At 40.3% G+C, this 122374-nt stretch overlaps 4 protein-coding genes across 8 annotated transcripts; 1 reads left to right on the top strand and 3 right to left on the bottom strand.

Moving 5' to 3' along the window:
• Positions 1–1171: 1171 nt before the first annotated feature.
• trim101 (tripartite motif containing 101) lies at positions 1172–14537 on the bottom strand. 4 transcript variants are annotated; one of them, XM_034235101.1, is made up of 13 exons: positions 14408–14537; positions 13726–13990; positions 11543–11752; positions 8317–8498; positions 7660–7840; positions 7015–7110; positions 6611–6688; positions 6149–6304; positions 5873–5895; positions 5549–5673; positions 3856–4208; positions 3265–3393; positions 1172–2044 (listed from the first exon to the last, which is right to left on the bottom strand). In XM_034235101.1, exons 2-12 carry the CDS (start codon positions 13735–13737, stop codon positions 3307–3309), a joined length of 1503 nt encoding a protein of 500 aa, XP_034090992.1. In that variant the 5' UTR covers positions 13738–13990; positions 14408–14537; the 3' UTR covers positions 1172–2044; positions 3265–3306. The 4 variants fall into 4 exon arrangements, with proteins under 4 accessions (XP_034090992.1, XP_034090993.1, XP_034090991.1 ...); XM_034235102.1 differs by having other exon boundaries at positions 14188–14515; XM_034235100.1 differs by having other exon boundaries at positions 13726–14515.
• A 4979-nt stretch (positions 14538–19516) lies between these two features.
• dnajc5ab (DnaJ (Hsp40) homolog, subfamily C, member 5ab) lies at positions 19517–47230 on the bottom strand. Its single transcript, XM_034235119.1, has 5 exons — positions 46999–47230; positions 25113–25291; positions 24186–24399; positions 19951–20122; positions 19517–19859 (listed from the first exon to the last, which is right to left on the bottom strand). The coding sequence occupies exons 2-5, from the start codon at positions 25217–25219 to the stop codon at positions 19759–19761; spliced, it is 594 nt and encodes a 197-aa protein (XP_034091010.1). The 5' UTR covers positions 25220–25291; positions 46999–47230; the 3' UTR covers positions 19517–19758.
• On the top strand, positions 47213–52782 carry adrm1 (adhesion regulating molecule 1). 2 transcript variants are annotated; one of them, XM_034235117.1, is made up of 10 exons: positions 47213–47348; positions 48173–48413; positions 48866–48982; positions 49521–49731; positions 49997–50081; positions 50187–50323; positions 50569–50703; positions 50840–50997; positions 51252–51354; positions 52487–52782. In XM_034235117.1, exons 2-10 carry the CDS (start codon positions 48204–48206, stop codon positions 52567–52569), a joined length of 1239 nt encoding a protein of 412 aa, XP_034091008.1. In that variant the 5' UTR covers positions 47213–47348; positions 48173–48203; the 3' UTR covers positions 52570–52782. The 2 variants fall into 2 exon arrangements, with proteins under 2 accessions (XP_034091008.1, XP_034091009.1); XM_034235118.1 differs by having other exon boundaries at positions 50000–50081; positions 52487–52676.
• Positions 52783–54176: 1394 nt separating this feature from the next.
• On the bottom strand, positions 54177–117335 carry LOC117558744 (laminin subunit alpha-5-like). The gene is given in 80 exon segments (XM_034235120.1): positions 54177–54632; positions 55704–55823; positions 56250–56343; positions 56484–56614; positions 57221–57380; positions 58200–58328; positions 59010–59202; positions 60025–60179; positions 60372–60504; positions 60872–61036; positions 61181–61311; positions 61494–61637; positions 62668–62803; positions 63291–63436; positions 63638–63772; positions 64905–65070; positions 65280–65413; positions 65818–65974; positions 66817–66956; positions 67364–67543; positions 67998–68140; positions 70037–70219; positions 70582–70695; positions 70825–70927; positions 71048–71177; positions 71310–71464; positions 72091–72207; positions 72492–72688; positions 73210–73383; positions 73565–73676; positions 73873–73983; positions 74100–74251; positions 74549–74689; positions 75176–75359; positions 75653–75753; positions 75930–76144; positions 76497–76577; positions 76678–76808; positions 76909–77022; positions 77121–77351; positions 79208–79291; positions 80356–80463; positions 81370–81531; positions 81890–82030; positions 82133–82277; positions 84061–84262; positions 84610–84766; positions 84768–84822; positions 84992–85107; positions 85231–85370; positions 85490–85616; positions 86385–86598; positions 86688–86785; positions 87380–87488; positions 88385–88548; positions 88681–88834; positions 89045–89148; positions 89416–89558; positions 91066–91204; positions 92266–92422; positions 93324–93423; positions 93541–93646; positions 94075–94127; positions 94239–94391; positions 94852–94989; positions 95540–95674; positions 96538–96672; positions 97074–97211; positions 97938–97959; positions 97961–98079; positions 99115–99174; positions 100036–100170; positions 100554–100644; positions 100784–100810; positions 100812–100903; positions 103626–103741; positions 112558–112655; positions 113146–113316; positions 114011–114129; positions 117167–117335. Coding segments are annotated over 80 exon segments (10683 nt in total). The 3' UTR covers positions 54177–54483.
• Positions 117336–122374: the final 5039 nt, after the last annotated feature.

Below are 122374 nucleotides of genomic sequence, written 5' to 3'. Positions count from 1 at the left end.
GCTTTACACCCACGGCCCTATCAGAAACTTTGCTATCAGAAACAATGCCCGACTGTTTTGGACGTAATATGGTCGGTGCATGTTTACATTAGCATCGCTAACACTCAGAGCTAACCTGTACTGGAGAGCATGTGTGTGAAGAAGCAGGAAATAAAAAGGAACTCACCTTGTGGTATAACCGGCAAGAGAGAAAGCCTTTGAGCTCCATAATGTTTCAGAAATAATCCTTGACATCCTTGATATCCATGATATGGAGTTTCATCACCTCAGTATCTGCCGGTAGAATCTCCCGCATGAGCTCGTCCCCCTCCTTTTTTATTTTGTATCAATTATTTTAGCTTTATACCCCAAATCAGCACTTTTGAAACAGGAAGTGAAATAGAGGGATATGAGGCACGGCTGGAATGGGTGATCTGTTTGGTATTTTGAGCAAAACACTTCATAGACATATTTTTTAATATTTTTGTATATATTTGAGACCTATGCTATTGCCTAGAAATAGCATGATAGGTGACCTTTAATGTAATGTTTAAGAAAACTGATCTGATTCCAACCTCTCAATGATAATTAAATAATTATACATATTAATCAAAACAATCTAATCTATCTTTCTATTTATAGATGTTTCTGGTTTCTTTCTTCCTCTATGGCAGTACACTTTCTATCTTTAATATTTGGACAACAAATAGATTTAATGAAACAATCTTGGTCTTCGGGAAACACTGATTTCATTCACATTTGTATCTTCTAAGAAAGTGAATTACCTGCTTTATTGTTATTATAACTAGTAGTAATTATTTTTAAGATTTCATTAAGACAAAGACAGCAAATACACATTTTAAACTCAGCGAGCGATGCTGCTGTTCAAATAAAGTATTCAACTCAAATGTGCAACGAAGTTTAGATGCTTCGGAAAAGCTCATTTTGTTTTTGTGCTTTTATTTTAAAGGCGTGTCCTCCAAACCGGAAGTTGTGTTCTTCACCGTTTACAGATTTGGGGTTCTGAGTATTTATTTTCCGGTATGGTCAAATGACGTCACAGAAACAGCTGGTGTCAAAAATATTTTTGGTTAGGGACATTTCTCCTGTTGGACTTTGAAAGACAAGGCTTCTTTGCTGTTGTTTTGTAGTTTAATTATTTATACATTAAAAAAGTGTGCATTAGAGCAAGTGTCCGTGAATAAAATAATATTTATTCCATCTTTACATTTATCAATCAAACATCCGATGTCTTGCATTATGCAAAAACACCAGCTTACAAAACATCAAACGCTCTGAAGGAAAAAGTGCTCAGACACACAGATACACATAAAACCTGCTGCAAATAAATCGGATACCAACCACACTGAATGACAGGTGACCTACAAAAGCACGCACTTTAAGTGGTGCACTGCAAACTGGACTTCTTTAAACTTAATTTAAAAACATTCACCATCATACTGTTGAAACATTTGTTTTTCTAACATTAACAACTATTCTTCTCCCCATTTCTGACCTTAGGCACACATCACCTGTACAACTTACACAGTACTTGAGTGACCCTACTTTACTACAATACCATCATGAATACTAAACTACCATTTTGTCTTCAGTGTTAGTACTCCTCTGCTAACGATAAATATAACCACAATCTTGAAAGTTGTGAAGACCTTTGTTGTGAAAGGGAAACATCTTTATCTCTTCCATCGGTTTACCCAAGTCAGTGTTTTCCCCTATAGGCCCACAGACCTAAAGTAATATTTAAAAATAACAGATTGCTCAAAAAACTAACACTCATTCTGAAGTGTTATCCAAGTACAATATGCGTTCAGTCTTAGGGCACCACTGAGCTGATGAATCTGACTCCGGAGTGCATCCTTCCTTCTTTCTTTCTTTCCTCAGCACAACCTCTCCTCTAAAAAGCTTCTCTCTCTCCTCTCATTCTTCTTGTGGAGGGTCTTCAGCCACGAGAAGCTGAAGCTGGGTCGACGAGGAGCCTCGCTGAGGGTGAAAGAGGAGGAAGAGGAGGACCGGTGTGAGCAGGACTTCCTGTCTCCGTCTCCATCTGGAGCAAAGAGGGACAACAGATGGTTTTATATGAATATCTAAGACTCAGAGATACTTGTGGTGAACAACAGTGGTGGAGTAAGTATTCAAGTTCTTGATTCAAAAGTATTCAAACCACACTGTACAAATACTCCTGTATTATGTTATAATGTTGTTTTAGTTAACAATCTTAACTATAAGTACACAGTTCTACCACAAGGTGCCAGCAGAGGCGAAAGAACACTGTCTTTAGTATAAACTGGGTATCAATGAAACAACTATGTAAGTACAGCAGAATAGTACAAGATGTTAGTGATTAAATCAAATCAAATCAAATCAAGTTTTATTTATATAGCACATTTATAAACAATTTTTGGTCGAGACAAAGTGCTGTACATATAATAAAAATAGCCTACAGTAGAGACACTTTACAGCAAATACAACAGCACAGATTGTTCAGGATATCAGTATGAGAAAAACGACACCCTCTGTCCTCAGACCCTCACATCGTACAAGGAAAAACTTCCAGAGAAAACCCCACAGTTTAAGGGGAACATGGGAGAAACCTCAGGGAGAGCAACAGAGGAGGGATCCCTCTCCCAGGACGGACAGACGTGCAATAGATGCCGTGTGTAAATCCAAGAGATAATACATTTTACAACATAGGTAGTCCAAATGTTTGGAAATGCATGTGTCTGTAATAAGAAGATGAATCCACGAGGATGTCAGCTACAATCCTGTGGGAGCCATCAGGGAGGATTAAGATGTTAGTGATTAAGATGTTAGTTAGGGTGTGTAACAGCTTTTTGCTTGAGAAATACTTAGAAATCAATTTGCAAAAACAAAAAAAACGAATTGAAATGATTACAGGGTACAGTACATGTGATAAGTTCAAATGACGATGCGTTAATTATGTTTTACTGCTATGTATCATTTTTCTATACATTATTATGGCTGGGACATCAATACCAATACTTCAATACTTCTTCTATGTCCTTGTTCTTCTTGTAATATAATTAGAAAGTATGAAATAGATTTATAGTAAGAGCAGTTTAGTGGTAGTGTTTTAGAGGAAGTTGTGGATGAAATTTATGTTTTTGAAGTGTAACATTATATATTTTCATTGGAGAAATATTTTACTAGAAATGATTAAGAATAGTCTTAATCTGCATCATTTACATGCCAGCATATTTTTTTTTTTAAATACTTTTTTCATAATAAAAGCCAGGAGGATTGTACCTGAGCTGAGCAGCAGTGAGGGTGGATGTTCTCCTGCTGGTGTTATGTGCAGATGAAGAAGCCGATGTAAGCCCAAACCCTCTGCAGGATGACCAGGAAGGCCAGCAGGTAGAAGAGCAGAGTGACCGCCTGCAGGGAGACGGAGAGATGGGTGAGATGGATGAAGATGGAAAGTAAAGAGATGAGAGATAGAATGCAGGTAGAAACAGTAGTGACTCGAGAACAGAGAGAGATGATGCTGCACCAGAAATACTTTAAAGTGGAGAAAAAGAAGGAAGGAAATAACTGTATCCAGCGGTGCAATGAAACGAGGTACACTGAAGTATTTAAGTACAAATTCAAGGTACTTTTCATTTATTCGAGCTAACTCTTTTACTTTATTTAGAGGGTATAAACACATTTTCAATCAACACTTGACATCTCAAACAAAACATTTTTATCACTTACAAATGAACATTGACTATAACATTAACTCGAGCTGCATGGTCTGTATAAAACAATAACACCTTTTAGATTTACAAAAGAACTAAGATGGTTTACACTTTAATACAAGTATGTTGTAGTTTCTTGACAGCAGGTGTGATATGTTACCTGTAGCATGCTCATCCCCTCCGGCTCTTCACAGATGTGTGCCTCCTTAACGGGATGAGGAGCCTCCTCTTTCTCCTCCTCAGTTTGGTCCTTCATCAGACCCCATCCTGCGTCATTTACTCCCGGGTCGCGGGTCTCCGTCTGCAGGACCCCCCCCTCAGGCTCCTCAAAGCCCCTGAGCAGACCTGCTTCCTCTGGAGGGGGGGTAGGTGCTGCGATCGGCTCTTCAACTGGTTTTAAAACCGACTGCGGGCTGTTGGTGGAGGTTTCCTGATGGTGCTTTGGTTCCACTTTCTGCACAATGAGCTCTGGTTCTGGTTCTACTTTGGGTTCTTCAGGAACGTCTTCCACAACTGCAAGAACAACACAAGCTGCTGAGACTGAATGGGTGTTTGGACATGTAAAAGTCTTGTTTAATTAAGATTGAATTGGATAATAAATATTATTGTTCTTTATCTATAAACTCCATATATTACAATACATTATCTCTACCAGGTTACAGCGATAACTAATATTAGAAAATGTTATATATTTAAGGTTAAAATCGTATAATATTACTGCATGTGTTAGTGCAGCTAAAAGCACATCATTAACATAATTATGTAAGCGTGATAATGCTTCCTCACAAAACAACACAGGGCTGTTTTTTGCATCAAAAGTTGGCTTTTTTAAGAGATATGTAGTTCTGACAGGACAGCTACAGTATACAATTGTTGATGAATTAATACAAACAACAACAACAATTATAGTAAAACAGGAGATCACAGGGGTGACTATACTTTCACTTTTCATACTTTTAAATACGTTTTGCTGATAACACTTACATACTTTTACTTAAGTAAGGTTTTAAATGCAGGCATTTTACTTTTTAAAAACAGTCTGGTATTAGTAGTGTGGTATTTTACATTACATTACATTACATGTCACTTGTTAGACGCTTTTATCCAAAGTGACTTACATACTCAATACTGTGGGCAATCCCCACAGGAAGTGAAGTTTTTTTTGTTGTTGCCTGTCCTTGTTTGTCTCCCCTCCCTCAAAATGTAAAGCGTCTTTGGGTTCAAGAAAAGCGCTATAGAAATACGATTTATTATTATTATTATTGTTATTATTATTATGAAGTGTCTTGCCCAGGGACACAACGACATGCTGACTGCAGTGGGGTTTGAGAGATGTAACTCATTCTCTCTTTCCCTCCTGCAGCAACCAACTATTTTTGGAGCAGACCCATAGACCTCACATGAAAAAACTCCGCAGATCAAGTTACTGAGTTTATAGTGCACCCAGTCTGACTGCCGCTCAGTGCAGCCGTCACAAGCACACAGAACATTTGGTTATCATCTTAAGAAATGTAATTGTGTTTAATGAGGTTTATTTAAATGAAATGACGGATCTTGCGAACATATATTAAGCGCATTTAGGGAGCAAAAGAGCAAACAGCACACAAAGGGATATAACAGATATCATCACATTGTCAATTAATGGGTTCATAATTTTTTTTATAATATAAAAGGTTGCTATGTTAACACATTTGTTTCCATATTTCAGATCTTGTGTTTTTACAGAAATGTAAGCTGCAGATGTAGAATTAAAGTGGACAGAAAGGTGTTGGTGCAGCTGCAATGTGTCCTGTGCAACATACAGGCGTTTTTAAAGATAACGTTTCAAAGTGTCTTCCAGTCTCTCTTCTCACCTTTGAAGAAGTCGATGCTCTTCAAAGCTCGCTCCTGTCGACTGAAGTTGAATGTGTAGTGACTCAAACTCTCAAAACCTGCTTTCGGTTTCTCTGACGGACAGGAGCTGCTCGCTGTTATCACTCTGCGGAGGTAGAGGGGGAACGGAGGAGAACATTTAAAGGATGTCTACGTAGCAAAGTGAGACTGTAACTGCATTTTGTTGGAAATGGAAGGAATGTCGGCCACACAAATGAGGGTAGACTACATTTAAGAAATGATTATGTTTGGTACAGAAAATGTCAAAATACATCATGGGAACACAACACAATTGTAATACTCACTGTGTGATCAGCTCTCTTGAATTCTGGAGGGAAGATTCAAGAAAAACAGAATAAAAAACAAACTTTTGAATGGCAATTAGGTTTTTATTTACATTTCTTTCGACTAGACACGTAGACCGTACAAAACACAATACAGGGAGAAGCAAAGGGAGGGAGAAAAATTACATTTCAACTCATTATCTTATTGATAATACACACACACACACACACACACACACACACACACACACACACACACACACACACACACACACACACACACACACACACACACACCTTAACGAAGGCGGCCATGTCGGGCTCCTCCATGCTGCTCGTTGCTCTCTCCATCAGTTTGCTGTTGGCCTCCACGCTGTCTCCATAGCAACGCATCAGTGCCTGGGCGTGGCCTGTTTTCTCTTCCTGCTCCGAGCTGATTCGCTGCATCATCACCTGCAATGATGACAAAGATGAAGACAACAATATACAACTGCAAGCACTATTACTGCTGCTACTTGCTGACATTACATAACATTTGTGCCTACAAAACGTATTGACATTTTGAATGTTTATAATGTACTGCATTTTTTATAATGTACTGCAAGTTCTAGAGCTAAGTATGTCTATAAATGGGGTTTATCAGCAGTTGTGGAAGAAAAATGTCAACATTGTACTTAAATACAGTTAAATTCAATCACTGTTTATCAGGGCCACTACAGACATTAATTAATAAACAATAAGAGAAGAAGAAAAACTGACCTTTCGTCTCTCCTCCAGGATTGAATTCACTCGGTTGAACTTCTCACACACACTCTGTTTCTGAGCCTTACTATTCTCCTGCAGAGAGAGTAAACAAAGTCAAATGAGAGTTTCAGCATATTCATTTACTTTTACAGTGTTATTGTTACCACAGACAGGCAGACAGCATGGGTTAGCTCCACACGTAGAAACAACACTTTTGAAGAGAAAATAGTCCCCAACAAATGCTCTGTTTGTTGGGGACTATTTTCAGCAGCGGATTAATCTTGTGTGACTAAGTAAAACATAAATACAAACTTTTTACACATTGTGAACACACAAATTGGTAACACACACACACACACACACACACACACACACACACACACACACACACACACACACACACACACACACACACACACCTCTATGATCCTGCAGGTCTCTTCCAGCGTATTGATTAAAGCCTGGACTTTGTCGCTGAAGGCCACCAGAGAACTGACCGCTTCACTCAGATCATCCTGGGAAACAGAAGCAAGTAAAAGAGATGTTATTAAGACTTATGATGAGGAGGTATTTACAGCCTTAAGTTATATAATCAACCAATACATCTGTAATTAACCTGGTCCTAGGACTTTAACTATGTTTTGCCTTTTCCCTTTTATTCTCAAAAGACACAAGATGATGGGGCGGTGGTGGCGAAGTCGATAGGGACTTGGCTTGGCAACTGGAAGGTCACCAGTTCAAGTCCCGGCAAGACCAAGTGCTACCGCGGTGTCCCTGAGCAAGGTACCGTTCCCTACACTTCTCCCCGGGTGCCGTTCAAAATGGCAGCACACTGCTCCTAACACAGGATGGGTCAAATGCAGAGAAACAATTTCCCCACGGGGATTAATAAAGTATATCAAATATCAAAAAATAAAATTAAAAAAATGATACAATGCCTGATTACACTTAAAACAACCATAGCAAAAACCACAGAACAAAAGAGACAATGACCCAAAAAAAACAACCCAAATTATATTAGTTTAAAGGTTTTTTAGAAGTACATTATTTAGAGTATCTGATACCTTCTGCTGCTGGCAGACGTCAGAGAGAGGAGCCACCTGACAGGCCTGATGAGCCCCGAACACTTTACACAGCGAGCAGGTGGGAACCTGACAGGTGAGACAGAAGATGTTCACCTTCTCCCCCTCATGGTCCGAACAGGTCACATGATCAGAAGGAGCCAGGGGAGGAGGGGGGAGGGGGCTGCAGAGACAGAGAGAGACAGAGAGATGTTTACTATTGAACAATTATTATTATACTGCATAGTAATCAATAACTAGCATGAGTGCTGGGATAATCCTATTATATAGGATTCTTGTATTTTTACACATTTCTTGCCACATTAAGGGGATAAGGGATGAGTGTCTTTGTGTTCAAGGGAACTATATTGGTTTCCTTGTCAAGAAAACATGTCAATTCTGCTCATTTATAAATAGAAGTTTGTTGCTTTTGTCGACATTAGATCCTTTGGCAATATAAGCTTTATTGGTGAATTTTAAGATGTGACAGTATCAGCGTTTCGAGCTGGTACCTACAAGTGGAATTTCAAATCTTTAAATAATGAAATGATGTATTACGTTACAACAAGGTAACTAGTAATCTGTAACCTATCACACTTCAGAATGACCTTCACTGTGCATGGAAGTGTATTTTACATCATGATTCTTGTCTCTCTTCACCTTGTGGCCTTGCTGTTGTTGCTGAGTTCCTGTTTGTAGACGTCGATGATGTTCTCCACCAGCAGGTTCCTCTGCAGGCCGTAGACCCCGTGCCGATCCAGAATCACTTCCTGTGAGCAGGAGGGACAGCGGAAACGCCCGCTGCTCACCTGCATGGTGGTACGAGCGCTGAAGAGGGAGGGCTGTACAGAAAGAAGTTATATTTAATGATGTCATTATTTATTTGAAGAAAGGACTGTTCAGCTCTCTTTAATCCTCCATTGCTGACTGTCAACACCCAACAGTTGGAAGTTTGCTGTCTTACAACACAGCTGCTTGCTGGTATTCGATAGTTAGCAACAATGTTAATATCAGTCGGGGTCAACAAGGGAGTAAAGTCTTCCAAATGTCTGGATGAAGTCAAAGTTAGTTTAGGACAGGTAACTGGGTAAAACAAGACCAGACACACACAGACATACACAGAATAATGTTCACTCTATAGTTTATAATCAGTTTCCTTAAACCTTTTCCAGCCCTTAACTACATATTTAATACAACTGAGTTAGATATTAAACCAGGCCTAGAGTAACACTTAGGGCAAAATAGGTCCCATTTATAAAAATACTTTTATAATGTGTAATCAAACCAAGATAAACAATATGAAGCTGTGGCTAGCTAGTTCCCCAATGGTCAGGTACTTTACAGTAACTTCAGTGAGCTAGCTGACGTGATGTCGTCCTCCTCTGATGGGATCTTATTCTCAAAGCAGTTCAAATCATATTTCTGTAGTTTGACAAATAAGTCAAATCAAATAAAACTAATTGCAAGACTTTTTCTCAATCGCTACAAACATGAGGCACTTCAAATTCAATAATGTATTTACTACTACTTACTCCAGCAGTAGTTAGCATGATTTCAAGTGACAAAAGTTTAAGATATTGTCTTTCAGCTAAATGTTTTAGTTTACTTTAGTAAGTTAACTTTAGACAGATACAGTAGTATGAATGGGAAGTGCAGTGGTTAAAGATAGTAACATAATGAGAGATCACAAGAGAAAACCGAGCAGAAGCGGAAAAAAGATTTAGAGAATTGAGAGTTAGGGGAGGACAGATGTATGTGTAGAAAGTGACAGAGAGACGGCGGGAAGGTTAGAGGACGAGGATCCTGAAATAGTTCCCGGTAATAAGCTTCAGCTGCTGCTGCCTGACCAGGGATCAGCGGGGGGGGGGGGACAATCAGGGGGGGAGACAATCAGAGAGAGAGAGAGAGAGAAGCTTTATCATGTTAGGATTTATATCAGCTGTGTCAACAGTCACACGATTTGACAGTCAAAGAAAACGAGAATACATCCTGCTCAAAATATTCTGCTATATGATGCACTTTTCACCTCGTTAATCTGTGTTACAAAGTTCTCGTCTCTACACATTAAATATATCTACCATGTCTCTGAAAATGCCAACATTTCATCAAGGTTTCTGCATTCAGGGTGTCTGTATTGTTTCATGTTGGTTGCACTCATAGGTTGCACTATGTCTAGCAGATTTGAAAAAAAAATGTCCCCTCAGAGACAATAAAGTACAACTTTTCTTTTTTTATGTCCTGCACGTTTTTGTCATTATTATAAATGACATCTGTGGTTATTGTAGTACTCATGTAAAGAAAACATAGATTATTTAAGTCCTATTGAGAACATGGGGTAGTCTTGCGCATCAGCCTACTGTTGCTAAAATGAGTATTACAACAGAGTATTGTATATGGAAAAGATTTGAACAACAACACATTTTTGAAGCATCCTGGCAAAACGATATCTTTCACAGATTACATTAAATGTTTCTGAATTTACAAAGATTATCCAGCAAAAACATTTAAAACCGTCAAATGCTATTAGACCAACAACATTTATTTGTTCTCACTGGTACAGTTATAGTATACATATTTGTTTATGTCTAAGTATTTTGGTTGTGTTTTTAGTTATTTTTGTATTCTATATTTATGTTTCTTAACTATGGTAGTACTTTTCCTATATTTTATTTTCTCTTAATATCTTATTTGTATGGCTTATTTCTTGTGTGTGTGTGTGTGTGTGTGTGTGTGTGTGTGTGTGTGTGTGTGTGTGTGTGTGTGTGTGTGTGTGTGTGTGTGTGTGTGTGTGTGTGTGTGTGTGTTCTTCAGGACAGCCTTCTTGGCATCAAATGTCATGAACATGAGCACGGCAGTTAAAGTAAAGTCTATTAGATTTCCATCTCACATGCCACTTATACATAAACCCACACAAACCCCCAAGTGAACATGAACTCCACATTTGTAAAGTGTGTGTAGCCGTGCATGTGAGCTCTGCTGGATGGAAACATATTACTGGAACAAAATGTGTGTGCTCATCAGGTTTGGAAATAATAAAACTACAGAAGAAAAACTAAATCTGTATCTTTATTCTTAGAAACTGAGTTCATTTAAAGTCCACTCAAATGTGTCTCTTGTAGTACAGGAAGAAAAGTCATATTTCTTTAGACTATAGTTAAAGACAGGCTCTTGTTTTGTTCATGCTAGCTGTGTAGCTCTATGTATAGCATCTCTCAGTCCAATACGTTGGTTCACACTGAAACATCTCAACACATATTGGATGGATTGCTCTGACATTTTCTACAGACATTCATGATGATCTGAGGATTTATAAGCTTAGTGTTTTTTGTGAGGCAATTCTTACTGCAAAGTAACTACAGCTGTCAGTTAAATTATGTTGGGTAAAAATAAACAATATCTTTGTTCTGAGATGTAGCTGACTAATGAACTTCAAACATTTTTACGGCAATAAATGATTAGTTGCATACCACTAAAGCAGTGTTAAGTGGGACAAGAGAACTTATGAACTAATATTTGGAATCAAACATGTGAAACAGACACACACACTGAACAGTAGCAGTAAATATAGCTCTCAGCAGGTGATTTTCAAGTACAAGAACAAAGGAGTCAAAACCATCCACACATCTTAATTTAGAAAGTGATAATCCACTGCACCCACTTACACACATGGTATAAAAAGTGTGTGACGAAAGACAAGTGTGATCCAGCTTTATATGTACAGTCTCCATCTCTCGCATGGGGACATGTCACAGTAGAGGCACACAATACAATTATGAACCTGAAAATGAGCATTATAGGGCCCCTTTCTATAAGTACTCCTTACACCACAGTACACATCAGCAGTGCCCCCCCCCCCCCCCCCCCCCCCCCCCCCCGTGTCACTGACCTGGTACAGCTCGTTGGCACACTTCCTGCAGAGGTTGTGCTGGCAGGGCAGGATCACCACGGGTTTGCTGAAAAGCTGCAGACAGATGGGGCAGATCAGCTGTTTCTCCAGGGAGGACAGCCCCATCTCGCCCTCGGCTCCCCCCCCACCCTGCAGGCAGCCCAGCTCCCCCGGCAGCGACATGGCCGCTCCGCCACACTTCACCTCCTCCTGTTCAGAAATGATTCAATAAACACACTGATCAGCCAAATGTGTTTGTGAGGGATACATTATTTATATTTTATATTGATGCATCGACTCAGTTGTCTTGTGTCTTATCTGTCAGAGAGAAACCATCATTTATTTTATTTGTATTATCATACATTTTACTTCCTTGTGTCTATTAACCTGATAACATGTTATAGTTTGCTGCATGCACGGAAATGTCATTGAACTTGTGATGTGTCATTTTGTAAAGCACTTTGAGCTGCATGAGTCGTATGAAAACTGCTATATAAATAAAGCTTTATTATTATACATTCAAATAGCCGTGGATATTAAGGATTATTACTGTAACATACTGTACATTTTGAGAAATAATCCGGTTTTCATCAATAATATCCTCATTAATTGAATACAAATAAGAGGGTTTTTTTTTTTTTTATATTTGTTTGTTATATTTTAGTGGCCATGCTACAGTGGAAACCAGCCCTCCGATCAATTAGAAGCACTTTCAATGATTTTATCCGAGCCAGGATAGCAAACAGCAGGCATTGTGATTTTGCACATTTTAGACCAATAGTTATAAACTGCATACACTTGAGTCACGGCTCGCTAGTTTGAAAAACATACTTCAAGTTAGTGTATTCAGATTGTTCATGTTCACTTACCCTTAAAGTCCTGTTTCCCTTTTTGTTATCCCTTAACCCTTGTGTTGTGTTCAAAAGCTGTTACCAGTCATGGTGTTCGCGGGTCAATTTTGACCCATGATTTATTTCAGTCCAAAACACTCCAAAATAATGACTATCATCCAATATTGTTTAACTACATCATAACTAACTTATTATGCATTCATAACCGTACAATGCTGTTGTAATTTTATGTTATGGCCCAAAATGTGCTATATAAATAAAACTTGATTTGATTTGATTTGAAAACACATTAGATTACACCACATATTGCACACGTGCATGTGTGTGTTCAGGTTCAAGTGTTAGTGTACATATTCTTTGAGAAAGGCCGAGTTCCCGTGGGGGGAGGGGAGACCAGGTGCATGTTGCGAAAAATTATTGTTACAGTGGATGAAGGGAGTGGGGTGTCTAAAGCGGTCTAAAGTCAAAGATGAATCTTGATTGGGCCAAATTTGACCCCGAGTCACCCACAACAATTCAGCCGGGTCTCCCCAGACCCGAACACCAAATTATACACAATTTTGTTTAGAGACCCTCAGACTTGGCTGAAATGGTCAAAATCTGTTTTGTAGTGTTTATATCTGCTGTGGAGGATATCATGAAGCCTTGTTCCGATAAAAAAAACTAGAGCGTAGTTGTATAATTTTAACTTGAAACGGGTCACGGGAGACCCGAACACAACATAAGGGTTAAGGTATATTCAAATCTTCTGTTGTAACTATTCATGAAAGCTATATGATTTTTACAGTTAACATGATATAGCTCCATGTTTTATGGTTTTCCTATTCTATAAAACGGCAATATTTTAGATGACTGCTGCATAATTTTATATTCGAAAAAGTACAATAAAGTCTGTCTGCATGTGTCTGTAATGATCTGTAGTGGACGGTCAGTTTTGCATTTAATATAAGTGTTTGTTAATTATTATTTTAATAACTAAAGTTATGTTGATAAAACAAACTGCACTAAATGTTCACTTTGATAGATGACCTTAGTTTGATAAGTGTTAACATTAATTAAGAAATACAGTGCCCTGACTTTAAATAGATTTCAAGTAAAAGTAAACAGCAATCTAAATATGGACTTGTTAAAAACGTTCTGAAAAATGCTTTGACGTTAATGAGCAAAACCATGAGAAATGCAATATCACAGATAGGCAACACACAACTCTACAGGGGAAGAAACCATAGACTATAAGGAACATACATGACAACAAACCCACACAGGACACCTTCATAAAAAACGAAACCAAAACATTATATGAGTTAAAAGCTGGAAAAAATGGTTACTCACCTTCCTCTCCATCTGCTGATAAGCGTTGTGTGTTTGGTCTGTTGGCGCTTAGTTTGCAATTAAAGAGTCATTAAAGAGTTGGAGGCAGTTGATGTTCATTCTTCAGATCTGGTCTTTCTGCTTGTCCAAGTTGTTTGAAAATCCATTTGTTTCTCAATAAATCCAGTTCTCTGTTGTTTTCCAGAAATCCAATTATGGAACTTTGAGTAAAGCACCAACAACCAAGGAGTCCTCCAGGGGAGAGCCGGCTGATCTTCAGATGTTTCTAATGAAGAAAATCAACAATTATCAATGCTAGTAGGCCTAATAATGATATTTTTCAAATAGCTTTACAAAAGATACTGCATTTAATTCCTCAGGATTTAAATGACTTAAGATGTTGTGTAAGTTTTGCATGAAGCTGTTGACCGTAGAGACCAAAGACAGCAACACCGTCTCAGATTCTGGAAATACCCTCCTCACTTAGTCAGGGTGTCAGGGAAACAGTTTGAGCAATCTTTGTTGTCCAGCTGAATAGCGAGAAAAATACACAGATGTCGACACTGAAAACACATTTGAAAGTTGAGATCAAGAAGTCACATCGAGGTAAATCAGTTCAAGAAAAAAGTTCCTATCCAAGGAGAGAAAGTCGATAGTTGAGTGTTGATACCAAATCTGCCGGGAGAGGACAGAGTGTCTCTACCTTTTCACCCTCCAGTTCCTCTTCTTCCTCTTGCTCACTCCATTCCTCTTTTTTCACACAAGAAGCGCCTGCTGTGTTTGTGTGTTGGCAGATTCCTCACCATCTGCAGCAAAGTCATCCTGAGTGAGAGAAACACACCCCCCCAAACTGAATTGAGTTGGGGGGTGGGCATCAGGTTTCTCACACACACACACACACACACACACACACACACACACACACACACACACACACACACACACACACACACACACACACACACACACACACACACACACACACACACACACACACACACACACACACACACACACACACCATATCACGCAGTGGCTGGTATGTGGAGACAGATTAAGACCATGCCAGGCTATGCTCTTTCTACTGTTACACTCACTCACATGTGCTCTTCGAGGTGCTAACTGTAGCCTTTTAATATCTTCTAATAATTAACACTTGAGACACTTTTATTGCTGTAATCTAATGTGACCACTGAAGAAAAGCCATTCAACTTGGATATCAAGCTGTCATCATGTTTCCATGCACATTATAAACATATATATCCTACAGCCTTTTCAAAGAAAGCAATTAAAGTGTTTGGTTTGGCTTTTTAGGTAGAAGTTTATCTTGACACCATTATTCAGCATTTTTTTCAACATTAAATACCCATTTATTTAAATGTTCTATAAAAAAGGTTTATGTAGTTTTATGCACATTTAACACACTTTTCATTATAATTTGTGTAAAGCGTATCTTTGCACTATTATTCTCACATTGTTCTTTAGCATCAGGACAGCTTGTTTTTGCACACTTTGTTATTTTTTAAAATGTCTCGTTGGTTACTCGGTAGTTAGGAATTTTGTTTCAGATAAACTTTACCTTTTAATGATTAGTAGCATTATAACTTCATCAACTTAAAAAGTCAGACGTCATGGTGTTCCACAGGGCAGTGGTCTTGTCCCATTTGTTTTCTTGTTTTTCATGCTTTGGGGTACATTCATTATAACATCAAACCTGTTTACATTCAACTTCACATGTAAATAAATATCACTTATGTTTATTTTTTATGCTGATTATAATAAAATACTTCAAGTTTTATTTATATTTATAATATATATTTTAAAGGATTTTTAAATCCTCACTAAAGACACACTTCTTCTCCCTGGCCTTTTAGTCAGAACGTTTTTGTGTTTTTTATATATCTGTTGTAATTTATTGTCTTTTATTGTGATTGTATTAATGTGTTTATATTACATGTACAGCACTTTGGCTCGACCTAAAATCGCTTTTAAATGTGCTTTATAAATAAAACTTGATTTGATTGACTTAATATGACCAAATGATTGGCAGTTTGAATGAGTATGCAACTTCTGCCTACACTAGATCACATTTTATAAAGAGAAGTTACACTACATGTCCAAATCAAAATATGTAAACAGGTCTAAGGCAGTGTTAGTGTAGGGAAGGCTGTGGCTCAGTGGGTTAGTGTGCTGATCTTCGAATCAGAGGATAGCAAGTTCGAGTCCCACTGCAGTCAGCATGTCGATGTGTCCCTGGGCAAGACACTTCACCCCAAATTGTTCCTGTGGGGATTGTCCACAGTACTGAGTGTGTGTAAGTCGCTTTGGATAAAAGCGTCTAACAGGTGACATGTAATGTTTTATTTGCTCCGGGATTTGGAAACAAGTGGGCTTACCGGACCACTGCATTCCTCCTCTCATTTCAACTTTCCACGTTTTTAATCAAAGAAACTCACAATAAGGGAAGAGGCTCCGAAGCAACAGAAACATTTATTTTACATCAGTACATCAGACATTTCATTTACCCACACGGCTGCCTGACAGACGCAACAACATCATCAGTCCATGCTAAAACAGAACACCTCTAATGTCTCTATGTACTGTGCCACTGCGTGTATATACAGCAGGTCTGCCATTTTGCCACTTCATTGTCAAAATGTATCACATCTAAAATTCTATACATCCCCTCGACACACCAGCTAATCAATGATTAAAAACATAAGAAAATAAAATAAATAAAACAGTGCTTCGATATAATTATCATCTCGTCGCTACATTTACACTTACATCAGTTATTGTTATTTATGTTATTGATTTAGATCTAACAATGGAAGTTACTTTGACTCCAGGTTTAACTCACTCACACTGTTTGGTCGTTAGAGAGATCATGAGAAACAGAGAGGAGGGATTTTCTGGGTTTATCAGTGTGTCACATGATATGAAGAACAAAACCATTAAAGTTCAGAGACATTTGATTAAAAAGGAGCATCTGCAGGGTTCAATAAAACCCTGAAAGCTCATCAACTATATTTATATTCCCCAATTTGACCAGTAGTCTTAATGTAAAACTGGAAGACAAACTTAAAAGAAATACTAATCATAACAGGCATGATTTGAACAAAATGCATATTCTATTAACTGTGATTTGTACACTTTTACCTTGATTTAGCTTCATTCTAGTGCCCTCTCACTGGGCTGTTTCATGAAATGATCAATACTTGTTTCATATTAATGAACCTGAAACAACCTTGAGATTTGAAATTGGAAGAGTAGGACAATTAAAGAAGCGGCATATTTAGCTAATATTGCACTTTCTCATGATATGTATAAATACATAACGAACAAAGTGTTTGATTGAGTAATAAAAGAGTGAATAAATAGCCTGGCTGGTTCAATCACAAGCTGTTGACACAAACGATCACAACGTTCCTGTGTGTTCTATTATAGAAGAGCTGGAGTGCTACTCGTGTGCGACAAATAAAAACGTACTACAAAAAAAAGTGTTATTCTGAAAAATGAAACCCTAAATAAATCTGTCTGTATTTTGTAAACTGCTCTTTAGTTGCTATGAGGGTTTTTATAATCTACTAAAAGGGATGCCAGACGAACAAATAAGACTTTGAATATCGTTATCCTCCCTTCATTGATGACATAAATAAGAAAAACAAAAACGATGAAAAGCAATTCTACAGAGACAAATTGACGGAGAGACAAAAGGTGTTCAAATCTCTGAACCAATTCAAAGAAATACAGTGACGTTAAATCTAAACATACACTTTACACGACATGTACAGCATTTTTACTTTCTCACAAAACAAATTGGAAACTAAAAACAAAAGGGGCTCAATCAGTGTGTGTGTGTGTGTTTCCCGGGTGACACCGAGAGGTCACTAATGTATGGTAATGTTTTGTAATGTCTAATAATAACACTGGACTCTGCCATGGCTCTCACAGCACACACACCGCTCTCAATGTGAAACAGGGATCAAGATTAAGACATCAAATACGTTGGAAGAGAACAAGAGGAGGAAGGAGGAGGATCAAATGACAGTGAATCTACAATAGAGTATTAACAATAGTAGAAATAGTAAAAACATTGTGACTTATTTCCGCTACTACAGGGAAACTGATATTCTTTCAAAACATAGAAGGATTACATTATTACTGGAATACTTGTTTAGACTTTTAAAAAGACCCAGGTTGTACTGTAAAGAAACACACCATTAACGTGCACCAGTATTCATTTCCAGTGTATCCTCTAGGACACGTGTCAAACTCAAGGCCCGGGGGCCAAATCAGGCCCTTGGTGGATTTAATTTCGGCCCGCAGGATAATTTTAAATTACTATTAGATCTGGCCCGCCGGTATATTGCACACACACCTTCACTCCATCCTGAGGGTCTCCTCAGCTCAGAGCCCAAACATCGATGAACCTGCAACTAGCATCACAGAGCAGCAAACTGAGTTTACATGGATGTTTCCTTCTGCACTTTCTTTCTTGCGACAACAGGGCATGTTTGTTTTTTCTGGTTTTTTTAAGCTGTTGTTGGCCTGTGGAAAAATGTAATCATAAGAAATGACTCCGCAGATAGAGCCATAAGAAATGACTCTGCAGATAGAGCCATAAGAAATGACTCTGCAGATAGAGCCATAAGAAATGACTCTGCAGATAGAGCCATAAGAAATGACTCCGCAGATAGAGCCATAAGAAATGACTCCGCAGATAGAGCCATAAGAAATGACTCTGCAGATAGAGCCATAAGAAATGACTCTGCAGATAGAGCCATAAGAAATGAGTCTGCAGATAGAGCCATAAGAAATGAGTCTGCAGATAGAGCCATAAGAAATGAGTCTGCAGATAGAGCCATAAGAAATGAGTCTGCAGATAGAGCCATAAGAAATGACTCTGCAGATAGAGCCATAAGAAATGACTCTGCAGATAGAGCCATAAGAAATGACTCTGCAGATAGAGCCATAAGAAATGACTGCAGATAGAGCCATAAGAAATGACTCTGCAGATAGAGCCATAACAAATGACTCTGCAGATAGAGCCATAACAAATGACTCTGCAGATAGAGCCATAACAAATGACTCTGCAGATAGAGCCATAACAAATGACTCTGCAGATAGAGCCATAAGAAATGACTGCAACTGATTATTTAACGTTTAGTGTTGTTTTTATAGGCAATAATGTAAGCTTTGTTAGTTCCAGGTTTAATATGTGCAATAAGTTCATTTCAATAAGTTTTGCTATAAACATTGAACCAGTCCGGCCCTCGACTTGTACAGATTTTTTTATTTTGGCCCAATGATGCAGCATGAACTGTGCTGAAATAGAGAGACATGCTAAGGGTGGCTACATGACACATTTATCAAAAATAAGGATCTCTTATGACGGTGTTCAGACCTTCTGACTAAAACCTGTTGAAACAAGCTTTAAGTGAGCAAACGGTTTCCATCGTGAGGGGCTATTCTTGCCAGAGTTGCTCGTGTGGTGTCCCCGAGGGTTCAGAGGACAGATAAACACACACTCGTCTCCTCGCTCAACACAGACCTACTTCCTGCCAGCGTCCAGCTAAGAGAGAAGCCTTGGCAAGTGTTTACCTATATTTGTGACAGAAAATTGTTATAATTTGTATTATATATTTTCTTATAATCTAAAAGAACACATGATCACGCTAAAAAAACCAACCTTATTATCACGCTGTTTTTTTAAGAGACATTTTTTAGAGTTGTTTATTTTTTTTCCTTCCGGTTTCTTCCTCCTTCTCCCCATCACTTCACATTCATAAGAACTCAACGGGAACTTAAGTTTAGGCTCAACTGACTAATGGAAGGTTTTATTTGCTGGTGTGTGTGTGTGTTATTATGTTAGAGGAACAGAGAAAAACACAGAGGGACAGACATGAAAGTGTTGAGAATGTGTGTGTGCATTTGTCCTGGGATGTGGTAGAGCAGGATCTGTGTGTATTAATGATTGAAACGTTTGCTGTTGTTAATTGTAAGGTGTGTGTTTTCTGTGTCTCTAATATGTGTGTGTGTGTGTGTGCGTGTTTAGTAAGCGTCGGTCCTGTAGCTTTGGTGGGCATCAGCGGTGAGCTGGGTGGTTTCTGTGGCTGAGGACGGCTGCATCACGATGGGCTCTCCAACACCATCTGGAGAGAACACACACATAAACACACATTAGAGCACGTGCAAACCAAAACAAAATATATGAGACCCGAACAAAAAGATCCCTGGCCTCACCTCTCTCGTCAGCGGTCATCTGGGCCTCCAGGTCCTCGGGGGACACGTAGAACTCGGGCTCCTGGTCCATGGGCGGCCGAGGTTTGCACTTTCCGCAGCAACAGTTACAGCAGCAGCACAGGCAACAGCAGCAATAACAGCCTGTGGACAGGCAGCAGAACACGAACAAGGCCTGGGGGGGGGGGGGGGGGGGGGGGGGGGGAGGAGAGAGGGTTAAAGGTCCCCTATCGTACTGTTTTTCATCAATATATTACAGGTCTCAGATATATACAAAACATGTCTCTGCAGTGTTTGGCTCCAAACACCAAACAGATCATTGCAGCATTACCCATAACCCCCTCTGTTTCAGCCCTGTTTCAAAAGTGCTGATTCTGTGTCTGTTACTTTAGATGAAAATAAGGAGCCCCTCCCCACGCCCCTCTGAGAGAGATTTGGTTACAAAGAACACAATGGTGCTCTAGAGGAGATTCAGGTGATAAGGTGGGGGGGGTTACCTTGGCTGGTGATTGGCTGATGGTTACACAAGACAAGACATCGTTATGACATCATAAAGTGGCCAAAATCTGATCAGCTCATTTTCAGACAGGTTTTATAGAAATGGATCAGGACAAAAAGAGAGAGAATCTTTTCTCCTGAAACGTTCAGAGTCTCTTTCCACAGAGGGGACACATGTTGATGTAGAAGAGACATGAAGAAGAGGGGACACATGTTGATGTAGAAGAGACATGAAGAGAGGGGACACATGTTGATGTCGAAGAGACATGAAGAAGAGGGGACACATGTTGATGTAGAAGAGACATGAAGAAGAGGGGACACATGTTGATGTAGAAGAGACATGAAGAAGAGGGGACACATGTTGATGTCGAAGAGACATGAAGAAGAGGGGACACATGTTGATGTAGAAGAGACATGAAGAAGAGGGGACCCATGTTGATGTAGAAGAGACATGAAGAAGAGGGGGACACATGTTGATGTCGAAGAGACATGAAGAAGAGGGGACACATGTTGATGTAGAAGAGACATGAAGAAGAGGGGGACACATGTTGATGTCGAAGAGACATGAAGAAGAGGGGACACATGTTGATGTAGAAGAGACATGAAGAAGAGGGGACACATGTTGATGTAGAAGAGACATGAAGAAGAGGGGACACATGTTGATGTAGAAGAGGACATGAAGAAGAGGGGACACATGTTGATGTCGAAGAGACATGAAGAAGAGGGGACACATGTGATGTAGAAGAGACATGAAGAAGAGGGGACACATGTTGATGTCGAAGAGACATGAAGAAGAGGGGACACATGTTGATGTAGAAGAGACATGAAGAAGAGGGACACATGTTGATGTAGAAGAGACATGAAGAAGAGGGGACACATGTTGATGTAGGAAGAGACATGAAGAAGAGGGGACACATGTTGATGTAGAAGAGACATGAAGAAGAGGGGACACATGTTGATGTAGAAGAGACATGAAGAAGAGGGGGACACATGTTGATGTAGAAGAGACATGAAGAAGAGGGGACCACATGTTGATGTAGAAGAGTCATGAAGAAGAGGGGACACATGTTGATGTAGAAGAGACATGAAGAAGAGGGGACACATGTTGATGTCGAAGAGACATGAAGAAGAGGGGACACATGTTGATGTAGAAGAGACATGAAGAAGAGGGGACACATGTTGATGTAGAAGAGACATGAAGAAGAGGGGACACATGTTGATGTAGAAGAGTCATGAAGAAGAGGGGACACATGTTGATGTAGAAGAGACATGAAGAAGAGGGGACACATGTTGATGTCGAAGAGACATGAAGAAGAGGGGACACATGTTGATGTAGAAGAGGACATGAAGAAGAGGGACACATGTTGATGTAGAAGAGACATGAAGAAGAGGGGACACATGTTGATGTAGAAGATACATGAAGAAGAGGGGACACATGTTGATGTAGAAGAGACATGAAGAAGAGGGGACACATGTTGATGTCGAAGAGACATGAAGAAGAGGGGGACACATGTTGATGTAGAAGAGACATGAAGAAGAGGGGACACATGTTGATGTAGAAGAGACATGAAGAAGAGGGGACACATGTTGATGTCGAAGAGACATGGAGAAGAGGGGGACACATGTTGATGTCGAAGAGACATGAAGAAGAGGGGACACATGTTGATGTCGAAGAGACATGAAGAAGAGGGGACACATGTTGATGTAGAAGAGACATGAAGAAGAGGGGACACATGTTGATGTCGAAGAGACATGAAGAAGATGGGGACACATGTTGATGTCGAAGAGACATGAAGAAGAGGGGACACATGTTGATGTAGAAGAGACATGAAGAAGAGGGGACACATGTTGATGTAGAAGAAGAGACATGAAGAAGAGGGGACACATGTTGATGTCGAAGAGACATGAAGAAGAGGGGACACATGTTGATGTAGAAGAGACATGAAGAAGAGGGGACACATGTTGATGTCGAAGAGACATGGAGAAGAGGGGACACATGTTGATGTCGAAGAGACATGAAGAAGAGGGGACACATGTTGATGTCGAAGAGACATGAAGAAGAGGGACATGAGAAGAGGGGACACATGTTGATGTAGAAGAGACATGAAGAAGAGGGGACACATGTTGATGTCGAAGAGACATGAAGAAGAGGGGACAACATGTTGATGTCGAAGAGACATGAAGAAGAGGGGACACATGTTGATGTAGAAGAGACATGAAGAAGAGGGGGACACATGTTGATGTAGAAGAGACATGAAGAAGAGGGGACACATGTTGATGTCGAGAGACATGAGAAGAGGGGACACATGTTGATGTAGAAGAGACATGAAGAAGAGGGGACACATGTTGATGTAGAAGAGACATGAAGAAGAGGGGGACACATGTTGATTGTAGAAGAGACATGGAGAAGAGGGGACACATGTTGATGTAGAAGAGACATTGAAGAAGAGGGGACACATGTTGATGTAGAAGAGACATGGAGAAGAGGGGACACGTGTTGATGAAGAAGAGACATGAAGAAGAGGGGACACATGTTGATGTAGAAGAGACATGAAGAAGAGGGGACACATGTTGATGTAGAAGAGACACGGAGAAGAGGGGACACATGTTGATGTAGAGGAGACACGAAGAAGAGGGGACACATGTTGATGTAGAAGAGACATGAAGAAGAGGGGACACATGTTGATGTAGAAGAGACATGAAGAAGAGGGGACACATGTTGATGTAGAAGAGACATGAAGAAGAGGGGACACATGGTTTGATGTAGAAGAGACATGAAGAAGAGGGGACACATGTTTGATTGTAGAAGAGACATGCAGAAGAGGGGACACATGTTGATGTAGAGAGGACATGAAGAAGAGGGGACACACTTGTTGATGTAGAAGAGACATGGAAGGAAGAGGGGACACAGTGTAGAGAATGTAAGAGGAAGAAGACATGGAGAAGAGGGAAGGGGACACAGTGTTGATGTAGAAGAGGACATGGAGAGAGGTGACACAGTGTTTGATGTAAGAAGAGACATGAAGAAGAGGGGCACACCTGTTGATTGTAGAAGAGACATGAAGAAGAGGGGACAACATGTTGATGTAGAAGAAGAAGGACTGGAGAAAGAGGGACACATTGATTGTAGAAGAGACATGGAGAAGAGGGGACACATGTTGATGTAGAAGAGACATCGAGGAGAAGAGGGGGACACATGTTGATGTAGAAGAGGACATGAAGAAGAGGGGACACATGTTGATGTAAGAAGAGACATGAAGAAGAGGGGACACATGTTGATGTAGAAGAGACATTGAAGAAGAGGGGACACATGTTGATGTAGAAGAGACATGAAGAAGAGGGGACACATGTTGATGTAGAAGAGACATGAAGAAGAGGGGACACATGTTGATGTAGAAGAGCCATGAAGAAGAGGGGACACATGTTGATTGTAGAAGAGACATGAAAGAAGAGGGGACACATGTTGATGTAGAAGAGGACATGAAGAAGAGGGGACACATGTTGATGTAGAAGAGACATGAAGAAGAGGGGACACATGTTGATGAAGAAGAGACATGAAGAAGAGGGGACACATGTTGATGTAGAAGAGACATGAAGAAGAGGATTTTGCATAATAGGTGACCTTTAAATAAAAGTAACAAAACTAAGTAAGTAAGCATGTGTGTGTGTGTGTGTGTGTGTGTGTGTGTGTGTGTGTGTGTGTGTGTGTGTGTGTGTGTGTGTGTGTGTTGGCCTCTTACCTTTGCCCACCAGCTGGACAGAACAAAGTAGGTGTTGACGTTCTCCTCTCCGAACTGCTCGGCGACGTAGAGCCCCAGCGAGCCGTATTTGTCGTAGATGTTCTTCTTAGTGCCGTCGCTCAGGATGGAGTGCGCGTTGTTGATCTCCTTAAACTTTTCGGATGCGTCCGGATTGTCTGGGTTCTTGTCAGGGTGAAACTTCAATGCTAGTTTCCTGTAGAAGTCACATTAAGAAAAGGTAAGGTTGGTGGATATACACCCACTTGCCGTTGTAGATGTTTTGTTTGTGGGATGCAAAATGTTGGAGACAATGTGGGTTTCAGGAATCAAACCACTGGCTGGGAATGTCCATTGATGGGACCTTCAAGACATAATCATATCTATTTGTAAAAAGGAAGTAGATAAATATAGTAAAATCATTTTTTATTACTTTCTACTTTTCTGTCATGTTGCTTATTTCTTGCAAAAAAGTTTTACTTTGGAAACATTGCTGATTTATTCTTCTATTATCTTACAATTCCCCCGTAAAATATTATGTGCACACTTTCCCGGTCAAAATGTACACGACACAAAAAACAAACAAAAACTGCTTTTGAGTTATTTTTAGTCATTTCGAATTGCTGACCCAAGAGAAACCATGCTAACAAAATAATAAAAGTAATAGATAATACATAAACAAATCTAAATGTAAGGTAAAAGCCCTTTAAAGCTTAGAGAAAAAACATTTCCATCTTCAAAACAGACTTTTCAAATATGGTAAATACTGAGTGCTTAATGAATGAACACAACTTCTAAAATGAACTTCTATTTATTCCAGGATCTCTTGCATTACATAACATTACAAGAGTGGCTTCTGACGCCCTCTAGTGGTGAACAAAATAAAACATCTGTTGGGTTGTGGTAATTATTGTCTTTTTGAACACATACCGGTAACATTTCTTGATGTCGTCTGTTGTGGCGCTCTTGTCGAGTCCAAGCACGAGGTAAAGCGATTCTCCGGAGGTGGAGAGAGCTCTCTGTCTCTGCTGGTCCATGGCTGCTCTCTCGCTCTCTCTCAGTTTCTCTCACCCTCTCTCACTCTCTCCCGCACACGCTGAGCCTCTCACCTGTCAGGTAGAAGAGAGAACACATGAGCTCATCAGAAACTAGTTGCCGTGTCTTTTTCTCACTTTCTTTCACGTGCAACAAATACGGCGAGCAAGAAAACAAATATTCTGGCGATCTCTCCTAAATGAATTAGTTAAGAAGTGAACAGGTGAGAACAAATGGGTTTCCAGGATAACCGTTGAGTTCAGAGTGAGATTTATAATCTGCGTCCTGAATTAACCTGTGCCTCTGTTACTAGATGATGAGCAGAAATACAAGAACCAATAGGAATAGGGCTGACCAGTTATAAATAGTATTTCACTGGACCACATTGTTTATTTATATGTTATTTATGTGAATAAAGTATGCAGATTTGTGTTTGAGATGCTGCCAGCTGCTGATAAGAGCTGATGTTGAAGTCAAACTTTGTGGTAGTCGTCAACAAAAAGATAATCAGGAGTTTGTACTGAAATATTCAACGTTTGTATAATTGTATATGGAAATGGCTGCTTCTTAAAACAGCATACACAACATTACAAAAGAGTATGTACCTCTACATTTCCAAAAGAAAACTAAAACACAAGTGCTCAGTTAAGGCCCCCACGATATATTATAATCTTTAACGTATGGCTTTTCCCCCCACAAATATCACGTCACACAAAGACCATACAAGTGTAGGTAGGTAACAGTTCATCTTTTTCACTACGCCAGCTCTGGAACGCCTGCTGCTAGTTTTTTCAGCAGACACACATTTTAGGTCATATCACTGGCCTGCTAGAAAACCTATGATTAGGAATATGTATTAGGTCATTTATAGGCCATTTTTTGCAGTAATTATACTAGATGTGGTGCAGTCTGTGCACGCCTCACACAACAATATACTGACTTTTAAGTAAAGTAGGTCATCAATAGGCGAGGCAACTGAGGTGTACTTACGGAAATGACCTCAGGGCTTCTGAGAGTGTCCGCATTCATTTGAATGTAGTGTTTAACGACAGTGACAGTGACAGTGACAGTGACAGTGCAGTGACAGTGCAGTGACAGTGACAGTGACAGTGACAGTGACAGTGCAGTGACAGTGACAGTGACAGTGCAGTGACAGTGACAGTGCAGTGACAGTGACAGTGAGACAGTGCCAGTGAGACAGTGACAGTGCAGTGACAGTGACAGTGCAGTGACAGTGCAGTGACAGTGACAGTGACAGTGCAGTGACAGTGACAGTGCAGTGACAGTGACAGTGACAGTGCAGTGACAGTGACAGTGACAGTGCAGTGACAGTGACAGTGCAGTGACAGTGACAGTGACAGTGACAGTGCAGTGACAGTGACAGTGACAGTGACAGTGCAGTGACAGTGACAGTGCAGTGACAGTGACAGTGCAGTGACAGTGACAGTGCAGATCACAGACATGCGGCTTGAAGAAAGACCTGCACCATCTTCATCCACGCTGGGCGTTGCTCTTATGGCTCAGTGTCATTGCATTTGACCAAATGTCTTTACATTTAATTAAGATTTTATTATTATCCACCTTTTTGTTTTATGTCCTTTTATTTAAAACATTCTTTGAGACTTCATCTTCTGGTTCAAATTTCAATAAATGTAATTTGTATAATCACTCTTTTGTCTTTATTCTACATGGAAATGTTAGATTCCATTCAAATCTGTTGATTATTCAGATCTTCCTCAGGCTAGGAATAGTATGTCGAGTTTGTAATGCTAAATGTATATCATTTTCTCACAGGATATAGAATGAGACAACACCGGTTTGATCCATTGTGTCTGAATGCTTCAGCTCTTCAGACCAACATAGTAAGATGTGAGCATGCTCCTAATTGTGTTGGTATGCAGCCTAGGTCTGTTTAATAAAGCAAATCTGCCACTTTTATATTGTAGAATTTGTTAAATTAAAGCAATCTTTAATTGTTTGTCCGAAACATAGCAATATATGCTTTTGAAATGTAACATGTCTTTGAAAAAATAATAGTATACAGTTTATATTGTTGTTCACCTTTAGCTTGAAAATACATAGATGTGTTTTTTTAATCTAATAGATAGACAGACACTTTATCGATCCCAAATTGGGAAATGATTTAACAGCAGCAGTGTGTTCAGGTATTACAATATTTAAAGTTGGAATAAAGTATGAACTACACATCACAAGTATAATGCACTGCAATCCATAAGAGAAGTCCGATATGTTCATGAAACTCCCCAGGAGACACCGACACTAACGTGGCCGAGTGGCCTCCGGAGTTTGCTGCATGAGTTGCACTGTATGATCTGTGGTGTAGTGGGCTGTCACTCAAAAACTGAGTAGCCAATGGGGACGCACCCCTGAAAGTCCCGCCCACCTGGGACGTTTGTGTCAGAATTTCAAACAAAAAGTGAAGAAAGCTGCAGCGAGAGCAAAAGTCTGATCATTGAGAAAGAAGAAACAAGAACTGCAAACAAAAACCTGTTAAAACAAAGAAAAAAGACTTATAGTTTACATGATTACACAAATGATTTGTTTGCAACTTATAGTTTTATTTTTGAATTGTATTTTCTTTTGCTTGACTCAGTTTTTTTTTCTTTTAAACTCATAGTTTTGCTTTATTCTGAGAAAGTGTTGCTTTATCTTTATGATACAAAACGAATCCCATACTAGTGGAGCACTCGCGTGAACTGCGCCGGAGCCTCGCAGCGGCGAAACTGAGGCTCCGTGGTGAACTGTGGTAAAACGAAGAGCCGAAAGAGCCGGCTCTTCTTCGTGAGCCGAGCCAAATGATCCGGCTCACTAAAAAGAGCCGGAATTCCCATCGCTAATACGTAAAGAGATAGTGGCCGTTTCTCAATCGCGAGTATACCTGCTGCAGAGCAACTATTTCAAGTGGCGCCGAAGGACTGTTTAAAAAACTTTAAATGCATGTTAACACTGAACATGCATCTAAACTCAAAACTTTATTTTCAAGTAGTGATAAGTCGGCTTAGTCAGTGGGTCTGTGACAAAATTAAAGTATAAAAGGAAAAGTGTTAAAAACAGTTGTGCAAAAAAGGTAACAAAATCCAGATGTGAGTGATGGCATTATCTGACTTCATTTGACATCTAAGAAGTGGTGTACACCGCACGGCAGATGCTTACTGAAAGTATACCAATAACATGCCATCCAACACTTCTGAATTGAAAAGGGATTTTCTGTCAAAAGAGAACTCAAACTAATACAACTTAAATCATGGCTGTGACATCAGTACTTACATTCATTTCAATGTTCACAAAATAGAAGAGTGGAGTTTTAAAAATAATACTCTGGAGAACAAACCATTTTCAAATGATGCATCGACCGATTGGATCAAAATTGTATTTATAGAAAGAAGAAAAGTGTTTCCGCCAGACCAGGGCTGAGAGCGCGTCCACCCTGAGAGACGCCCCCCTGGCGGAAACACTGCTACAGAGGCGGGTTTATGACAAAACCACAAATAAGTCAGCTATAAAGTTATGCAAGGCTAGTTAACCTGTGTTCTCTTGTGGAATTGGGTCAACGGTCAGAGTGGTTCGTATTCTATAACCTCAAACAAAAACAAACATGTCATTTAGAGCCTTGGGGTTTCATTTAAAACTGTCAAAAGGAATACATTATATATCTACTGACAGGAAATGTTCATCCAAGCTGCTGCAGCTTTAACACTCTTTTAATACTAATGGTGATTTAGCCGTTTAAACTAATGTTGTGCAATATTATAATTTGTGCACAATCATCTGGTAAAGCCTGATGAAATGCATCTTAGAGTTGAAGGAGATTAGCAGGTCAGGGGGGGTGCTGAAGGCCGGAGACACAGAATGAAACACTGACTGTAAATCCACCCACCGAGGGGCCGTTACCCAGCAGGCTGCATGACAAGCTAATTCAAGAGAACCACAATACGCTAACACACGCTATACACCCATCAACAACAACAAGAACAACAGTGACATATTACTATCATAATCAGGAAGAGAGATATTTATAAAGAATCTGAAAATCTACAAAACTGATGTTCCTCCTTGGACACTAAAACTGATAGCGTTAAGGCAAAAAACGTGTTTAAATTGTAAGGGGAGTCCCCCTTTAAATGGAGCAGTACAGAGCCCTGACCTGTGGTTGATGTCAGGTTGCAGACGGCAGGTGTACGGGGGGGGGTTAGCAGGCTTAGAGACCACAGTAAGCCAATTCTGCGACACAGACACTCAGAGCAGACTGCTACACTTAAATTAACAACGAGAAAATAATCTGCTACGCCTGTAGTCACTAATAAACACACACCTTTCTAATGACACATTACACGGTGACTAAGGAGCTCAAAACTATGACAGTTCCCATCAGAAGGATTCACACCCTTTGTGTTGTGATATTTATTATGTGGAAGCTGAAATATGCTACAGAAATAAACACTAAACAATGTCACATCAAAATGGCAATGTTGAATACTGCACATGCATAAAGCTACGATCTTTTCAAGCAGTAATGTCACAGTTCAATAGATTATTAAGTGCAAAGTTATTAGTGATTAGACTTAAACATGGACTGGTATGATCATTCAAAAGTGAAATATTTGATATTTTGGATTGCAGGACCCTTGACTGATCCATCAGACGAGAATTTGATGGTCGCCTTTTGCTCAAATAACTAATAAACTACCAAGACACTCTGAAAGCACAGAACAGGTCTTTGGTGTGTTAATCATGACAGATTATTTCTGCTATCTCATTGATGAACAAACAGAAGGACTTATTGGAAAGGGTAACTAACTCTTTATAAGGAGCTGATGAATTGTATTATCGATGTGACCAACATTGATCGGGACATTTTTGTGAATTTTCCGTACTTTACGATAAGTCCTATGCCAACTGACGTAACGTAATAAACTCAAATGTGCCAATATGATCAGATATACTGAGGTACTTTAAATCTCCATCACTCACTACAAAGACCTTTTTCTAGATGCATGCGTATAACTGAGGCTTACTTTATTAACGATTGTAAAATGCTACCTAGAAGGCGATATCACGTTTTGTTTTTTAATCACTGTTGCTGAAAAGCTAACATGGTAGCTTACGTGAACTACTCACAAAATATTAAGATGCTAGAAAAATTGCTTTGAAATAAAACAAGACAGTAGATTGACAAATATATTGTTGAGAGTCCTGATTGTGGGTCAGTTATTATTCTGTCTAAAGCCCTACATGGCACCAGATGGTCAGTAACCTACAATACCTCCACAACTACACGCCTGACAACACATTGATTTAACACCTCCCTAATCCTGCCTGGAATGAACCAATCACAGCGGAAATCACCACCCACGTGACCGGGATTAACCAATGCTTTTCATCTGTACTCTAGGGATTAACAACATGCTGCACCGAGAGACTGTGCTAGAGTGTGTAAGTGTGTGTACGGTATGCTTGTGTGTGTGGTATATAATCACATCCAACCACCACAGTGATCTTAAACTAAATCTCCGCCCACCTGAGGAGGCAGCCAATGAGATTGGGTCTTGTTGAATGTACTGTAAATCAAATTGGCCATTCACAGGAAGAAACAGACCGGAAAGAATTAACACTGGGTGTAATGAGGCTGACGGCATATGGCCACAGTCTTAGAGTGACTGTGTGTGTGTGTGTGTGTGTGTGTGTGTGTGTGTGTGTGTGGGAGTGCTTCCACACCTGAGCCTCATATAAATACGCTCAATGTTCATCTGAAAACAGGGATAGATTACCTGGGTCTGAGCTTCAGTGGGAAATCTGATTTTGTTGCATTATTCCTTGGGTAGGAGATATGGGTAACATCCTTTATACTCTGCACTATATTTAGGGTTGGGAACCGAAACCTAAACGTTTGACCTCTTTATTTTACAATTTTGGAATCGAAACGGGGAATCGATAAGAACCGGAATCGATAAGCAGAACCGGAATCGAAATCGGAATCGATAAATTTCAAACGATACCCATCCCTAACTATATTGGGATATCAATATATTATTTCTTATTATAGAGAATTTACCTGAAAATAAAATACAGTTGCATGTTTCCCTTTGTGTGCAGCAAGCAGGAGAACAAATAGCTTTGAAAGGTTAAAGTTAACAAATACCGATTGAAACAGAATATCCCATTAACATTTTAGAATTTAAGTTAAAACATTCATTTCTAATAAAATGACATTTGTTGGATTTCAAAACGCACTTGAGTTATTGGATTTTGGATCTAGTTTGAAAACATTACAACGCACCCCCCACTTGAAGGTCATCCAACAAATGGTTAAGACCAATATTTAAGTATTTGTGCAGCCTTATCTCTATCGGCAACTGTGATTACAAGTACAAATGTAAAACAAATACACATTACTGAGAAAGCCTGTTGTCACACAAAGCGTGCAACCTCTTACAAAAACTAAAAACATTGTTGGCTATTAGAACAAATGAGCAGAAAACCACCACCGCCTCCACATATGGATGAATCAACAAAGCAGACACTTCTCTAGAGGGCGCTTCCATGGAATAAACACGGCATTGCAACATTTCTCATATTGCCAAACATCTCAGAAAAACAAGCTTCATGTGCTCGGGAGAAGGAACCAGCGGCGTGCGAGCATCGGCCAGACGTCACGCTGCTCCGCTCCACTCTCTAAGGTTGTGTAACTGTGTTGACTTTGTCTCCATAACAAACAAAACATATAATCAGGAGACCGGTGGAAACATTAATAGTTTGTCTAAGATGGATTGATGCGGTCTGTATATTCGACGTATGTGTTCTTTATTAATAACACTAAATGCAACAACACAGTCTGTGTGTTTATAGTTCCTGGCTTCACGGCTTCACGCTACATAAACCCTCTCACAACAGCAGGTGAGCAGGAACTTGAAAGCAGAGGAAAGAACATAATAAAAAAAGTTAAACAGGAACATATGGCAACAAGCACTGGCAAGAAATCCTTTGCTATTATTAACCAACTGTAGGCTTTGTGTCTAGGGCGAGGCTGTTTGAAGATGTTCAGAAGCCGTGCCAATGTGACTCACAATAAAAAGGTAATGCAATGCCAGGATCGACTCGTGCTGGCCCCGCCTCGGTCCATATTGGAGAGAGTCTTAATTAAAAACCCCTTTGGGAAGGGCATCATATCTGAACTCTATGATCTCCTGCTGGCGTTCTCCTCAGAATCCTCGAGCTCGAGACTTAATGCCTGGAAAATGACTTACAGGAAGATCTAACATTGGAACAGTGGAGCACAGCTTGTAAGGCGGCCCAAACACAGACGGGTAATACGCGTCTAAAGCTTCTGCAATACAAGTGGCTAATGAGAGTGTATATTACACCAGAAAAACTGAATAGATTTAACGCTAATATCCCAGACACGTGCACCAGATGTGGGGAAGGAAAAGGCACACTGTTCCATTGTCTATGGTTGTCCAAGAATAAAGGAATTCTGGGAAGAGGTTAGGGTAACAGTACAGAATATTTTAGTGATAAAGCTGGAACCAAAAATATTCCTACTTGGCCTATATCCGGATGGACATAACATACAACGTCATGAACACGTTTTTATAGATGTGTTTATTACAAGCAAAGGGAGTGATTGCCTTAACATGGAAAAAGTTGGGCAAAGCTAGTATTGCACAGTAGTTTAGGGAACTTTCTCTATGTCTGCCTTTAGAAAAAATCACTTACATTCTCAAAGACAAACAAGAACTGTTCCAGAAGGTCTGGGGACGTTTTATAGAGTACACCAAGAACAACGACCTATCTCAATTTCTGAACGAACCTGGGGCAGATAATGCGATAATGATATAATATGCTATAATATGTTAAAATGTAAATGACTGATATCCTGTAGAAATACGGTCCTATTGCTGGAAAACTGGATGGTTGCCGATGTATTAGAGTGCCCTTGTGGTATGTACCAATTTAATTTAGTGTTGTTATTTTTCTTTAATGTAAAGTAGTTGTCCTGTGTATATATGTATTGCTTTTGGCTCTATGTCTTCGTCCTATGTATGTGATTTTTTGTAAGCTGAAAATCAATAAACATATTGATAAAAAAAAGAAAAGGTAACGCAACACATCCTTGAGGAAACAAGTTTCAACAGGACAGGAAAAGTCTGCGCCAGCGAACACAGGTAGACCTGATCTTTTTCTAAATACAAAAAACCTCTGCCCTGTTTTGGGAAGAAATCCATACGGATACGTTTTAATTAGGGCTGTCAAACGATTACATTTTTTAATCAGATTAATCACAGCTTAAAAATGAATTAATCATGTTTAATCACCATTCGAACTATGTCCAAAATATGCCATTTCTTTATGTATATTGTTGTGGGAATGGAAAGATAAATGAAAGAAGGCAGATCATTATTTAACAGCGTTCACAGTTTGTGTCTTTATAGAGCGCCACAGTGACGCTTCCTAAAACCCGGAAGTAAGTCAGCATTTTACCACTTCCGGTTCCTTCCTTCGCCAAAAACCAACGCAATCTCTCCATAGGATTTAGGAAAATAGCTGGAAATAAGGTCTGTGGTTGAGACACATTTAAGAGACGGACCACGTTTTGTTCTACGACATTAAATACATCAGCAGTGACCCCGCTGGTGATTTCTGAAGAGTTTACGTGTCTGAAAAACAATGGTTGTTAACATGTGGCTGAATAGGAGGTTGTCGAGGACGTTGTACGTCATTACACCGAACACGTAAACACTCCCGCTAAGTTTGTTTGTTGTTGTCCCGCTTGCTTGAAAGCAAGTAGCTGCCTCCTGCAAACTGTTCAAACAAACGCTTTAACTTGTACCATTATGAATCTGTAGTTTTTCATATGGATCTTAAGTCAGCGTGACGTTGAAGCCCTGCTGTAGTTCCTTTATAGCATAACGTTAGCATTTTGCTTCTGGCGATTAGATTTACGATTATAAAATTATAAAAGTAGTGTCGACATGTGGAGATTATCCGGCTGAACAAAACGTGATCTGTCTCTTAAATGTGTTTCAACCACAGACCTTCTTTTGAGCTATTTTCCAAAATCCTATGGAGAAATTGCGTTGGTGTTTTGTTGAAGGAACCGGAAGGAGTTTACTTCACTGTGGCACTCTATTTGTGTTCTTATGTAAGGCTGTGTTTCCTTTACTCTGGGTGTGCATGTGTGTAAAATGGATTGAGGAAAAATAGGCCATGGCTCTTGTTGTCAGCTTGAATCAAAAGAAGCCGTCACTGCTATCACTCACCAACAGCCAGGGGACAGTAAGGGCAAGCCATATTTTATACAAAAAACACCAATCATTGTGTTAGTGAAATAGCTTCCTGTTGCATTTCCTGAGTCGATAAGTGACTTCCTCAAAATGATCTAGAGATTGTTGCCTTACCGTTACATTGCGAACAATTCTCAAATGTACGGTGTTCATGTCACGAGTCCCATGAGTGGAGAACTCAGACTGACTTAGTGATCATTTTCTGTAAAGTACAGCAAGAGAACGAGTGACTGACATTAATTCAAATAGTTGATTTTACGTGACTGTTGTTCTGACAAACTTAAACACTGGAAACCTATCTTTTTTTAACGAAATGTTTCCAAAATACTGATTGAACAAACCAGATACCGTATGAACATAATACCACTACGCTGTACACTGACTACAACCCCAGGTAAACATGTAAAGCCGGCCAAATCCAAGTCCTGATGGGATAAGAGTGTGTGTCCTCACTAGTCTGATAATAATCCTCTGTTTATAAAGGGAAGGTTCCCTGAACACACCACAGCTCTTTCCCAGCAACACCCAGATGCCCAACACCCCCGCTCTATAACTCCTAACAGTGTGTTTGTGTTGCTGTTTTATAGAACTGACAACATCATCCTCCTCTGCTGTTCAAAACTGCGGTCACTGTTGAATATGAAAGGTTTCTTTTATGTGCGTCTCATATTGCTTTAGTTCAACTCAAGGGTTTGGTTTGCATTATCCACTATTAAAACATGTTCACTGTGGAACCAGCATTTATATATGTGTTCTAATGGCATAGAGAAAACATTCATATGATTTATAGGTTACAGAAATAGAAAAAAAAACACCAAAAGCTTAGGAAGAAATAAACAAATTATACAAATAGAAAAAAGCATAAGCTAAAGAGGTGAGAGAACCAGACCCCAAAGAAATACAAATAGAACAGATGTTTTGGTTATCCTTAAAATCGTCTCACGTCCTTTATATTTCGTCTGGTCTTCAACCTTCCTAAATTCTCCCACACCACTCCGCTCCTCCGCTCCCTTCACTGGCTTCCGGTAACTGCTAGAATCCACTTCAAGACAATGGTACTTGCTTACCATGCTGCGAATGGATCTGGCCCTTCCTACATCCAGGACATGGTTAAACCGTACACCCCAGCGCGTGCACTACGCTCTGCATCAGCCAAACGACTCGCTGCGCCCTCGCTGCGAGGGGGACCCAAGTTCCCATCGGCGAAAACACGTGGGTTTGCTATCCTGGCTCCAAGATGGTGGAATGAGCTCCCCATTGACATCAGGACGGCAGATAGCTTGCACATCTTCCGGCGCAAACTGAAAACTCATCTCTTTCGACTCCACTTCGAGCGTTAGAACTATTAACGAAGCACTTTTATACTAATAAAGGACTGGCTTATCTAAAGCCAGTTGAGTAGCACTTGAAATGTTTGGCTCTATGAAACCTGATGTACTTATATGATTCTGTTTTCTTCAAGGTTGTGTCTTCCTGGTCGAATGTACTTATTGTAAGTCGCTTTGGATAAAAGCGTCAGTTAAATGCAATGTAATGTAATATTTAGCATAGGATGCAATTGCCGTAGCTCTTTTGGCTAACCCCTAAACTTATATCATTTTGAATGTGTCTTTTTGAAAACACACTAACAACCTAACCTATTATTAGTAAACGGAGCACATAAAACACAGGTGCTCATTGTCAATATGTTATCAGAAAGATACAACTTTCCTGCTTTTGTTCCTTAAGCTTTGATGAATGTGTGTTTGTCCACAGAGCTGACAGCAGAGTCTCCAGGTGGATTATTAGGGACAGAAAGGAGAATACAATCTTGTAAAGAAAAAAAAGAATGTAACTTATATCACATGTAGTTTGTTTAAACGGTGACTCAGACTGCTAAGAGAGTAAACGAGCAGTGCTTTCATCTGTTGCCCATCAGGATAGACAAGGACCATTAGTCAGTATGATTGACTACACCAGCCACTAGCTGCTGTCACACGTTGTTGAATGAACTATTAAAGTAGACCAGATACATTTTGACTTCCCCGTATCATTCTGTCAAATTTGTGTCGTTAGATTTCACAATGTTAGAATGTTTATCATCATTGTGTCCTCAGCTGATGAACCAGCATCCGACCACATTATTGTGTCTTTCAAACATTTGCAGCTACTTCTTCTCTGTCTATCCTCTGTTCCTCTTCTTCACACCCATCTTCATCATCTCACTTCCATCCACCTCTCCCTTTTTCAGCTCTGCAAACACCTTTGTCATCACCTTCTAATTGACGTGTCTCTCCTCCCTCTTTCTCTTCCCTCATTGTCATATATTTGATCCTCCTCTCCTTTCATTGCTCTAGATTTCCCTTAAATATGAACCTTTCAGTTTCTCAACTCTATCAGCATTTCCATTCCAATATATTGTCCTATAATTGTATTGTTATGCTTAAGTCCTTGTTTCTCCCCTCATTTCATGTAGGGCTGCTCGATTATGGCAAAAATCATAATTTCGATTATTTGGGTCAATAATTGATATCACGATTATTAAAGACGATTATCCATTGACTTTGAAAACATCCATTTTTTGGAAAAGAAAATGTGAACAGTATGTTTTTAACAGTTGATTACCCTGAACTTTAAGTAGAATTCAACTCAAAAACCAATAAAAAAAGAAAAAGAAATAATCGTTTTATTTCGATTATGTTGTTTTCATAATCGATGCAAGCCAAAATCGTGATTGCGATTAAAATACGATTAATTGAGCAGCCCTAATTTAATGGCATGAGTATATGGCTATAGTGATTATTGAATTACTCCCTTTCACCAATTCAAACACTAATTTTACAGAAAAGATCTACTAAAAGCATTTAGCTAATAGTCATTTAATGTGAAAAGACATGTGGTTTATTACGTGGTATTATCAAGGGAACGTTAACAGTAGGTGCAGCATTTACACAGAAGGTTACACTGACTCACATCGTCTTTAGCTCCTCTCACTGCTCAGATATGAATCTCTAAGTGGTCTGCCGGGACTTCAGTCGGCTGTTATCAATAAAGCTCTAACAGAGGAGGAAAGAATGCTTCTAAAAAACACCAGACCAAGTCATGCATCTACCCCGAGGCCTCATATCAGCTAATTAAGGATAACAAGTATTATCTTTAAAGAGCTGGAAGAGAGAAAGATAGAATTGTGGAAAGCTAAATGGTAAAAGGGGGAGTGAGAATGGGATAGATAAGTACAATCAATTATTGAATAGAGAGAGAAGGACTTAGTGGTTGAAAATGTGATGTTCTTGCTTTTCAAATCCTAACTGGATGGCCTACCTGCCTGTCAGCCTTCCATCTCGTGCACAACCTTATCTCGTGCCCTCATTGGTCATGTATGTGTTGGAGGAGGGGCTCTGTGAGGAAGTCTGAAGGAAGGGGCAGATTTTTTTCGGCTGTGTACTTTTAAATTCTAGTGCACTCGAGCTGGTTTCTCCATTCTTACCTACCCTACCTTTAAAGACAAACCATGTAAAGAAATAAAAAGACGACAATAAACATAACATTAAAAATTGCAGCCCTGTACAGAGATTAGATCAATCTATTCAACGGAACAAAAAAAGGGAAAGTTCTCATTCATATTTATGTACCCACTGTCATATGATAATAAATGACCAAAACAAAAGCTTCGGTTAGAGAAAAATATATAACAGTATTCACAATTTTCTGACATTTCAGGCAAATGATTGATTACACGAGAAAATCATCTTTAAATGAATGAAAGTTAAGGGTTGCAGCCCAATACTAGAATAAAAAGAAGGCTTTACAGAGAAGAAACAAAGCCCTGAGGGACAAACAGACATCTGTGATTCTTAATTGGAGCAGCGAGCAGCTCATTCATTGAGATCAGGTTACAAACACACACATGCTATTCCTGCCTGAGAATCAATAGATGGTAATGAAACCTTGATGCTACGACGACAACACAGTAAACACAGCTGCCACACACGTGCATGCAGGCCAGGGAACTAACCGCGGATGCAGCCAAGACTTACTTCAAAACATTACAATTATAATTGAATGGTTTTCTAAATAAATATGTCCTTGTTTTGATTGATTCCTTTGCCCAAGTGAGAACATTTCAACCAATGAATCTCCTCACCTTGTTCCAGGCATCCGAACCACTGCTCACTTCCACTTGGAGGACTAATTGAGTCGATGAGAGCTTAATACAAGATTAAAAAAACAGAAATGTATTTCTCCTGTGTCTTTTTGAAAGACAATAGAAACATGGTGGGACTTCTAAATGTGCATCTGATAAAAAAACAGCTGTACAGGTTGTCAGGTCCAAGATAACAATTCAAAATGTTCATTTAAGAGTCAAGAGTCACCATTACGGGCTATATAACCAACTCACATACAAACTATCTAGATTGACCACTACATGTAAGAGATTGACTTTAGGTTGAATAGTCCCTTTAACATCAACCCTAGCTGCTGTGTTGTTGACTGAAGATGTTGCCAGCACAAATATATGCTACTATGTGAGGAATCTCCACCAAATTCCCAGAGAACTGTAGTGCGATTTGTCAGTAAACATCCCACATGTTGGCAGAGAAAACCCAAAATACAAAGTGCATCCACTTTCCATGGAGCTTCACCAAGGACCTGTGTCGTTTGTTTAACGCACGGTTTGGGAATCAGCCTTTTACTATAAACTGCAAATCATTTTACCTTGGTATTTATTAAGAGAATAAAGAAAGCCAGAACTTGTGAACACATAAAAAGATAAAACTGAAGACCAACATTCCTAGCATAACCTTTAACCAGATCCGACAAACACAGACACACCTTTCCACATTCTGCGTTGCTATCACTCTCTACACCTTGGCACACAATGCTGAGATGCAAAAAGGTACCAATCCAATCCATTAGCTAATGTCCAATCAGCTGTCTGTCAGCGTTCGTGTGTTCTCAGTGGACACACACATGCCAACAGCGCAGGAGAAAACATTACAGTAATGACTTGGTGCACATGCTGTAGTAGGGATGTCAAGATAACTAATACTCAATGCCAACAATCTGAAAATGTGAATTCCCCAAGGGCCGTCAGTCAACACTTTTTGTTCCTTTACTATGCTACACTGTTTGGAAGAAGCAACGGTTAGAGCGAGGGAAATATACATTTGTTATGATGTGTTCGAATGTAATATTGTTAAATGTAGCGTATGGGGAAACATGTCAATAAATAGAGAAGCTCGGAGATGTTTCTACTTTTTCTTAACATTGTATTGGCTAAAAAGGTAATTGAATAATCGGAAAAATATTCAACAGATTAAACAATAAGTAACAGCCCTAGAATGTTTATTAGAACAACTACTAAAACTAACTGGACAATATTTTGGAAACAGGTTTTCCTTTAGTCATTGATTCATCCACTTAACATGCGATACATCACTACCTCTTATCCATGCAGTCCAACAACTTAAACATACATTTTAAAGTTGTCTTTTTAACACAGTTGTCAAGGGAAACCTGAAATGTTACAATGAATTATTTTCCCATATCTCTTTAACAGCAGCTTAGATAATTCCAGGCGTGGCGCTCCGTGTCTGAATGCTAAGTGCACAACAACAAGTGTAACTGTGAAAGCAGCACTGCTAAAAAAAGGTCCAATTATAATCCTGATAAAATAGACGCAAATTGTGACTTCTAACTAATTAACAAGTTGGCTGTAAAACTCTCATTTCCCAGCGCTGCTTGCCTCACTATACAATACTGAAGAACTAGTACTTTACACACAGTCCTTCAGAGCTGATCTATGTCGAATCAATTTCAGAGAGGGAGGGAGAGGAATGACAGAAAGAAACAGGGTGGGGGAGTCAGTGTGACGAAGATGGAAGGACAGAGGTAGAGGCAGCTGTGTCAGGGAGACAGAGACGGACAGAAAGAAAGAACGGGTTGATTCATTGTGAGTCAGAACAGAAAGTGTGAAGTCAGAGAGAGTCGAATAGAAAGTGAAGGTGAACATTTGACATCTCATGTGACTTACGATCACAGGACTGTTTCGCCTTCCTCTTCAGGAGACACGCTCATGACAAGACTCATGACCTGAGGACAAAAGCAGCCGCCGTCTCTCATACAAATAGGAAACATTGATTTTGACTCTGATAAGAGGGTCCTTAACCCCTGTAGAGGGCAAACTACAGCTGTAGATTTACAGTTTGTATTATAATAGTCGGACAAATCCAGTTAAAAAAATACAGTCGATGTAAAAAACTAAAACTACTCCAATGTATATGCAAAGTATAATAATTACACGGACACTGCTTTCTGTGGATTACAACTCAATACTGCTGCACATCTGCTCAATAAATCAAAGCATGCATTTTCCATTTGGACAACAACAATAGCAGCTTTAAAACACAATAACTAAAAGGAGACGTCGAAGCAGTGAAAGAATTCACCTATATTATCTCTTTCATTCATTGAGTTGGAAAAAGAGAATCAATCAATTACTGAATCAAGTGGTTGTGCACAGCTCAGTTCCAGCAGTCATCTTATAAATCTAATTTCAGACTTAATATGATGAACCCTGTCAGTCTCCTGTGAGGGATACACATACCAGAGAGCCACAGTAGGAATCCCAGCTGGGGGATCCTTTGAGGTTTCCAAGGGTCACTGCAGAGACGCTCTGACAGGAAGCTGCCACACTGCACCACAGCCAAGTGCCTCAAGTTTAGAATGGGCACAATCAACCAGGTCAAGCAATAACATCCACATTAAAACAAAGAACTCTTTTCTTTTGTGTATGATTTGACCCATTTTTGGTCAGAAAAATCGACTTAATTGTAGGGATTATTTTACAAGCAATTATTTGAAACCATTTACTTTTTGGTGGTGTCTCAAATGTTAGAAACAGCTGGTTTCCGTTGTTTTATATAATTAAATATTGCACAAAAATAGATATTTGCAGCAGTCACCACTGGCTCTGGGAAGTGCAATGATTTTGTTTTAATACTAACTGACATTTTTTGAAAGACCCAGCCACGTTTCATCTTCAATGCCCTTGCTGATGGAAGGAGGTTGTCACTCAAAATCTCACGATACATGGCCCCATTCATTCTTTCCTTTACACGGATCAGTGGTCCTGGTCCCTTTGCAGAAACACAGCCCCAAAGCATGATGTTTCCACCCCCATGTTTCACAGTAGGTATGGTGTTCTTTGGACGCAACTCAGCATTCTTTCTCCTCCAAACACGTCTAGTTGAGTTTTTACCAAAAAAGTTCTATTTTGGTTTCATCTGACCATATGACATTCTCCCAATCCTCTTCTGGATCATCTAAATCAGGGGTGCCCACACTTTTTGGGCTGGTGAGCTACTTTTGAAATGACCAGCTGACCGAGGTCTACCAACCAAAAATAAAATCCCAAATTGCAAGGGTTGCTGAATAACACGTTTTATTTATACATGGGATAATAGGGCTGCAACCAACGACTCATTTGATAATCGATTAATCTATCGATTAATGAAACGACTAATCGACTATTCAGACTATTACTGTATGCCTTGCACAATTTCTCAAACCCTCTTGTTTAGCCATCAACTTTTAGATTTAGCTTGAGGTTGTTTTAGGCATGTGGAAACTAACAATGAAGACAATAAAGATGAATACTTGATTCAAAAATACATATATTATTAAATTAACAAATTGTGAACAAAACTAACATTGCTTTTTATTTAAATTAAATAAATAATATTTCACATCAAAAGAAACAACAATGTTTTAACAAATCGTATTAAATAATGTGATGACAGAACTGTAAACAGAATAGCTGAAACTTTAACAAAATAAATAACTCAGTTTCCTCTAATCATTAACCCATGTTTGAATCATTGAGTTAACTGCGTGTGTTGCTGCTAGCATACATTACACCTGACGTGGAAACGTTACTCGTGGATGGGGCTGCAGAGCTGCTAGAAAGACAGTCGAACCCGGTGCATTCCTCCGTCTGGATGTGGAGCACTTTTGATAAATGTTTAGACACATTGCTCGTGTTACCGCCCTCACATGCTGAACTCTCTTGGCAAGGAGCATTGTCCGCCTCAAGACGGGTAACATTTAACCACACCTTGGAGCGCTTCTCTCCGCCATCCCCGCCGTGTGTTGCTGCTTGTAGCAGCCGCGTGTGTGTAAACTGCCCCGCCCCCTCGCGCACAGACGGGAGAGAGATCTCGTCTCGATTGGAAAGATCGAAAATACACCGACATTTGTTTGTCTTTGTGCATGTTAGAAACGAGTTGGCGACACTAAGATTGCGAGATAATATTTGTGTAGCAATAATACAGACCTTTCTCAACTCGCTACTCGGAGGGAAGTCGCTGTCATATGCCTTGTGAACACTCCGATAATGCCTCTCCACGTTACCTTTCTTTGGCAGAGCGACGCTTGCTTTACAAATAAGGCAAATAACCTTTGAATGTGACATCACAAACAAATATTCTTCCTCCCATTCTGGGTGGAAGTGGTTTGTCTTTAGCTTCTTGCTCGGTCCCGCACTCATTTTGTTGTTTGTCTCTTTAACTTAATTTGAGTTTTCCCGGCACTTGACTGATTTTGTATCGCTTTGCATTCTGGGTTAACAGACTGGAAAGCGATAGGTCGCTTTTTCTGTCAATCAAGTAAACTCCTGAATTAAGTGGCAGGGAGGCCAAGGGAGGAGGGATCAAAACCTGTTTTGTCTATTTTAACGGAACAGGATTTTTTATTTTTATGAATGACTCGCGATCTACCAGCATTGCCCCCGCGGTCGACGTACTGGGCACCTCTGATCTAAATGCTCTCTAGCAAACTTCAGACGGGCCTGGACATGTACTGGCTTAAGCAGGGGGACACGTCTGGCACTGCAGGATTTGAGTCCCTGGCGGCGTAGTGTGTTACTGATGGTAGCCTTTGTTACTTTGGTCCCAGCTCTCTGCAGGTCATTGACTAGGTCCCCCCGTGTGGTTCTGGGAGTTTTGCTCACCGTTCTAGTGATCATTTTGACCCCACGGGGTGAGATCTTGCGTGGAGCCCCAGATCGAGGGCGATTATCAGTGGTTTTGTATGTCTTCCATTTTCTAATAATTGCTCCCACAGTTGATTTCTTCACACCAAGCTGCTTACCTATTGCAGATTCAGTCTTCCCAGCCTGGTGCAGGTCTACAATTTTGTTTCTGGTGTCCTTTGACAGCTCTTTGGTCTTGGCCATAGTGGAGTTTGGAGTGTGACTGTTTGAGGTTGTGGACAGGTGTCTTTTATACTGATAACGAGTTCAAATAGGTTCCATTAATACAGTTAACGAGTGGAGGACAGAGGAGGCTCTTAAAGAAGAAGTTACAGGTCTGTGAGAGCCAGAAATCTTGTTTGTTTGTAGGTGACCAAATACTTATTTTACCGAGGAATTTACCAATTCATTCATTACAAATCCTACAATGTGATTTCCTGGATTCTTTCCCCCCATTCTGTCTCTCATAGTTGAAGTGTACCTAGGATGAACATTACAGGCCTCTCATCTTTTTAAGTGGGAGAATTTGCACAATTTGTGGCTGACTAAATGCTTTTTTGCCCCACTGTATATGGAAATCATAATCATGTGATTAATTGATGATCAGAGACATTTAAGGAAGTAAGTTATATTGTTGCTCCATATCCCGATATTACTAGGTATCAGAAAAACTGATTATTAAAGTGCACTCAGGCGGCCTGACTTTCCACTGCTTTTAGTATATTGCTAAATCACAACCTATTGCTTGTTAAATAAATAAAAAAACTAAAAAGGAAATTATTTCCGCCATTATTTTATTAAACAAATTGGACATTGAACTCAAATCGAAAAGCCCCATTCAAAAAGGATTATAGCTACATTTTAAATAGCTGTTTCTAAGAATAGTTGCAATATCAGTCTTTCATGATGTGTTTATAGCACAGTTAAACGCAATGACAATAAATACAAAATATATATTGTGCATCATCCCTTATAGATATTAGATAAGATATCATTGTTAGTTTCTTATAATAAATGACCGAACTGAACCACATTTGGTTTCCAGTGAAGCTGCAGAGTGGCAGCGGCTATAATCTCCCTCACTGACCTACTGCTGCTCTGTTATCAGCGTGTCACCTGATGTGATGTGACTGGCTTTCATTTGAGTCACTGACCGCCAATTGTACAAGAGCTTATACTGATGATATCATTCAACGTCATGCCTTCCCCTAACCCCTTACACAGACCAGCTGACTCAGAAAAGTAATATTATTTGATTTGTTCAAATGTTTCTCAGACACGTCTTTTAAAACAAAAAATTACTCATCAAATGTTTAACATATGCTGGAAAATGAGCCTTCTTGAAGTTAATACATGCATTGCTTAGGCACTTTTAATTGAAGCAGATGATCGACACACCTCTGAAATCTTCACATTTGCTGTTAAAGAAGTTTCACGTCAGGTCTGTCGGTGTATAGCTGGAGATGCACTGACTTTTACAGTATCATTTCTAAATAAAGGTAAAATATAATCGAAGGTAGCCATTGAGAGATTAGTTAGCCAGTCTTATTACACAGTAACCTTTATAGTTGTTTCCAGAACAACCCCAAGTATCAGTTCTTTCATTATATTAATGCAGACAATACTTCAATTTGAAATAATGTATTAAATAGGTGAGTATAAACTATTCCACATGTGTTCATACTGTATGAATACTAGAAAATAATCTTCAATAACTATAAAGACACATCAGAATATTTTCATTACTGAAAGCTTATCTTAAATTACATTTCTGGTTCTATTATCTAAAAATAGACACATTTATTTTCAGTTGCCAAATGGTTGTTCCGTCTCAGCTCTTGTACTGATATTGACTCCATGATAATGCTTGTGTTTTTTAAATTTTTTTAATCGTACTTTGATTCTAGTGCTAGTTTGCCAGCTTTATTAAACGACACGCTTCCAGAAAGAATTATCACGAAGAAAAATAAATCCTTACTTATCCATAGAGTAAAACTAAAACTAGACCGAACCATAATGCCTTTTAAAACTCAGACAAGGTCTATGTGCAGATACTGAGCTAATCCAGTATTAACATATCAATACAACCTTTCCCAAAATCCACAACCAATACGACAAAGGAAATAAGACTAGAGCTTCTTACAGAAAGAGACTTTAAAAATGTCTTTGTCCAATTGTAAGACAAAAGGATGAATAATAGATGTGCAGTATACAAACATATCTCAATGATTTATAGTGCAGGGATGTTAATGATAGAACCATGGCGACTGATCAGAGCAACACTGTATCATAAATGTGTAATGCGGACATTTGAAAAGCTTATATCATTATCTGCCTTACACATGCTTTCCCTTTCTCTCACACCTAGCAGTCAGCCACTTTGTGAAAACACCTGCCACTACACATACACATCACATGAGGACAGGAAAAGACAGCAGCTCTACTCCAGCCATTTCAGAATCCCTGCAAGCAAACCAATAATAGGAACTGCCAGATTAAGAGCAAGACAATGGAGATCATTTTAGATGACTAAACTATAGTTTGGCATGCTATTCGTCACTGGTGAAATGTAACTACCTTAATAAAGTACTGTAATGAAGTACAAAATGGAGGTACTTGCACTTTACTTGAGTATCTTTTTCTACTTTATACTATTACTGCAATACATTTTGTGAGCTGTACTTTTTACTTCACTACATATATGTTTTACATATTGAGTTACTGGTTACATTGCAGGTTTAGGTTCTTCATACAAAAAAATATATCAGCTAACATATTATCATATAATATTAACACATTAATGCACCAATAATTGTAATAAAATAATGTAAAAAATATGCTAAAGTATATTTGAATGCTAATCCTTTAATACTTTTACTCAAGTACAGTTTGAATACAGGACTTTTACTTGTAAAGGATTATTTTTACACTGAATTATTTATACTTAAATACATAATTTGAGTACTTTTTCCACCTCTGCTATTAATAAATTGAAAGGTAAATGGCACCTGTCTCTGCGACATATTCAAAGAAGATTGGAGATTAAAAAAAACACACTAACCCTTACCCTACCGACTACAAATCCGGATTTACCCTACGGTGTCTTTCCCACTGTTTTACTCCATACGAACAGAATCTGTGACGTTAAATCCCACAAATAATCTATATGACGAATTTGGGATCTAGATCCAACGCTTTCTGCTGCTGCACTCACACACTGTAACGTAGGGCTTTCAGTTCGTGACTGGCAAGCGAACTAGAAAATACCGGTCGACTCGGGACTCAAACCGTGGTTAAAGCGGATAATCTCCAGGCGCTGCATCAAACGAACACACACACATAGCATCCATGTTTGTGAGCCTAGCCTGCACTACGTCTGGTTTAAATAAACAAGCTAGCATTTAGCTCGCCAACTAATCCAAGGGCAGCAAACTGACTAGCCCAACGGCTAACTATGTCCTTTTCTTACCTTGGTTCAGTGTGGCTTCTGTTTATCAATAAAATGAGACGTCACTCGATTTTTTTTCCTTCTTTTATGATAATCGCATCCCAGTTCGTCTTTGCTTTCCGCCGCTAAACCATTCAAATAGTCGGGTAGTAGAACCAGCGAGCTAACGGCTACTTGTCAATCCCAATCCTGGTGGAGCGGTTGCGCGCAAACCCTCCCACTCACTCTCACCCGCCCTCTACTACAAAGCGCGTTCACGTTGACAGCAGACGGACGCGCTCACGTCATTACAGGAAGTCAGCGTCGTTACCAGCAAAGCGACCAAGAAGAAGAAGAGGAGTAATTGATAAACTCTACTAATCCTTCTGCAGGTATTTTAAGTTTTAGTTTATCTTGAATTGCTCATATACACAGTTGGATTTTTTTGAATAACGTTTTCAAGTTGGATCAATTGTAATGGTTTTGCCTCCGTTGTGTGTCGGTTTAGCTAAGTCACAGGCTAACGTTAGCTTTGACTGCCAGCATGACACAGCTAGAACTTTAGCACAGCTAAGCTAACCGCTACTTTTGATAGCTTTGCTTTGAAAAGTATTTTTTACACAAACGAACGGCTCCAAACCTCTTAAAACGTTTTGATTAGACAGCAACACTATTGTTACGGTCGGACATGACGTTACAGTATTGAACTATACGAAATATCTGTAATAGTTAACAGTAGAAAATGACAGTATCCAGAACTGACCTACAGTCAGTGTTGTTAAGAAGAAACACTACTCAGCTCTTTTGAGGTTTTCTTTTAAGTAACTAATTTATCAAATATGATTTTATGTGGGTTAGTTAATTTATAAATTAATAATTAATGTATTAATCAACCAATTGTCTTATATTAATCAGAACAATAGCACATAATGCTTTTGAAGGCAGAAGTTACGTTCATTATTAATTTGTAATACTCTGACAGTACTATTGTATCATATGAAAAAAAGTAAATCTTTCAGAGATTGTTTTAATACCCAACTTGATTTGCCTTGGTTTACCAATTTATAAAGAGATTCTGGGTTCAGTTCAATACAAATCTCACACAGTACTTCTCTTTGTCGTGTTTTACACTCGTATCAATGAGGACCAAGCCACATTGAAATGTATGTAAACTTCTATGTTCCTGCAAACCTGACCCCTTTTTCTTTTCCTCCAGTATTCAGGCTCGTTTACAAAGAGGCCTAAAGATGTCGTCAGGTGCTTTGTTCCCAAGCTTGGTGAGCGGCTCCAGGGGAAGCTCCAGCAAGTACCTGGTGGAGTTTCGCGCCGGGAAAATGACCCTGAAGGGGAACGTGGTGACACCGGACAAACGCAAAGGCTCGGTGTACATCCAGCAGTCAGACGACTCCCTGATCCACTTCTGCTGGAAGGACAGGACATCTGGGAATGTTGATGATGTGAGTAACTTAAAAGCAACAACATGATTCAAAGGTTTTATTGTCATATGCACAAAGTTAAAGTGTAGAAATGGTAATGAAATTCTTCTGACCTGAGCTCCTCCAACAATGCAACATATATAATAAAATAAAAAGTAGTGCAAATAGTCTATATACTTTTACTTTTTGGTGTTATTATATTCAGACATGATGTACATTCCACAAATAATACAACAAACAAAATGAGGGCCTCAGTTTGTCATTTAGCCTATTCGAATCATTCTTTATTGTCGATAAAAGCTGACACATTGAATCTTAATTTAGTTTGGCTTCCACAGAGCAAGAAGTAAGGTGACCGTTTTTTTGTTCTGCCGGTAACTGGTCGACGATGATTTGTTGTGACAGAAAACAACCTCAGTGTTTTTCTCTCTCCTCTCGTTTACATGTCCTATGTTTTGGGTTTCTGTTTCCAGGACCTGATCATCTTCCCCGATGACTGTGAATTCAAGAAGGTGAGCCAGTGCACCACCGGACGAGTCTTTGTGCTGAAGTTCAAAGCCGGATCCAAGAGGCTGTTCTTCTGGATGCAGGTGAGAGGAATCAGATATACATGCTGTCTTTGTGAATGCATGACATCTGTGTCCATTTGTATTCAGGCAGGTGGTTGCTCAATAGAGGGACAGTGAGTGGAGAATGGGGGGGCAATGCCAGCAGAGAAGAGAGATGAATACACAGGGCTGTAATCGGTGTGTTTGTCAAGCAGCCACACATTTTACATTCATCCTAACTACTGGTTTCTTTGTCTCTGCTCCAGTCTAAAAGGATTTCTATAGTCAAAATAAGAGGCTAACTTATCTATGTGGTTTTATTTTCTTTGTATATATTTTTGTTCAAATAGATTCTCTTCTGACTTGCCTAAACAAATGTTAAATATTTAGTGTGAATTTTCAGCAATATTTCTGTAGATTTAGGTTGTTTATATTTTAAAATCAAGTGTTTTTTTAGTTGTCTTTAATGAGTTTGGGAGTTGTCAATCATGCTTTGTGAACCCACCACAAGAGGCTAGCCTGGTCATTTGGTCTGTGGGGGATTTGGCTCTTCTTACAAGGAATTCTTCTTTGCCTTCAGGAGCCAAAGTCCGATAAGGATGACGAGTTCTGTCGTAAGGTGAACGAGTACCTGAACAACCCTCCCATCCCCGGAGCCGGAGGGAGCGGGGGGGGCAGCGGACATGAACTCTCTGCACTGGGAGGAGAGGGAGGCCTGCAAAACCTGCTGGGAAATATGAGCCATAACCAGCTGATGCAGCTGATCGGACCGACAGGACTGGGAGGACTGGGTGAGCAGCTCGCCATATTTCTCTGACATGAGCTCAACACGCAGGAACTTGTATCTGTCGAGAAACGGGAAGTCACGTCAGAAAATGGCAATACAAATAGCCAGAAAAAGTACTATTTCAAGAAAAAGTACAACTGGTGTTAGTAGTGCATTTCAAAACATTCAATTCCTTGTACTTCCTTTCTGACACATGAGTTCGCTCTGTTTTAAATATGAATCCAACATAAATTTGGGCCTTTTTTTGATTTGTTTTATTGTTGTCTAAGGAGGTCTGGGAGCTCTAGCAGGACCAGGACTCGCTAACCTGCTGGGCAGCGCGGGGCCGACCACCACCAGCAGCTCCTCCTCCAGGTGAGAGAGAACACGCATGTAGACCATATTACATTTTTAAAATAAAGTACTGCTGAACTCACCCCCCCCCCCCCCCCCACCACCACCACCACCCCCCCACCACAGCTCTCGCAGCCAGTCAGCGGCTGCTACTCCTTCCTCAGGCGGGGCCTCCAGGCTGAGCTCCACTCAGGCCCCCACCACCCCCGTGACCCCTGCTGCCTCAGCCGCCTCCCCTACTACTGTTGCTCCCTCCACACCAGGTACAGCTTTAGCACAGGGACCTACTACTACTCTTTATCAACTACACCACATAAATCAACTTGAAACACTTCGATAGCCACAACAATGTCTCTCCTCATTGGGAACAAATCAAATAATAACTGAGTAGCTATCCAATTGCTGATAGAGAATCTTCAAACCTTGTGTCCTTCCAACATACACCCAACCCTAAAAAGAGTATCAAGAGCTACATTTTCAACAACCTATTTGACCCCCCCCCCCCCAGCCTCAGCTCAGACCCCGCTGGCCCCCGCCTCCGTTGGGAGCCCCGGCTCTCACCAGCCCATCCAGCTCAGTGACCTTCAGAGCATCCTCGCCACCATGAACGTCCCAGCAACCTCAGCTGCTCAGGGAGCCGCAGGTGAGTGACAGAACACTGAATGTAGGATTCAGATTTAAGAGTGCTTCGGAACAACAAAAGCCTCCGCTAAATGAGGGAGGTCGAAGAGGAGAGAGGTTACCCCTGAGTCTAAACTGACTCCTCTCCTGTGCTGCAGTGGACCTAGCAAGCGTTTGCACCCCGGAGATGATGGCTCCCATCCTGACCAACGCTGAGGTCCAGAAGAGGCTCCTCCCCTTCCTGCCCAGCGGGGAGAGTCTACCACAGAGCGCCGAGGAGATCGAGAACACCATCAGCTCACCTCAGTTTCAACAGGTAACACATACACACCCAGGAGCTCCAAGTACACAGACGTGTTGATCCTCTGCGGAACATGCCTTGTAGCCCCACATACGCTAATTATATACAATGTGATTACAAGCTCCTGATTGTGGCTGATTATGTCTTGGAAGGGAGATTTCATTTGCTAACTGTAATTGTTAAAGGGTAACACAGTTAATGTAATGACACGTGGTATGTTTTATTGCTGTAATCTACCACACTGACTGGTTCCTCCCTCCCTCCCTCAGTCCATGAGCATGTTCAGCAGCGCGCTGGCCTCAGGTCAGCTCGGCCCGCTCATGAATCAGTTCGGTCTGCCGGCTGAGGCTGTGGAGGCCGCCAACAAAGGAGGTAAGTGTGGAGAAAAGGAGAAATGGACAAAGTTTGTCTTTTTGTTATATATAATAAAGAAAGTCAATATACAAGTGTCCCAAATGTAGGAACAGAGCTACTTCACCTCAGAGGATGGAGAAGCTCACTGTCTAGTAGAGAGAATAGCCAACTGGTCCCACCCTTAAAGCCCCTTAGCATCATCTAAACATCCCCACCATTAAACCCCCTGGTCCTTAACCCTTTGCATATCCCCCTTTTACCCTTTATCCCTCCAGAGATGTAAGTCCTTAACATGTCTCTGTTAAACACATACAAGACTACAAATACCCCTTGACCCTTAGATGCCCGAGTGACTGGACCCTACTCCATAAGTGAGTCAAAAAGGACCCGTATTAGAATAATGTTTTTTTGTCATTTTGGTTAAGAAAAATCACTTGTATAATATTTAGTATTATATTTTGGTTCATACTAGAAATAATTTATATTTAATTTTAGACCTTTTTTTTACATTTTGAAAAATATAGATGCAAAGATCTCTGCTATTCTGAGACCCTCACAGTATACCACTCCCTTTTCACAACTCATCTCTTCCTGTCTATAGCCCACTCCCCATCAATCCATGCCAGTTGATCAAGTGTGATACCCCCCACCCTAACCTTCCCTTATATTGTAAAGCGATTTTGAGTCCTTGAAAAGCCCTATACAAATATAATGTATTATTATACTGACAGGTATCAGATCTTGCTGTGTAAAATAATCTTCCTGAGAGGTGTCACCTGTCTGTGTGTTCCACAGTGAATGTATTCCTGACGGAACAGGTGATCAGAATCAAAGGTTCCCACAGGAAATGCATGCGGGTCATTTTTGACCCACTTATGGAAGAAATACAAAAACGGCATGATATCCAAAACATGTTTTTTGAGGAATAGCTGGAATATGAAATGATAAAAAAAATGTAATTACAAAGATACTTCAAGAAAACCACCACTTATGGAAGCGTGGGGTTAGTGTAAGACTGTTTTAAATGATTATACGATCATTTGACACGACAGTCAGACGCGCGCAAAATAAGAAAGGCTTGGAAAAGTGCATGATTCCCTTTTTGTAAAGCGCTTTGTAAATGTAACATTGTTCTCTCTCTCCTCGTCAGATGTGGAGGCGTTTGCCAAAGCCATGCAGAGCAGTAAAGGAGACGGGAAGAAAGAGGACGACGAGGACATGAGTCTGGATTAGAGCTCACACTGCCTTTCCGTGGTCTTACACTTCTCTGTATCGATGCAGCACACTGCGCCTCACTCAGGGTTAGCAGAGCGGCTAACACACGTTTGTTTTTACGATGACTACCAAGTCTTCAAAGGGACCATTACTTCGTTCCTTTCTGTTTAACCGTAAGGCTTTTCTTTCTAATTCACTCTTTATTAAAATCATATTGGCAAACCAAAACAACACGCCTCAAGACTCATCTTTTGAAAATGGGAAACAAACACCAGAGAGAACAGTTTGTATGAAACAAAACTTTATTAAAAATACATGTACAACACATGGGGGAGCAGGAGTGAGGGAGAGGGACAGCTTATTCATTCTGTGAGATATTTCATTAAAAAGTGGTTATATTACATACAAGATTCACTCCTGTTTGGTACACGTTTACATTTGTGACGGAGATGGGAACGCTGCCTGCTAACGGGACGCGAGCCGACAGACGGGACGTTGTGCTGCGCTCACGAGGGTTTCAAATACTCTCAATATAGCACTACATTGATACATTCTAGGATTCATTACCTCAAAGGATTCAAGTCGTTACAGCTGTCTCTCGGTCTTAATTACAACTTGGATGGGAAACTGGTATTTCCAGTAACTTCAACATGAAAGCAGAATGATCAGTGGATAGAAAATATGGGCCGCGTTGGAAATGAAATAACGCAACGAGAACACATTTCTTGTCATAAGTTGGATCATTTGTGTAAAAGAATTAGCCATGTTCTGTTATTATTTAACCCTTAGATGCACGAGTGATGGACCCTCTCTTCCATAAGTGGGTCAAAAAGGACCCGTATTAGAATAATGTGTATTTGTCATTTTAGTTAAGAAAAATCACTTGTTTTATATTTAACTTTTCACTATTTATACATGTTCCCATAGAAAATGCATGCGGGTCATTTTTGACCCACTTATGGAAGCTTGGGGCAGTAAAACAAAAACTACAATGTCTTAAAATGTAAATTAAAAATTAGAATGGCATGATATCCAAAACATGTTTTTTGAGGAATAGCTGGAATATGAAATGATAAAAAAATGTAATTGCAAAGATACTTGAAGAAAAGACCCACTTATGGAAGGCACAATATATTGATAACATCTTTCAGTCTTAACAGGTTTTGTACAGAACTTTGTAAGCATACTTTACTTTAACAGATCTTGAGCACCTTGAATTACACGATTATGTGTGAAGGAGGAACAAGTGGACTTCTAACATCGAGGAGACAAGAGGATTATGGTCAGACAAGCAACAATATTAAACTAAAATCAAACAGCCAATGACCTAAATGCTCTTATCTCCTCTTCCTTTGTTTCAATGTAATTACTCAACCTTTCATTAAACGCATCTTAGAGACTTAATGAACTGATATTCCCAAAGCTCAGTCCTGTCCCAGTTACAGGCAGCGTCTCCATCGGCTGCCTGAGGACTCGTACATTACAGTGTACCGACTCAGTAGGAACTCTTAACATTCTCCGCTAGAGATGCACGATAAACGGCTGTACACATCGTTCACTTATTAAAACATAATGCATATAATTCATAATTCAGGAAATGTTTTTGAATGATTGACATAATGTACTTTTCATTTGTTTGCAAGTTAAAGCTTTGTTGCCTTTATTTACAATATACTACACGTTTTAGAATTGATATGTGGTAGCAGTGACTCAGTGCACCTCTACAGTCAGACAGCTGTTGCTATAGCACCCTGTAGCATAGAAACAAACCAGTAATAACGACAAACTGTCAAATATAAAATATACATTTTTCTGAAAATAGAAAATAAATATTATTATATATATTTTAAATTAGCTACAGTAACATGGCACCCACCACCAGCAATTTGTAGTCGGGGAATGTGAGGATAAGACTGTTTTTGCGTGTTGGGTTTACATGTGGGGGCAGCCCTGCGTGCCCACAGCTCCGTGCAGAGCGAGCGGTTTGGACAGCATGGCGGCGCGCTGGTTAATCATCGCCAGGCGGACGCAGCCGTGGAAGACAGGGAGACCGGCGGGGAGACCGGGAACTGGGGCGCCATCTGGAGAAGAGAGAGAGGGGCGAGCAATTAGGGCAACTGGGAGATGTACGATTTTAAAGGTCCCCTATTATACTGTTTTTCATCAATATATTACAGGTCTCAGATATATACAAACATGTCTCTGAAGTGTTTGGCTCCAAACACAAAACAGATCTTTGCAGCATTACCCATAATCCCCTCTGTTTCAGCCCTGTTTCAAAAGTGCCGATTCTCTGTCTGTTACTTTAGATGAAAATAAGGAGCCCCTCCCCACGCCCCTCTGAGAGATATGTGGTTAGAAAGAACTCAATGGTGCTCTAGGAGGAGATTCAGGTGATAAGGGGGGGGGGGGTTACCTTGGTGATTGGCTGATGGTTACACAAGACAAAAAATCGTTATGACATCATAAAGTGGCCAAAATCTGATCAGCTCATTTTCAGACAGGTTTTTATAGAAATGGATCAGGACAAAAAGAGAGAGAATCTTTGTTCCTGAAACTTCCAGAATCACTTTCCACAGAGGGGACACATGTTTATCTATAAAAGACATGAACAAGTGGATTTTGCACAATAGGTGACCTTTAAGAGTTTTTATTTTTTAAAAGAATCAAACATTAGATTCAATCAGAAATGCTAATAAATTATGAAATAGTTGTCAGATTTTATTTATAATAAATTATAATATTGTCTTTTTCTAGAGAGGACAATTTGCTGTCTCTCTTAGTTGCAAGTTGTACATTTTGGCTTTAGCTTTTTATTACTTTGTATGCTGCTATGGACAATCGTGCACTAATGCACATTCTCAAAGATATTGAAGTGACTGTTATTTTGTATATATTGACTGTTGTGTTTTTATTTAGGTCTTAATGTGTGCATTTATTTAAATATGTCTTTGATTGTGTATATAGGTATATACTTATTTGCACACCTTTTTATATATATTTGTTTTTGTATTCGGGATTGTACGAAACGGTATTTCGATCTCTCTGTCTGTACACACAAACTGGAAGATTGACAATAAAGTTGACTTGGACTTTTTGATTTTTTTTTAATAGTGAACAAATCAAAGAGGTGTGTGTGAATGTGAACTCACCGGGGACCCCTCCGAGGTAAACGGTCTCTAAGCCCCCTGCAGAGCGGCTCTGTCTGGGCCCGACGCTCTGCTCACTGGCTGCGTCCACTCGGAGCTGCAGGACGTTGTTCTTCTTCACCACTGGACACACACACACACACACACACACACACACACACACACACACACACACACACACACACACACACACACACACACACACACACACACACACACACACACACACACACACACACACACACACACACACACACACACACACACACACACACACACACACACACACACACACACACACACACACACACACACACACACACAATCTCAGTGCTACAACAGGGCCAGGGGTCATTGCTTTAAATAAACTGTCTAAATATTTTAATCAACCTTATTTCCATGACTAAAACAGACAATACCAACATCATTTAATACTTACTATGACAATATCTATTGTTGACGAAAAACATGTAAGTTCTAAAGTGCAACTGTTTACTCGAAACCTTTTTATTTTAGTTTGACGCTGTGATAATTCATTTGTAGACTGACCTGTGATGGTGTGCCAGCGTCCGTTACACAGAGGCTCCTCAGGAGTAAAGGAGGTAGAGAATTCACCTTTGCCGCTGTTTATTGAAACAGTCACCTGCACAAAAACACAAACTTAATTTACATATATTCTTTTAAATCATTCAATAATCATTTTTAATATGACTTTTTCCTTTTAAAATTCACAAAAAATGTCCCCAGTTTTCGTCAGACCCTCCCTGGTGTGCTCAGTCTCACCTTTCCCTGGCTGAGGACCACACTCAGGTACATCTCAGCTGTTGTCCCAGCATGCAACAGCAGCCCGGAGTCCGAGACGGGCCGAACTTCCAACTGGATCTCCAGATCCCGATCCAGAACTAAGGACTCGTCTGCAGGGAGAGAAACCGTCAGTCAGGACTCAAACAAACATGTGATGACTCAAATGTTAACCAACAAAATTTGAATTTCCGGAAACTACAAGGATCCGAATAATTCAGATTTGATAAACTCAGTACAAGTCAGATATGTGGGGTAAAATAACATTTCATCTCGAAAGACATTGAATTAAGCACATTTTCTTTCCCACAAACCCTGACTATGACGTTTGAAGTATGATTTTTATCTGAGGTCCCTGGAGAGATGTTTCAAAGTCCCCAATAAAGTAAAAGAGTTAAAGCTACTAACTTCTATGTGGTTTCAAAACTTGAATCAGAATACCTTTATTAGTCCCACAGAGGGGACATTTACATTGGTACAGCAGAAAAGAGCCTAAGAAGCATGCATACAAAAACAATTAAAGATAAAAAAAAAGAAGATTATAATAACAAAAGTTACACAATTTTCAAAAAACACAGCCTGTAACAGTTCGGAGGAATTAGCAGCCAGGTATATGTTGCACATAGTTGGAAACCATGAGTATGTTGCATTTGTCCTCATCCTAAATATAGTCTTTGGCCACAGATGGGTAATGACCACAGAAGAAGAGTGATGCCCACCAATGAGGATGTGTCCTCCCTGTCCAGAGAAGTAGGCTCCGGGCTGCAGAGGGTCCTGGAAGCAGGGCACCGTCCCCTCGCTGTAAGTGGGGTTTCCTGCAGGGGCTTCGTTGAGCGTCAGGTCCCTGACACAACCCACGAACCCACCGGAGCCAGGAGCCTGGAGGTCAAGGCAAGGCAAGTTTATTTATATAGCACTTTTCAACACAAGGCAATTCAAAGTGCTTTACAAAAATGAAAGACATTAAGAGCATTAAGAAATGGCATTTAAAAACACTCATTTAAAAGCAAAGATACATGAATCAAAGTGACAGTGCAGTGTGAGATACACACATCTGAAATGTTTAGGTCTGACTCTCAATCATTGCTAACTTTTTTAGCAGAAATGGTTTTCTTTGACTTCACTTTCTGTCTACTTTCTTTTTTAACATGTCCTTTAGTTATCAAGTGTTTCATGCTAAACGAACCCCCCTTTGGAGAATTATAATCTGCAACCCAATATTGCGAAATATTCAACGGATCCTGGCCATATTTGTGTAGCATAAACAATTCATTTGCTCCCAGACATTCATGTGGCTTGCTAGTTTTGGACCCCATCTGTGGTCAAAAAGTCACCACCAAGCATATAATAGTGCCTTTTGACTTTCTCAGAGGAAAACACACAGAGAGCCTCATTATAACACATGAAGAAGAAAAGGCAACAATCCCCATGCGTGTGGTCTATAGGATATGTTACTGACAGTTCATTCTGTGTCCCCGAAAAACAGATATTTGGACATTTACTAAGGGAAAGAAAACGTTATAATGACTAAAGGAATTATGGCCAACACTACCAAAATAAAAAATGCCAGATGTCAAAAAACTGGTTGCCATAAACGCCTCAACAGTAGAAATCAAGAAGAAATCTTAAATTTGAATTATCTCTAGTATAGCTACTGTACATCCAGTAGTGTGCGTGTTTATAGTCTGGATCTCTTACCGTCGGAGATCCCCCGATGTACACAGGCCCGGTGACATGAGTCCTGTCTCTCCCGGGGACTTTCTTGGACTGAGCGCTGATACCGTCCACTATCAGACTGATCTTCCCTCCTTCACGCTTTATAAACACCTGAAGGAACAGAAGTACAGCAGGTGAGATATGTTGGTGGATCAGACCTAGGGCACTCACTCAGTCTGAATTAGAAATGTGTTTAAAGGTCCCCTATTATACTGTTTTCCATCAATATATTATAGCTCTCAGATATATACAAAACATGTCTGAGTGTTTGGCTCCAAACACCAAACAGATCATTGCAGCATTACCCATAATCCCCTCTGTTTCAGCCCTGTTTCTAAAGTGCTGATTCTGTGTCTGTTACTTCAGATGGAAATAAGGAGCCCCTCCCCACGCCCCTCTGAGAGAGACTTGGTTACAAAGAACTCAATGGTGCTCTAGGAGGAGATTCAGGTGATAAGGTGGTGGTGGGGGGGGGGGGTTACCTTGGTTGGTGATTGGCTAATGGTTACACAAGCTAAAAAATCGTTATGACATCATAAAGTGGCCAAAATATGATCAGCTCATTTTCAGACAGGTTTTTATAGAAATGGATCAGGACAAAAAGAGAGGGGGTCTTTGTTCATGAAACTTCCAGAGTCTCTTTACACAGAGGGGACACATGTTGATGTATAAAAGACATGAAAAAGTGGATTTTGCATAATAGGTGACCTTTAATGGAAAATACAAAAACTAATTATGAAAATAAAGTAACGTCACATAGATTTACTGATTTACATGTGACCCTCAGCTCACCGTGTGCCACTGGTCGTCGTTGTACTTCTTGCGGCTGCGCAGGCTGATCTTCTTCTTCCCTCCGTACATTTCGAGCAGCAGGTGTCCGTCCGAGGCGCTGAGTGACATCACAGCGTCGCCGCGTTGCCCGCAGGCCGCTGACATTACCAGGCCATCGGAGGAGTTGATCCGCAGCGCCATGGAGATGTGAAGCCTGCACAGAGAGGAATGAGGGATCGAATGAAAACTTTCAAAACACTTAGGAAAATCTAAAGTAATTTAAAACTGAAATAATTAACTATTTTGGCCATAACAACTTAACAAGTACATATTTAGCTTTTAAGCAGCTAAATATTCCTCTTCTTTTGAGTCATCATGGCTAATTTACACATTTTTATCAATTACACAAAAGATGTCATTATAACAGATCAACCTGCATTAAAAAAATATAGCAAGATGCTCGACATAAGGTCTTATGCAACCACAATGATTTATTAGCATCATTTGTAACTGTGTAAATATGGAATTGTATTTCATTGAACTATCATTGCTGCTACCTTTGCTGTCAATTATTTATGTATATCTATTTATTTTATTACTGCAGTGAGAGATGCCAAAGAAATGTCGTTATCCTCTGTATGATGACGATAAAGATATATTCTATTCTTACGCCTGTGGGAATACTTTTTGCCTGTTTGTGTTTCACTAAATGTTCTCTTAGTCTTTATTATTTACCTACCTTTATATTGTTTTATTTATTTTATAGGTCTTAATCTTTTTTTTTCTTTTTCTGTTGTACCTATATGTTCACTTTGTTTTATGGGGTTTTATATTGTATATTGTTGCATCAACTTGTGTCTTATCTGTCAGAGAGAAACCATTATTTATTTTATTATCATACATTTGACCTCCTTGTGTCTGATAACCTGATGACATGTTATATTTCACTGCATGCACCTTTTAAAGTTCTTAACAAATAATCTGAGGGGAATTTCTTCTGTGTCATCCTGTAAAGCACTCTGAGCTTATTACTCACATGGTGCTGAAGGAGCTGGGCAGGGAGTCGTATCTCTGGAAGCTGTGTGTGGAGCCGCTGAACTGCATGGCTCCGGCCTCCGGCTGCGACAGCTCCGCCTGGCAGGACTCCCTGGTGTTCCGGCTGCGAGACCCCGACGGCTTCCTGTTCTTCCCCTGAGACAGAGAGAGAGAGGAATACATCATTTGCTGTTATCACTCGGTACACAGGGTCACTTGGTGTCTGCTCTTCATCTGTATCTTAAACACCCTTCATCTGTTTCTCTTTCATTTAGTGTGTGTGTGTGTGTGTGTGTGTGTGTGTGTGTGTGTGTGTGTGTGTGTGTGTGTGTGTGTGTGTGTGTGTACCTTGGGTTTGTTGCTCTGTTTGGGCTGAGAGGAGATGATCTGCTGAGGTTTTTTGGCAGCGGGACAGTCCATAGGAACGTTGACATTTTCTTTCACTTTAAACAGGTTCAAAACCATCTGAGTATTGGTGTCCCTGAAAGACACACACATAAAATATACTCAACAAAAGATTATATTATAGCAAAGTGTCAAAAATGTTCCTATACTTCTGTAAGAGCTTTATATGTAGGGGTACAGAATAATACTATACCATTACAAAAAATAAACATATGTGATTTTGGGGGTTACAAATGGAGTAAGAAGCCATAATAAATAATAACAACTGCAAACAAGATAACTTCAATTTCATGTTTACTTTCCAGGAGAATTTCTATAGTAATTTTCCCCCTGGTTTTTGTTTCATTATCACATTCATATACAACTTGAGGTGGGAGCCGTCAAAATGTTACGAGCTGTTACGACTGCAATAAGAGGATTTCCCCTCTTTCACGACATGGTACCTCTTGATGAAAACGTTGCTGATGCATCCGGTGAGGTTGCTGAGGCTTTGGTTGGGCGTTCCTCCGAGGAAGGTTGTTCCCTCTGTGGACGTCACCACCCCCGCTATTCTCTCCATCCGGTTCTCCTTTGCTTTCTCGATGGAATCGTCCATGTACAGACGCATCCTGGAGGACGACAGTCAGACAGTGTGAGAGGTGCATGCTGGTACTTTACAACAAGGTTAGGACAACGTTTGAAGGCATCATGTTGACATTTGGAACAAACAGCCGAGTGCTTAATTCGACATAATTCAACGTCAGTCCTCCTACCCTTTGTTGTTGTTGTAGACAGAGATGTAGTGGCTGTTGTCATCGTTGTACGTCTTCAGCGTCTTTATCTCACTGTTTCCAGCTCTCACGACGACGTGGCCCTCGTGCAAAAACACTTGACACACTCCAACCTGTACACACACACATAACAGGTTAGAACACAACGTGTAAGGAGAGGATACTTGGAAGCCCAAGACCAAAGCAGGAGAAAGAAAACACCTAAAATGTTATGAGCAAGAAAGAACAGCTGTTTAAATAAATAAAATGAGAGAAATGACAGAGGAAACAGGAGGAGATATGAGGCTCGGCTGACCTTATCGTGGTGGTAGAACATGAGTCCCTCCTTCTGATCCGTCCTGAAGCTGAAGCTGAAGTAGAAGTTGTCCCTGAGGCTGGGGATGTCTCTCAGAGCCAAGTCCAGGTAGCTCTGCCCGGAGAAATGAGCCTCACGAGCCACCTGTGAACACACACACACACACACACACACACACACACACACACACACACACACACACACACACACACACACACACACACACACACACACACACACACACACACACACACACACACACACACACACACACACACACACACACACACACACACACACACACACACACACACACACACACACACACACACACACACACACACACACACACACACACACACACACACACACACACACACACACACACACACACACACACACACACACACACACACACACACACACACACACACACACACACACACACACACACACTGTATTATAGCTAGGATATGTGTGCTTTAGAATCAGAATACACATACAAGGTTTTTGCGAACATAACCAATCTAAAAAGATTAGATGCAAAGTAGGTAGAACACAAACAAATCTATATAAGGATAATAGAAAATAAGTATTTTTAAGAAACAATTTAGCATTAAAAAAGGATGTTAAAGACAAATATTTACACCAAATTTAAATGTAACTATACAAATAACCGTAAAAGCTAAAAAACAAAAACACTTAGGACAATGAGTATATATGGCAAACTACAGTGTATTATATTTACTCCTTCATATCAGCACAACTGCAGAACTAAAGGAACTGTATTTGTAACATGTTAAGTGATTATACTCGATTAAAGGTTGCAAGGATGCCATGTGGAAATACTTTGATGAATTGCTCTTTTTTTTACAAGTCTATGGATTTTACTTTAATGGGAAAAATGGCTGTTATTAAACGCTCTTCTGCTAAAGTTAAAGAGGACCAGAGCAAGGCAGACAATGTACCTTTGCTTAAAAAATACTTTTTCAAACATTTATTTTGAGAATAATAAAATAAATAAGATCAGAATGACATGTTGACAATAGTATGGTAGGGATGGTGTAACATGTGTCTTTTGTGCTTGGTTAGAACTGGCTCGATAGAGAGTTCAGATCATGGACACTTGTACATCTCAATATACAAGATAATGAGCTGAAGGTTTTCTCCTCACCAGCAGGTCGCTGTTGCAGCCGAAGCTGACTCCGGAGCTCTTCATCCTCTTCAGGTCGACGTGGGCGCCTCCGGGGGACCTGACGTTCCTGAAGCAGCCCTTCAGAGAGCCCTGCTTAGGGAACATGGACTTCAACCTGGAAAGAGACGGAGACAGAATGAAACAGCCGGACAAAAAAACAACATTGTTTTATTCAAGGCTTTATTTCTTTGGCCAATAAAGAACAGGAATCCTCAGCAAGCTAAATCGCTCACACTGTAGACATGTCAGTGGCATAGAATCTACAGGGAACAGTCTTATGTGTGTATAATGGTGCGTACGTAAACGCAGTAAGGCCTGATACAATGTCAAATATAGGAACACATATATAGAAATGATGGTAGAAACTATAAGAAAATCTAAACAGGTGAACAAAAAAAGGAAGGTATTTAAATACATCAATTCAGAAATAAAAATAAATAGAAATTGCTACGAATTTCCATCCAATAATGTGTGTTTTTCTTGTTTCTTACTTTACGTATTGACTTATGTTGTCCATACATTTAGTGTTATACAATTAAGACAAACAAATGTATAGAACCTTTGAATTGATAAAAAATAAAAAATGTCTTAGTTTGTCTCACTTCAGTGGCATCTTGTTCTCCGGGACTCCTCCGAGGTAGAAGGTGCCGGCGAAGGGGGGGATGCTCTCTGTGAACTCTTGGTTGTAGAGGACGTTCCGGGTGTTCCTCACCACGACGCGGCTCGGGCGCATGATGATGATCTCCAGCTACACAGTTCACAACATCACGTCACACATCGACACATAACACTTCAATTATCAACCACAACAATCACAAAGACTCAACAGAAACATTTTTTATTGTAGTTGAAAATTAACGGATTCTATTTTTGACAAGAAATGATTGGCTCCCTGTAGTTTTCAAACACAATGTATAATGAGAAAGAAGATGACAGACAGAAGACTTACAGCTTTGGTGTCGCCGTCACTGATCTTCATGAAATCAGATGAAGGGTCTTTAGGCTGGAGCTCCACCAGAACACCAGTGAAGTGGTAGAAAACTCTCAGGATGCCCTTAAGCACCACCAGACACAGGAACTGATCCTGCAGGAGGACGGGGACACAGAGGAAACTTTGAGAGAGCACTTCTAGCTCGACAAATCCTGCGGAGCTTGCATGTAATGCTAGGAAAGGATGTTAAGAGTGTTCTAATGCATCAATGATCAAAAATAATAAATAGATAATAGGCTGAAATGTTTGTTTCTTTGCAGAAGTTACAACAAGGGGGATTCATCTCTGATTACTAGAGCATATATCATTCCCCACGAATACAATCATATTCTGCGCTAAATAAGATAAATGTAATCATTTACAAGACCCACATCATGTTTTTATCTAATACACACATGTGGTTTAATCTAGGGCTGCTCGATTATGGCAAAAATCATAATCGCGATTATTTGGGTCAATAATTGTAATTGCGATTATTAAATGCGATTATTCATTGACTTTGAAAACATCCATTTATTGGAGAAAAAAAATGTGAACAGTATGTTTTTAACAGTTGATTACCCTGAACTTTAAGTAGAATTCAACTGAAAAACCAAAAAATATATATATATAAAAAAAGAAAAGAAAAGTAATAATAAAAAAATAATCGTTTTATTTCGATTACGTTGTTTTTGTAATCGTTGCAAGCCATAATCGTTATCGCGATTAAAATACGATGAATTGAGCAGCCCTAGTTTAATCCATATTTGTTGCCGTTTACACGACAACAACTTTTGCACGCACGCAAAACAGCCCGAAACTATTTAGCTTATGCAGTTTACAGCCCGGCACAAACCAAAATACATAATGAATGTCTCATATGTTTGCTGAATGAAAGGATAGCTCTTACAGTAGAGGCCGTTTTAGGGCGGGACATGCAATGTTTAGGGGGAGATTGCAGGTCAACTGTTTATACCACAACAAAGTGTTATACTTGATCTTAAGGCTAAAAAAAACACAATGTTTAAATACATTTGAGATGCACCTCAGCATTGTGTGTCAATATTTGTAATACACATTGTGTTTGATTATGAATCTATTAAAGAGGCCCTATTTTTCTTTTGGGGGTTTACCTTTCCTGTAGTACTCACACTTCTATTGGTTAGCGTACCTTTACTTTAGAAATGAGCCCAGTACAACCTTTTAACGACAGTGGAATTGGCCGTATAGTGAGTAAAGTGTTTACCTCCTTCTGCAGCAATAGCAGAATGCCGTTGTGTGAGATCAGCTTCACTTCCTGGTCGAAACGCTGAATGCGAGACACTTCATCAGAAAAGGTGATCTCAGCATAGCCGGTACCGTCGAAATACGCCGCGTCATTCACCCAGGGCTGAGTCAGCACCGGCTTCAGCCTGTTTTCAGCCATTTTAAACAATTGTGATTCACACGGAGGGAAATACGAGAGTGAGGTTAGTCAGAAGTAAAAGAAAGAAAATATTGTCTTATAAATAGATTAGCGGTTACTAACTCAAACATTTTTTTGTTACTGAGACAGAATAGAATAATCCAACATCCAACAAATATTTCATTTAAATAAGTCAAATGACCACTTGACACTGACCTGCCACAGGGCTTCTCCTCGGTGGTGTTGAGTTTGAAGACGTTTTCAAAGTTATACAGACTCAGCACTTCCTCGTTGAGCGTATCTAGCTCGATGCAACCTTTAAAGTTCGGCAGAGCGAGCTCAGCGGGGGGCTGAAAAATGAATAAAATAAACAAAAAAAATAAAGAATTGGATACTTTGAATATATTATTAAAATGTACATCAACACTATCCTAATTCCTCCTCGAATGAAAAGGGAACATTGTTGTGCTTTTTAAAAGATAGATTTGACAGATTCTATTTCGTTTTTTATAATCTTTGAATTGGGTTTTTATTTCTGTATTTTTTACTTTATTTATATATATTTTTTTCTCTGGCCTTTTTTAGTAACTAAATAAAAAAACATCCACATTTTTCAGTGCAAACATGAACCAAGTAAAAACGATGTTAGTGTTGACGCTCTCATCGGCCTCGACTATGATGCAATGGAGGAGTAGCGGTGAAGCACAACACAACTACCCCACAACAGAAGCGTCTAGCCCCCCCATGAACGCACCTTGAAGGATTTGGGGTACCCTCCCACGTAGAACACAGTGTTGTCGGTGAGGAGGTTGAGCAGACCCTGATCCCCCCCCGCCTCCTTGTAGGCTTTAGTGACCAGAGGGTCTCCCTCCGCTTCTGAAGACATCGACATCTGACCGTACTGCAGGACCCTGCCATCAGCCACAAACAAATAGATATAAATTAGGAAACACACAAAGGTTGGTTTATTCTGCGAGTGCATTTCTCCACGTATCATGATTTGATGTAGTCGATTCTGAAATAACACTTAGAGCCAACACTAGAACCACCAGAGGTCGTTGTATACCTAAAACCGCCAACGGGTCAAATTGACCCGCTATAGATTTTCAAGGTACAATGTTCTTTTATTTATCATACAGAACAGTTTTGATCACACAGGGATGAAATGTATACCAATATAATCTGTGGACTCTCAGCTTTTCATATGATATAGTTTGTGCAGATAGCATGAAGTATAACATATCGCTACCATGGCTGATTTAAACGCTTGGTGTTAGACTTGTGTTTTGTTTAGGTACAAATCTCTCTCTCTCTCTAACAACTGAGGGTGCTACATAACACACTTTCAGGAAAAGTCACGGACTGGGAGATTTGAATATTTTATTGAAAAAAATACATACAATCAAAAAACAGCTGCGGGTAAAATTGACCCGTTGGCGGTTCTAGTGTTAAAAAAACGCTTATTACAATGGTTTAACTGTAAATAGCAACACATTAAGAAAATAATATATAATGGCAAGTGGCAACCTTTCTAGAAAAGTACATTTCCACTTGGCGCACACAGTAAAAAATAAGTAAATATACTACTATACTGCAAATTGCTTACAATATCCAAGCATAAAAATGCATTTTTTCTTTTACATTTATACTTTCAAACTGGAGCAAACGTCCTTATTTCATCATGTGAACATCTAGAATCACATCATCATGTACTATATTCATGTTAATATTGAATATAGTGTGTGTATCGTACCTCTCCAGCACGATGCTGTTGAAGTCCCCATTAGATTTGACTTCTTCAGGCATCAGCACCTCAGCAGTTTCTCCTCCAATGTTGAAGTACCAGAGCAGTCTCTTCCCCACCAACGCCATGCCCAGGAACTCCTTACTGGACTACAAACACCAGACAGGAAGCAATGAACTACAGAAACCATACTATATTCTCTCATCAAAACCTCTTAGAAACACTCTCACCAATCACTGAAAAAACCAAATCACTATCTCAGAATTAAACAAGAATAAAAACAACATTTAAAACAATTAGCTCCTTAATTGTAATTTTTTTCTGAATTGTTTGTTTAAAGATTTCAGCAGGAAGAGTACACTTGGGTCTTCAAGTCATCAAACTTTCCTTGTGAAGGTGATTGTCATGAAACAAATAATGTACATTTTCACCCTCAATCTCTCTGAATGCACTTGTTTTGGCAGGTTGCACCTACAGTACATTTTGAATGATTTCTAGGAATTATTATATTTTATTTAACAACACATAATATAGGCTCCGTGTTGGTGATGCTTACATCCTTGTTGCCGAGGTAGAAGATGAACTGTTTGTCGCTGTTGTCCTGGCGACGGGCGCGGGCCGCCTCCGGCAGAGTGATGTAGAACTTCAGGGAGGTGTAGGCGGCGAGGTCGGCCAGGTTGTGTGGCGTTCGGACCTGAACACCCGCCCCCCCGTTAAACTTCACCGGCACGCCAACCTGGAGAGAGGAGAGAGGCATTAAAACATGACTGGCTGCCTGAACATACGAAGGTAAGGCAAGTTTCTTTATATAGCACTTTCCCACACAACGCAATTCAAAGTGCTTTACAAAAATGAAAGACATTAAGAGCATAAAACACATAAGAAACATTACAAATAATGAATAACACAGGTGCATGAATACAAGTTACAGTGCAGTGTAAAATGTGAATAGTTCAATTAAAAGCAGCGGCAACAAGAGAAGTCTTCAGCCTGGATTTAAAAGTAGTCAGAGTAAATCCAGAGTGAGAAGGGAAATAGTCTGCTTTCATAGCATTTTCTGAGGATCTCTAAAAGCGCTTTACAACACAAGGCAGCATTCACCAATCCACACACAGGTTATAATACTCATCAGGAGTGAGAAACATATGAGGGTTTCCCCATTCATTTAAGATGTGTCTTTGTGTTGTTACCTTGCTGGCAGCGTTGCGCGCCTGCTGGATGAGCTGCCGGATGCGGCTGATGTTCTCCGAGATGTTTGGCATCTGCGCCGAGTGGTTCTGCAGTTTGTCCAACTTCTTCATGAGCAGAGGAATAGTCTCACCCAGCGTGTGCACTGAAGAGAGAAAGAGTTACATTAAGAGACATGGTTTGACTTTATGTTGACTCATAACTTGACATTTGTTATTGTGTTGGATTTACTTTATTGTTAATGAATATTTGATATATGGCAATACAGTAGTTACATGTTTTTCATTGAGGAAGCAACTAATGATATATCTTTGTTATCAGTTAATCAGATTTATGATTGAATAGTTATGTCAGAACTTAGCATGGACATTTGTCAGAGCCCAAGAAAACATTTTCAAACTGCTTATTCAATTAGATCAGTGCTTCTCAAAGTGTGGTCCGCAGACCACTGGTGATCCGTGATCGCCCCCTAGTGGTCCGTGAGTATATTGGTAAAATTTCACATTTGAAATAAATAAATTAGGGCTGTCAGTCGATTAAAATATTTAATCGCGATTAATCGCATGATTGTCCATAGTTAATCGCGATTAATCGCAAATTAATCGCACATTTTTTATCTGTTCTAAATGTACCTTAGAGGAATATTTTTCAAGTTTTTAATACTCTTATCAACATATGAGTGGACAAATATGCTTTATGCTAATGTTTATTATCATTTGAACAATGACAAATATTCTCATGAATATTAAACACAACAACCTCTGAACATTACAAATATTCGTCTCAATTCAACCTGGAACCTCTCTCGTGTGTGTGTGTGTGTGTGTGTGTGTGTGTGTGTGTGTGTGTGTGTGTGTGTGTGTGTGTGTGTGTGTGTGTGTGTGTGTGTGTGTGTGTGTGTGTGTGTGTGTGTGTGTGTGTGTGTGTGTGTGTGTGTGTTGGATCTTTGGAGCTATGTGCAACTCAAGGCATACGCTCGAACGGGAGCTGCCTGGACGCTGCAATCATGTTGCGCACTATCCGTGCTGAGTGTGCTGACTTCTCGTACAATGTCCCACTGTCTGGCTTCCTGCATAAAGTCAAGTGCTCGGCGCAGTTGTGGCGAGATGTCGCTCCTCTGTTTTCATTTAAACAGCTCCGTATATCCGTTAGCGCAGCTAGCTAGCACCAGATGCTAACAACAACAATGCACGTAAGGTCTCTCTCTCGCTCGCTCGGGCCACACATACACACACCCTCCCGGTCCTCCCAACAGCCAGTCGGTGCCTGCCGGTGAGCGTGGAAGTGTGGTCTGCCACAAGCGGGCAGCAGGAGCGGGGCTGTCAGCATCAGCTTGTAGATGGTATTTTAAACTCGATGCGCTCTGAAACTACGGGGCGGCCGAGGAAAAAAAATACACATGCGTTAATCGCGTTAAAATAATTAGTGGCGTTAATTTTTTTTTTGCGTTAACGCGTTAACTTGACAGCCCTAAAATAAATACATTTAAGTTTTCCGCACTCTCGCGGGAATATCTCCGCAATGGAGCGAGCTTAAGTTTCATCACACATGTTGTCACCTGTTTGTACCATTTTCAGGCGATTTGTAATCTGTTCTAGAAAAACGATGTGATTTTGGATATTTGTGGAGTTAGGTTAGGAGTGTTTTTTTATTGGTTAAGTGTCCTTGGTCTGAAAAAGTTTGAGAAACACTGAATTAGATGTATATGCGCAGAAACATGGTGAAAAAGCACAGACACTAACAGAACAAAATAAAAAACTGTTACTAATTGTTAGTTACTCAAATGTAAATTGTATATGTATAATAATAATAATACATTTCATTTATACAGCACACTTTAAAAACAACGTCATCTCAAGGTACTTCACGATACTATAAGGAGAAAATAATAAAAACAAATAAAATAAAAAGTTATCTAAGGAGTATATTGAAGAGAATAAAAGGTTCAAATAAAAATAAATAAAGTAAAGGACAGTCAGTAAAATGCTAATAATGCTAAAGATCTATATTTCTTATATTTTCTATGTCCCCTGGCTCCTACCAGTTTTGTTGGCCTCCATCAGGGCGTTGTTGATGTCTTCGTTGGAGGCGTTGGCGTCCCCGTACGTCTGCTGCCATTGGTCCAGCTTCTCTTTAATGGGACGCAGGGCATCGTTGATCTGTGTGGCGGTGGTGTTCGCTAAATCAGCCGCTTGCTTCGCCTCGCTGATCTCCTGACTCACATCTGAAAGTCACAGCGAAAGAAGCGCAGAAATGAAAAAACAAAACAACAATTTAAAAATAGGTAACAATGGATAAGCTAAATCTATGTAAGTTATTGGCTTGGATTATTTATATCACTGCCTCCGCATGTTCTTTACTTTTTTTATTGTGTACATTAAATACATCACTTCACAACCTTGGAAGAGTTTGAATATATGTCTTAAAAAAGAGTGATACATATTTTCACCCCAGCTATCTGAACATGCTTTTAGACATGTATTTTCTTAGGTTGCATTTAAGTTAGAATGCACCTATTTTAAGATGCTTTAAATATGCGCTTCTGCTGATTGTAATAACATTTCTGAATCTGTTGAAAATGCTTACTTGAGGTGAAGTTGAGGTTGTTCTGAACCAGCTCCAGGTCTTTCATCACGTCGAGCTGTTTGGTTTTGGCGTCCTTCAGTCGCCTCTCAGCGTCTGCAAGCTGCGGCTTCAGTTCTGTGTAGCAGAAAAATAACTAATTCAACTACTCTGAAGTATACAACACTCTACTTTAACGTGATTTCTTGACATTCCTTAAAAATCAATCAATATAATACATATCTTGATTTAAAGTTGTGTGTTTACCGTTGTTGAGTTCATCGCCCAGCTTCTCCACTTCGTCCTTCAGCTCCACGCTGTGGTTCCTCAGAGAATCTGCGATCTGACTGAGATCCTGGTCCTTTATGGTCTACACAAATACACCAATATTAAAGGTCAGAAACCAACAAATAAAAAGCTAGAAACAGTTCTTTTTATGGGAAATGTGCTCATACAGTACAAGAGGGAAACATGTGTTTTCGTCCTGTACCTCCATAGTGTCGTTTGCAGCCTTTTCAGCCATCTTGGCGGCCTCCTCTGCGTCCTTGATGCCGTTGATGATCTTGTTGTAGGCATGTGTCACATCCACAAGTCCCCCCTTCTTGGTTTCTGCAACCAAACTGCAGAGAAAAGATTATCAACATCTTTCATTTTCTCTTAAATGACTTCTGATAGGATTGTCCTCCACAGTGCAGCTTGTGTGTCTGCCTCCTCTACCTGATTAATATATGCTGTAGATAAAAAGAACTTACTCGGTCAGGTTCATGGCTAAAGTGTTCAGCAGCTCCGCGTGTTTCTCTGCTTCCTCCACCAGAGGAATTTTGGATTCGGCCAAAGCAAAGTTCTGCACTTTAGTTGCCAGAGGTGTCCGCGCGCCGTCCAGCTGCGCCGCCAAGCGCTCGTACTCCTGAGAGACATTTGATATGTATAAGAGACACTGTTCAACGTCTGGCATCAGCAATCCATATTCAAAAAATAATCTTAGAAAACTAGACAGTTAACTGATTTTCAATTACAAAGAAAATATGTATTAATTGTAAAACCATTTCATAATATTTGTATAAAACCTTTATACCGACTGAATCTTATGTTTCTCTAATAACAAATCTTATATTAATCTTTAAATAAGATGCAACTTAACCCCAAAATAAAATAGTTGGCAATGCATTTAGATTCTTATTTGACAAATATACCGTAACAATTCAACCACAAGTAGATTTCTTCCCCCAACAATTTGTAAAAGATATTACCCAGAATACCAATAACTGTATGTCTTATTAAAGTAATGGTATGCAGCGATTTAGTGGACCAAAGCGGTAACTAAAATACGACTCAAAATGAATCAGAAACAAGAGCTGATTTTAAATGTATAAAAAAACAACATGTTTACAATGACGATATGTTGTATTAATTGCAACACATGTAAAACAATATTAGTCATGCCATAATGACAATTGCATAATTATTGGTTTAAAAATGGTTGAACTTAAATAAGATTATTAAGTTAATGAATAATGAATAAATGATTCTGACCTCTTTGGAGTCGTGCAGCATGGACAGCACATCGTTGACATGCGCTACGTCATCTTCAGCCATCTGCAAATGATCCTCCACCTCCTTCTGCTTCATCACCAGGTCATCTACCCTCCTCTGCAACACACACACACACACACACACACACACACACACACACACACACACACACACACACACACACACACACACACACACACACACACACACACACACACACACACACACACACACACACACACACACACACACACACACACACACACACACACTTTTTATAAGGGATACACCTATTGCACATTTCTCAAACACATTGGATACTGATAACAGTAAGCACATTGGTGAATCCCTACTCTTTACAACTGTCCTGTTCTCCTTCCTTTCTGTTGTTGTTTGCTCACCTGGTTGTCCTCCAGCGTTTTCTCATTGTTGTTGTTGATCTCCGCGGCTCTGGCTGTGTTGTTTACGGCTTCGTTCAGGGCGTCTCGCAGATCCATCATCTCCGAGTGGAAGCGTGCCAGGCGGTCTTTGATAGTTTTGGCCATGTCGCTGTTTTTTCCCTGACGATTGGCCAACTCCTTGTTAACACGATCCAGCACTGGGAGAGGACACAAAGACCCAGTTTGAGGATGTGATTACACCCACTATACAATTAGTTGTTGTCAGGTTGTATTAAGTCAGTTAAGTTAGTTTTAAAAAGAATTACATTTTGAACAAATCTTGTAAAAACCTATGTTCAGAGTACTGTGAAAAGTTAAATCAGTATCAACATGTGATATAAGCATTTATTCGTCTCTTTTCCTTACAAAATATGTCCTAAATCCCTGAAATTAGGCATTTTAGCTTCCCTCGTCTAAAAGTCATGTTTTTTAAAAATGTGGTTTTAAGTGAAATGTCGGAAATAAGAAAGACATCGTATCGCTGTTTTCCTAAACACAAAATACTTCCCAAAACGTATCCAACCTCTAAGAGAAGAATTGTATGGACTTTATTTAAAGGGAAGCAGGGCAAAGGTAACTTACATGTAGTCCTAAAATATATATATAATCAATACAGCACTCTTTTGACATAACATAAAAAAGGCCATGTTGTAAAGATTGTCTTCATGAGTGAACTCACATTTCTGCGCCTCGGTCTTCTCCTTGTCAGCTATCTTCTTCTGCCCCACGCAGCTCCTGAACCTCATCTCCCTCATCATGGCCTGCACCTCCCTCATCTTCCTCTCCCTCTCATCGTCGTCCTGGTACGCCTCCGTGTTATTCAGCAGGGAGCGGTTCGCCATCATCAAGATTTCTATGGAAAGGCATCACATTAAATCAATCACTCAAATGGTCTGTAGTTTGTGTGGGATGAGACAGTTAACACTCCTCTTGACACACAGAGATGGTTCAGATGAAATGTTAGATATTCTAATGGCTACTAAAGTGTCTTTTTGTATAGCTACTGTATGTTTGATACATTTTTGGAGTCCTACCGTTTATATTTATGGTCATGTTGTTGATAAAGGACAGCAGGTCTTCCGCTCTCTGGTGTGTTTTAATGGTGCTGTTGCCCAGGCCACCCGCTTTGTCGGTCACCGCTGTCGCCTGAAAGCAACATAACACTTAGTTCTATTTAACAAACACACACATTCATAATATGATGATTAGTTTAGACTGTTAAAGGAGGTTCTGGGTTAGTGTTCAGTTTCTGATCAAAAGTAGAGTGAATTGTCACTGAGCAAGTTCGTCTGGTACAACAAGAAAAAAGATAGAATTATTATTTTCAAAATAAATACCACACCTTGTCCTGCAGCTCAGTGATGTCATCGTCGATATTAGCGATCTCAGCCTCGAGCACGTCGGCCCGACTCCGGCTGTCATCCAGCGTACTGTTGTAGTTCTCTATGGCGCGCTGGAATCATGGGAAAACACGTTTAATAAAACAAAACATCCATATTACAGCCACTTGAGCCACATAATGTGTGTGTGTGTGTGTGTGTGTGTGTGTGTGTGTGTGTGTAGACTCACAGCGACGTCCTCCACAGACTTGTTGAGGTTGTCTAGCTGAGCCCAGGCCATGGAGCTGGCGTTCAGGCTGCTCAGCTGAGCGGTCACCGAGCGGAAGTCCTCGCTCATTTTTTCAAGATCCTCCAACAGGACAATGACACAGCTGTCACACGCTGCAAGGGGAAACACACACACACACACACACACACACACACACACACACACACACACACACACACACACACACACACACACACACACACACTTAATTTCCATAAAGAGATATAGACTCTCTAAGAAATGTTATGTTCTTTACACTGCAGCCCATTTTCTCTCCGCACGGATCAGTGTTAAAAACATGTTTTGTTCCCATGAATCCCTTAGACATTAAATCATAGGGTCCTGGTTGATATTGAACACAAACGTATCAACTGCTGCCATTATAGGTTTGGGAATGTGTTTGTTCTTACGTTCACAGTGCATGCCATGGTGCTGCTCTACAGGTACGTTGAATTTGTTTGAGCAGGAGTCACACTGTTTTCCTGTCATCCCGTCAGGACAGCGGCACTCTCCAGAGCGGGGGTCACAGCGCCCTCCTTTACAGCTGCACTCTGCACACAGGGAGGGGGGGTATAAAAAGGACGGGTGGGGTTGATTTGAAGTGTTTTAACAATTTTGCATCTGCAATGTGATTAAATAAAAATCAACTCATGAGACTAAAACGATGTTAAATGGGATGACTGACATTTCTACCTTATTCTAAATGATTGCACTAAACTCCAGCCTGCAATGACACAACACATATATATATATAAAATATATATTTGTATACACATTCAAACATATTTATTTTCCCTTAAACTGATATATTCCTGCACTTTAACTTTATCTGCATATTGAAGTATGAATGCTTGTTGTTTGTACAGTATGTGGTCTTCTCCTGAATGTTGTACGTCTCTTGTTTGTTTTTTGTATTTTTGATGGCACCTTAAAAAAAGGAGTAGCTCTACTCCTCTCATTGTACCTGTATAATCACAATAAAGGATTCTATTCTATTCTTTTCTATGTATAGGTCATTACGCCCTGCATGCACTCACCCTTGCAGCCGTTGGGTCCGTAGTCCCAGTGTCCCGGAGCGCACTGTTTGCAGCTGGTTCCGTTGACCCCGGGCCGGCAGGCGCACTGCCCGCTCTGAGGGTCGCACGGCTGCACCAGCGCTGCAGACGCCTCACAGTCGCAGTGCCGACAGCCGGAGCACGACTCGAAGCCGAACGAGCCGTCCTGAGAGGAGACAGAGACAGGCAGAGGCATGAGGGGAAGCTATACAAATTACATCGGACATATAGTGTTTACACAAATATATGACAAAGATTTCCTCTCATTTGATCGGCCTGAATTGTTTGAGTTGTGTCAGTATTTGTGCCTAAAGAATGACTGAAATGTGTTTGTTTTTCTGAAGGGCAATGAATTGATATATCAACAAAAACAATATGGGTGCAAATATATTATAGAATAATCCACATTTAAGATATAAAAACGTTAAAATGTGGAGAGAAAGAACTTGAAGCTCTTACCTCACAGCGGTCGCAGTGCGGTCCGGTGACTCCGGCTTTACAGCGACACTGTCCAGTGTGGCGGTCACATGACTCGGTGCCGCATGGAGAGCAGTTACATTCTGCGGGAAAGAAAACAAAACACACAAAACTTTTAATCTGCTGATACACATTTTACTTAAACGATCTACTGAAAGCCTAATTAATTATAAATACTTTAGACCGGAGCCTCTTAGGAGAGAGGAAGTGCTTAATGTGCTATTTCTGTTGATAGAAACTTTTTTTTGGTTGAACTCACTGGTGCAGTTTTTGGCGTCGATGGCGTCTCCGTAGTAACCGGGGGCGCAGATGTCACAGCGCGGCCCGGCCGAGTCGTGCATGCAGCTCAGACACTCGCCGGTCAGAGGGTGACAGTCGGTGAAGAGCATGTTGGGGTCGTTGTTGCCGCTGCAGTGACACAGCTGGCACCTGCTGCCCAGCACCATGGGGTTGCCGTAGTAACCGGGGGCACACCTGTGAGAAGAGACACGTTTTTTAAAGATACATTCGTCTGCAGCATCTCAGATTAAGCTATATTTATCCGTGAGGGAAAGTAAATACTAACATGTTTTATGCAACTGATCAGTATTCAGTATTCAGCATTTAACTGTAGTTTAGTTCAGCCATACACTCGTATTTAAAATGTCCTTTTTCCCGATGTGTTTTGGCCATTTGTCCACACAGATGGCTTTTTAGGTCACTGACATAGTTTTGAAAAACTTCTTCCAGGGTGAAGATTTTCAGAAACTCTCTTTCGTATTGTTGCTATATGTTACTCTTCCACTAGATTGAGACTTCTTATCAAACCCACTCTGTGCTGATTTACCTTTCACAGTGAGGGCCAGCGTAACCCGGCATACACAGACACTGCATCTTGTCAGTCTTCTGCACACAACCCTCTGCAAAGCTGCAGGGACAAACAAAGAGTTATTACAAAATACTAGTATAATATACAATTAGAAAAGTAACTAGAGCAAGACTGAAAAAAGGGAGTAAACTGTGCTGACTTGTTGGAGGCGACCCTCAGTGGGCAGGGGCAACTGGAGCATGACACCGCCTGTCCGTCAAGACTGTTGTTGCCAAGGAAACCACCTCGGCACGTCTCACAGTGGTCACCGGCCGTGTTGTGCTGGCAGTCCTGATGAAAGAGGAAAGAGGAAGGAGGAAGGATAAGAGATGATGACAATGCTGAAAAAAGATATAAAAAAATACATGTGTGTTTTTATATTATATCTCACCAAACAGATTCCAGATCCGTCCATACAGTGATCAGAGTGTCCGTTACAGTTACAGGGAACACATTTCCCCAAAAACAGACCAATAGTGTCTCTGTAGAAACCTGGAGCGCATTTCTGTAGATGAAAGAAACAAGTAAGTAAGGGATGGAATTCTTTATCAATGAATAACATGACTAACTGATGATTAATGAACTCTTCTTGATTAACCTCACCTGACACGAGTCTCCGAGGTAGTTGGCGGGACACATGCAGATCTCCACGTTGTTGGCGTGGCGCCCAGCAGGCAGGGTCTCTGCGGCCTCCAGCACGGCGCCGCGTATGGACACAGAGTGGGCCGACTGGGAGTGCAGGGCCCGGATCTGAAGGGACTCCAGACCCACCAGGACCATCATCAGCTCCTCACGGGACACAGAGTTACCGGTCTGAGCGTGGCGGAAACTTCCCTGAGAGGAAAAAGGAGGGCAAAGGTCAGGGGGTTTGGGCTTTAGACTGTTCCTTATTCCACAATGACCTTAACCCTTGTGTTGTGTTTGAAAGCTGTTACCGTTCATGGTGTTCGCGGGTCAATTTTGACCCACGATTTATTTCAGTCCTAACTTATTATGCATTCATAACTGTACAATCCTGTTGTAATGTTATGTTATGGCCCAAAACACATCACACCACATATTGCACACGTGCATGTGTGTGTTCAGGTTCAAGTGATAGGCTGCAGTCGAATAGTCCATTTAGCTTAGGAACCTTCCTAACGGAGTGAAATGACCCGGAAGTCCCTCAGTGGCAGCCATGATAAGTGCCGTTCAAATTCTCTAGAATGAAAGGAAAGGAGGTTTCAAACTTCCTTTATAACCTCCTTTAGCTTAGGAACCACTGGACCTCCCTTGACGAAAGGAGAGGAGAAAATGCTGCCCCACAATGCCTTGCGGCCGCAGCATTAGCGTCACACAACAGTCGGCCGTTCACGGAAACAAACGATTATGACGGAGAAATGATATCATGAAAGTTACGGTGCTTATTAAGCTTTTTAAAACGTATGTGGTAAGTTGCCAAAGTGCTTTTTTCTGAACGTTCATCAGTATTATAATCAAAAAGAGAAATATGAACGTTAGTTTTTACTGAAATGATCAAATAAAGTCAACATTTCACTGAGCTGGGTTTGTTCAACTTTTAAAAGATGTTTGAATGGTGATATACACAGTGATAGATGTTAAGGACTAACGTTTATAATAAATACATTTGTATTGATTTTAAGATCTTTTCATAGTTCATACAATCTTTGGGATCATTTGTATTAATGTGGACCGGAGGGAGAGGGTGACGAGCATAAGTTTCACTTTCCTTTTTTATTTCAATTCCAACTTTGGTCCTGAAGAATATGTTTCTCTGTTGTCCACGTTCATAAAGCATAAAACAACAGCATCAGAGCACGGTGCAGAGTCTCTAGATGAGTTTACAGTAGTCCCTCGTTCTTATTAAACATTCATGTTGTAGTCCGCTGTATAGAAAACTGTAGTTTCCATAGTTTCCCCACAGCAGCAGACGCACAAAATGACGTCCGCTGGCGCATCATAAACACGTCGGATAGTGAAAGTGCATTCGGATTCTCTAAAGTACCGCAGTCTCTTCGCGCTATACCAGTAACTCTGATATTTAACATTTTGAATAATGATATCATAAATCGTTAATACTAAACATCAATTATTATGTGGTGTAAAAAAAACGTTCCACCTGCAAAACAGTGCGACTTTGATAGCATTTGATAGCATTTGATAGCATTTGATAGCATTTGATAGCATTTGATAGCATTTGATAGCATTTGATAGCATTAAATAGCATTATTTTTATTAATTTGTTTGCCACACATTTCTTCTATAGATATAACATGTAAAATATCATAGTAAATTATTTTGGTCATGATAATCACTGCTAACTTTATGAAGCCAGAAAGATTAATAGTGATAGTAGTCTTATGGGTTTTACACATTTACTCTGTGTTATATTCTTTAGTATTGCATATCACCAGCTTTAGGAAACGACATGATTTCCCTTAAGTCAGAGAACTGCTTAATCTTTGCAACCAATTACTTTGCATTTATTTTTGCTATCCAAGGAAAGAAATCGCCTCAGGATATGATAACTAAATTAAAAAGCCCGATAACAATATAATTTGAAAGAAAAGGGGGAATCCGACACGTTGCTGCCAGCCTGCGTGTGTTGTTTTGTTACATTCAGCGTCTATCATAAATCTCCTCGGTTGTGCAGCTTAAACGACCCATGACAGCATTTAAAGTGACTTTACCTCCACCATGTGAACTATTCCCAGGTGAGGATCTTCAGGTGAGGAGTACTCATGCTCCATGAACACCACGGTCATCTGGTTACCCTGTAAAGGAAAGAAAACTGTGATAAGTGTGTGTGCAGTTATGTAACAGACAGTGTGTGTGTGTTCCGTTTCTGCATGTTTCAACAAGTGCCTCCGTGTCCTTTCAAGACAACAAAGAGCGACATTAAATACTCATTTGAGTTTGTGGTCATACTGGCAGAAGTTAAACTAAACATAGTTCCTAGAAATTCTTCAAGTAGATACATTTATTGACATGTTAAAACAATACTTTAGTAAAATAAAGAAACAGCAATGTATATATATAGGGGTCAGACCAATGAAAACCAGCCGCAATTTTACAAGATGGTGGGAATCCTTGATATCTGTGCCCATATGCATGTGTGTGTGTTAAAGCAAACCGATATTGTTCTAAACTGTATTAAAGTAAACCGGTATTATCTTGAACTGTATTGAAGTGAACATATATTATTTGGGACTGTTTAAAGTAATCCTATATATATATACCTTCTCACATAAACTCCTTGACCCAGATATCAGCAACACACACACATACGCCTCCACTTATCAGCACACACACATACACTTCCCCTCACTAACACACACACATGTTCTTTTTCAAGGTTCTTTCTGGGGCCAATAATCCCAAGCACCAATATATCTGTGTACAATGTTTGATTGTTTAGGAAAGAATAGTTTGTGTGAAACCTTCCCTGGGAAATTAAAGGAGTTGGGTCCGGTGGAAGATAAGAAGTGGATCTCCACCCCAAAATATGTCCATATATACTGTTGTTTCTTCATGCAAAATGCTCCCTGTTTCTGACTGGCTGGTCCCGATATCTGTATCGCACGGCAGTAGAGCGGGAGCCCGGAGTGCTCTGTTTCAGGGCACTCTGTATTTCGTATTGTGTTTTTTACTGTATTAAAATCAGATTATTGTTATAACTTTTATGCCGGTGTTTTGAACTCCTTCTTTTATTAAATCTGACCAGGCCGGCGCGGAGCAGAGGTGGGCTTTAAGCCACCACTATTGTGTTTGCTCCTACAGTGTGTGTGTGTGTGTGTGTGTGTGTGTGTGTGTGTGTGTGTGTGTGTGTGTGTTATACCTTGAGAATGATGTCAGGCCTGGAGGCTTCAGCAGGCAGAGACAGCACGTCTCCTCTCATGGTCTGAGTGTGCAGACGGTACCTCAGATAACCTCCGTAAGATGAGACCTGGAGAAACACGGATACAAGGTCGTTTTAGGAGAAATAAAGGGTTAAAAAACAAAAAGGGGGGAAGGAGTAAAGCTTGAAAAGCATTAAAGACAGGAAAAGTAGACAGACTGCATCTTGATGACAACAACAATGGATTACATTCAGACTGTACAGTCAAACAGCAACAGGATCTTAGGCCTGTGAAAGATAAGACGCATTTATTTCCATAGCGTTCATGCAGGTTTTAGCATGGCTGGCATTTGAAGCTGGTTCGTGGAGCGTAACAGGACTTAGTTTGGGGATTTAAATCAGACCATCAACCCGCAGATTGATGCCGGCTGGATCTCACATGAAAGTTGTCAGTTTAAACGTCTAGACGAAACGCTGATCTGTATCCAAACACCTCTGAGCCTCTGCACCGTCATGTAGGATCATTGTTTGTGTGTATAGGTGTGACCAGGTTGTGTCTCCCATGTCTTTTATCATTGCATTTATCGGAGGTAACGTACACTTATCTTTATTCATTAATTTAAAGATATTTTTGTCATGTTATCCTTATAAATGTCACTTCAAGATGCAATCGTCTGGATTAATTTTCTCATCAAATGTTTTATTGTTTTTTTTAATATTGGTATTGAAATGCATCATCGCCGAACTTTGTCACACGGTAAGTGTTGTGAATTGTGTTTTTTTCTTGATGAGACATTTTAGCATCTCCTAGAAACATCCTAATTCAACCCTACATAAAGTAAAACCACTTCCTTTACGTATCCAATGATGCAAAAAAGAACTCTTGCTTTAGTAAACTAGAAATTATTTCTTTTATGTGGACTTATATTTGCAAACTTGCTTGCATCAAGTTGCCTCTATGGGGACAGTATATTATCTACCCAAGCCCTCCTGAGGTGGTCTTTCCCCTCTCACCTTGTCCCCCAGGTAAGTCTTTGGTGCGTGCCAGTGCAGGTCCTGGTAGACGTCAGGCACATCACTGAGGTCGGCCTCCACAAGGTCCTGACCCGGATACACTGCGACCGGTACTTCCTGTTTGTCTGCTCCAAGCAACACCCAGCCGTTCATGTTCATCACCTGCAGGAGGGAGACCATGGTGAACGATCAAACAGCAAAGAAACCAACAAGAGAGCAGTGTAAACATTAGTTCACAAGATGCTGAGAGAAAAAATAAATGTGTTGTTTATGTAAAATCGAAATTGAATTGACCTTTACTAAAGAAAAACTTTGAAGACAGAAATGTTAGTTAAATGTCAGAATAATGATCATATAGTTTGATAATAAACCTGAAATGTTTCAATAACCCTAACCCTAACCAACTAAACAAAACATGTGCTTGTTTCAGATTCTGTATGTGCAGGATCTGTGTTTTTTCTAGTTCTAGTAAGAACAAAATCATCTGTAGTGACATTAATAAAGTTTGAGTGACAGTTACCTCGGTGCGTCTCTTCTCAGAGCTGCGGCAGCGGTCCGTGGCTCCGAAGCAGAAGCAGCTGGTGCAGCCCTTGGGGTTGGTTGGGTCCAAGTGGAACGTACCAATTCTGCACTGATCGCATCGGGAGCCCTGGACGTTCTCCTACAGGTGGAGGACACAGAGCAGGTTAGGGACCACTGGGATTACTGGAAGTGTGTGTGTGTGTGTGTGTGTGTGTTTGTTTGTGTGTGTGTGCTGCTCCACCTTGCAGAGACACTGTCCTGTGAAGTAGTCGCACACTTCCTCTTCAGTTCCTGCGTCGTTGCAGTCACATAGCCTGCAGTTGGGGTAACCATAGAAACCAGGAGAGCAGCGGTCACACTGACGGCCGACGACGTTGTCCTTACATCTGGAAAATATAATGAATGCAAGTATAATGAATGTTTGAGAACTAGTAAGTATATGTGTCTGAATAAAGCTACACTTTTGACTTGTGTGTGCTTAAAAGTATTTCATTTCGCGAGAGACGAAAGGTTTATCGCTCCTGATTATCCATCATGTATGACTGATTACTCATAAACATTTGGGCTTGTTAAGATACTCTCGCAGCCAACTGCAGGGTACATGCAAATGTGTCTTTGTTGATACCAAGGTGCCAGGATCTGAAGGGATGGAAGGCTTCAGGCAGAGAAATACCTTCAGCTTTACATCCAGGACTTGTCCAAACAAAGCTGACAGATTCCTGCTTTTATCCAAAGCGACTTACATACTCAATACTGTGGGCAATCCCCACAGGAGCAATTTGGGGTGAAGTGTCTCGCCCAGGGACACAACGACATGCTGACTGCAGTGGGGTTTGAACCTGTGACACCCTGATCCGAACACCAACGCACAACCCACTGCACCACACGCCTCCCCTTTTAATGGTCGAATAATAGTGATTTCAGATGTCATGAAGGCGCACTCTCCATAAAACAATGTATATAATTATGTTCCTCTCAGATCATACAGTATATCACTTAAGCTAGTCTCTGCCAAACCAAATAACCAAATAAAAACATTTAAAACAATTATCATAACTGACCCTGGCGAGGTATGAATCTCATCTCTAAACTCCTAGTAGGTCCTGACTATTCCTTTGAATGTCAGTGTTCAGTGTATCCCTGTTTCCAGTAGGGCTGCACATTCAACTTGACATTTTTTCAACATTACAAAAAGGGCAGGTGCATAGTCCAAATCCCAAGAAGCACACTATTTGTTAAAAGCTAGACGTGTAAAAATACCATAAACTATTGTGGAGTTGCAGAGATATCCCGGCCTTACAAATTGTATTCTACATACCTAACAAAACATTTTTTTTTTGTACAAATCCTCTTAAAAAATCCCACCATATTCATTTAAAATATATTTCCCAAAGATAGCAAGGATGCAACATGATCAATCGTGAATCAAGTCCCAATTGTGAAATAAGTCAAGATAATCGCATTAGTTATTTTTTCCAAATCGTACATTCTCACGGTATGTTTTTCTAGTGTGATCATTAGAGGCAAAATCACAGTGCAGTGAGCAATGTGTTCGTTTAATCAGGTGTGTGAAGAGTTCACGTTGAAGTCTGAAGAAGAGAACTCTCTGTTGATCCTTGTCAGAACTACGATGGATTATGTTGTGCGATACTGATCGATGTGAGATGGCTTTGCAAATACAACAAGAAGCTGCTGACAGACATATGGAGCCCATCACCATATGACGACTGAAGGAGGAACACAGATAGATAAGGAGCAGGATAGACTACTGTCGTGCTGTTAGCAGTCCTCTGGAGAGCAACGTTTTAAAACCTGCAGAACACAGACAAGAGTTGGCAAGTAGAGCTGGCCAAACACAGCAATCAACCCAGAGAGGGATTCAGAGCCAAGATCCTGTCAGGGGAGACAACGGGGGGGAAGTAGCTGCCTTTTTAGGTATTTCCAAACCCAGGCCTGACATTGGAGCGTTGAACTTGCTAAACCCCAAAGCAAATGAAAACTCAGAGGTAATTACAAGAATTTAAATTGCTCAAATCATGGAGATGGAAAATCTGTCTGCTTTTGATTAAGGCCCATAAACGGCTCATTCTTGAAGCATTACCGGTGTTCCAGAGGCAATAGTGATACGATATCCGCTTGAATTATTTCCTCTGTGTCATTTCATTGTACCTGCACTGTCCGCTGAGGGTGTCACAGCTCACATCGGGCGTCTCGACCCCGGGCCGGGTGCAGTTGCAGACCTCACACCCCACCACGGGGTGGCAGCCGAACGACTGGGGCTCACACTGAGTGCATTCTGGGAGCACCGTCCTCGGAGGGCAGATACAGTCGCCGGTCACCGGTTCACACAACCTCGTCCCACAGTTACAGGCTGGAGGAAAGACGAGAAGCGATACGGTTAGATACAGGAAAGAGTAAATCCATCGTAAGAGAAATACAGTCCTTTGTTGTTTTCTTTGACACACAGAAGAAAGGAAACACAACTAAATCCACTTTCATTTGACTTGAAAGTAAAAGGGTTCCATATAAACATACTGCAGCCACAACACATGGATTAAACACCAACTCTTGCCATCATGAAATGTTATATTTTACTGTATGTTATTTATGACTGGCCTACAAGTTAAATGTCTGCTGTAAAATATGATTTAGAAACGTTCTGCCGCTAGGTTTTGTCGAAATGTTGAGGATACATTTAGTAAACTTATGGACACTCACGTCTGCAGTTGGGGAATCCCCAGTAGCCCGTGGCGCACATGGAGCAGTCTCGGCCAATCACGCTGGGCCTACAGTGGCACTGACCGCCGAACTGCTCGCAGGAGTCGCTCTCCGCTCCGACCTCGTGGCAGGCGCAGGGCAGAGCGCCGTTATTGAAAGAAGGCGGAGAGAGAGACCGCCGAGCCGAGGCAGAACGGAGAGGCGGTGGTAGGACTGGAGTGTGGGGGGAAGGGGAGAAGAGTCCATCATTCACACGTTGAAAAAAGCTTTCACATGTTTGACAATAAGTGAATGAAAACATAGAAACACTAAGATTACCAGTGTAGTCTTTCTAAACATGGCATATTCAGTTCATTGCAAAAGTCCCCTCCTGGTAACATACTTGATATAGAAGCTGTTTTGGCCACAGTTGCTGATGAAGTCGTAGGATTTATCCAGAGGTTCCTCGCTCAGGTAGCTGGAGCTGTAGCTCGTCTCAGGGACAACCAGCACATAATCCTGCAGAGGGGAAGGAAATGTTAACATGGATTCTATATCAAAGCTGTAATAACTTATATAAACAAAATGACATAAGAAAATAACTTTGGGAACAGAAGGAAAAGGAAGGGCAGTAAAACTGACCAGCCACAGCGTCTTGCCGGCAGGTATCTGCACGGTGATGAAGACCTCGTGGTCCGTCACATCCAGAATGATCTGGTTCTCAGAGACCAGGACGTTACGGCAGCCGTAAGCGTGCGGACAGAAGGAGGCGTTGGCGTGGCCTGAGAAAACACATGAGAACTGGGTCAATCTTGATGAAATGGATTTGTTATATTCATTTATTATTATTTACTATTTGATATACGCAGCGTCGACCAACACTCAGTCTGTGTGCTCTCACCCTGCCAGATTCTTCCACCGTTGATGTAGACCTGCACGGCGTAGTTAGGGTGCAGGGGCTGGTGGTAGTGGAGGATGAAGACGTAACGCCCCAGAGCATGGACACGGGTGGAGTACACAGCTGCATTCTGGGTAAGGAGATGATGGAGGAGGTAATGAAAAAGAGAAACATGGGGGGGATTGTTAGATGTCAGACAGATCTATAACCCAGGTTTTTTTTAACCTATTTTAATGAATGAATCTCACTCAGGCACTCTAACAGGTTTTAATTTAGGTTATAAATCATATTTGATAAGTTCCCTTTGTTGTGTTTCTGGCACTAAACCAGCTTGGTTCGACGTCATGCCATAAAGTTTGAGATATTGGGGAGTTAAAAACACTTCATTTCTTATTACTGTAACTGAAGCTCTGCAGGGATTTACTCCTCTTGTGGTGTCCATAGCAGATAAGAACACCTCAGGAAACGGTTGAATGCTTTTATCAGTCCAGATTGTAGCTGTCCAAAGTCCATTTTATTATTGTAATCTTTCTAAGCAGGAGGACCTGCTGGCTATGAGACATTAACATCTGTTTCCTTAGACCCATAAACCTTTGCATGTTGAGGTGATTTCCTACAACCGGCTCGATTTCATCTACCCTCGTAATCTGAAGCAAAACGGTAATTCTAGAAGAGTTTCACTTTCAGGTGTCTTAGAGCAGCTGTTCCAGGTGAACCTCTTTTCAACAGCTACATATGTATTTGGATAGCTTATATAGAAGCATCACTATCTATTGAAGCAATACCACATCCTAAGTGTTGCAGTAAAACATTTAACAGCTCTAAACATGACCACTGGGAACATACTCTTCCAATAAATAATACAATTAAAATGTGTTTAATAACATCAGCGTGGTACCTGCAGTGAGTCCAGCCTGACGTGGTCGCTGTTATCCGCTCCGTGTGGAGGTCTGTCTCCTCCGGTCCAGAGGGAGGCGTCGCTCGGGTGGTCGGAAAGCGGGGGGGCGGCTGCAGGAGAGGCCAGGATGGGCTCCTGCATAGAGGAGCTCTGGCCCTCCTTCAGCACCAGAGAGTCTGACGGGGTCTGGAAGCGTGAAGGGACGCAGGAGGAGCTGCAGAAACAGAGGAGAGGTAGATGGGTAAGTTCATTTCTTAGTTTATGTGTTGATATTTAAAAAGGAGCTACAGTGTTATATGTTACCTGTCAGGTGAGAACTGTCCATGAGTGCTGATGCAGTGGACTTTAGGTTCAACGTCCTCCATGGTGAACTGATCTTTAGGCACCAGGTATACTTTGTGCTGAAGAGAGCAAATACACACGTTTTTAGCATTATTATTCACAAGATCCACAATGTGTGTTTGTTCAATTATATTAACATATATAAAAAATATACTGATAATTTGACATTCAAAATACAAACATACATAATTTGTATGAAGAGATTACTGGAGCAATAGTTTAAATGTTAACTTTTCAACACTATTTGAGATTTTATCTGAATAAAAAGTTTCACATTTAAATGATTGATTTAAAGAAACATTTAATTTCTCTACAATTGTAGCCATTAGCACCCTAGTATCTGTTTGACTTGTGACAGACCCATGTTATTACAAATCTAATTGAATCCATTCAAACTCTACAGTTTAGACCGTTTTGTTTCAACATGTGGTGACATTGAGGTTGTTGGAAAATGTGAAAATGTTTTGTTTATTCCAAATTATTTTGATGGGAGTGAACTGTACACATATGTTCTATTTCCAAACCCTAACATCTTGAACATATTGAATGCTCTTAACCATCTTAGGACACAGAAAATCCTTCCATGGTTACAACAAATCTTTAGAAAGCTCATCCCGTGACTGCTGCTCTTGATCATGTGACGTGTGACTCACCAGGAAGAAGCTGGCGCGGTCGGAGATCAGCTGGATCTCTGCGTTCTCGGGGAGAGAGAAGACGGCCACTCTGTTCTGCCCATCGATGGCCACGGCTCGACACAGGAAGCTACACACACACACACACACACACACACACACACACACACACACACACACACACACACACACACACACACACACACACACACACACACACACACACACACACACACACACACACACACACACACACACACACACACACACACACACACACACACACCACACACACACACACACACACACACACACACACACACACACACACACAAAGAGCTGTTGACACACTTCATAGAGCTCATAGGGTAACAGTAAACTGTGAAGCAGCTGAGTCCACACGCTACTGTAAAAACACACAAACGTTTCACCGAACAAACACAGTGTCCTTTTTTAAAGGATGATCTCTAATTGACTTCCTTTCACCAGTTTTTGCATCAAACTCATCTAATGTGAAAATGACAGGGGTCTAAAATGATGCTTGAAGCAACAGCCTTTTTTATTATATAATTGGACGGTTCTTGCTTATAAAATGATTGTAATAAAGTATGACTGTGTTCAGTTAGTGTTTTCAATGTTTTCATGTAAAAAAAACTATTTCTGCATATTTTGTATAATCCCCTCTGCATAGAAACCCATTTGATTTCATACAATACAATACTTAAACCATACAAAACCTGCAGAAGACTAAAAACCACCTTGTTGAAGCTAATGGGCATCCAAATGTGGAAACAGGACAGATGTATTGTTATTCTTCAGATGACCTGTATAAAATGAAAGGTCGGCGTAACCTAGGTGTTGTTCTATACAGAAAAGTAATATGTTTTTTTGCAACGTGTTTGTATATGTCCTGTTTCGTATCAACTGTTTTTTTTCATCTTTCCAATCTCAGATGTTCTGTTGACCTGTTGATGTTTCAATAAAAACAAAGGCAAATAAGCAATGACTCTGAGAAGAGTTGCTCACCTGTACTTGCAGTGCAGCAGGTTGACGCGGTGCTCGTGTGTTCGTGATCCCGGCATGTTCACAGCAACGGCGAGAGTTTGTGGCAGCTCTTCCTCGCTGGAATATTCCACGACCAGAGCGTAATCCCCTGCAGACGGCAGGCGACCTCTCAGCTCAACGCTGATCTGCAGCAGCAATGGAAAGAAAACAAGTGATTGAAACTCTGCTCATAATACAGTTTGGAGAGGTGAGAATAAAGCTAAAATGTGTTGGATCTAAACCAATACAAATGCTGCACAATCAATTCCCTCTCTTACATCGAAGCCGCTGCAGACGGCCATGTCGGGGTGGCGTGGGGTCACCCTCTCCGTCGGGCAGGGGCGCGGCAGGTGGTTGTCGTTGCGGCAGCTTGCATCGTTACCAGAGATGGAGGGGAAGGAGTCCAGAGACAGATATCTGTACTGCAGACAGCTAGACAGAGACAGAAAGAGCAACAGGCAGGTGCATTAGAGGTGGTGTGAATATTTTTCGGTTAAGAGGAGAATGTTTCCAGCAAGACATCCTTATATGTGGATCTGTCCATGACTAAAGAAAGACATGGTTATAGTCAGTCATGATATTGATATATTCTTCATGATTGTTTGCTACTTTCAATTAAGAAATCTGGATCTGCATATTTACTTCTGATTGGCTTCAGGCACTGCGCTGTAGCTGCAGGGCTCAGAGACTTTGATCTGCAGGATGGGAGCTTCGTAGTAGGCACTGGGAAGCAGCACCAGGTAATCCTGCAGGTGAAACAGAACTAGAGTTATTACTGTCAATTATAAATGAACACAAAACAGAGTAAAAGACTACATTCATCTACTTGTAATGACATGTTTACGTCTATTCTAGTTATTATCTCGACAAAATAGGACAACGTTTTTCTGTTATGATGCATCAGCTTTTAGTGTGTGTGTGTGTGTGTGTGTGTGTGTGTGTGTGTGTGTGTGTGTGTGTGTGTGTGTGTGTGTGTGTGTGTGTGTGTGTGTGTGTGTGTGTGTGTGTCTCACCAGCAGGATTCCCTCCGCCTCTATAACCACGGTCCAGGTTCCCGGGTTCAGGACGAACGGCTCCACAAAGTTGTTCTGGGGAACGTTTACAAAAGTGGAGTCCACACTGGGAGCAAAGACGATCTGTTTGGACTGCTCTGAACCTAAAGAATATTCCAAGTTAGAAACCCAAAGATAGAATTAGGATATTACTTCAGATACATTTGAGTGAAAGAAATTTGAAAATTGGCCAATACTAATATGAATAACACTAAAAACACGTTTTAGAGCAAAACAAATGTCATGAATGTGTAATAAATATACAAAACAAGCAACTGTAATGTCAACAGGAGCCAGAAACTATGAATTGCGGTTCATTTGGGTTAAGATGTACAGTACTTCAAACAAAACACTGACAGACTCATGTAACTGAATCTACAATTACAAATTAAAGATTCTTAGCGCTATGTTTAAAATGAAATGTTCACATTGTAACAGACACTCACAAACATTCACACTGATACTCTCTTGTGATTGGTGGACACCTACCTCTGCGGTTGACCTGATAGGCTGTTATTTTACCGTTGGAGGTGGCGCCCTCAGAGTTTACATATCTGAGGATGAAGCGAGTCAGATAGACGTCTGCCTCACTCACATAAACCTGAAGCTTCACTGCAGTCTACAGGACGGGTCGGGTGGGAGACAGGGAAGTGTTGGGGGGGGGGGGGGGTAGAGGGTGTGAATACTTGTAGTCTAAAAATCCCTGATCTGTGGCCCTAAAGGTTAGAGGAGATTGAGCAGAGGCCGCCACCGACTGCAGTTGAAAACCACCAACCATCACACACATCCCTCCATCATCTCACACACAGACAGGAACACCGAGAGAAAGGAGGAAGCAGATTTACCCAGGAATTAAGCACATGTTTCAATAAAAGTTGAATTGTCTTTTTCTGCGTTTGGAAGTTCAGGTCATAAGAATTTGAGAACCAGACGTACTTAAGGTTGTCTTTGCATAGTAACTAATGTCCACTATGCATTACATTACATCTCATTTAGACATTGCCTTTATCCTAATTCCTAATAAGTGCTATACACCTTGAGGATATAAATAGTAGGAACCTGCAAGTACTGTACATTAGTTGTACTGATAAGCCAAATCTTTTAAAGTAATACTGAAAGTGTTTATTTTATTTTAATGGCCAAGGTGCGGCCAAAACAGTTTGGCTTTTATTTTGCAACGGAAAATGAGTGGACTTTCTGGCTGTCCTGATATTCATGGGGAGCTTCTTATCTAAATGTTTACCATTCTGAAACCAATATATTTAAATGTAGCTAAACTTCCTGGCTGTTTTATACACAGAAAAAGTTTTATTATCAATTTGAATTATTATTTTTCCATGGGTTGATGATCCCCAGTGGGAATTCTGATGTAAACAAATCTGAATTCATAAGTTATTTCTGGGGAGCACGGCTGATATCCTGGGCAAAGCGTGGAAATCAACAGCACACAGACAGAGAGACAGAGCAGACGATGTGTACTGCGCTGCCTCTGCAGTGAAGTGTGGAGGGAATGAGAAGAGACAGAAGAAGTTCCTCTCCTCTCTCTTCCTGTTCCCATGCAGGAATACGTGACTGAGGGCCAGACAGAGTAGGGGCCCTCGCAGCACTCACAGTTACCACAGTAGTAGCTCCAAGTGTCCTCAATGACCGACACCCGGCCCAGAACATCCGCACCCCCCCTGTTGGCGTAGCGCAGCACAACGTGGAAGAGGTCTGGAGAGCTGACCGACACCGAAACCAACACCTTGGACTGCCGAAGGACCAACGAGCAATGCAGCAGGGGAAAGGGGGGAAGGTAGGGGCGAAGATGAAGAGAATGATAAGGTTTAGGAAAGAGGAAAGGGGTAAAGTCAGGATGGAAGGAGAGAAGGGGGTAAGGAAGTAATGTGATAAGTGTAAGGAGGCGGGATGGTGAATAAAGGGAGTAGAAGGAAGTGGGAAGAGAGGAGAGGACGTTAAGGAAGGACGACACAAAGTGAAGTAGATTTAATGAGTTAAATAGCAATAGGAGAGTAGGTGGAGTGATAGAGGATTATAGAGGTGATAAGGGAGAGAACATGAAGGAGGGAGGGAGCAGAATTTGGAAAACACCGAGAGAAAAAGAGATACCAAAGCAATACTTTAAAAGCAGCACCTTCACCACTAATTATATTTCTCTTTGGATTTTCACTTCTTCAGCACAAACACCCAAGAGCTCAGAATGCTCTAAATATATTATTCTTCAAGATTCACTTCATGCTTTGAAAGATTCTTGACATTTCAGACTGTAAAAAACACATTTGAATATATTCTTTCAACAATTGCACCAGAAGGAGAGTCAAATGTGAAGTAAACATGTTTAACTCCAAGGTCCCTTAGACTATGTACTGAGAAGTGATTCTACCAAAGAGAAGTATGCCTTCAACATGTATCCATGGAACAAGCCGTTTATCTCATGCAGGAGGAGCATCAATGACAAAATATGTAATGCATCATACAAACATAAATCATATCAAAAAACATATTAAAATACATTCTATATGTGTGCATGTTGTTTAAATATTAGATAACCTATCTGTACCATTACAAGAATGATGATGATCTGTAATTATTGTAGCATCTAAAGTCTTTAAAGTGGAGTTTATAAAAGTAAAAGCTGTTTATTGTTAATATAAAATAAGAAAGGACTTTATTCATCCCGAAGGAAATTGTTGTGCCAGAGTTACAAAAATACAATAAACACAGCAGCACAATAATAATAAAACTGTACACTAACAGTGCAGCAAAAAGAGCACTTCAACAACGGCGCCAGATGTTGTAACTTGTTCCTACCTGGATGGGCGACATCTGGGCGTAACCTCTCCAGCTGAAGTCGCTGAACTCCAGAGGATTGTAGCCAAACCTCACCGGCCTGCCGTCCAGCAGGGTGCCCTCCTCAATCTCAAACTTCAGGTGATGGAGGTCGGGGAAGTAATGATCCGGACGAGGTCTGCAGACACAGCAAGAGCCATTTACATGGAAGGAAAAGCTCATGTAGAAACAAGGTCTGGATCACCAGGTATGACACTTGTGCTGTTCAATTTGGGTTTGTATCTTACTAGTGTTTTGTATTATTTTTACGTCTGTGGCTTCTGATCTGGTTTCATTGTCTCATGTTTTACATTTGTTTCATGTCCTGTCTGTTTTTTATGTATTAAGCTATGTTTTTATTCAGTTGTTGATGTACAGCACTTTGTTCAACTCTGTTGTTTTTAAATGTGCTATAGAAATTGGATGCTCATTCATATTAAGTTATGGTCTGGGGAACAGAGATCTCAACAAAAAGTTATTGAGTTATTAAGCATATTAAAACTAAAGTATCAATTTATGTCACATTTAATCAACTAGTGCCTACATGTATGGTTAACATTTAAATCAGTAAATTAAATGGCATATTAATCAATGTATGTATTTTTATAAATATATTTATTTGGTAGGTTTGCTCTTCCGTAATAAATTATAATTATTATAATAAAGTACATTTGTCTAATAATACTTACATACTTTTACTTAAATAAGATATGAATGCAGTACTTTAACTTGTAATGTTAAAAAAGTTAAGACAAAGCGCCTTAATTCCCTGCCCTTTTTCCATTTGTAGTCTTAATACATTCCCATTTGATTTCACAGTATGTACTTTCTGCATCACAAAGGACCAACATAAGGATAGGGGAAGGACGGAAAATAAGAAAAATATATAGACTATTTTGAGATTCATTATTAACACCATTTGAGTGAAAAATGGGAAAAAAGTGCCACTTATCTCCTTAACAACAACTTAACCTTATATCACGAAAATTAATTTAACAACCATATATCGATATTATTTATTTAGCAGCTGTTGTACTCACAGATTACACTTGGGTCCCTCCACGTTGGGTCTGCAGCGACAGCGTCCGTTCCTCTCTCCACACGACTGACCTGCTGAACCTCCAATGTCACACTGGCAACCTAAAAAACATCACACACAAATTGAGTACAGGATGGAAGCATCAACGTAGTCCAGCTTTGTTTTATGAGAAGAAAATGATTAAAAAGAGTTATTAAACGATGCTAAGGAGCACTGACCCTGGCAGCCGAAGTAGTTTTGTTCCTGCAGGTTGTAGTATCCGTCTTTACAGGTGGAGCAGGTTCCACTGCAGGCGTTTGGCTTACAGTGACACTGACCAGAGCCCTGTTCGCAACAAGAAATACTTACTATTAAAACAAAAACATGTGTGACCATCATTCTGTCTAATTATCTTTCATACAAAGACATATGACTTTATGACCTATGTTATAGCAAACACAAGGTATTTGCAACAGACACATGTCTTGCTTTAACTCTTGAATCACAATGAGTGAAATGTTGATTACACAATGTAATGACTGTAGAATAATACATGTGTTGCTGGTAGTGAGGGTTAAAGCTGGCCCTTTAGAGAGCGGCACCAACCCTAATACCTCTTGAAAAAACCTAAAGGGGTGGAAGTGAAACGTTATCATTGCCACTTCATCAATTTGAAGCTATGCATGAGCTTAATGCATCAAAGTACATAACCTTTCCAGGAGGGGACACTTTGACTCAAATGTTCAATTCAGAGGAGGAACTACAGTGCTCACCTGTGCACACTCTGCCACACCGCTGATCGTCCCGGCAACGTTACACTCACAGTCTGCAGGAGACAGCAAATACATACTTTAGTTTACATATGATCACCAGTTATTGCAATCAAGCTAGTGAAACCTAGGGTAGGGTGTGTGTATGTGTTGCTAGTGTCTCTTACTGGTGCATCCATCAGAGGTGTCGGGGGAGAGGTTCCAGTACAGAGGTCTACATGTGTCGCAAGCCGGGCCCTCCACATGGCGCCGGCACTCACACTGGCCCACTGGAGGCGGCACCACGTACTGAACAGAGCCGGCAGGGTGGCAGGTACCAGCTGTTCATGACAAAGAAAGACAACAAATATTGTTTCAAAGTAGATCTGAACAATCCGTGAAGTGGCAGAAAGCATCTATTAGCAGAATTAATATATGAACATTAGTTTCCACTCACAAGTTAGCATCAACATTAGTTTTGCCCCATTTTTTTCTATTGACAAAGTGTCATTGCAATTTACATTATTTCTGCTTCCATGAGCAGTTTTGCCCTCGCTTGTAACCATAGCATTTTCTCTAAAACGCATGTGTGTGTGTGTGTGTGTGTGTGTGTGTGTGTGTGTGTGTGTGTGTGTGTGTGTGTGTGTGTGTGTGTGTGTGTGTGTGTGTGTGTGTGTGTGTGTGTAAGTGGTCAGCTGTAGGTCCCATTAACTGCAGCTGTCACACCTTGTTTCTATTATGTTAGGCCAACACTTGGTCGTGTTTAACCTGTGTGTGTGTGTGTGTGTGTGTTGTTATTACCTTGGCAGTTGGGGAAGCCGTAGGCGCCGTTTGCACAGCTGTCACACCTCAGCCCCGCCACGTTGGGCACACACACACACTGTCCCGTCAGCTGGTCACAGCTGGTGTAGCGAGAGCCCTGAGCAGAACACTGGCAGGCTGGACACACAAGATCAGATTTTATTATTCATATTAAAAGATAAATATGGATTCATTTATCCAGTAAGGATCTTATAAAAGCTTCAAAAGAAGTCTGGTAATCATACATGCTTCAGAAACTATACAAAGTTTAGGTTTTTCTATTATTGTGTCCAACTGTATAGACACATAGCAGGGTTTCAACACCTTCTTGAACATCAAATTCAAGGACTTTTAAAAGATGTCCAGGCCCAATTTCCTCCAAAATGGCACAGTTGATAGATGTGATTGAGACACACATGCAGACAGCAGAAAGTAACCTATTTAGTATAGTTGAGTGGATACAATATAATTCATATTTTAGAGAATTAATACATTTTCTAGCTAAAACTGTATAAAAAAGACTTTCAATGACCCGTCTCTTTATATTTTATGTATTTTTTATTATGCACGTACATTATTTGTCCATCTGATCATACACTTAGCACAGATGAAATTATTATTATTAAAACATTATAATTGGACAGAAACAAGGACGTTTTATGGCTTGTTGAAAAGTTTGGTGACTTACGTGTGCAGCTTGGGAAACCATAGTAACCAGGAGCGCACTGGTCACATGACGCTCCGCTGTAATTGGGCTGGCAGTGGCAGTGACCTGATGCTGTACAGCTGCTGTCCAATGAGGTGCGAGGATCACAGCTGCACACTGAGAAAACCAGAGGTGTGACACCTTGTTACAGAAAACATAATAACTAGTCCATTTGCAGTAAAATCAAGGATACAAAGTTTGTTAAGGAAAAAACTAAATGCAAGACACTCTATACATCTATATTACTTCCATTCAGTTAAATATAAACAGTTTTGTAATTTTAACAGTTACAATAAGTAATGGAGAATAATGCGTTTAGTCACCATAGTCCAGGGATGTTCGCTATCTTTTCATTATAACTGTATTATTAGCTTTTTACTTATTGTCCATTTCTCTTGCTTGATTTTTCTTTTTCACTGAAAAGGTTGAAACCTAATAAAACCTCATAAAATGTCCCATGGCAATATAACACTTCATAAGAAGGTGCGTTAAGTTAAGTGTTCCCATGTGCGTCTCCATGTGCGTTCAGTCCGACGGATATTATATTCTCTCGTTTTTATTACAGTATGCAGCAGTAACAGGTGCATTTAATCACCTTTAGGTTTCTCTGTGTGTGTGTGTGTGTGTGTGTGTGTGTGTGTGTGTGTGTGTGTGTGTGGTGTGTGTGTGTGTGTGTGTGTGTGTGTGTGTGTGTGTGTGTGTGTGTGTGTGTGTGTGGTGTGTGTGTGTGTGTGTGTGAGAGAGAGAGAGAGAGAGAGTGTGTGTGTGTGTGAAGTGAGAGAGAGAGAGAGAGAGTGTGTGTGTGTGTGTGTGTGTGTGTGTGTGTGTGTGTGTGTGTGTGTGTGTCTGTGTGTGTGTGTGTGTGTGTGTGTCTGTGTGTGTGTGTGTGTGTGTGTGTGTGTGTGTGTGTGTGTGTGTGTGTGTGTGTGTGTGTGTGTGTGTGTGTGTCTGTGTGTGTCTGTGTGTGTCTGTCTGTCTACCTTGACAGTTGGGGTAGGAGTGGAATCCAGATCTGCACTGTTCACATCGAGGACCCTGAAACTCAGGTTTACAGAGACAACGACCCGACGCATCGCAGCCTTCAGGCAGAGAGCCGACCGAACTGCAGGCACAAACTGCAGAGACAGAGAGAAAGAGTTTGTAATTCAGATGGAAATATATTTGAGTTGTGCACCAAGCAATCACACATTTGTTTTCTAAGACTCATTTTAGGCTGGCACTTGGCAACTGGATAAAGAGCCACTATATTTGGATACTTGGGATGGGCTGTTTTCACTTTGAATGTTGTGTTTCAAACCGCAAGCAACCAATATATTTATTGATATTTATTGTACCTTTAATCTAACCTTTTTTTTTCATCAAACACAAGCATTCTCTAAAAAAACTAAACAAACCCTGGATTTTATAATAAAAAAGGAAGAACATCAAAAACAAATGCTGAATGTACATCTACTCCCGTTGAACATAAATATTATTGTGTTGACGTTGTTGTACAGTGTAGCTTCAGATGACTCACATTGGCAGAGCGGGTAGTTGTTGTAGCCTGGCGCACACTGGTCGCACTGGTAACCTTGGAAACCGCTCCGGCACACGCTGTGACCGGTAACAAAGTCACATGACCCGTCCTGACATCCGGGACCTGAACACTGACAGGCTGCATGAACACACACACACACACACACACACACACACACACACACACACACACACACACACACACACACACACACACACACACACACACACACACACACACACACACACACACAATTATAGTCGAATAAATAACACTAATATTTTGTATTATTCAGAGTTGACAGTCTCTGTTCACCAGCTTCACTGACTGAAGGACAGGTGTACATCTGTTTACCCTGGTTAACAAAGCTTAGCGGAATGCTGTTTATTCAGGAGTGTGTGTGTGTGTGTGTGTGTGTGTGTGTGTGTGTGTGTGTGTGTGTGTGTGTGTGTGTGTGTGTGTGCGCGCTCCTGGGTGGTAAACTGGAACAGGATAAATAAACAAGCTGATAAATAAAGCGTCTAGAATTCCTTCTTCTGTTTGTGCATGTTAGCAGAACAAATGGGCCCAAAACCATTCAACTGAAGTGCAGCGGTCGAGACAAATGATGAGGCTTTAGGTTCTTCCATGTGATAATTACCTGCTTTAAAATGAAAATAAATAGAATATTTAGGGGTAGTGGACTGTTGGTTGGACAAAACCACAACATATGAGGCATCACTTTGTAGGTCACAATATTTGTCAGTGTTTTCTCATGTTTTATAAACCAAAGGATTCATAATTAATTAAATATCGGGCAGAGTCATTACCATAATCATTGGTTGCAGCCCTTTTATATTGTATATGTATGTAACCCTCCCTCACCCTGACAGTTGAGTCCGTGGAAAACCAGGAGCGCAGGTGTCGCAGTGGTCTCCAGTGAAACCCGGCTTACAGACGCAGGTCAGAGTGCGGGGGTCCGGCCGGCAGGAGTTATCCACGGTACCGGCTGCACTGCACTCACAGTCTGCACACAGAGGAGAAACATGTCCGTTAGCAGTGTTGATCTTGTAAATACAGTTATTTATCTTTTGATTAACAGGAGACAACAGAGCTTAAAGGTCCCCTATTATACTGTTTTTCATCAATATATTATAGGTCTCAGATATATACAAAACCAAATTTACTCCAAACACCAAACAGATCATTACAGCATTACCCATAATCCTCTCTGTTTCAGCCCTGTTTCAAAAGTGCCGATTCTCTGTCTGTTACTTTAGATGAAAATAAGGAGCCCCTCCCCACGCCCCTCTGAGAGAGATTTGGTTAAAAAGAACACAATGGTGCTCTAGGAGGAGATTCAGGTGATAAGGGGGGGGGGGGGGGGGGTTACCTTGGCTGGTGATTGGCTAATGGTTACACATCCAAAAAATCGTTATGACATCATAAAGTGGCCAAAATCTGATCAGCTCATTTCCAGACAGGTTTTTATATAAATGGATCAGGACAAAAAGAGAGGGGGTCTTTGTTCATGAAACTTTCAGAATCTCTTTACACAGAGGGGACACATGTTTATGTAGAAGAGACATGAAAAAGTGGATTTTGCATAATAGGTGACCTTTAAGTCAGTTACTCTCTACTGTATGATGAGAATGAATGATATTTCTTTCAAACTAATACTCCCTATCACAAACCGGCTGATATGAGCTGAGGCTCAGCAGGTGGGGAGGTCGAGACTGAACACTGTTTGGGGTTTTACAGCTTATCACATTCCTCTGAAATTCCATTCACACCACAATGACTTTCCCAAAACTCCCCCAAACATCTGACTCGAACCAAAAACATCAACAGCCTAACAAAGGAGAGGAAAACACAGATACAGTTTGAGAGTATGAGTCAAGGTCAGTTTGTTGTACAGTAGGACTAACCATCTTTACATATTTCCCCTCTGAACATATTTTCTCTGAACTGAACTCATTAAGTTCTCGTTTATTTAATAATTATTCTGAAATGCTTTGTATTCCAAGACACAGCAGAAAAAAAGATTAAATGAAAGTCTTACTGATGATCTCTCCTGCTGGTTTGGCCTCGCCGTTGTTGTTGGTCGGGTAAGTGGGAATAGCTGAAGGACAGAGAAAGAGAATCATACTCAGAAATCCTCCATGTTTCCCACAGCGGGAAGATTGTATCAGCAAACAATTCAGATAAGAGGCAGAATAAAATGAGTTGACTTACATTTTGAAGAAAGAGGCAAGCATGCGTTAATAAAATAAAAATACATTATTATTATCCCCAGTAAAACATAACAGCATTGTAAAAGTAAGTTACAACATGAGGGAGAGGGAGATTAGAAACAGGGAAATAAGCAAAAAGTAGTTAGTAGTAGTTTCGGTACCACTTTACAATAAGACTACCCTTATACAGGGTTTACGAATAGTTTGTAATTCATTTATTAATTAGGTTGTGAACGCTTTATAAATCATTAATAAGCTTTTATAAGACATGAGATAAACAGGGCAACTGTGACCGGTTGCTTGCCAAATAGTGAGCCCACATGTATCTGTACTGCTAAGCCTTATATTGGCTACTTAGCTTACTTCGTCTCCTTCATCAGCCAGCATCCTTAGTATCTGTTGTTCACCGAGTTGATTCTCGCTAAGTAGCCAATATAAGGCTTAGTCATCTTGCCAAATAGTGAGCCCGTGTTGATGTATCATATGTCTATGTTAGAACTGGTTTATAAATAGTTCTTAATGATTAACAAAGTGTTTACAACCTAATTAATAACCTAATTATAAACCCTTTATGAATCCTTTATAAGGGTAGTCTTATTGTAAAGTGGTACCGTAGTTTCTTTTGAATGTTAAGCTGTTTATATCATTATCTACACAAGACATGTATTTCAATGTCTTGTTTAGTCTCTTTGGATATGAAATCCCAAAGCTCAGACAGTGTTTGAGGCGTTTCTGTTGCTGCGACTCACGGTAACAGTCGGGGAAGTTCATGAAGCCGCCGGCGCAGGAGTCGCAGTTCTCTCCGCTGTAGTGTGGTTTGCAGAAACAGCGACCGGTCAGATCCTCACAGGTACCGTCTGTAAACTCTGACTGACACTTACAGCCTGCAGAGAGGCAGGCGGAGGAAGAGGAAGAAGGAGGACGATGAGGAAGAGACATTAAGGCAGGTAATATAACATTAAGACAAAGTTGAAGAGCAAAAAGAAACCATCTATGACACATATTAGCCAGCAAATTATTGAGGGAAACATCTAAGTCAAGACCCTAATGACTAATAAAGGGCCACAATGGTGTTCATATGCATGCTAATAAACAGTTACCTTATTATAACATATAGGTACTATTATATATAACAGTACGTTTGATATCTTCAGTTACATCTTGTTATTACTTCTGCACATTCATAGTAAACCCAAAAGAGAAAAAACTACACCTTTTAGTGTTGAATATATTATATCAGCATTTGAATGATTTCTGACGGACTCACGTGAGCAGGCCAATGGGGAGTCGATGGATTGGTCAGGTGACCTGTAGAAGGTGGGGATGCAGCGCTCACAGTTCACTCCGGTGGTGTGATGCTGAAAAGAGAAGAGTTTCCATTAGAAGTTGCATCGTGACTTTTATCAGCAACCAAAACGTACTTCAAGAGAGGCAACATAATATAATACACAGAAATGATTATCAGATTTTTCCACACCTTTAGAGACTGTTATTTACCTGGCAGTTGAGGCAGACGCCCCCCCCCTCGGTTGTGTCCGTGCATGTCGATGCTGGCTCTCCTCTGATCCACCTCGGGGTCGTAGTAACAGTCGAAGGAGTGACGGTGACAGTTACACGCTGAAACACAAAATAACACATTTAGAAAGCAGGCAATGGAAAATGACTGTTTTGAATAATGGGAATATTAATAATCGTTTTAACTGCAGTTTTATTTTACAGATAAAACAATTAAAACACAGATGTATGATATTAATAATGATACAACAAAAAAAGTGTTAAGCTCCAGAAAGCTAGTGAGCCAAGTCAGTTATTTAGTGATTAAATGATTAAATGCACCATTTATTTTGTTAACTTAATAAAAAAAGATCTTAAACTGCATATAATCTATTATTTTGTATTAATTATTCTTTAGTAACTATCTGCAGAATTATAATGTATCTATTAAAAACATTAATACATATTATTTTAATCGTATTATTATTATTATTATTATTATAGGGAGGCAGTTAAAAGTAAGAATGATAAACTCTTCTTTCAAATATAATGGTCAGAAAAACTATGAAACGTATTGTAAATGTCATGGGACCTAATTTACTATATGCTACTTCATATATCTCTTCACAAGCAGGTGGAAAGAAAACAGGCACACAAGTTGCTCACATGCTCACAAACACATAATGTATTTGTAACAGTGTTAGTGTTCACCTGAAGGGTTACAACTCCTGCAGAGAGACAAGAAGCAGGAGAGGAGAGAATACAAAGGACGAGAGGAAACGGGAGAAGGTAAAACACAAAGCAGTATACAGTATGAACGCTTAGTCACCTAAAAGGAACAGTTGTACATCCTTAGAGTTAAGAAATGGACATGCGACGTTTGATCGTGTTTTATTCAATATTCCAGCCACAGAAATGCTTCATTACTTCTTCAGTGACAAGTTTATGTTACATCAAACACTCATTTCATCTCAGTGCTCTATGAAGTCACTTTGTTGTGTTGAAAGCTGTTTCCTCTGACAGGTGTTCATTAGGAATGAGAGATTACACACTCTGCTGGGGATCATGTTTAGTCTCCAAACTAATTAAGCAGAGAGAAATGAGAGAAGCTGTAATTATCTCAACCAGCTTAATCATTTCCTACAGAACACTTTGATGAAGGTTAGTCATCAGGCTGTTTGTAGATTAGTAGATATAAGGTTGGGGATATTTTATGAATCATAAAAGGGTAATTTCACATCTGATTACAGTCAGTGATCAAAGACCGCTGCAATCTCTTTTAGGGATGATTACGTCACACTGTTTGTAGTTCTTTGCAGAATCTTTAAAGAAAAAGACACAACCAAATCTGAATTGTTTGATTTTAACATACGCAAGGTAAAATAGTTGTGCATTTAAATGTTTCTCGTTCTTAATTGAAACTTTTCTTCACTATGGAGACAACCAGAAAAGGACTTGTGTTGGTGCTTGAGTAACTGATTCCTTTGATTATGTGACTGAAAGGAAGCGGATGTGTAACGTCGGCACAGACTTGACCTCGCCATTGAACATGTACACATCCAGTAAAGAGATTACATACGTCCTTTGACTTAATCTGAGATAAAGTGAGCTGAATGCTTAAGATGTGTGCATGCATGAAATGCAGAGCAGCGTTTACTCTTCATACAGAGTCTGTGACACCCTGATAGAGCTTTTTGTTCTTATCTGACCCTCAGCGCCTGAGAGGTGCCGGCTTTATGAACCAGCGCTCCTTATCCTCCGTCTCTGATATCACGTTGCCCTTTGGTGACCTTATTGCCATTGTGCTACTCCTTGTTAAATATAACTGCAGCTTTGATAACAGTCTGCTCTCACATGTAAATATAACCAGAGTTTTGATATGGACAGAAGGCAGCAGAACGCAGTCAGAGGATGTTTTAAGGCATGATCAAAGCTTTTAGCTGATTATCTTGATGAAATGCTTCAAAGGAGGTGATCATAAAGCCAATCATAAATGTCTATGACTTTAAGAAAAGATAGTTGAGCTAGTACGAAATTATTCCTCACAAATCCTGAGTCAAATTGTGTGTTTTTAACATTTCAAATGCAAGTGTAAATGTATGTGATTCCCAGCTGATTGTACATTAAACTGGGGAATCGTTACTCTCGCGACCAAAAGATGGAACTCTGCACATTGTCAATCACAAGGCGTCGTTTTGCGTCGCGCCATTTTAAAAATCAGTGTCCAGGAGAATAATTTAAACTTGTGCAGGATGTCCTGAGCTGCAGTAGTGATGCTTCTCTCTGACCAATCAGTGGTCGCCAGAATTATTACTTTATAGTCTAGTATCAGATCAGCTTGTTTTATATCTTGACCAAGATGGTGCAGAAAAAGAACAAGGTAGTATCTACAACTTTAGCAAATCGAAAATTAAATAAGTGCAGTGGAAATGTGGCGTGAGCAGAAACGGATCTTCTTCTTCTTGTAAATATGTTGAGCATATTCAGGTAAATGTAACCAAAAGGCCTGGAGGAATTTTCTAGAGACACTGTGCAGATGTGTGAACGTATAACGAAAGCAAACAGCAGCACATGTGTCTGTTCAGCTTCATTAAAATAGGGCTACTCTTTTTGTTGAACCAACACATTCCTCTGCAGGATCACAGTTTAAAGTGTGTGTGAGTGAGTGTGTGTGTGTGTGAGTGTGAGTGTGAGTGTGAGTGTGAGTGTGAGTGTGAGTGTGTGTGTGTGTGTGTGTGTGTGTGTGTGTGTGTGTGTGTGTGCATAAGAGCTGGCACAAGTTCTCCCATGTAAGCTTAAGTGTGTTTGTAAGTCGGCGCGCACTGTGTCAGGTACTACTACTCACGTTCACACTCGTTAGCCTTGTACGTGTTGGCCAGTTTCCATGGTAACTGGTGGTATCCGGGGCAACACTGGCCACAAGACAAGCCACATGTGTTGTGCTGACAATCACACTGTAACCTGAAAACAACAACAACAAAAACAGCATGAGTAAAGAAAACAAAAGATTACGTTTGAACCTTTTAATCCATATTTTCAAACTTGACACACACACACACACACACACCATGTATACATCACTTCAGGGGACATTACATTGACTTACATGCATTTCCTGGAGACTTATCCTAACCTTAACCATAACCAACACATGCCTAACCCTAAAATTAATGATTCCCCTCATGGGGACCTCCAATTTGTCCCCATAAGGGCGGCGAGTCCCCACACGTGACTGTGTAAACAGATTTAGGTCCCCACAAGTATAGTACACACACACACGCACGCACGCACGCACGCACGCACACATGCACGCAGGTACCCATCTCAGCCCATTGTGCTTTGGGTAAAACATCACTTGAACTTTTCTCCAAAGTTCACATTCCTGCTACTGTCACTTCAAAAAGAAAGAAAGAAAAAGAGAAGGAGTGTGACAGAGTCAAAAGGAAACAGAAAAGTGGAAGTAGCCCCCCCAACAATGAAAGAGTTAATCTTTCTCCTTCATCGACAGCGGCTGACTGCTTCACCCCGGTTTTTAATCGGATTAGAGTGTAAACCCACGGCATGCCGAGTGTGGCCAAAACACAGCAGGGCGAGAGGGAAAACCTTTAAAAGCCATTCTCTCGTCACCAAGGAGAGACAAACAGAGGACTCGAGTTGGGAGAGAAGTGTGCTAAAAAGGAAGGAAACTAATCGAAGATAATAACTAACACATTTTATTCCTATGGTTTAAGTTGAATTCCAATACTGAGCTACTATCACTTGATAAAGTAGTACTAGTGTTTATTTCATTCATTTATTTGGTTGATATTACTTTATTTTACTATTGAGGTGTCGACAGACTTTGTGTAAAAGTAATTTGAATGTCTTTATGGAGCGGGTGGGTGTGTTTTGCTTTCTGCTCTGGGCTGATAACGTGTGTGTGTGTGTATTGTGTTTCAACAGGCTCATTGTATTTCCAGCTTTCACCTTTACCATCAGATCCCTTAATTCAGTCTCTCTCTCTCTCTCTCTCTCAGTTGAATTCACACGCTCACTCGTACACCCCCCTCCCTCCCTCTCGCTCTCCATCCTTCTTTCCTTTCCTCCCTGGCGAGTGCTTCTGTTCAAGCGTTTTAGGAAATGACTTTCAATGAACGGTTTCCACCCGTATTCACTACTTCCTGGTATCCCTGGTTGGATATGGACCAGCAGCTTCCTGACGCAACACAGTAAACTTAGTCATTAGTTAGGAGGGGTGTTCAGCTGGATTTCACTTTCAATGTATCTGAAATCTAGAACATGACAAAGTTTACGTTTGCACAAGAACACAGATATCTAAATGGTTTGCACATCTACCTCCAGAGAAGTTTAAAAAGGAACCACGGGTTATGAAGACTTGTGTGATTTGGTTGTCACTTTTGTATTTCCAATGTTTCTACTTACTGCATTTGAAAAGGTAGTCTTTCACTTTTTTCCAGCTCAACACACACTGTATGTTTGTATTCCCCTTAAAGGCTGTGTTTACGGCAACTCCCATTTCATATTCCTTCCTACATGACCAACATGTTAAGTTCTGCGCTCACAGAGCAACATTTTAATCAACAGGTGCTTTTTGTGAATGTTTTGTCCACTGATATTTTATTACAAGAAAAGCAAATGGCTTTTTTGGGCAATTCTACTAGTTTTGAGCTGCCCTCATGCCTGTCTTATGAGAAAAGATCAAACACAGAACATGTTTTCTTCTCAAAAGTAAGTCAAAAAAATAAAACAAAATATACATTTGATGTGAGAATGTGTTATTGTGAATTATACAGGTTTTTTTCTTTGCTTACATGTTTTACTAAATCATTTATCAAGGTAAAGTTATGAGCAGTAATTCACCCTGAGCAGGACTGTCTCTTAATGCATAAGGCAGTCAGTGTTTCGTGGCCTTTAAACAAAAGACTGCTGAGTTTCTCCCGGTCTTGATAACATCAGCAGCTACAGGTCGAACCTTTAAACAGACCTCCAGTCAGCAGCCCTGCTGGCGTCTATAACACACCTGCTGGATATAAGGACGTTAAACAAAGCGTTGATTATAGTTTTCAGATCTGCATTCTTTCGCCCTGACACAAACCAGACTGAGCATCTCCAACAGCTTGATGAGGTCAGGAGGGATTGATTTGAATTCTGTGTTCCCATCAAACACCTGCCTGAAACAAGTGCAGATACACTCTAGGGATACGTGTGAAACCTTTTGATAAAAATATAAACCACATTGCAACAGGATATCAATTGTGACTGTTTCAAATACTAGAATTCCCCTGGAATCACCGACTTATATTTTCCCAACTACAATTGTTTAAATGCCAGAAACAAAGCAGAGAGAATATCTGAAGAGTTAAACAGTTTGAAAGGAATCATGTCTCACTGATTGCTCTTCCCATAAAAGTTAATCTTTTTAATATGGTTAAAATATCCAAAGAGTCACACATCAAACACTTCTCTGGAAGATCAGTCTATTCTGTGGGAAACATCTGTATCCAAAGGTCAAATCCAGTCTTTTATTATTTTTCTCTGATGAAGCTGCAGCACAGTGTTGGCCTTCAGTGAAGTTGGTCCAGATCGTAGCCGATTGGCTCTGAAGACGAGAAAGTGGTTGATATTTGAAAGTTTCTTTCTTAACTTTTACACCATTTTTTTCTTGTACAATTTCCACTCTATGGAAGCCTTTTGTGGAATTTATGAATTAATGTTTTGTTTGCTAACACAGAAGAGAATGAAACTATATTAAAGTTAATTAGAGTACTGAGGAAGTAACAAAGAAATGGGACAACACAATTCATCTTCCTCCGCAGTTCCTTCCTCTTTATGTTCAGTTATTATCCCAACACGCAAAGGAAGAGCCTGTTTTCTTATGACACACACACACACACACACACACACACACACACACACACACACACACACACACACACACACACACACACACACACACACACACACACACACACACACACACACACACACACACACACACACACACACACACACACACACACACACACACACCCACACACACACACACACACACACACACACACACACACACACACACACACGCTGTGCTAATGATTAACCCAGATGTAGCCTCACCTCCTCGAGCTGTGATCCTGAACTGGAGGTGATGCAGCAAAGTGAAACCAAATGGAGCAGAACAGACCAATCTATGTGGACAAACGTATATACCGTAGGCATAGACTGTATGTATATACCGAGCAGCCAGCTGGCAACAACATGCTCCACCATCACGTCTGCACTTCAGCCTCATGAGACATGAAGTGTGTTTTACCTAATTATTATCCTCTTTTATGTGGGAAAATGTATAAAAGGAAGATCGTTTTCACCACTTATTCCAACTATATTATAATTACTAAAGGGTACATTTATCATGAGCTGACATGGTTATGACATATATAATGTCTGTGTATTATTTATCCAGGTGGATCCAGATGAGAACAAAATAATTGTACGAGCGGATCCAAATCACGGGGCATACACAAACGTTAGTTTTCACTAACGGAAACAAGTGCCCTGTAATGTTTCCCATGTTTAGTTAGCAGCTGAACCTTCTCAAACCTGATTGTTACGTAGCACAAAGTAATCTTCTGCAAAGAGTAAGGAATTACACCTTTTAGCTATTACAGTAAATGCAGGCCGTGCTAAACATAATGTGTAAAACCTCTGGTTACATTTTCAGTTAAACCTCTACATTATTAAAGAGGCGTGATTATGTATCTGGGGTTTTCCGTTTCCTGGAGTGTGTTTTTGTGCATGTAAATGGTCTGCAAAGGCTAAAATCCCAAAGTTCTCATATACAGTAATTACAGCTACAGGGGATTACGATTGTAGCCAATATACTCGCAAGAGTGTTTTATTACCATTATCTCCTGCCATCTCTCTCATCTTGTATAAAGGGAGTGAAGCAGAAATGACCCTGGCTCAGGAGGTTCTGTATATGTAGGTTACTGTACGTGAGCCTGCAGACGCTCTCTGTTCAACTGCCATACATTATCATGGCAGTATAAACACTCACTCCATGTAAATAAACCCTCCAGTGACAGAAAGATATTCAAGCTTACAAAGTGTAGGAAATCTGAACTACAAAACAAATCCATTAAATCACCTCAGTGCATGTTTAAATTACACATAATTGTGTTTTGGAAGAAATGTTAGATGGTTGTATAACTAGTTCAGCATGTCAGCACCAGTTCAGTGGCTTTAACATAAAACAACTAAGCTTTCAAAGCCTGGGAAGGTTAGATTTGACTAAACTGTCAACAGTATGTATTCAAGTTGAAATAAATATGTAAATAGCGTGTACGTAGAGAACAGAAAGCAAATACAAAAGTCTGAACAAAAACAGATTTATTTTTAATAATGTCAATCTGCCTTTAGTTCAAAAACATGTTCCACGTGTAGGGGAGAAAGTCTCCTGGATAAGCGTGTGAAGAGGTGTGTGCACGCGAGCAGATATGTGAACGTATACACACACACACGTATTCTTACAGTAACTATTGGGGCCCCACCAAGATATTACAAACACCCATCATACACACACACTACATCTGTCTACCACCAACACTGACAGACACGCAGAGGAGGTTAAGTTTAATTTCAACAGCTTTCGTTTAAACACACACCTGACGGAGTGTGTGAGGCTGAACTCTGCTCAGTGTCTACAGATACAGGCTCAAATACAGATATGACTTTCTGAGAATTATTGCATTCCCTGCTTATAGTGTAACAGAAGATTCTAAAGTCTAGCCTGAGGAACTTTCCACTACAGTATCTAACCAATAAAAACGCATTTGGCCCATACAAAGTGAGAAGGTTTTCCCTAAAAAACAAACAAAGTACAGGCTAATACAAATAAATCCTTCTCAATCATCACTTACAGTATGAGAACCCTATGATAAGGCAGCGATCAGGGTCCAGATTGTAAGCACAATCAAAGAGAAAACTATGAGAATGTTGGGCACAGCAAAGAAAAAACACCAGCAAATATAGGATGGCAGCGCCACATTTGAATGGGGTGAGAAATCCTACTAATTGTGCTCGTATAAAAGTTAGCGCTGAGCTTCAGTGTGCAATGTTCAAAACAACAGAGCCAGAAATCTAGGTGTAGTCATGGACTCTGACCTGAGTTTCAACAGTCACATTAAAACAGTTACTAAATCAGCCTACTATCACCTAAAGAATATATCTAGGATTAAAAGACTAATGTCACAGCAGGATTTGGAAAAACTTGTCCATGCTTTTATCTTCAGTAGACTCGACTACTGCAATGGTGTCTTCACAGGTCTCACTAAAAAATCTATTAGGAAGCTGCAGCTGATTCAGAACGCTGCTGCTCGAGTCCTCACTAACACTAAGAAAGTGGATCACATCACTCCTGTTCTGAAGTCTTTACACTGGCTTCCTGTGTGTCAAAGAATAGATTTCAAAATACTGCTGCTGGTTTATAAAGCTTTGAATGGTTTAGGCCCAAAATACATTTCTGACCTCCTGCCAAATTATGAACCATCCAGATCTCTCAGGTCTTCAGGGACTGGTCAGCTTTCTGTCCCCAGAGTCAGAACTAAACATGGTAAAGCAGCGTTCAGTTATTATGCTCCAAATATCTGGAACAAACTCCCAGAAACCTGCAGGTCCGCTGCAACTCTGACTACTTTTAAATCCAGGTTAAAGACTTTTCTTTTTGCCGCTGCTTTTAATTGAACTATTCATATCTTAAACTGCACTGTAACTTTTATCCATGTACTTTTTTCTTTTAATGTTTATTTGATTATCTTTTCTTTTTAATGACTGTTTTTAAATGTCATTTTCTTAATGTCTTTCATTTTTGTAAAGCACTTTGAATTGCCTTGTGTTGAAAGGTGCTATATAAATAAACTTGCCTTGCCTCTCAATATGTTTATTACTAACTTTGTCACTTTAGCAACTCTATCTTAAATCGAGGTCATGAACATGTTTAAGATGCATTTGACACATTTGCATCTCCTCACTCTTCACTGCACAGAAAATGGTCTCAGAATGTCTGTTAGTCCATTTTATATTTGACTAACATATTGTCATTTAACAAATGTGGAGGTCATGCCCCTAGTCTAACAACTGCTGATTTAGAGTAGAACCATCGATCTAAATAAAGCCACCTGTCTCTGTATCTACTGTTAAACAAATGACTGCTATCTCCTGCAGAATGTCGGGGTCACAGTGCGAACGCCTCCCAGCAGAGGTATATTTGTCTCCCCTGTACAGTATATCAAAATATGTGACACTCCCTCCCACTCCTCCCCCGTCTCCCTTCCCTCCCACTAACATCCCCTGCTTCCAAAATCACTCATGTGCACCAACAGAGACAGAGCTACACCAGCAGCTTCATGAGAGACTGTCTGCAGATACCTTAGACAAGTCTGTACAAGTGTGTGTGTGTTAATGCATCATTTGCATGTGTGTGTAAAAGAGATAAACGAGTGATGTTTAACAGAACTGTACATCTGTGTGTGTGTGTGTGTGTGTGTATGTGTGTGTGTGTGTGTGTGTGTGTGTGTGTGTGTGTGTGTGTGTGTGTGTGTGTGTGTGTGTGTTTGTGTGTGTGTGAAATGGTGCAAGTGATTGCTGAAAGATGTGTTTCAAGAAATAACTTGTTTTCTTTCTTTATCTTCTGCTACCAGTGAGATATGTTGATGTGTATTTGTGTGTGTGTGTGTGTGTGTGTGTGTGTGTGTGTGTGTGTGTGTGTGTGTGTGTGTGTGTGTGTGTGTGTGTGTATGTATGTATGTATGTATGTATGTGCGTGCGTGCGTGTGTGTGTGTGTAAATGACATAGGATATTTGACAGTGACGACAGTTTATAGAAAGATTCCATACAGCCTGCAGCTAGCTTTACACTCACACACACTTTACACTCACACACACTTTACACTCACACACACTTGCACAAACCTTCTAATACTCGTGCAATACAAACACATTGGCCCATATAATTAAATGAATCACATACTGCCCACTTCCACTTCTCATGAGACACCTACACTTATCTGGAAACTCTCTCAGAGTCTACAGTATATCCACATGCATTAAAACAGGCTCCGTCTTGTTTTTGTGCATCAACAATAAAAACTAAAGAAAGGACAGGAGCTTTATTTATATGGAAGTGGTAATCAGAATACTTCCTTCACACACTTCCTCTCCACCTGTTTCACTCCCATAAAAGTACATTACAAAACAAACATGTTTTCCAGCACTTCCAATTGTCTGCATGATCATGAGAATCTTCGCTTGGACCTGATGATGTTTCAGAGTTGTTTTAACAAAACAGTATGAGATGAACATGTATGTTGTTTGCCCCCCCAGGGAAATAGATGTGGAACAGTCTTGAAAAGTCAGGAGTTGCATGAAGCCCACATTTGAGTCTTGGTTTAATCTGTGTTAGCAAAAGATGTGTGTTTATTTGAAAGGTCTTGCTGATTATTGCATCTACTTTATAATTGGTTTCCCTGATTGTATAGTCAAGTTTTAAACTCAGCGGTTTCTTGTGTTGTGACAAATCTCACTTCTTATTTGCTTTACAGATGAGCAGGTATGTTTTCCTGATGAATACAGACTATGTGTTTTTTTGCATTTTGTATTTTGTAAATTGTGTAACTTGCTGCAGTTAAATACCATCATACTATGTGCAATATGTGCTATATGTGCAATATATACATTATATACATATGCCATTAATAACTGTGTAATATATACCTGGCTGCTAAATCCTAAGAACTGTTACAGGATTTGTATTTTGGAAAGTATTTTTCTTTTTTTATATTATATTTTGTATTATATCATAACTGAGTACTCTTTTCTTAACATAGGTAACATTAAGCTGCCTGTGGCTCTTTCCTGCTGTAACGATGCAACTGTCCCCTGTGTGGGACTAATAAAGGCATTCTGATTCTGCCTGCACCGGCACAGAATGGAAGCACAGCCAAGACTAATATAACCCCTTGCTTTAGATCAGAGCCAGAGCTCAGGGATATGAATTGCAACATGCATTTTGCAGCACTGAGTGTGTTAAAACATGTGTCTGTGTGAGTGTGTGTGTGTGTACAGCATGTGTGTGTTGGAGCAAGTAAAAGCGTCATTGTAACATGCACCACACACACACACACACACACACACACACACACACACACACACATACACACACACACACACACACACACACACACATACACACACACACACACACACACACACACATACACACACACTTGATCTACAAAATCACACTTGATCTACAAAATCCAGTCAAAACAGTTGGTTTGACTGTGAGTCATAACAGTGCAGTCTGATTCCCTTGTGTGTGTGTAGGTGTGTGTGTGTGTTTGTGTGTCCTAGCATTACTATCCTTGTGGGGACCTACATCTGTTTACACAGTCACGTGTGGGGACTCGCCTCCGTTATGGGGACATAATGGAGGTCCCCATGAGGGGAATCATTCATTTTAGGGTGAAGACTTGGTTAGGGTTAGGCATGTGTTGGTTATGGTTAAGGTTAGGATAAGTCTCCAGGAAATGCATGTAACTCAATGTAATGTCCCCTGAAGTGATGTATACATGGTGTGTGTGTGTGTGTGTGTGTGTGTGTGTGTGTGTGTGTGTGTGTATGTGTGTGTGTGTGTGTGTGTGTGTGTGTATGTGTGTGTGTGTGTGTGTATGTGTGTGTGTGTTATTGATCGTTTGAGGGTTGTGTATACATTGCTCTCTTACTTGTAGGGGTCGTTGGGGTCCTTGGCGTTGCAGGACTCAGCGTGTCCGTTACACACACAGCGTCCTCCGATACTGATGTCTTTGATACTGTAGTAATACTGTAAAATCACAACAATACACACAATATTCAGATACACAGTATGAGAAAGCAAGTAAAAACATTGTCCGTCAGAAATATTTTTGTTGAACTATTCCTATAAAATGTTACCAGTGCCATTGTTGTACCTTTTGATCTTAAAAAGTAAGAGGGTATCCAGAAGTTAATTAATTAAGAATTGGTGGTAATGTGCAGGCAGGTAAACAATGCTGGATTTGAACTAAGAAGAACAAAAATGAATGTATTAACAGAAAAACTGTAGTGCCTTTAGGAATAATAGCTAATTAAAAGCTGGAAATACGTTTTATATGTATATAAAATATATACATTTTTGTAATAAAGATGTATGTATTTGACTCTTTTTGTTGCACGCACCAGGGAATCGTTTCATGTGCATGAGAAGCTGTAAGCAGAAGTGTTTTCTTTTATCAGTCATTTTTTGGAAGAATATGACACCAACATATCAGTCCTAGTGTATCCCATTTCTTTACCCTGCGTGTGACAGTGGGGTCCCGCAGAGCCTTGCCCATCAGGTGTCCCAGCAGCGTGTTGGTCCTCAGGAAGCGCAGCTTGATGTTGGTTGCCTTGGTGAAGTCCCTGAGGACCGGAGAGTAGGAGAAGTTCATGGCCCCAGGCCGACCGTTCACCAAGGACACCACGACCTTGGAGAGGAGGACAGAGACTATCAGCTGAGCAACAATGTGGAAATATGAAAGATAACAGCCTGGGAACGTCCCCACAGAGACGGATGGTATTCACAATATGATACCATGGCAACAAAGTCATCTATGTTAATGATTCTATATTGCATGATCATACTACAGGATGGTTTTCCTGACTAATACATAAAGCATTTAAATGATGTTGTTGAATTGCTCTGGATCCTCATGCCCTATTTCAGTGTTTTGTTATACCATTTTAGGATGAATATAGAACATTCCAAATCATTTATAATAACCTCTTATTAAAAAAAAAAGTTAATATTAAAAACTATGTGTAAAAACGTTGAGAGAAGATGTTTAGGCCACACATGATATGCAAATCATATGCTTAATGTTCAGTGCTGCAACTAACACATTTTATAAATGTGTCTTCTAATATATTTGTATCCATCTCATTAATCTACTCGTTTTTTTTATCTATGAAATACCGAAAAATAGTAAACAAAATGTCTATCACTATGTTCCTGTATCCAGTCCAAAGGTTTAAGATATTCAGGTCACATAACCTCACATTAACTTATTACATTTAGTGTGTGGGAAATGTCCTGTTGATCATCTAATAGATACACAGACACGTTTCTTCAGCTCTACAGGTGCGGCAGGGACGAGCACTTTCACTCAAACACACACTCACCTCTCCATTCTCCAGCGGGACGATACGGGAGTATTCAGTGGTGCATATCACGTCATTATCATTGCTGATCCTCTCGATGCTCTGCTGTCCAAAACGCTCAATACAGTCTCTCTTTGAGGCTACACACACACACACACACACACACACACACACACACACACACACACAACACACACACCACACACACACACACACACACACACACACACACACACAACACACACACACACACACACACACACACACACACACACACACACACACACACACACACACACACACACACACACACACACACACACACACACACACACACACACACACCACACAGAAAGGGGGAGACAGAAAAGAGAAGCTTCTAATCAGTCTTAACCTCATATTTGCAAACGTGTGAACATCCCATCATGTTAAAGTGAGCAGTGTGAACCATCTTGATTTTAATGATGAGTCTCAGTGTGATAATTAGAGGAGGGTCTCTGGTTGGTGGAGGTCTGTATTTTAGTCCTCCCTTAAATATAACCCAGCTGCATGTTCAGCTTCACAACAGCTGGATTGCACCTTCATCACCTTCCACTGAATAAAGTGGAAAATACATATAGAAACTACAGATTGTATTTGGATTAATTTATTAATAATTTAACATAGAAAGAAACCAAATCATAATTTCATGAAATCTGAAAACAAAAAGATATTCTTTTTTTTATGGATATACAAAAATAGAATCTTCCAGTTTGTGAAGCTAAGGAGATAAATGACAAATAATTTACTATCACACATCCCTAAAACTTTTTTGTTTTACTTTAAAAATATCAAAATTGTGGTTGACTCGTTTGCTGTTAATCATTAGTCCAAATCATTAACATGCCTTTTACATTTTACAATCCGTACTAAAGTGAATTCAAGTTCATGTTATTTAATTTAATCTCATCCTATGAACGATGGCTGGTCAATCTTGCTTAAGAGAAGCTTTCCTCGTCCTTTTAGGAATATTCAAACTGTAAAAGTGTGTGTGAGAGTTTGAGACTTCAGCTGGTTTAAGTCACATTGTTTCTTCATGAATCACAGAGCACATTCCCAGAATCGCTTCACTTTATCTCTGAAGTGTCCTTGACACAGAAGAAGAGTGAATACATGACAGAGAAGAAGAGGAGGAGGGAAGGTATATGTTATATAATGTCAAGATCCACCCCGTGTGTGTGTGTGTGTGTGTGTGTGTGTGTGTGTGTGTGTGTGTGTGTGTGTGTGTGTGTGTGTGTGTGTGTGTGTGTGTGTGTGTGTGTGTGTGTGTGTGTGTGTGTGTGTGTGCAGTTAACAGCTGCAGCAGTTCAAACTCAAACTGTGAAATAGCTTTTGAGATTTACAGCTTTGAGGCCAACACTAATTTACTCTGTACGGTTTACTGTACACACACACACACACACACACTGACACCCACATTCTGTTGCCTTCCCTCTGGGTGAAATGTAAGTGTTTTATATTTTACTTTGTAAAAAACGATCTCTACAGTAGGGCTGCGCAACTTATGGGAGGTTAATGAGTCGATCTAACCAAGATATTAAGCAGATCTTCAGATTAAATCAACTTTTCTCAGCAGACAGGAGCGGACCTCCCACTCAGTGCTGCTCTGGCTCCACAGGACTAATTGCCAACTGGCTCCGAAGAATATAGGCGACCAAATGTGATTGGATTTCGGGGTGCATACTTCAGCAGAAAATTATAAGCAATTTGCGAGTTCAGGTCAGCTGATGGTCAGTGTCTGTCAACGGTTCGTCATAAGCCCGGGAACCATCTTGCAACTTTTTAGAAAGCTTCTGCGCCAAGAATGTTTGGCTACCTGGGAAAATTGAACTTAAAAGCAAAATGTAGATCATCTCCTAAAAGGTGGGCTTGCAAAAATGTGAAAAAGTTTAGATTTTTGCTTGCAGGATCTTCCATCAAAGCGAACTGAAACTAGTCAATGTCGTGACAGTTGGCTTCAGATATTTGCTTTTTACTTAATGTACAGGCAATTTCCGGATCAACAACAACTCGCAGGCTTCTCAATCTGGTTTGGAAATCATTTAACAATACAGTAGTATGCATGCAGTAATGTATACACCAGAAATCTGTCATCTTAAAAGTGAAGATCACAGACTGTATGTTGAAGAATGTCCAAGTTGTCCTTCAAACTTTGAAGATCTAATTTGTCTGCCAGAATCGCTTCACTTTATCTCTGAAGTGTCCTTGACACAGAAGAAGAGTGAAAACATGACAGAGAAGAAGAGGAGGAGGGAAGGTAGATGTTATAATGTCAAGATCCACCCTGTGTGTGTGTGTGTGTGTGTGTGTGTGTGTGTGTGTGTGTGTGTGTGTGTGTGTGTGTGTGTGTGTGTGTGTGTGTGTGTGTGTGTGTGTGTGTGTGTGTGTGTGTGTGTGTACACCTGGAATAGTTTTTAATAATGCCTATTGATGCCCTCCCCAAACACACACACACACCATGTATACATCACTTCAGGGGACATTACATTGACTTACATGCATTTCCTGGAGACTTATCTCAACCTTAACCATAACCAACACATGCCTAACCCTAACCCTTACCCTAACCCAAAACCTAACCAAGTCTTCACCCTAAAATTAATGATTCCCCTTATGGGGACCTCCATTTTGTCCCCATAAGGGCGGTGAATCCCCACACATGACTGTGTAAACAGATTTAGGTCCCCACAAGTATAGTAATGCTAGGACACACACACACACACACACACACACACACACACACACACACACACACACACACACACACACACACACACACACACCTCCCCAGGTGAACATCAAGCCGCGGCCTGTAAACAGACATGCCTGGAATTCCCCTGCAGCCCACCTGTAGGCTGATAGCTGCCTAAGCCAATCAGTGGGCAGCTCTAGGATGTAATGACCACCCCCTCCCCACTATACCCTGACCACCAAACCAACAGATCAATTAGCCGCCTGCCCTCAAGGCTGCTGTTTAACTCTGAGATTAGAGGGAGAATTAAGAAGAAGCCTGGGGGGGGTTAGGTAAGCATGAGGTGATGCTGATGGAATTTGACTCTGTCTGCTCCAAGTGACCAAACATCTGGAGGCACACATGTGTATGTAGAGGCATATATATATTTATGTGTTTGTACTCACAGGCAAAGTACTGCCAGGGTTTGTAGGTCTGCCCGAAGTCGACGGATCTTTCCAGAACCCAGAGGTCGGGGCGGGGAGAGTTAGCAAACTTAATCAACACGTAGGCCACGTGGAAGAGCTGCAGGGAGACAGAGAGGAGGACATTCAGGTTAATCACATATTCTAACATGTATGACTTTGTTGAACTTTATCCAGAGAAAGAGAGGAAACAACTCAAACAAATCCCACACCCAGCTGCTGTACAAATGTATGATGATACGTAAGTCGAGTGTCATTAATCAACTAACAACTTCCTATCTTCCTCATTTTAAATCTGCATATTATCCCTTTCCTTACATTCATTCAGTCGATAAAGTGGAATACATGCAGGACACAACTGATTGGTTAAAAAGGGAAATACATTTATGGATTTTATATTTAGTAAATGAGCATTTAGAGGAACAAAAAGATAAGGTCAAATAATGAGGAGGAACGAAAATAAAAAGGATTGTATAGGAAAGGAAAGGAAACCGGGAAAAGGAGTGAATAAAGGAATTGTAAAGAGAAAGGAAAGGAAACAAACGAATAGGGTAAATGAAAGGAAAACATATGAAAATAAAACGGAAGGGAGGGTAAGGAAGACATGAAACAAAAGAAAGACAGTGAAGGACATTTAAATAGGAAAAACAGGAAATGAAAGGGATAAATAAAAAGACAGGAAAAGAAAGAATAGGAAAGGAAAGGAAAGGAAATGAAGGGGGAAAGGGAATGCAAATGGGTAAAGTGAGGAGAGAACCACATGAACTAATCAAAATCAGTTGTGGTGAACAAGGTAAAGACTTCCAGTCTCTAATAAACTCAGTCAGCCGTCACGGTGACCTCAACATTTGACCTGTGTGACTTCTCCCCTCCTGAGTCACGTCAAACACTACAGTGCGTCTGATCTGTCGTGTTACAGGTACGTTATTATCAAAAAGCTGATTCCTGTCAGTAATGAGCACCAGATGCTGCTCCATCACACTCTCAGGTTTCAGCCTCCTCTCTTTCACTTGTCATCCCTCATTCATTTCCTGAAGCTGCTCAGACGGCGATGACAAACTGCTCTCCTGGGCACGGGGGAGTTCAGCTCCACTGTTTTGTCTGTCGGACCTTGAAATCGCTCCCCAGTTGAAACAGAACACACTGGAATAACACCATGACGCACATAATAATATTAGAGCTAATCACAATCACCTCCGATTTTTACATCTGCCTGTGTGTGTTGGAGAGTGTTGAGAGCTCAGTTTTGAGTCATTGAGTTTTTATTAATCTGCAAAAACATGGTAATTATTCACGTTTTTCTTGGGTTGTGAAATTGTTTGTCCTGTCTTGATTTAGTATGAGGAAACATATTCATGATCACATGAGACAAAATATATTTAACGTTTTAACAGGAAAACGATTTGTTTTGCTCTGGTTTTGTTCTTTTGACTAAGTCTTTACAACATGTCATGACTTTATAATTTTATCCCATGAGACATTTTTGTAAAATTGCCATAATAAGCATCTGGATCCTCGAGTCATGGCCCAACCCGTGCTCCAAGGTTTAACAGTGACTTTGAGCATTGACCACCAAAATGTAGTCCAATCATTCAAGAAAACATAATCAGTTCATCTTTGTGTGAACATTACTGCCACAATAAAGTTCCTGGAATCTTTCTGTCATGGGAATTGGAAGGATGGGAAGTCACACCTTGACCTTGACCTCTAAAGTCTAATCAGTTCATCCACTGTTGACCAAAAAGGCTTTTCTCACATCAGATTAAAACTATGAATTACGACCTCCTTTGGGTCTTTGCCAGGAACTGCTGTTGTTCCCCATTCACCATCTGTCTATCCCCTTATTAACTGTCAAATCTGGAATAAATGGTATATATTGTTCTTAGATGGGGACAATGCAATTTAAAAGAGTTCAAATTCAGAGCATTAAACAAATGTGATGTATTGAGAGTTTAGAGCTGAAGCTATTTTTTGACTTTTGCCAAAAAACAACCCTTTGAAAAACAAGATGATGTTTAAAACCTCGGATCACAAAAGGTACAGAAGAAGAGTGTCGTTTTTCAGCTCCACTGCAGGTCATGACATGTTACTACATACATGACGTGTTTAGACAGCATGACATTTGACCCACACGGAGGATGCAGTGATACATTTCAGGTTATTTCAAAGCCTTTACACCAACAGGGATTTGTTGAGAATTAGCTTTCTAGGGAGGCATTCTCTGTCTTTGAATTTGATAGTTGACAGCTGTAGAGGGAGGGGGGGTGGTGACATGTACGACGGACATTATGTGCTATTATTATGGCTTGTAAATACCAAAGGGAAACAAACGGTTATTAAAGTGTTTTCATGACATCATTCATTGAGAGATTTCAGGCAAGGGTATGTAATTTTGAACCCAATGATTTTCTCCTTTCAACTAATTTTCTTTTCAGCCTTTTATGTCCTTTTGTACTGTGTGTACATATAAAGTCATGAAACAAAAGTTTGAGATTGGTTAACATTAAAATCTCCAATGCACAAGGGTCAGCTACAGGGGACACCATTGGGGAACTTTTGAGAGAAAAAAGTTTGAATTTGTGGATTTAAAATAAACGTTTCTTACTTTTTTGCTCACGTTATGAGAAGTTCAACTTTGACCTGTTCATTGTCTCACTATAGCAGCACAAACACACACTTTGATGAACTCTAATTCTCCTCTATTCCTCCATCTCATAGGCAGCTCTGTCAGAGGTGATGACATCACACACAACACACACAAATACACAGACCTGCAAAAACTAGTACTAGTCCATTAACAAGGAATGCCACAAGTGTGTGTTTCAGGATGATGAATGAGGGGGGAGGGGGACATGTCATCGTTTCTCTGTTTACAGAAGAACAAACTCAAGTTCATCAATCCATCTCCATCTCTCCAAACATTCATAATCTATTATTCCAAACACAAGGACCATGGAGAGCTTTGTTAGTGTCATAATATTACAAAAACTGTGACTTACAAAACAGCTATTTCCAGCATTATTCAACAAAAAGAGAAGGCCGTTTCTATTCAGTCTGCAATTTAAATGATAGAATTTGACATTTGTATTTGATTTCTCTTCTCAGATCGCTTTTGTTCAATGAGTAGAAAGTAGGTATCCAAAGAGTTCTGTCAGCATGTATCTAACAACTGTAAACGAAAAGAAAGCAGTCGGCAGAGACTTGTGTGAGCACTCCGTTATAGAAAACTGTCCATTTTAAGAAAGTTGATTATTCTTCAAACAGAAACAATACCGTGGATCTAAGCCTGTCTGTCTTTGTGTATGAAGGAGATCTAAGAGGACAGGAAGCAGAAAGCGTTGCCTAGGGGCTAAAGTCATTGAAAGAAAACTCCAGAAGCATTCCTCTGATTCCAGGGTTAAAGTTTGACCGGTTCAGGGAGCACCTGAGGTTCAGAGGCCATCCTTTGAACCGCAGACGTTTCTAACTGGAAACACACGACTGAACAGGCAGAGAAATCAGGTGAACTTCAGAGCTGCCTGACAACCTTCATCAAGAAGACATGGCAGCTTTTAACAGCCATTATATCATGTTTTATATTTGAGCCACAAGATGGGAAACCTGGTGTTCCAGCAGGTGGCAAAAGCTGAATTGCTTTATACAGGCTTTTGATTGGAAAGGTCCACCTTACTTACATTTACACTTGCATGATTGTCCCCAAACATTTTCTTGATCTAATCGTTCAAGTGCCACACGTTTACACCTGGTTTAAAAGTCCTTCTTGCATGCAGGAAGGAACTTCAGTCTGATAGCTACCTACAGTAAAACCAAATAAAACAAGAATGATATGTGACATTGGATGGTGAGCTCTTTTGGGGTGCATTTTGCTCGTTTGGTCCAAATTAATTTAATTTATTTTTCGCTATCATTTTTTAGGTGTTATATAGATAAACTCAACATTTCTGTGTAAGATTGTGTTAGAAATTAAGTTTCGGCTGGCAAAAATGTAGAGAGATTCCGAAATAAATAATCATAAGCATTAGAGCTGAATAAATGAAGTCGAGTTATCGATTAGTCGAACAATAGAAGTCATTTTTAATGCAAAAACCGCAAACCAGAATAAAGTGCACAATTCAACCGCTCTACTAATCTCTCACTATTAGCGGTCTGTCTCCAGGTCTCAGTGGGAGTCAGTCTGTTGCCTGGCCACGCGCGCGCATACACGCACACCATGTATACATCACTTCAGGGGACATTACATTGACTTACATGCATTTCCTGGAGACTTATCCTAACCTTAACCATAACCAACACATGCCTAACCCTAACCCTAACCCTAAACCTAACCAAGTCTTCACCCTAAAATTAATGATTCCCCTCATGGGGACCTCCAATTTGTCCCCATAAGGGAAGCCAGTCCCCACACGTGACTGTGTAAACAGATTTAGGTCCCCACAAGTATAGTAATGCCACACACACACACACACACACACACCACACACACACACCACACACACACACACACACACACACACAGCCACACACCACACACACACACACACCACTACACACACACACACACACACACACACACACACACACACACAGCACACACACACACCACACACACACCAACACACACACACACACACACACACACACACACACACACACACACACACACACACACACCACACACACACACACAACTACACACACACACACAGCCTTGCTGACCCCCTTTTTCTCCAACACACACACAGCCCTACTCAGGATTTATGGATTAGTGGCAGCCTCCCTGAATTGCTAGTCAATCCCACCAGCCACACTGTTGTTACCGGGACAACCTGAAGGCTGCAACAAGTTAAACTAAGGGGAGAGAAACTGATGGAAATATATTTGTATTCTTCATTAAAGTTGTGACTCACACAGCCCCGTCTTCACATCAAAGACGTCTAATATAAACAGGCAGAGGTGATACTAAAAGCGCACTCAGTAAGCCAACAAAAGACACATTATTTCATGTGACCTCAAAAGGACAGAGCAGAACAAATGTCCTTAAACACTGTGAAGAGGTGAATATATGCAGAGGGGTGGTTGGTAAGCCTGAGGTGGAGTGACTTAGAAGTGACTGTCCCTTGTGTATTGTTCACTGTATTACTTAATCTGTATTACTGGAGTGATACTGATCATACACATACATGGTCAATG

This window comes from Gymnodraco acuticeps, unplaced genomic scaffold (assembly GCF_902827175.1).
Source record: "Gymnodraco acuticeps unplaced genomic scaffold, fGymAcu1.1, whole genome shotgun sequence".
Classification (NCBI taxonomy): Eukaryota; Metazoa; Chordata; class Actinopteri; order Perciformes; family Bathydraconidae; genus Gymnodraco; species Gymnodraco acuticeps.
The sequence above is the reverse complement of the archived record's forward strand: the minus strand, read 5'-3'. Positions and strand labels throughout refer to the sequence as shown.

Coding starts and splice junctions, on each gene's coding strand:
- trim101 (XM_034235101.1), bottom strand. Junction 8,499..11,542: donor GTGCCAACGAGCTGTACCAG/GTCAGTGACACG, acceptor CTTTCTGTACAG/CCCTCCCTCTTCAGCGCTCG. Junction 4,209..5,548: donor GAGCATCGACTTCTTCAAAG/GTGAGAAGAGAG, acceptor TTGTTCTTGCAG/TTGTGGAAGACGTTCCTGAA.
- dnajc5ab (XM_034235119.1), bottom strand. CDS start 25,219: ATGGACCAGCAGAGACAGAGAGCTCTCTCCACCTCCGGAGAATCGCTT. Junction 24,400..25,112: donor GACATCAAGAAATGTTACCG/GTATGTGTTCAA, acceptor TGACTTCTACAG/GAAACTAGCATTGAAGTTTC. Junction 20,123..24,185: donor TGTCCAGCTGGTGGGCAAAG/GTAAGAGGCCAA, acceptor CCCCCCCCCCAG/GCCTTGTTCGTGTTCTGCTG.
- adrm1 (XM_034235117.1), top strand. CDS start 48,204: ATGTCGTCAGGTGCTTTGTTCCCAAGCTTGGTGAGCGGCTCCAGGGGA. Junction 50,324..50,568: donor TGTTGCTCCCTCCACACCAG/GTACAGCTTTAG, acceptor CCCCCCCCCCAG/CCTCAGCTCAGACCCCGCTG. Junction 51,355..52,486: donor GGAGGCCGCCAACAAAGGAG/GTAAGTGTGGAG, acceptor TCTCCTCGTCAG/ATGTGGAGGCGTTTGCCAAA.